We start from the raw sequence: 132,575 nt of genomic DNA on the forward strand, positions 1-132,575 counted from the left end.
ATGTTGCCAGTTCTTTCACCATACATTCCGAGTACAGCTTTGCTAGGAGTTTGACATTAAATTGTATGTTCATTTTCTTTCAATCACTCAAGTTATATTCTTTTTTTCAGTCGGTATAAATGAAAACCGGTTCCTTTCTCAGAACATTACCGAATGCAACAAACTAGCCACTGATTTGCTAACAAGTTGGATGAATTGGGGATGGAATTTGCTGAGACAGGTAACTCTCGCCAACGTGACAATGTTCTGTGCACATTATCCATAATGGGACCAACATCTCGAGATCGAAGGCGGAAGAGTCTTGTGTTTCATGCAATCTAATAAAATACTGATCCTTTTCTTTAAAAAAAAGTGAGCCTTGTCTCAATGGTAACAGGCTCACCTTGGGAATTGGCAGATTGTAGATTCACATCCCACCCCTCGAACACAACAGCTAGGCTGAAAAGTCAGTGCAATGCTGGCCCAGTGCTTCACTGTGGGAGATATTCTTTCAGATTAGATGTTAAACTAAAGCCAGAAGCCCTCTCTGTCCTCTCAAGTGGAAATAAACGATTCTATTACTACTGTTGAAATAAGAACAGGACACGCAAAATGTTTATCCCTTAACCAACACCATTAAAATAGATTATGTGGTCATTATCTCATTACTGTTGGTGGGACCCTACTGTGCAAAGATTTGCTGTTGTATTCCTCCATCACAACAGTGACTACACCTCGAAAGCCCTTCACTGACTGGGAAGCTCTTTGGAACATTTGAGAATGTGAAGGACGCTTTATTAATGTAAATTCTTCCTCCTAAATATATAACGCTGACAGTCAGAATGAGCAATTGTCAAAGCTAGATCAATTGAATGCCTCCCCTATCTAGAGATTGGTGAGCAGATCTTTTCACCAAGCTCCCTCTTGTGGACAAACAACTAACAGCAAAAGCGCCAGATAACTTTTCCAGAAAAGAACTTCATTCAGATAGGCATTAAAAGCTACAGTTTGCACGAGTGATCATTGAATTTAATCACTATGAGCATACAAAATATTGAGCAGAAAAAGATTAGCTGGGTGTGCTTTCAGGGCTAAAACACATCATATTTGTGAGGCATAACATTTTTTTAGGAAGCCATGTTTTGAGTTTCTAATGGCCCCTTCCCAAAGGACAGCTCCGATGGTCACTTCTCGTAATTTTCTTTAGGCTGGTGGATCTGTAGTTCTTTGGCTATGATTTGGCACTTTGTTTTTGAAAATGGATCGAGATGTGTTGGCACCCAGTCTAACCTGGACTCCAATGAACTCCCATCATTTTAGTCACACTTAGACAAACATTATCTGGACCTGGAGCCCTATCCATTGAGCTTTTCTAATCTAGACAAGAAGATATTAATATCTATTTCAATATTAATTACGCAATTCAATACTGAGCACCCTTCATTTGAAATGTAAACATTTCTACAGTCATATAGACTGTCCACTTAGAGATGCAGTTTGAATTTCTGCTCCTATATCATTTAGTTGCCCTTTCTGACTCTTAGTGGTACTCTGACTTCTGAATAGCTGATGACGTTCTGCTATTACCACCATAATTATGCACCATCTCCTTTTTCTTGAGATCTCTTAGCTAATCCAATGACAGTTTTTGTCATCTTTAATTGCATGTAATATGTTCCCTGTTCTCCCATGATTTAAATGCCTTCCCTTCTTCCTCATTGTGTTCAGATAAATATTGTTTAATCTACCAGTAACATAATTGTGTCAGGTTTTGGGGGCTCTTTGAACCTGTAATGGGAGTGGATTGGCAAAACGTTGAGTTGTGAGACTATAATAAGATAAGGTGAAAACAATTTTATTAAGTGTTCAGAAAAAGCTTCAACAGTAAACTAAAGCAATGATGTACAGCCTAATGCAAGCTATAAGCTTCCTGTATTACCACTGTATGGGTGGAACCCAATTACTTCTCTTCTGGAGCTTTTCTTCCTCAGACTCTTCTCTGTTTCTCTCTCTCATTTCTTGTGTTCTTGTATCTATTCTACATTTCTCCACGCACAGAGATTAACTCAGTGTCTCTTTTATCCTGACTCTTATCTAATTAACACCACCATCACCCCCAATCATCTTCAGCCCTATGTTTAAGAATACAATCCTTGACCATCCAGGTATATTTCACATCATTATATAAATTGTTTTTAATGTCCACCTTTGTTCAACAGTTTCTTATCTCAAAGTCTGATCTCCTCGAGGGGCCTAAACATTCCCATCCTGTATTTTTACTTACACAAGCAATTCCCAAAGTCGGACCCAATGACAACCTCAAGGTTTCAGCTTTTTGCTGCAAGTAAGTTTTTTTTTATAAAACTTTATGGTGCCACTACTTTGACATCTTCTCCACACTGTGCCCTATTTCTAAGTTTTCCCACTTTACTATGTTACCAAGTCAAATTCTAGTAAAATTAGATACTAATACTATCTAGTTACTAAGCTAATAATCTTTAAATACCTTAGAGAAAGCATCTTAAATTAACTATCAGGATGTATACAGTAAGAAGTCTCACAACACCAGGTTAAAGTCCAACAGGTTTATTTGGAATCACGAGCTTTCGGAGCACTGCTCCTTCATCAGGTGCCCATTCCTAGTTGCCCCAAGAAGCTGGATTTCTCTTTGAATTTCTGGATGTAGCAGTTTGACAGAACCACAGAATCCCTGCAGTGCAGAAGGAGGCCATTCAGCCCATCAAGTCTGCACCAACTGTTCAACAGAGCATCTTACCGAATCCTTGGCGCTGTGAGGCAACAGTGCTAACCACTGCGCCACCATGTCATGATAAAGCTGAATCGCTTGTTAGGACATGTCAGAGCTGTGGGGGACTGGAGTCACAGATGCAGACCTGGGAAGTGCAATAATCTTCAATCCTTAAAGTCCGCTTGTGAAATAGTTGGGTTTTTTCAAACAATCGGAAAGTTTCATCATCACTTTTTTGAAAAGATGAATTGATATCAAACTTCCACACCGGGATTGCAACTCACAGAAAAACATTATTTCAGGCATTGAAGTTTTGAGGAGGGAACCCACCAATTCCTTGGTGGCATGGTGACACAGTGGTTAGCATTGCTGCCTCACAGCACCAGGGACCCGGGTTCAATCCCAGCCTTGGGTGACTGTGTGAAGTTTATACATTCTCCCGGGTGGGCACAGCTGGCAAGGTGGATGCTCCAGTTTCCTCCCACAGGCTAAAGATGTGCAGGTTAAGAGGATTGGCCTCCTAGGTTGTCCTTAAGTGTAGGTTAGGGTGATTAGTGAGGTAAATACGTGAGGTTACAGGGATAAGGCCTGGGTAAGATGCTCCTTCGGAGAGTCGGTACAGACTCAATGTGCCGGAATGCCTCTTTCTGCAGTGTAGGGATTCTATGATATCAAGAAAAAAGACAACCTCCTCAATTTTTAAGATAAACATGAGGATTTTAGAAATATAATCAATCCGAAGCAGCAACAATGACATATTCTGAGACAATACACAGCACAGATGATTCAGGGCAGTTCTTGGTGGTAATTAATGTTGCAAAGTCTAAATTAGTTAACTTGTGGACTGCTTGCCTAACATCCAGTTGCCAAACCTCCAGTACTGATTGAGCAGAAATCTCTTTCAATTTAATGTTGGGAAGAAAGTATAAATTCTGTTCCCTAGCCAATGACTCCATTCCTCTCCCTACGAGCTGTTTGAGGCCAGACCTAACTTTTCACAATCCCAGAAGACCTTCTGACCACATCTCCACTTATCAGGAAGGCCACCTACTTCCACTGTCATCACATTGCCCAGTTCAATTCACAACAACTCAAACCCTTTGCCTAGCTCTAGGCTTGACCATTCTAATGTTCTCCCCTATTCGGGCCTATGTAAACCTGGTGTCACCCAAAATTTAGCTGCCAATGTCCTCATTCACACCAAGTCCCATTCACCCATCACCCGTTTGTGACTTACATTTGCTCACTGTTTTGCAACACCTCAATTTTAAAATTCTCATCCTTGTTTTCCAATTGCTCCGTGGCCTGCCTCTCTCAATCTCTAATCTGCTCCAGCCCCAAGACACCTGTGCTCCTCGAATTCTAACCTAAGCAGCCCGATTTTGATTGCTGCACCGCAGATGGTGGTGCTTTCAGCTGCCTGAGCCTATCACACAGATTCAGATCTAATCAACAGAATGTGGCAACAATCGATGACTATGAAGTCGATCTGTTAAAATGAGCAGCAGCTACATTTAGAAAACTGCAATGTTCAGCTGTTGACAATATCCAAATAAATTTGAATACACTGCTTTTAATCAAGACACTCAACTGGTGATAAAATACTGAGAGTTATTTGTTTATAGTGATTGCTTTAGAGTTTTAACGAGATTTTCCAGCTGAGAGCAGTAAAATGTGCCATCTAGTGATTTCCATTCTGCAATGCTCTAACACAGACTCTTGAAGCTTGTGTTTCCTTTTGGATGCTCTGGTTTCCTCCCACTGTCCAAAGATGTGCAGGTTAGGTGGATTGGCCTTGCTAAATTGCCCTGTTGTGTCCCAAGATGTGTAGGTTAGGGGAATTAATGAGCTAACTATGTGGGGTTATGGGGGTGGAGGAGGGGGTGCAGGGGCTCGGCTTGGGTAAGATGCTTTGTCCATGAGCCAGTACAGACTCGATGGGCCAAATGGCCTCCTTCTGCACCGTAGAGATTCTAAGATTCTATTAGGTTAGTTCGACTACACTGATCTCATCCCACACATTCAGGGGTTTAAGTCATTCGCAAGAAGGCATTTAGGCTAATTTAAAGTCGATTTTCAATAGTGCCAGGTTAATAAGTCGTTATTTAACACATCACAGAATTCCAGACATGTGAAAGGCCGTGTGTTACAGCATGAGGAAACAGACGCGACTGCCCAACTCGGACCCCTGCCGCCAACAGAGACTGTCAGCTCACAGGACTAAGCTGCAAATCCCTTGGGATGAAAAAAGGTACAATGGGTCATCCAGAGTAACCAGTATAACCTGTGCCAGAGAAAGTTTGATTCAACCTCAGTAACTGGGCATGCCAAAATACAGAAATCCAATGTAAAGTTTTTTGTTGAATTTGAGATTCCTGTGATACCTTTGAATAGAGAGAAGGAAGCCCAAAATCTTCAAAATCATCCAATTGGAGAAATCAGGAGTACAACTTCAGCAGTGCATCTGAGACAAATCCATAAATTGCAAGATAAAAACAAACGTAATGATCTTTTAAGGTGTAAGAATGTCACAGACGACAATCAAGAAATGTTCAGGCTCTGCTTCCCTGGATTTCCCCTCCCACAAATCAAGCTCATTAATAGATACATAATCTTCTAATATAATCACACGGCTACTCACCAGTGTTCACTTCCTTCAATTCCAGGTAAATAATGACCTTGAACATCTCAGTCAGGGTTAGGATTACATTTCAACACCAGAAAAATCTCCACACCTGATTGCAGAGGTTGCAGTACATTTCGTATACCTGTCACCATTCTTGCCTCTACCATCAAATCCTCCCACCCCCAAGTCTGCTCCGCATTGTCCTCATGAACACTGGCTCACCCGATCCTCTCTCAGTCCAGGTCTTTTTTGTTTAGTCCAAGATTAAAATTTTCCCATGGAGTGAAGGAACTCTGCAGATGTGCTGCCCAAGTACCTTTGTGCAAACTGCCTTTGTCCTTGATCTCTGTGATATACAATTGGTAGTATAACTTAGACCTGCTGGCTTGCCTCGCTCTTACACATCTTGCTCTGAGATCAGTAACAATCTACCTGCATCCTAAACCATCAACTTGCAGATTCATACCAGTGTTACCTGAAATAAATCCTAGATCTGTGGGTGGTATGGTGGCACAGCACTGCTGCCTCACAGCACCAGGGACTCAGGTTCGGTACCGACTTGGGTCACTGTGTGGAGTTTGCACGTTCTCCTCGTGTCTGCGTGGGTTTCCTTTGGGTGCTCCCATTTCCTCCCACAGTCCGAAAGACGTGCTGATTAGGTGCATTGGCCATGCTAAATTCTCCCTCTGAGTACCCAAACAGGTGCCAGAGTGTGGCGACTGGGGGATTTTCACAGTAACTTCATTGCAGTATTAATGTGACACTAATAAATAAATTTTTAAAATACTTTTAAAATATCCCCCCTTTTTTTTGGAACAAATTATTCTACAAATGGAGTTGGTCAAATAAGATGAAGAGAGTTTATTGGATTCTAGCCCCTGATAACAGCCCTGGAAGAGTTCAATGAAAACAAGGAAAATATAATAAATTTGCTATCATAATTCATATTCAGGGTTTTCATTTAAAAATTCACTATTCGACAATATTATTTTCAGCTGATAATTTAGGTTGTAAGCTTTTTTTAAAAACCTGCACAACATAATAACATTTTACTGTAACCATGTTAAAACACCGTGGCAAGGACATTTTTACCACCATATGTAGCTAAATAGTTAAGGGTATGTACATTTTAGAAGATTGCTGCTTAGGGTCTTCAGGTTTGGGTCAATAAAAATATACCATGCATATAAATCCACAATTAACATTTTTTACTTTTTTTACAGAGAAAACTATTGATAAGAGAGATCAATTTAAGAACCATAGTATCCTATATTTTGTCAGTAATATCATTTATCCATGCCCAGCAGAGAACAGCAGCACTAAAGTGAGCAACATGCAGATAGACCAAGCTGGTGATCTCATTCTGACAGGTCACAAAATGGTTACTTTGAGAAGTGGGAATATGCACCAAAAACAAGATACATATTTTAAGGTTGACTTTTAAATACATTCCTGTTTCGTGACGAGACAAGATAGTGGATTTCAGTACAAAACATTTTCTAGACAGACTCAACCACCAGGTAAACTTGAACTAAAATCACAAAACTTGGTCAGAAAGCATTGTCGCATGTTCAGTTTGACTGCTTGACTGACTACTGCAGTCAGATCCCTGGTCAATTTTGCTGTTAAATTCCCCTGGTCTATGGATTCAATATCAAATATAAAGCAATGATCTCTGTAATCATGGAGGAAGACTTTCAGATCAGAGGTATTGTCCCATCAGGATTACCGAATAAATTGTGAATGTTCTTGGATTATTCTTCTATGTACAGGAGACCTCCCCAAGTGTTTTGAGCTAAGGGGGAGAAGGCAGTGATAGCTGAACAGAAATAAAACAAGGGAGAGTGTGATGGGCTGGGGGTGCAGGAGTCAAAGATAGGAGAGTAGGGATCAAGACAGGCACTGTAGTCACAAAGCAGAGGCATCGTGACAGGGAATTCTAGGAGGCAAGGGCGTAGTGCCTGAAAGAGCAGGCTGCTAATGGTAGAGCATAGGAAACAAGGGATAGCCTGGCAATGGAGGAGTGGTGGCTGTGTGGAGTGTGTGGCTGGAGCAAGTGGGCTGGGGTAACCCTATCTTGAAGTGAAGAGCAGTCTCCTGCATTTTTAGAAACATAGAAAATAGAAGCAGGAGTAGGCCATTCGACCCTACGAGCCTGCTCCACCTTTCATTTTGATCATGGCTGATCATCGAATTCAATATTCTGAACCCTCTTCCCCCCATATCCCTTGATCCCTTCAGCCCCAAGAGCTATATCTAATTTCTTCTTGAAATCAGACAACATTTTGGCCTCAACTACATTCTGTGGTAGTGAATTCCACACATTCATCACCTACTGGGTGAAGGAATTTCTCCTCACCTCAGTTCTAAAAGATTTAACCCTTATCCTCAAACTATATAAAAATCTGAATTTTTCCTTCAAGGAGACATTATTTACAAGTCAGTTAAAATCTATTAAAGTATTCTTACAAAGGATACAGAGACAGGTATGTGTTTAAAATGGAGGTGTCCAGTGTAGAAAACAGAGAAAGACAGCAGGCCCAATGAGATTTCACTACCTGTTTTATATTTGAGTGTGGACGCCTCTGTGACTGGGGTAAGTTGCTAATGTGACCATTTAATACTCTAAATTATCTCAAAATTGCTAAGTATTAAAAAATCTTTCTATAAATCTCTAGGAACCATTTGATATCTAAACTAATTAAACTGTTACCAATGTTCAATTCTTTCCCTTCAATGTTCTCTCTACTTCCTCCCCATAAGGTAGAAGTCAATGTCCACTCTTCATTCAAGTGGACGTTACTCAGTGAGCGTTTGTAAACTAGCTAATAGTGAAGACATTGCAGTAAAGCCTTATCCTCAATTACTATCTACACAAACACTACCAGGGGGATGACTGTATAACAATCAGCAGCTGAAACCCTGCTCAATTTACACCTGCTCAATCCACAGTGACCATAACCTATGTTAATATCAACTGCTTCAGCTAGGACAAGCCATTCAAACCAAATACGCCATTATACTTTGAAGCACTCTCTTATCAATTTAACTCAATAACTTGTAACAAAACAATAAAAATGCCACACATTCATTGCCAGAATCATGGTCATCTGTGCGAAAATACAGTTCCCATCTGAACATCTCTCCCTCAATGTCAACAAAACGAAGGGGATAGTCATCGACTTCAGAAAGCATGGTGGAAGACATGCCCCTGTCTACATCAATGGGGACGAAGTATACATGGCCGATAGCTTCAAGTTTTTAATTGTCCAGATCACCAACAACCTGTCCTAGTCCCTCCATGCAGATGCTATAGTTAAGAAAGCCCACCAATGCCTCTACTTTCTCAGGAGACTAAGGAAATTTGGCATGTCCATTACAACTCTCACCAACTTCTATAGATGCACCATAGAAAGCATTCTTTCTGGTTGTATCACAGCTTGGTATAGCTCCTGCTCTGTCCAAGACCGCAATAAACTACAAAGGGTCATGAAGCCCAGTCCATCACTCAAACCAGCCTCCCATTCATTGACTCTGTCTACACTTCCCGGTGCCTCGGAAAAGCAGCCAACATAATCAAGGACCCCACACACCCCGGACGTTCTCTCTTCCACCTTCTTCCAAAAGATACAAAAATTTGAGGACATGTACCAACCGACTCAAAAACAGCTTCTTCCCTGCAGCCATCAGACTTTTGAATGGACCTACCTCACATTAAGTTGATCTTTCTCTACACCCTGGCTATGACTGTCACGTTACATTCTGCATCCTCTCCTTTCCTTCTGTATGTACCGTATGCTTTGTCTGTATAGCACGCAAGAAACAATATTTTTCACTGTATACTAATACATGTGACGACAATAAATCAAATCAAATCAGATCAAAACTTAATCTTTATATCGAGCTTACCATTTGAATTATTTAACTATTGTGATATAAATGAATTACTTAATGGATTCAATCTATACCAGGCAAGCCAATATGGGAAATCTGATTTCAGGATAAAATTAAACTATTTTCATGAAAGGACTTTAAAATCTCTGGATTTACAGTGGAGGTTTCATACCCCACCTTCGTTGAATCTACTGCACCTCCCCCCCCCCCCCCACCTCCTCCCCGCTGGTTTTGTGCTTTGGTACATTGAATATTAGTAAACCATTTACCCTGTGGCTCATAGATACCTTTTATTTTATTATATTTTAACATGGAGAAGTGGCTTACATAATGCATTTGTGTAGCTCAATATTTTTACAAACTAACCTCTAGGGTATTGGGTTCCGAGCACCAACCACCAGCCAGCCGCTGAAACGGACAGTGACCAGCAGTAGGATGAATGTGGCAGTAATAAAAACAAACAATGTTGGAAAGGTTCAGCAGGTCTGGCAGCATCTGTGGAGTGAGAAAAACCAAACTAATGGCTGTGATTCACCCATTGTGAGCCGCACATTTACTGTCGGGTTGCGGTGCGAGATGTGCATCTCCGGCTTTGAACAGGGATTTGTGCACACGCCAGGAACACATGCATCTTCCAGAGCCGACAAACAGTCGCCGGTCAGACCATGCTGGAAACCGGCGGAAAGGCAGGTAAGTCATTTAAGTCTTTTTTGCATGTATTTGAAATATGTTTGTTAGCTCATTATCGGGACCTTTGAGGTCAGGTCCCAATTGAATCTCCCACCGCGCCAGGAGTAGGTTATTCCGGCGGGGTTCAGACTAGCTCCCCATGTTTGGGGAACTAGCGGGAGACCCTGCCGGAATGAAGGGGGGACAATCGGGGGCCCCCAGAGAGTTGAGCAGTGGAGGGGGTGGTGCCCCCTGGACATGGGCACTCTGGCAATGCCAGCCTGTGCCCCCTGGCACTGCCCAATGAGCAAAGTGCTCATGCCCAGGGGGCACCTTGGCACTGCCCATTGGGCATCAGGCAGTGCCAAGGGGCAGGGCCTATTGTGGGCAGTGCCTATTGTGGGTGTGGCCTTGGGGTGATTGGTGGGGATGGTGGGTCCCACTGCCACTCTGCAGATAGGATCGGTCTGGAATGGAGGGAGGGCAGCGATTGGGGCGGCTAGGGGGGTGGTCTGTCAGGGGGAGGGGGGCTGCCTCCAGGGGGATCAGCGGGGGGGGGTAGGGGGGTCTGCTGGGGTGAGGGGGGTGGGGGGAATCACCACTGCTGGAGAGAGTGGGCTGTACATCTGGGCGCTCTGGGGTGAGGGGGGTGTCAGGGCTGGCCTGGGAATTGCTGTGGGGGCCGTGATCGGGCCATTGGGGGGGCTGGAGAGGCAGCACTGCAGGGGTCCCGGGATGGCCAGCGATTGGGTTGGCCAGCAAACAGGGAGTCTGACAGATCGGGGCCACTGTGCATGCGTAGAGTTCCAGAACTGTCAGACTCCAGGTTTTTTATGAGATTCACAACTGGGCCCTCTGCAGTGCACAGAGTGCAGGGGTTGGGGTGAGAAACTGAACTGACCGAACAGTTGGGATTTAGAACTGTTTTCCCGCCAATTCGGCGCTTTTGGGAGAATCGTGGCCAATGTTTCGGATCCGTATTGATTCTTCTTCAGAGCTTCCAGACTTTTCCAGCACTTTGTTTTCTTTATTTCTGATTTCCAGCATCAGTTATTTTGCTTTTATTTGAGTGTGACAGATGTCGTATCGGGGTATTTTGTTAATTTCTTGGATTTTTGTGTTTATGAACTAAAGGTAATAATTGTGAACAACAGGCTTTTGGAACTGCCAGGAATCTTTATTTGTAGAATCAGAACATTACAGTACAGCAACATGTAATTTGGCCTGTCCTATAGTTTTATATTTCTTTAACGTTGGCCCTCCGAAGCGCTGTTCAAAAGACGAGTTAAATTTGGACGGTGTATGTTCTGGAAAATAATCCAAGTGATCTTAAACAAAGTTATAGTTGGAAAGCATATGTAGAATTCCACAACGCCTAGTTTTAACGTACCACGCGCACCTCCTCATATGATTTAATCTCTTGGTAAAATCCTATCCTTCTAGTCATCCCTTCATCAGGGATTCTGATTATAATCTAAATATGCTGCCTGAAAGGATGGTGGAAGCAGATTCAATAGTGACCTGCGAAAGGGAATTGGATGGGGATAAAGGTGTTAGTGCTGTGGGGAAAGAGTAGGTGGGTGCAAACTACATAGTTCTATGAAGGAACAGGCAGAAGCATGATGGGCCGAAAGGCCTCCATTTGCACTATCATTTGTGCTGGGAAGATGGATCTTTTTTAACACGTATGTGTTGCTTGCAAAGCATTTTCAGATGCAGTAATATAACTGCGCAGAACTCTGTCTAACCTGTTCGCTTATAAATCAATTTAGTGGCTTATTTAATCTGACTCAAACTATATTGATTTATGCAACTGTACAAGATACTGGTGAGACCGCATCTGGAGCAGTGTGTAGCTTTTGGTCCCCTTATTTAAGATATTTCATTGGAGACTGTTCAGAGAATGTTCACCAGAATGATTCCCGTATGGAGGGATTGTCTTATGAGGAAACGTTAAACGGGTTGGGACTCTACTCATTGGAATTTAAAAGAATGAAAGGTGATCTTATTGAAACATATAGGATTCTTAAGAGGTTTGACTGGGTAAATGTTGAGAGGATGTTTCCCCTTATGGGAGAGTCTGGGACCAGAGGGCATAGTCTCAGAATAAAGAGAGACCAATTTAAGACTGATGAGGAAGAATTTCTTCTGATTGTTGTGAATCTTTGGAACTCCTTGTCACAGATAGCGGTGGGAGCAGAATTATAGTGTATATTTAATGCTGTGATAGATAGATTTTTGATCAGCAAGGGAATCAAGTGTTACAGGGAAAGGGTAAAAAGTGGACATGAGGGATGTTGGATCAGCCATGATCCTACTGAATGACGGAGCAGGCTTGAGGGGCCGAATGGCCTGATCCTATTTCTTATGATCTTGTGTTTGAGAAAAGACAACAACGTATGGTTTCAATACCAAGTCTCGATTTTATTTTCAAGAATTTTTCTCCTGATTCATGAGATGATGTGGTTGGCATTACCCCAGTGCCAACCAGAACTAGTGAACATGTTTTAAAAGATCAAAATCTTTTTAAAATTTTTTTTGGTAAAGTGGGCTGGGAGACTTTGTTGATCTCATCACTGCGCTACAAGTGAGTACTTTCATTCGTTGCGGTATTTTGGAATAATGTCACTGCTTTAGTGTCCCGGGATGCATAGGTTAGTGGGTAAATATGCAGGGATTTGTGGATAGGCCTGGGTGGGATTGTGGTTGGTGCAGACTCGATGGGCCGAATGGCCTCTTTCTGCACTGTAGGATTCTATGATCCTAATTGGGTTTCAAATGTTCAGTATTAACAAGCCATTGTACCGATTACCAAGCACTAACAGAAAAACGGCTTTAAATTTTCTGGCACTATTGAGTGAGGCGGCTTTAAGGATGTTCAGCAAATTTGTCCTCATTTTCTAGGCTTCAATTGAGGTAAGTGATGGGTGGGAGTAGGAGGAGAGAGGACTTCCTTCTGAGGGATGGTTATAATGGTTGGGGCTATTGAGGAGTAAAAATCCCATTATTTTTTTGATTGCGTAAGCCTCCTATCGACATCTACAATACATCAAATTCACTGCCTTCATTTTTGTCAAACAGCATTTGTCCCAACAGAACACTAGTCACATTGATTTTTGCTAAGAATGCATAAAGCTACTCAAGACTCTGATGTTATAAGCACGTACAAATCTAAACTGATGAGATCCAGAGATCCATTTTCTTCTCTCGAAGTGAAAGCTCTTTAAAACTTAACACGTCTGCTAGTTCTTGACGGTTAGATTTTGTTGCATGTTCTCCAGGGAGTCTACCTGAGAAGAATCAAGTGAACTCATTAAGCAGCATGGGAAAGCCAATTGCTATGTGGAACTGATAAGTTGCACTGGGGCTATGGTGATGCTTCTGGCTCGGAGGTCCATTCGGTATATATTTTAGATAATGCCAGTAGAAATTCTAACAAGCTGACTTAAATTGTCAATTACTTACCTGTTGTGCAAATGTACCATCATATTAGTCTCAACCTTGTCACAAGGATGTGCTTTTCGAAGATGTGATTTGATTTTTTTTTTACTGGTCGGATTTTAAAAACTGGAACCCTAGGCACAGGCTGAGCTGCTACAACCACACAATTTCACATTCTACATATCATAGAATGTACAGTGCAGAAGGAAGCCATTCGGCCCATCGAGTCTGCACCGACAACAATCCCACCCAGGCCCCATCCCCGTAATCCCACATATTTATCCCACTAATCTCTCTAACCTATGCATCCTGGGACACCAAAGGACAATTTAGCATGGCCAATCTGGACTGTGGGAGAAAATCCATCTAGACACGGGGAGAATGTGCAAACTCCAGTCACCGAAGGACAGAATTGAACCCTGGTGCTGTGAGGCAGTAGTGTTAACCACTATGCCACCGTGCTGTCCCAGCTAACGGCAAAGAACAGCTAAGCTAAATGGTCTCAATGTTAAACCACCATATCAAGACCAATCAAGGTACAGCTAACCATAAATTCAATTTCTTTGATGGGGTCGGTTTAACTTAGTTGGCTAGACAGTTGGTTAGTGATGCAGAGTGAAGCCATCAGCATGGGTTCAATGCCTGTACCGGTTGAGGTTATTTATGAAGGCCTCACCCCTTCAACCGTGCCTGAGGTGTGGTGATCCTCAGGTTAAATCACCACCACTCAGCTCTCCCCCTCAAAGGGGAAAGCAGCCTATGATCATCTGTGAGTATGGCAACTTCACCTTCTTTCATGAACTGTAAAATCCTTAAGCTATTCCATTTACTCTGCCACCTGCACTGGACTCAGATGAGTGTGCGTGCACGAAATGTGGTACTTTATTAGCCACTCAGGAACAGTTCCAAAAAAGGTACTGTCCTTTGTTTAACCCAAGAAAGCCAAGCTAGATAATTCTCCACAACCTCCCCATTTAAATATTGGGGCACTTTCAGAATTGAAAAAGCATATTCTCTCAATTCTTAAAATAAATCCTTTTACAAACAAGGGAAAATACAGGAGTCATTTACCCTCCCTCCACTCACCTGGTCGTAACACCATATTATCCTGTTCCACCACCTTTATTTACCAGCTGAGGGCAATGGAGGTGGTGTTGGAGGAAGTTGCTTCATTCCACTATTATCTATCAAACTAGCCAGTGAATCTCTAGCAACAGCTTTGCTCCTTCCATGTCATTACCTTCAGACCTTGAGATATTCATGCCCTACATCATCTGCAGAAATGGGGGTCAGTTTCCAAATTTACAGACATTCAACTTGACCTTTCCCTTAGTTAGCCACAGCCTCTGTTCAGTCAAGCGGTGTAGATCTGACATCCAATTTTAGATTAATCATAAATCAATTCAACGGAAAATGTGCAGATTGTTTTGAGGGCAGCTGAACCACTCTATTCTGCCAGATGAAAATCTTCCCCCAATATTTGAGTTTGATTGAGAGTAAATGAGTAACTTGAGTAATTCAAGAAATTACAGATCAATTAGTTTAACATTGGTGGTAGGGAATGTTTGGGATTCCTTAATTGCGTATATTACTACATATCCAGGAAACGAGAACATAATACAAAGCAAAGCGCTAAGGTGGATTTCAGAAAGGAAGATTTTGCTTGACAGACCCAAGTTCTTTAGAATTGGTGAACGGGAGAAATATCATAAATGTGCTTTGTAGTGGCATTTGGAAAGCATTTGACAAAACAGCAATAGGAGACACTGGGGAATTTAACAGGTATGGAATTAAAAGTTGTAAATTGGATTAAATCAGATTTTTGAAATGAACTTTTACGATATTAGTGTCACTGACAAGGCTGTTTAATTGCCCAGCTGTGGTTGCCTGGAGCATTGCTGAGTAGCTCTTTGATACAACCAGGCTATTGGAAATTCAGAACACTTAAGCATCTTGGTGTGGGACTAGAGACACCCAAAGATCAGACTGGGTAAGGAGATTTTTCAAAATGGAATGCCAATTCTCAAACTTCTGTGGTGAAATTTAAACTTATGCTTTCTGGATTATTTGTCCAGCAACAGAACCATAACAAATTTTAGATCATAAGTGAGGAAACAGTGAAAGCCAGGGGCAGCTTTTGAGTGGTTGGAAGTGGATAGCTGTATCCTACAGGAATTTTTCTCAGTTCACTTCTTTCATTCTTACAGCAACAATTTGAATATAGGGACAGGGGGATTGATGTTCAAGACAAAACAATATGATGCTCAAACATGAAAAGGCCAAGGAAATAGACGAATCTTCAGTTGCAATTTTTGAGGACTACTTTCCAATGATGTTGATAGATAGTTCTTCTGATCCCTTTGTGGAAATATGAAAACTCAATATAATGGGGGTTTTGAGGGGAGAAAAGTAAATGCCATCTAATACAATTAGGTCTTCAGTTTAAAGTCCAAAACATTCTTCATCTGTAAAGTTTATTTATTAGTGTCACAAGTTAGGCTTACATTAAGACTGCAATGAAGTTACTGTGAAATTCCCCCAGTCGCAACACTCTGGCGCCTGTTCAGGTCAATGCACCCAACTAGCACGTCTTTCAGACTGTGGGAGGAAATCAGAGCACCCGGAGGAAACCCACGCAGACACGAGGAGAACGTGCAAACTCCACACAGTGACCCAAGCCAGGAATCGAACCCGGGTCCCTGACACTGTGAGGCAGCAGTGCTAACCACTGTACCACGTACCTACAGAACAAAAATTAATTCTACAATCTATAACAAGAGAGACACCGTGCACAGAGCTTCAAGTTTGAATGGCTTTATTTACTGTTGTACCTAAATGTGGCTGTCAGTACAATATTCTATTGCTAGTCACTGCCACCCAGAGGAATTTTTAGGCAATTTTTCGTTCTACTTTTTGAAAAATCTTTAGGACAAACTGTCATAAGATATGATCACAGAGTAAAATGTGGTGGAAGAATTAAGTCAGGGATGGTATTTGCTTGCTCTGCAATGACAACTACTCCCGTTGCTGCACCAGCAGTTTCTTCATTCTGACTTCCTCAGTATACCTTCTGCTCCTATATAGTGCTCCAGAATAAAGTTCATCTACATTCAAGTTACCTATAGCAGCAAGTAATATTCAGTACAATTAAAAGCACATTCCTTCATATATACACACAACAAAGATTGTGAATTTCTAAAGACAAAATATCCAGAGAAAATTGCACACTAAATTGGATGTCTCTTCTTAAATGAGCAACATAACTGATGAATTCAATTTTTGTAAAACTATTTTCTTTCCTCCAATATTTTGGCACTAAAACGAGTCGCTTAAGCCCAGACAAACTGATTTATTTCGGCCATGTTTCCTGTTCTTACCCACATAGCAAACTGTGTTGCCACCTGTAACATCTTCTAAAACTTTTGACGAGTATGTTTTCAAACAAAGAGGTTGAGAACGGAGGACTTCTTGTAACTGAAACCAAAGGTTAATTGCCTCAGTGACTTGATCCATCCTTACTTGGTACCTCTCCTTGGAAATCAAACAGCTAAATAAATCTGCTCTGTAAGAAGGGGCATCAATCATGTTTAGAAGCATCGGTGATTCTGGTTCTGTAATCCTAAAATCAGGTTCTGCAGCTTACTTTGTTTGTTAAATGGCCTCACACGTATTCAGTGGCATTAGAGATTCTAGATCTCACAAAATTGTGAGACAGGATTACTTAAGTGACCTTGTAGCCTAAAGGTTTTAAGAGCTATTTGACAGTTAAAAAATCAATTCTTGGTTCCAATAGAATAGTTTGTATAAACTAAATATTTGATCTTTTTTTTGGAAGGGAAGAGAATGGACATATTTTCTTTTCATGTCATGTGTTTTGTTTTAGTTTTCTGCCCTCTTCTCCCCAAGGTGCCAACACCCCCTGGGGAAAGCCCTTTCTGGTACTTCTCCATAGAAGCCATTATTCACAAGTTACTGTCAAGCTATCAGACTGTAGCGGACATCACATCCAAGCCTGAACTTATTCTCACCCAGGGTCCACATAATTCTGCATAACAATCAACGGTAAGAAAGTGTCTGACTTTTCCACTCTAAAACAGTGCTGAAGCTAACTACAACATTCCTATGACAAACCTCAGGAGCAAATTTCTATATCACCCTGGCATAAGCAGGCCACCTGCTAGTTAATAATAGATTATCTGTGACCAAATTTAAGCTTGTGCTGCCATGTAACCAAGATAGCTTTGTGATTCTCCAACACTGGAAAAAAACGAGACACTGCTGAGGAAGCAAAACACTTTAAAATGGAAAAAACTGAGTGGAACACTTCAAAAACTTAGCTATGAAAGTAATCAACTATTGTCAGCTTTCTATTAAATAATGGTAACTTATCTAATTTCCTTGGAATAAGAGTTTATCAACATGCATGTGATCAGCTATAATGTTAGGTGGGTTGTTATAGATAAAATATCAAATGAAAAATGAGCTATTACGAAGCAGTATACCGTAATGGAATGAAATGACTGCTATTATTCATCCGACTCACAAATAGCTATGAGAAACAAATTTAACTTCAATAATTCACCTTCAACTAAATTTCCTTTAACACACTAGTTTAATATTGTCTTTGTGGCAACTAAATGCAACTGTTTCCTCAAAGATATAGTTTTGCTGAGACCTCCAATTGGAGCACATCACTTAAACTGTATAGTAGTTGCACCGCAAGTTATTCTCCCTGTAGAATAGTTGAAATGTAGAATTTTGTTTTGAGATCATTGGCGTTGAATAGCAGTCACTACATTTACTTAGTGCAAAGCTTTAGTAAGACTAATTTTGTGCTTCATTTTGGAAAATACCCATTTTGTTGTTACTGTAAGATATTATGATCATAACATACTTTTTAAGTTCACTAAACTTAATTTTAAAAAGTTGCAACTTAATACAACAAATCTAAGCACCACGCAACAGGATATCTACAGTGCTATATTGCCCAACAACTGCTCATTGCATTGCCAATGAAATTCAGAAGCAATTCAACAATTCTATCCTTATTCACATATAGCCAAAAACAAATGCATACTCTGAGCGCAAGTAAAAATTTATACAATAGTTAGAGTTGCACATGTTTAGCTGAAGGATCTTACTGCTAACTTTTGAAAAGGGTGGGTGGAAGGATGGTCATACATGGGTCAATATTCATATACCTAAAATATGTCCTACCCTTAACAGAATGACTATGGAAGTTGCTCAATTAAGACAAGACTTTTCCACCCCTTCATTGGTGTGGTGTAATTCCAGTTAAGGCAAGGTTAGTGATTGGTAAGTTGACAGATGGATCCAATTTAGATGGTTAGCCCAGTGTCATTCTCTGGCCTGGGAACACAAATACATTGTAGCAGTTGGGTCCTTACTGACATTAAAACAGTTCCGTTTTATAAAAACGCCTTAGAACTTCACAGTAAATATGATTTCGCAAAACTTGACAAAAACAATCAATTTGAGTGACTTCACACACACCTAGTGACACCACTTTCAGGAAGGTGATAAATTAATTTGTGGAAACTAGAAAGACATATCCTCTCTGTCCACTTTCGTACCTGTCAGTTTAGAAATTCAAGGGAACCACAGACAGAACCTTTGTAATTCAAAAAAGTGTGTGGGATAACACAGAGCTCTACATGGTTTCTCTTGATTTGTCAAAGGTCTTTGACTTCAGCAACTGCAAATCCCTTTGGAAAGTCCTCCGAGGACTTGGATGGATTACCATCCTGCAAGTCCTGCATATTAGAATGATAGCAATCATCCTTTGGATGGATTGGAGACCAATTCCTTTCATATCTGGACAAGCGTCAAGCAGGGCAATGTAATTGCCCGAACTCTCTTCATCATCTACCTCAACCTGGTCATGGAACTTATTCATGATCAACTCCACAAGCGATCATGAAGTTTTTCAACCTCAACAGGCTGAGAGGCAAGACTAAAGTGACTCTCCAATATATCCACAACTTACAATACGTTGACAACTTGACTGCATAGTTGTGGCCCACACTCCAAGCAACATTCAGACTACCTTCATCTTCTTCAACTCTGCACACAAAAGGGTTGTTATGGACCAATAATTCTCCTCCCTGTACAAGTATCTTTTATTCCTGTTACAGTTACTGATGGGGAGACTTTAGGAGTCCTTATAACAGTTCTCATGTCAACAGCTATCTTTTTCAGAAGGTCACCATCAAAGAAGAGATCCAGCACTCAATCAATTGCGCCAGCTCAGCCTTCCAAAAATTCAGGTCTTCAACAACAAACTTTTCCACCCTTCATTGGTGTGCTATAATGCCAGTAAAGGCAAGGTTAGCAATCAGTAGGTTAACAGATGGATCTAATTTAGATTGTTAGCCCGGTGTCACACTTTGGCCTTTGAATACGGGTGCACTGGAGCATTGGGTCTTTGTCAACATTAAAAATTACATTTGTATAGAAAAAAGCATCTGGGAACTTCACACTAGACAAGGTCTTGCACAACTCGGCAAAAAATCAATCTGAATGACTTCGCACTCTAGTCATACTACACAGCTGCATCAGTGAGAATGCAAAGCTGCTTCACAATGCAGAATGTGTGCTGTTGAATTTTAAGCAGGCTCCCACAGACAGATTCCTCCCATTTATTTCAAGTATCTGACTGAATTTAAGACCTCGTTGTGCCTCAATTTACTGAAAATTGGTAATGCAAAAATAAGTTATTTTACAATCAATATTCAATACTACAGTTTTTCAGAACTTGACAAATAAAAAGATAGAAGTTCAGATATTCACAGTAAGAGATTCTGTCATTTGCTGCAGGTGTGCATCGATTCCTATACATAACAGTCATCCTGTCACATTGATTTGAATGCTGACAAAAACAGCTGTTGCTTTCAATCCAACCTAGCCACCCAAAAACAAAGACTGCCCATCAACAAATGGGCTGAATGCAGAAGAAAACAATTTGTTGTTTTGCCAACAGTAATAACCACTATATTTCAAGACTAAACACCATTTGGTCATTTTTAAGATTGTTATGGACCAATAATTATAACCAATAAGGAAAACAATCAATTAAAGTACAATTTGCATCAAAAAAGTTAACAGATTAGAGAGTTGAGGGCAGTATATGGTGTTACAGTGTTTGCATATTCTTGCTTTTGCTCACTTTTGCAATAGAAATCTTTCAATTTTCTGAGGGCATCCCAAAATAAATTTACACTTTAACTGACTGTATTAGTCTTTTAAGCTGTACCAACACACATCTTTCTTTAAACTGGTTCCACAATTTAAAATACATAAACAAAGTAATGGTTAAAAAAACATTGTTCATCTTCTTAAATCTATTGTTTTCTCCTGTGCATGACTATCAAAACATCCATACTTTTAGTAAAAAAAATCAGTATGCTATGTAAGAATTAGACATAAATCACAAATTTTTCTTGCTATCAGAATAGAACTGTTATTGTTTCTAACATCCACTCTAAGCGTGGTGCAGTTAATGATATTTTCTCTCAATCTTTTTATAGATATGTAAAAGTCTTGGACGTGACTGTCACGCATGCAAAGATCTGCATCACACTTTTTAAAAAATATAAAAAGAAGAAAAGTCATTTTCTGCTGTTATTTTTGGCCTCAAATTGACCTCTGGAATGCACAGCAATTAAAACGTTTTGAAAAATTCTTTCATGGGAGCATCGCTGGCTAGGTCAGCGTTTATTGCCCATCCCTAACAGCCCTTGAGAAGGTGGTGAGCTGTCCTCTTAAACCACTGCAGTCATGTGCTGTATCTGTGCTGTTAGGGAAAGAGTTCTAGGATTTTGAGCCAGCAGGCAGTGTAGGAATGGTGATATCGTTTCAAATCAAGATGGTATGTGGTTTGGAAGGAAACTTGCAGATGGTGGTACTCCCATGCATCTGCTGCCCTTGCCCTTCTAAGTGGTAAAGGTCACAGGCTTGGAAGGTGTTGTCGAAGGACCTTAGTGAATTGCTGCATGCATCTTGTAGATGGTACGCACTGCTGCCACTGTGCGTCAGTGGTGGAGGGAATGAATGTTGAAGGTGGTGGATGGGGTGCCAATCAAGTGGGGTGCTCTGTCCTGGATGGTGTTGAGTTTGAGTATTGTTCGAACTGAACTCATGTAGAGAAATGGAGAGTATTCCATTCATCTCTGACTGTGCCTTGTAGATGGTTGAGAGACTTTGGGGATTCAGGTGGTGAGTTACTCTCCACAGAATTCCCAGCCTCTGACCTGCTGATGCAGCGACAGTATTTATATGGCGAGTCCAGTTCAATCATTGGTCTTTTTTCTGGTCAATATGTGAACTTAAAAGGGATGGGACAGGTTATGCAAAACTGAGTCTTTGCAGTAGAACAATGCAATGTGTCCTGCATGTTGTAGCGCTCCTTCCTGTTCCAAACAACGTTGCCCTGGCTTACACTGGGCACAGTAGATTGGCTAGGCATTAATAACAAATATACAACACTAGTAGCAGATTTTTAACTGTCATAATTTTTGATAACCTTGTTCTACTGTTCCCATACAAGATTTGGAGATTAGTTGTAATTTTTGTCGACTCTCATGAGTGCAGAGCACATTTCCACCAAAGTGTCAGAAAGAAACTTGTCGTTCAATATCTGTACAGCATAGTACATTTCTACTGGTTGCTGCACAGTCAGTCTGCAGTGTTGTACCATTTTACATTTGGTACATAAAAAGGGCCTTGGTAATTTGAACGCAATTATCTCTCCTTTTAAGTGTCATTTCACAGAATTGCTCCTAATTCATGTCCATGATACTTTGGTTTCCTGTTTTTCCACAGCTGGTATTTACTCAGATGACTGTGTCTTGGCCACAAAATTTAATCTTCACACGACAAGAATCTCAAAACGTCCATTTGTTAACCTGTTATCTGGAAGAATCTGGGAAAGAGGGGGATTTAAAAACAAAGACAAGTTTAATGCACTGATGTTTGTTGCAATGTTGGTTAAGTGGTGAAATTAACAATGTCAGATTGTTTAATCCTTTCAACCTTCACACTGTCAGCAATGAAGGCTTAATAAAAAAATGGTTTTCCTAACTTCTTTTTCAAATGCTGCATCTCTACTTTGTAAAATTATTTCCTGGCTATCTCACTTGCTATTGAGCCGGCAAATGCAACATTCATTTTAAATCATCACAGTAATTTTCTGATTATATGACCTCCACATTCATACTGAATCTTCTGTAATACAACTATTTTTCTCTGTCTAGTCTACTTACTTATCCAGGAAGATATCAAACAGGGAAGAATTCAACAATCCTTTTAGCTCGATAGAAAAGGTGGCTGACATCACCTTCGAATCGGTAACCAATAAATGTTGTCCTGTGAAGAATGGCTTAAGGAGTTTAAATTGGATAACTGGGCCTCAGCCTCTCTACGCCTGGCGAGGAGCAGAGCCAACCAACTTGGGATGCAAAAACCTAACAATATTTGTTGTTGATTTCACGCACTATTGAACCTTTCTTGAACTCTACACATCTCATTAAATTCCTCTCTCCTGGGTTTATTATTAGTGTCTCAAAATAGTTTAAATTACTGTGTCTATTGTTCTAATTCAATGATCTAGAAAGGATCATTGGCTTGTTGTTAAAGACAATTCAAAAGAGCATAGAAAGAGGAGCAAGAGTAGGACATTTGACCTCTTAAGCCTGAAATTTAATGCTGATCTTTTTACCTCACTACACCTTCCCACACTATGTCCACAGCCCTCGATTCCCTTCAAAAGTCCAAAACATACATCAATCTCTGACTTGAGTATACTCAACAAAAGCATCCTTAGTTCTATGCAAGAATTTACTTGCCAATGGATTAAAGTAAATAGGAAAACAAGAAAAAAAATGTCATTGTTAACACAAAAACTCTCTTTTAAATCTACAATACCAAAGCAAAACTAAGAGGCTAAGTTAAACCTATGTTTATGTTAAACCTATGTTTCCACAACGAACTACAAAAGGGCGTGAATGTAGCCCAATCCATCACGCAAAACAGCCTCCCATCCGTTGACTCAGTCTACACTTCCCGCTGCCTCGGCAAAGCAGCCAGCATAATTAAGGACCCCACACACCCCAAACATTCTCTCTTTCATCTTCTTCCTTTGGGAAAAAGATACAAAAGTCTGAGGTCACGTACCAACCGCCTCAAGAACAGCTTCTTTTCTGCTGCTGTCAGATTTCTGAATGGACTTACCTTGCATTAAGTTGATCTTTCTCTACACCCTAGCTATGACTGTAACACTACATTCTGCACTCTCTCGTTTCCTTCTCTACGAATGTTTTGTCTGTGTAGCACGCAAGAAACAATACTTTTCACTATATGTTAACATATGTGACAATAATAAATCAAATCAAATGTTACTGGGTTGGAAATTAATGACATTAGGTCAAAGGTCTGATGCAAATTTATTAAACACAGAGTAAAATCAGATGAAGCGCAAGACAAAATAGCATTTCACCCCACTGTTTGAGTTCCCGCTCGGATGAGCAAGGTTAAAATTGCCCCATCAGGGTTTAAAACTTTGAACTACAAGAAGTTTGGTTTTTAGTTTTTAAACCACAAAATGAAGGACATTACTGCATTCTTACCAAAGAGAAGGGCCTTGGATCGGGTGCTGCGGCCAACATTTTTATTTCCTTCCGGTGTCACAACTGCGTTTTTGTGCGTCTTCTTGTGATGCTCCAGGTATGTCTTTTTGGCAAATGCTTTTCCGCACTTAGTGCACTTGTGCAGCGAGAAGTGTTTGGTGAATTTTACTTCCATGCTAGGCTCTGGTCCATCAGTTTTCCTGCCAACCACAGCAGAGTATGGGAGAGAGGAGGTGGAAGTGCCATCGTGTTTCTTGGTGTGTTTTGCTTCATCTCTCTGGGGGCCTTTTCTCGGCACTCTGTTCAAGACAAATTCAATTGGTTTCTTCACTGCCCGGCTCTCTAGATTGGCGGCGATTTTGCCAAGGTAGCGGGTTGACTTCTTGTGCACCACCGTTATATGTCGGACCACATCCCTCTTGCGACGTGTCTCGTAGGTGCAAAGGGGGCACTTGTAGAACTTGACATAAATATTGTTGCCATCTGTGTGCAGCTCGATGTGCTTTGTCAGGTTCTGCTTGGAGGTGAACTGTCTCTTGCACAGCTTACAGTAAAGCTGCTTGAAGTCAAATCCCATCGAGAGCTTGGGCTTTCTGGGCTTGGGTTGGCCAGCTGCTGCAGTCAGACTTGAAGTCTTCGGGCTGTCATTCTCTTGCTTCACTTTGTTTTTCAGTATTGGAGTGACTTTGGTCTCACTCACTTGGCTTGAGCCTTTGGACTCGCTCTGAGGAGAGGGCTTGTTGGCAGGCAGTGAGGCCTCCGCATTGCCTGTGCAGTAGGCACTAGCTTCAGTCACTTCCAAGCAGCGTGCCACAGCTGTGCCCTGCTCCGGAGGCTTGGACAGACTCTCTCCCAGATTTATTTTGTGCACAATCAACATGTGGCGCTTCAGCATGACTTGTGAGCTGTACTTTCTCTTGCACAAAAGGCACTTGCATGCCGTCAGGTTGTACTCGGCCTTTGAGGAAGACTTGCGCCTGCGGGGTGGAGAAGCTACCAAATGCTCAGGGAATGACTCTTCCAAGCTGAGTGGCTGTCCAGGTTTGGTGGCTATATCGGGAGTGATGCAGTCCCTCCTCAGACCTCTGTGCACCTCATCGAAATGCCTACGCACATTTGCTTTTGTGGCAAAGAACTTGTGGCAGACGGGGCAGTTCCTGCCTACGGTGACCACGCCAATGCCCTTGGACCGCCTTCTGGTGTTAGAGAGGGGGGACTGGTGCCCCACACGGTTCTTGGTTTCAATGTACTTCTTCAGCTCTTCCATCCTCTTCTTATGCACTTTTCTAATGTGCCGACGCACACTACGCCGGGAATTGAACGTTTTTGCACAAAGGCAGCAGACCAAGTGGGGAGCAAGACTGGAACCATTGGAGATCTCCATCTCTGGAAGGAGGGGTTCTGGGCTATGTTCTAATTTTTGTGCTTCTACTTCTTTCTTTACAAACTCTGAAGAGGCTGATCCTGCGTGATCCAACTCTTCCACTGGTTCAACCTCAGGAATCTTTTCAATGTCTGTCTCTTGCATTGGCAATGGGCTGGAGGTTTGTGGACTGTATGTCTCTACATTGATGACTGTTTCATCGACTCTAGTTACATGTTGATACACTGCATTCTGGTTTGTTTCAATTGGTTCTAGTTTGATTATGTAGTCTTGCTTATCAACCCGAGGATAAATTGCTTCCAGAAGTTCCCGTATAGTGCGACTCTGTTTATCATTTGTATCTGGGAAATCTAAAGTGGTGAAAAGAGTTTACTTGTATGGGGTGCATAAAACAACAATCTAAAACATCTTAAAAGAAATTCAAAAGTTGAATTTACAAAACCAAATTAGAATTATTTTAGTGGAATGGTGCAGATTATTCAAAGAATTGAGTTGTAGCTTTAACATATCAACAAAGGTTACTGAGTTTCTATAGATTAATGAACATCTGTACATATACTAGCCAATCTGTCTCCATTTAAACTGAATACACTGACGCACAGTAACAGCAGTGCGTACTATCTACAAGGTGCACTGCACAAACTCACCAAGGCACTTTAGACACCATCTTCTAAACCCACAAACACTATCATCTAGAAGGAGAAGGCAGCAGACACATGGGAACATCACCACCTGCAAGTTCCCCTCCAAGCCATTATATCACCGTTCCTGCACTGTTGCCAGGTCAGAATCCTGGAACTCCCTCCCTCCGTGATGCAGGTACACTGTGGGTTTCCTGTGGCAACTTACCAAATGCTTTTTGGAAATTCAAATATGCTAAATCTACTGGTTCCCCTTTATCCACCAGACTTATTATATCCACAAAGAACTCTAATAAATTTGTGAAACAGGATTTTGTTTCACAAAACCATGCTGACTTTGTCTAATTGTATTATGATTGTGATATAATGATATGAAATATTATAAATGTTTAGTTACGAGACACAGTTTCTCAGTGGTTAGCACTGCTACCTCACAGGATCTTGAGGCCAACAGAGAATTCCATCCTGCGAGCCTCACCCGCCCAGATTCTGGGGTGGATGAGGCAGTAAAATTCTGGCCTTAGTATTAGGGGATTAGCAGAGTAATTACGTGGGATTGTGGAGATCCTGGGTGGGATTATTATCTGTGCAGGTTCAATGGGCTGAATGGCCTAATTCTGCACTGTAGGGATTCTACGATTCTACTATCCCCTGAATAGCGATTCCAGTAATTTCCCCGATAGCGTTAGGTTAACTGACCCATAGTCTCCTACTGTTAGTGTTCCTCCATTATTAAAATTGAGATGTTCCATTGACTTTTTCAAATCCAGAAACCTTTCCAGATTCCTATGGACTTTCAAAAGATTGAAACCAATGCTTCCACCATCTCTACAGCCACTTATTTTAAAACTGTAATAGGGCAAAAGGTCCAGGAGACTTGTCAACCTTTATTTCCATTAGTTTTCTTGGTGCTTCTTCTCCATTGATGCACTTGCATTTATTTGGCACCTGATCACAATCTCAGAAATGTGCCACAATCAGTGAATTATTTGTGAAGTAAACAGATAACTGATGTCCTTTCATGCCCTATTTTGGCAACATGCAAACCAAATTGCACAAAGCAACGTCCACAACATAAACACAATGAAGGACCTGTTAATCTTTTCTCTGGTGTTGTTGACTGAAGGAGAGATGTTTTTTTTAATACTTTTCCAATTCAATCAAATCAAATCCAATTCAGAGTCTCAACAAGTTGAGACATTTCAGATCCAGGCTGACAAGACAGGGCAAGTGACCAAACCACCCTGTCCTGGGCCCGATCTACATGAGCCAAGCTGATTGGAGAAGGGGGAGGTTCCTCCTCCAAGACTTGGGCTCATTTGCATCTTAGCCAAAAGGCCGAGATGCCGCTTTTAAAAATTGCTTCATATGAAATATATGAAGCTTCAATGTAACCTAATGACCTCAACCAAGTGCAGCATCCTTTCCATACTACACTTGATCTTAGCCAAAAGGCCGAGAAGAGATGTTTGGATACAATAGAATCCCTTGCACTTCTCTGAATAATGCATGGAATCTATAGCCTCAAACTGAACTGGCTACCAAAGCCTCAAGTAAATGTGTCATCTAAAAGAGAATACCCACTTGAAATGCAGCAGTCACTGCAGGATGAGAATCATGATGTGGAGTTGCCAGTGTTGGACTGGGGTAGGCACAGTAAGTTGTCTCACAAAACCAGGTTAAAGTCCAACAGGTTTATTTGGTAGCACGAGCTTTCAGAGCATTGCCCCTTCATCAGGTGAGATTAGTACAGAAGTGAGAGATTACCTTAGTTCATCAAGGTGTAGAATCAGTTTCAGTGAAGACAGGAAATAGCAACGGTAAGAGATCACTTGCGGGACTAGTTTACAGGTCCCCTTACAATAGCTGCACTGTAGGACAGAATATACAGGAAGAAATAATGGGGTGATGGGACTTGCAAGAAAGTACTGCAAAAACCATGCAGGATTTTAATCTTGATGCAGATCAGGCAAATCAGTTTGGCAAAGGTAACCTGGAAGATGAGTTCATAGAGTATATTTGGGATAATTTCTTGGAGCAGTACATTCTAATGCCAACCAGGGAGCAGGCGTTTTTAGACCTGGTAATATGCAAGTAAACAAGATGAATTAATAACTTCATAGTAAAGAGTCTCCAGGCATGATAGAATTTCACATTCAGCTTGAGGGCGAGAAGTGTGCGCCTACGATTAATGTCTTAAACTTAATTACACAGGAAAGAAGACAGAGTTGGCCAAAGTGAACTGGGAAATAAGTTAAAATGTAGGACAGTAGAGAAGCAGTAGTAGACATTTAATGAGATATTTCATGACTCCCAGCAAAGATATTTCTTTCCATTAAAAAAGACAGTCTCTGATAAGTATGCACCAGCCATAGCTAACTATGAAAGTTAAAGGAAACATACAATACTGCCAAGAATAGTGGTAGGTCAGAATATTGGCCAGATTTTTTAAGGAATGACTAAAAAAGGGGGAAATTAGAGTACTAGCTAGAAATATAAAACAGATAGTAAGTGTTTCTACAAGTATCTTAAAAGAAAAAGAGTAAAGTGAGTGTTAGGCCTTCAGAGGGTGAAGCTGGAGAATTAATAATGGAAAGTAAGGAAATTACAAAAGCATTGTACAGGTGTTTTCTGTCTGGTTTTCACTGTGGGAGACAAGATATTTCAAGAGTATATGAAAATCAAGAGGTAAAGGGAGGGAGGAACTTCAAACAACATATATTCAAAGGAAAAGTCCTGGGTAAACTATTAGAATTAAAGGCTGACAAATCCCCAGGACCAGAATGCCTACATCTAGGATTGTACACGGATCTGGGACTTCGACTATTGTGATAGATAGTAATGACCTGGATGAAGGGACCAAATGTATGGTTGCTAAATTTGGTGATGCTACAAAGATAGCCAAGTTAAGAACAGAACATAATCTTTTTAAGCTCTTTATGTGGGATAGGCAAAAGACTGGCAGATGGAGAATGCAGGAAAATGTGAACTATAGAAAGGTACCCTATTTAAAAGTGGAGATTTCAGAAATTGGTGGTAGAGTGGGATCTGGGTGTCACATCAATCACAAAATGTTAGTATGCAGGTAGGCACATAGAATGCTGGCAGTTACTGCAAGGAAAATTAATTATAAAAGTCGGAAGGTGTTACTACACCTGCACAGGGCCTTGGTGTGACCGCATCTGGAGTGCTGTGTACAGTTTTGGTCTCCTTAGAATGGATATAATTGAATTAGAAGCTGTTTGGGTAAGATTGACTCAACTGATGCCTTGGATAAGGAGATTGTCTTATGACGAAGATCGAGTAGGTTGGGCCTATACTCATTGGACATTAGAAGAATGAGATAGAACATAGAACAGTACAGCACAGAACAGGCCCTTCAGCCCACGATGTTGTGCCGAGCTTTATCTGAAACCAAGATCAAGCTATCCCACTCCCTATCATCCTGGTGCGCTCCATGTGCCTATCCAATAACCGCTTAAATGTTCCTAAAGTGTCTGACTCCACTATCACTGCAGGCAGTCCATTCCACACTCCAACCACTCTCTGCGTAAAGAACCTACCTCTGATATCCTTCCTATATCTCCCACCACGAACCCTATAGTTATGCCCCCTTGTAATAGCTCCATCCACCCGAGGAAATAGTCTTTGAACGTTCACTCTATCTATCCCCTTCATCATTTTATAAACCTCTATTAAGTCTCCCCTCAGCCTCCTCCGCTCCAGAGACAACAGCCCTAGCTCCCTCAACCTTTCCTCATAAGACCTACCCTCCAAACCAGGCAGCATCCTGGTAAATCTCCTCTGCACTCTTTCCAGCGCTTCCACATCCTTCTTATAGTGAGGTGACCAGAACTGCACACAATATTCCAAATGTGGTCTCACCAAGGTCCTGTACAGTTGCAGCATAACCCCACGGCTCTTAAACTCCAACCCCATGTTAATAAAAGCTAACACACTACAGGCCTTCTTCACAGCTCTATCCACTTGAGTGGCAACCTTTAGAGATCTGTGGATATGGACCCCAAGATCTCTCTGTTCCTCCACAGTCTTCAGAACCCTACCTTTGACCCTGTAATCCACATTTAAATTAGTCCTACCAAAATGAATCACCTCACATTTATCAGGGTTAAACTCCATTTGCCATTTTTCAGCCCAGCTTTGCATCCTATCTATGTCTCTTTGCAGCCTACAACAGCCCTCCACCTCATCCACTACTCCACCAATCTTGGTATCATCAGCAAATTTACTGATCCCCCTTCAGCCCCCTCCTCTAAGTCATTAATAAAAATCACAAAGAGCAGAGGACCAAGCACTGATCCCTGCGGCACTCCGCTAGCAACCTGCCTCCAATCCGAAAATTTTCCATCCACCACCACCCTCTGTCTTCGATCAGACAGCCAGTTACCTATCCAATCGGCCAACTTTCCCTCTATCCCACACCTCCTCACTTTCATCATAAGCCGACCATGGGGGACCTTATCAAACGCCTTACTAAAATCCATGTATATGACATCAACTGCCCTACCTTCATCAACACACTTAGTTACCTCCTCAAAAAATTCTATCAAATTTGTGAGGCACGACTTGCCCTTCACCAATCCGTGCTGACTATCCCGGATTAATCCGCATCTTTCTAAATGGTCGTAAATCCCATCCCTAAGGACCTTTTCCATCAATTTACCAACCACCGAAGTAAGACTAACCGGTCTATAATTACCAGGGTCATTTCTATTCCCTTTCTTAAACAGAGGAACAACATTCGCCGTTCTCCAGTCCTCTGGCACCATCCCCGTGGACAGCGAGGACCCAAAGATCAAAGCCAAAGGCTCTGCAATCTCATCCCTTGCCTCCCAAAGAATCCTAGGATACATTTCATCAGGCCCAGGGGACTTATCGACCTTCAGTTTATTCAAAACTGCCAGGACATCCTCCCTCCGAACATCTATTTCCTCCAGCCTACTAGCCTGTAACACCTTCTCTTCCTCAAAAACATGGCCCCTCTCCTTGGTGAACACTGAAGAAAAGTATTCATTCATCACCTCGCCTATCTCTACTGACTCCATACACAAGTTCCCACTACTGTCCTTGACCGGCCCTAACCTCACCCTGGTCATTCTTTTATTCCTCACATAAGAGTAAAAAGCCTTGGGGTTCTCCTTGATCCGACCCGCCAAGGACTTCTCATGTCCCCTCCTAGCTCTCCTAAGCCCCTTTTTCAGCTCATTCCTTGCTAACTTGTAACCCTCAATCGAGCCATCTGAACCTTGTTTCCTCATCCCTACATAAGCTTCCCTCTTCCTTTTCACAAGACATTCCACCTCTTTCGTGAACCATGGTTCCCTCACTCGGCCATTTCCTCCCTGCCTGACAGGGACATACCTATCAAGGACATCCAGTATTTGTTCCTTGAAAAAGTTCCACTTTTCATTAGTTCCTTTCTCTGACAGTTTCTGTTCCCAACTTATGCCCCCTAATTCTTGCCTAATCGCATCATAATTACCTCTCCCCCAATTGTAAACCTTGCCCTGCCGTACGGCCCTATCCCTCTCCATTGCAATAACAAAAGACACCGAATTGTGGTCACTATCTCCAAAGTGCTCTCCCACAACCAACTCTAACACTTGGCCCGGTTCATTTCCCAGTACCAAATCCAATGTGGCCTCACCTCTTGTCGGCCTATCCACATATTGTGTCAGGAAACCCTCCTGCACACACTGCACAAAAACTGCCCCATCCGAACTATTTGACCTACAAAGGTTCCAATCAATATTTGGAAAGAGATGTTATCTTATTAAAGCATATAAGATCCTGAGGGGACTTGACAGGGTGGCTGCTGAGTGGATATTTCCCCTTGCTGAGGTGTCTAGAACCAAGGGACACCATTTAAAAATTAGGCGTCTCCCATTTAAGACCGAGATGAAGAGAATTTTTAACTTTCAAAGGGTTGTTAGTCTATGGAATTCTCTTCTGCAGAGAGCAGTGCAGGCTGGCCCACTAAATATATTCAAAGCTAAGTTAGATAATTTTTGATTGACTTGGGTGTCAAGGATAATGAGGAACTGACCCGTAAAGTGGACAAAGAACAAAACAGCACAGGAACAGGCCCTTCGGCCCTCCAAGCCCGTGCCGCTCCCTGGTCCAAACTAGACCATTCTTTTGTATCCCTCCATTCCCACTCCATTCATATGGCTGTCTAGATAAGTCTTAAACGTTCCCAGTGTGTCCGCCTCCACCACCTTGCCTGGCAGCGCATTCCAGGCCCCCACCACCCTCTGTGTAAAATATGTCCGTCTGATATCTGTGTTAAACCTCCCCCCCTTCACCTTGAACCTATGACCCCTCGTGAACGTCACCACCGACCTGGGAAAAGCTTCCCACCGTTCACCCTATCTATGCCTTTCATAATTTTATACACCTCTATTAAGTCTCCCCTCATCCTCCGTCTTTCCAGGGAGAACAACCCCAGTTTACCCAATCTCTCCTCATAACTAAGCCCCTCCATACCAGGTAACATCCTGGTAAACCTCCTCTGTACTCTCTCCAAAGCCTCCATGTCCTTCTGGTAGTGTGGCGACCAGAACTGGACGCAGTATTCCAGATGCGGCCGAACCAACGTTCTATACATCTGCAACATCAGACCCCAACTTTTATACTCTATGCCCCGTCCTATAAAGGCAAGCATGCCATATGCCTTCTTCACCGCCTTCTCCACCTGTGACGTCACTTTCAAGGATCTGTGGACTTGCACACCCAGGTCCCTCTGCGTATCTACACCCTTTATGGTTCTGCCATTTATCATATAGCTCCTCCCTACATTATTTCTACCAAAATGCATCACTTCGCATTTATCAGGATTGAACTCCATCTGCCATTTCTTTGCCCAAATTTCCAGCCTATCTATATCCTTCTGTAGCTTCTGACAATGCTCCTCACTATCTGCAAGTCCTGCCAATTTTGTGTCGTCCGCAAACTTACTGATCACCCCAGTTACACTTTCTTCCAGATCATTTATATAAATCACAAACAGCAGAGGTCCCAATACAGAGCCCTGCGGAACACCACTAGTCACAGGCCTCCAGCCAGAAAAAGACCCTTCCACTACCACCCTCTGTCTTCTGTGACCAAGCCAGTTCTCCACCCATCTAGCCACCTCCCCCTTTATCCCATGAGATCCAACCTTTTTCACCAGCCTACCATGAGGGACTTTGTCAAACGCTTTACTAAAGTCCATATAGACGACATCCACGGCCCTTCCCTCGTCAACCATTTTGGTCACTTCTTCAAAAAACTCCACCAGGTTAGTGAGGCATGACCTCCCTCTCACAAAACCATGCTGACTATCGTTAATGAGTTTATTCCTTTCTAAATGAGCATACATGGAGTTGAGGCCACAATCAGATCTGCCAGGATCTTATCTCGTGGGCAGAATGGTCTACTCCTACTTCTTGTGTTCTAGTCACTTAGTACTGCTAGATTTTCTACTCCGGTCCATGTGTACTGACTCAGGGTGAGGTGCTACTACGTGAGCCAAACAATGCATCTCACTACACAAAAATACTCTGGAGCTGTAAAAGACAAATTGTGAATATTAGGCTAATGGAAGTTTGCACTCACTTGCATTCAAAATAAGGGGTTAAAAATTCCTGTTGGCATTCTGTATAAACAGTTTCACAATTTGAATCTTCTGTGAATTTTAAACTAATTTCAGGTAATAATGTGCCTCATCTGCAAGTAATTATGTGATTCGACATTAAGAAGGCAGGTGCAACTTTGGACAATGATCCTGGAGCTACACCAAGGAGTAAATATTTCTAACATGTTATCCCAACCAATCAAGAACAGCTTTCTTTTGCTGGTAAGCTTATTAAATTGCAACTGATCTGGAACGTGTAACTTTGCTCATCATCATCTTCGAGTTCTCAGCCCGAAAGGCAAGTCCAATGCACACCACCAGATCTCCCCCAGATGTAGAGCAAGGGTGCAGGTCCCAAATCCACCCAGCCAGAATGTGAATCAAATCCCATACAGCTGGCATCAATCTGATCCACATCAGCCATCCAGCCAACTGGCTCCCCCAGGAAGTCCAAGCGGCTGTGGCAACATACAACTTTCACATCTAGGTTACATTCTGGAACTATGAATAGCAATGGCAGAGGCTCTAATTTCTTTCTATCACATGGCTGACCAGGAATCTCTCCTGCCCTTATCACATGTCACTGGCATATGTTGAAAGGATTTACAAGTTAATATTCAACCTGTTTGACCGTATTATGAAAGAACTTTCCGTGGCCATCAAGTCCTGGAGTGGAACTTGAACCGGAGCTCCTGCCTGAGATAGGAATACTATCCAGTGTGCCACAAGACCTCCTGCTTTACTCACACAAGCATACAAAATTGATCGGGAGGAAGAGAACAATTGGTCCATCAGTTTGCCTCAGACTGAGGAGAGCTATGGCATTCTGGCCAAACATTTCCTCTGCTCTCCACAGTCATGTAATCACCAGAGAGGTTTTTAAGTAAGTGAAAAGCCCAGGACCAGGATGGGAACATTCTCAATTTTTTCCCCACTTCCCTCAGGCATCGAATCGGGTAGCTGAAACCACGGGGCAGTCAGGGAAAGACTAACCCCAAAGGACCCCAACTCACCTACTTATAATTTTAAAGGAGGCAGGTCAAGAGTAGGCAATCAATTTGTTCTTAGCAGGTGGATCAGACATTAAATTATTTTAACGGGATTGCAACTTGCAGTTCAACAGAATTATTTTTTTAAACACATAGTTCAGGATTTTCAGGTCTTGGGAATTCTCACAGGTAAAGAGAGATGAGAAGGGCCAGGTGAATGAGATAAAGGTCTTCATTGCAGTGTTAATGGACCAAAAGCAATTGTTTCTCCTGGCCCAACAAGCTTACCTCCATGCAAATGAATCCCCAAGTGAGACACTGGGAAATCTTTATTTCAAAGTTTCTCATCCTCAAATCCACTCTCTACCCAGACCCAAGTAAACATCAAAGACGATGATTTAGTTCATTCCTATATTGTTCACATTTTTTAAAGATTGAGATTAAAAGCAGTGGAGGATCTGGCAGAATACCAATGGTTCCAGTGTAGAACTGGCATATGGCTTAAAGTAACAGTATTCCAGTAGATTTTGCCGTATGTGGGGTTAAATAGAAAATACGGCACAAAAACAGGTGTTTATGTTTTATTTCTGTCTTCTCCGATGTTTTCTCACTTAAATTTACCATCGTAACCATCTATTCTCTTCTCCCTCAAATGCTTGTCTGGTTTCTCCTTAAGCGCATCTAGACTATTTGTTTCAATAAATCCAGGAGTCCCACATTCTTACCACTCTTTGGGTAAGTAAGTTTCATCTGATTTCTCCATTGGAGATCTTGCTAACTATTTTATATTGATGACCTCTAATTATATTCTCCTCAACAAGAGGAAATAGTTTCTCTATCCACTCTTTAAAACAAAACCTTTAACAATTTTGAATATTCGGTCATCCTTCAGCCTTCTTTTTCCATGAAAAAAAGTCTCAGCCTCTCAATCCTTTCCTGATATGTACACCCATGCACACAGTATCATCCTTGTATGTCTTCTTGGCACCCTCTGTGGTGCCTCTATATTCTATATATAATAGTGACCAGAACTGCATGCAGTTCTCAAAGTGTGGTCTAACTAAGGTTCAATACAGGTGTAGCAAAACTACACTACTTTCTAATTCTACCTCTCTAGAAATTAAACCTGGTCTTGGCCTGTTTTTAATGGTGTTGCTGACTTTTTGAGATACTTTGTGTATTTGCATTCAGAGATACCTTTCGTTCACTACCCCACCTAGACTTGCAGGTAAGTGTCCTCACTATTCTTCCGATAAAAATTACAACCTCAGATTTGTTTGTGCTGAACATGACATTCCAATTATTTGCCCATTCTGTGAGTTTACTAAATTTTTTGCAGTGCTCATCACCCAATGTGGCATCATCCGCAAAATTAGAAATTGTGTTTGTGATTCTAAAGTCCAAATTGGCATTGTGAATTGTGAATAGCAGTGGTCACATTTAAATTAATGTTAGACACTTTGGAAGAGGTAATGTAGCTGCTGAAGATAATAGCATAGAAACTTCAGGCTGTAAAAATGGACTAAATCGCTGCAACACGAGTAATACCAGAACTGCTTACACCTCAGCAAGTAACAGTTTTGAGGGGAAATTACCTTGCCTAGGGACACAGTAGCTGGAATCAGGCTTGCCAGCATAAATAATGAAAGAAAGTTCCCACTACACTGTACTTCCATGTCATTGGCTGTTTTCAGGTATCTGCAGAAGGCATCATTTGGATCAGTCAGCAGCATTTACCACTGCATCACTGAATTAAGTGCCACCCATGGCCCAGTTGGTAGCACACTCATCGCGGGTCAGAATATTGTAAGCTTCAGCTCCAAAGAATTGAGCACATAATCCAGGCCGACACCCCTGTACAGTCCTGAGGCACTGCTGCACTGTTCGAGGTACTGCCTTTCAATGAGACATTAGACTGAGGTGCCCGATCTAGGTTTAAGTAAAAGATCCTTAGGCACTATTTCAAAGAGTTAACCCAGTATATCTCTTAAACAAAATTCCTCAAATTGATTATCTGGTTCTCACATTGTTGTTTATGAGACTTTGCAGTGTCCAAACTGGCTGTATTTCAAGAGGTAGTGTTGTCAGGCCACATGGGTGACAGCAACCCAAGTCCATGAACAGGTTATTGCAGCAGAGACAGGCCAAGTGTCCTCACTCAGATGGCAGTGTCAAAGTTTAAGGCACCATTGATTACACCGTGTCACCATTCATATATCTACAGGCAAGAGTACCCAAAAAGGGTTACTCTAGCCCGCAGGTGGTACAGGACCAGCAGCCACAATTATGTAAATGAATGCTCATTTTTCAGAAAATCCTTGTGACACTCAAAAAAATTCAAGAATTTTGTAATTGTTCCAATTGGAAGCTGTGTTGTCTGAAAGGCACTCCTCCTACACAAACATTTATCATTTTTGTCATTTTGCAATGCTGCAATTTTACACCTTACATTGTGTTTTAACAAAACATTTGTTTTCTGGTGCAGCCTCCAGCTATGTTCCTGCCGTAATTCAGTTTTTCTCACAACATGCGCAAGTGCTTAATCTGCCCGTGAACCTACGTACTTGGTCAGTTTTGTAAATTAAAAATGTCACTAATCTGTTAACTGTCACTCAGAGTGAAAGTGACAGGCTTTGTAAAAAAGCATTTGTTTTGATGACAATCCCACTGACCATAAATGGCACTTTTAATATTTAGGCACTACTGAAAGCTTTGATATAAAACATTATTTCAGCTGTTTGTTTATTATGTAGTGCACTGTAGAGATCCAGTAATTCCACAGGCAGTCAATGTAAAATGGCATTCTATATTAAGGGCACCAAAATCTGATGGACTAGACTATCTAGAGGATTCTTCATTGCAAAGATAGTGTAAATACAGATTGGTACACTTTAGCATTTCTTAAGTTCAAGTTTTTAAGTTCAAGTGCTGCATGAATTGGTCGAGAGTGCAGTGATCCTATCCTGTGTGCCAATGCCTCACACTATTTCCATTGATCTAATTTGCCAAACGTCTTCAAGGAGCAGGATTAAGTTTCAGGCCTGGGTTGGCCACCACACTCATTGGAGCCAACCCTATGCTGGAGGACTTCATATAGCAAGTGGCACAGCTCTGCATCTTCTGCCCCAGACCTGAAGAAGAAAACACTCTCCAGACAGGTACATTCCAATTGTGATGACATTTGGCCAACCAGGATACAATTGCTACTGATCACACTGGCAAGTCCAATGGTGTCTTTGGTTGATTAGGATGTCCTTGAGATACTATCCAATATTAATTATTAGTCCAACATGCATACATTTTATCTATTGTCTGGTTTGCTTTGGGAAGGAGAGGCTCACCTGCATTAACTAACCGTCAAAGTGAGTGGCATTCAACTGTCTGCTTAGCTGGGTGTGCAGGTACTGGAAGGTGGGCACAGAATACAATTGGAAAATTGTCTTTGTTCAGAGCAAGGTAAGCACAACAAATGCAATGGTTGAAAGGAGCAGAGAATGGATGACATCAGAGCAAATTGAGGACATAAAAATTTCACACTGAAGATTGCTCAGGTGGAACTGTCTTATCCGCACACAGAAACAAAAAGTTTACCGGCTACATACAAAAAGCTGCAAAGTCATGAGAAGTTTGAGGAGTTCCTCAATTAAACAATTTTTTAAAATTGCAAATTCCCCTCCATTCTTCCTCTTCTACCCTCTTTCACAAATCATTCACAAGAATGCACTTAATTTCAAAATCATGAAATGGACTGGGCCTTATTATTAGAATTATAGATTCATACAGTGCTGAAGAGGCCCTTTGACCCATTGAGTCTACACCGACACATGAGAAACACCTGAACTCCCATCTACCAGCACTTGGCCCATAGCCTTGAATGTTATGACATGCCAAGTGCTCTTGCAGATATTTTTTAAAGGATGTGAGGCAACCTGCCTCTACCACCCTGCCAGGCAGCGCATTCCAGACTGTCACTACCCTCCGAGTAAGAAAGTTCTTCCTCACATCCCCCCTAAATCTTCTGCCCATCACCTTGAATCCTTGTCCTCTTGCGACTGACCCTTCAACTAAGGGGAACTGCTGCTCCTTATCCACTCTGTCCATGTCCCTCATTAGGATTGTGACCTGGCAATATAAGCTACAATTCAAGTGGGAAAGTTCCTGCGTCTTCCTGATTTAGTTACAAAGCTAAATTTAAACAAGAAAGAAAAATCAAAATGACAGACGGTTCAGAGTACAGCCACCCAAGCCTCTATTTGGGAATCCAGTGTTCAAACCAGTTTGAATGTTTTACCTGCACTCAACTAAACCATTTGTCTCCATTGCTTACTTGGTCTACAAATTGGACCAGCATATGCACAGCAGATTTTACAATACTGTTGCAACTCTGAGGTTTGAGTTTGCAATAGTTATCATTAACAATCCTCTTGACAGATAAAATGGGTTACAAGGGAAGAGAGTTTGGATTGTTTCAATCAGTTTCTTGTTTGGAACTGGATCTGAATAAAATAAATTCTACATTTTTATTATTGCCAACAAAGGAGGCCAAACAGTAAGTTTGTGTAATTTGATTTTTGCAAGATATGTGAAAATAAGTTTTTGCAAAAATAACTTCCAGGAAATGACTGCATATGACAATATAAATGTCAGGGAAAAAGATAAATCTTACAGCAGGTTGATAGAATCTTTGTTTGAAGAATACAATAAATATGGGCGATACTAAGTAGTGAAAACATTGTGACAGACAACACTCATTAACAGCATTTGATTGCCGCACAGCAGGGCGCAAGAAAAATTCCCAACCGAGTCCTGTCACTGTTCGAACCACAAAACACACGCACAGAATTTGGCAGGCATGGAATATAGATGTTATAGTAACAACTACAATAAAACCCCACAAACAACAGAAATATAATTTAACTCCAACTGTGTATATGTTAACACAAATTTCAGTTCCTGGGATAGCTTCTATGCACAAGTTCCAGATCTGTTAAAGTTTACAGTGCGTGTAACAATTTACGATAAACCATGAAGTATACCAGATCAAAAACAGTGGTGCTCTTAATTACCATTCTGCATCAAAGAAATCGCATGCAGCTTTCCAGAGTAACTGAAAATCACAGATTTTGAGTAATCCATGCAGAATTAGAGAAATATATAAATGCTGCTTACTTTATAAAAGGGCCATCAATCCTGAAATACTTCATACACATAGAACCAATCCCTATGAAATGAACTCACATAATATGGTCACCAGTAAAGTATAATGATGGATTTGATATTGTGTAAGATTTTCATGGATTTGTTCAACTATGCATGCTCTACTGTTTTAAAACAGAAGTAGCAACACAATGTAAGACTGTATTAAGGGGACATATGAACATAGGAATTAGGAGTAGGCCACTTGGCCCCTGGTGCCTACTTCGCCATTCAATAAGATCACGGCTGATCTGATGATAATCTCAATCCCAAATTCTGTCTACATCCAATATCCTTTTATCCCCTTTTTAGAACAAAGAACAAAGAACAGTACAGCACAGGAAACAGGCCCTTCGGCCCTCCAAGCCTGTGCCGCTCCTTGGTCCAACTAGACCAATCGTTTGTATCCCTCCATTCCCAGGCTGCTCATGTGACTATCCAGGTAAGTCTTTAATCAAGGTAATCCAGGTAAGTCTTTAATCAAGAATCGATGTAGCTCTGCCTTAAATATATTCAAACATTATGCTTCCACTGTCTTTTGAGGAACAGGAGTCTCAGAGACTCTCAACCTCATGAGAAAAAGATTCCCCTTATCACCATCTTAAATGAATGACTCCTTATTTTTAAACTGTGACCCTTAGTTCTAAATTCTCCAAGATGAGACATCCACCCTGTCATTAACCCTCAGGATCTTAGCTGGAGAGACTGCATCAACATGTCACAATCTTAAGAACAAAAGACAGATGACCTGATGTGAGGAGGGGAAGTGAATCATCCTTCCACCAACTCCAGCATGATGCCACCATGAAACACATCTTCTCCTCACCCTCCTCTGTCAACATTTCGCAGGGACTCTCCATCTCTGACACGCTAGTCCACTCTTCCATCGTATGCAATTCCCTATCCACTTCCCATGACCTTCCCTTGCAATCGCAGAAGGTGCAATATGTACCCTTTTACCGCCTCACCATTCAAGGCCCCAAACACTTTTTTCAGGTTAAGCAGCATTTCATTTGCACTTCCTTCAAGGTCTACTTTGACGCTCCCAATGAGGTCTCTTCTATATCAGGGAGAATAAACCCAGACCGGGTGACTGCTTTGCAGAACACTTTCATTCAGTGTGCAAGCCTGACCAAACCTCCTTGTTGCTTACCATTTTAACTCAGCACCTTGCTCTCATGCCCACATGTCCATCCTTGGCCTGCTGCAATGCTCCAGTGAAGCCCAACACAAGCTGGAGGAGCAGCATCTTATCTTCCAATTAGGCAAGTTACAGCCCGCAGGACTCAACATCAAGTTCAACAACTTTAGACAGAGCTTTCTCCTCCATCATAAACCCTTTTTAAAAAAAAATCCCATACATTTATTGTCTCAATGCAAAATCACCCCCAACCCAGGCAAGCAGGCCATCTCTCTCTTACTCTTAAAGTTGTCTCATCTTGTTGTAGTCTCTCCCAGCTACAGTTAACATCCAACACATTTTCCCGCTCTCTCTCCCCTTGGAATTTTTCGCTCTCACTGGAATGTGCCTATTATGTGTATTCTGAAATATCTCTTTAAACGTCTGCCACTGAACCTCTGTTGGTCTATCCCTGAAGCACATTTGCCAGTTCATTCTAGAAAAGTCTGCTTTCATGCTCTTGTAATTGCCCTTATTTAAGTTTAAAATACTAGTCTTGGAGATATTCTTCTCTCCCTTAAACTGAATGTAAAATCAATCATTTTATGAAAATAGGAGTATGCCACTTAGCCCCTTGAGCTTGCTCCAGGATTCAGTAAGATCAGAGTGGATCCGTACCTCAACTTCATTTTCCAGTCTTTGTTCCATATCCTGATACCCTTAGCTAACAAGAATATATCAATCACAACCTCATCAAATTCTTTAAACATTTTACACAGCTCGCTCAATTGTCTATACACCAGGGAATTCAAACCAAGTTTACACAACCCATCATCATAATTCAGGATTTTGACTCCCCTCGACATTCTGATGAATCTGCAATTTTTGATCTGTAACTGAGCTGAGTGTCTCTTAAACACCATTAAGTCCAACCACTGTAAGTAGATCATGCGATTAATTAGAGAGCTTTGGCTTTCCTTCAGATTGGTAGTCAGTTGTAAATCCCTGGCTTATCGTCAAGTCAAAAGGAACTAGACATAAAATGACTGGCTTTCCTTCTGTGTTTAAAAATATTTTGCTACCGTTAATAGGGAAAGACATGCAGCAGAAAAAAGAGGAGAAGAAGAGAGGGACAGAAGGAAAAAAAAGACGGAGATTGTTGAACTATGAAAATTGCACTGTTTTATCCTTCAATCTTGGTTGATGTTAAGAACGAACCTTTCAAGTCATATTACATTAGAAAAATGCACAAATCACTATAGGCCTGTTACTGCGAGTGAGGTTGTAGGCTTAATACAAAGTGATGACTTGGAGCTCAGTCTCATTTCAAATATGAACTGCGTATTTTTATTTCTACTTCAATGGATTTTGAGACTTGGCCAGCTAGTGGTCACCATGTTTGCTGCTTCCATTAATTGAAATGACTATGGTCCTAAAACATACTTAACGTTGAGACATGAATTCATGTCATTTCAGGTGGAGCAGGAGGTTGAAAATGAACCAACTGTATCTAAATCAGCCTGACAATCCCACTCACCTGACGAAGGAGCAGCGCTCCGAAAGCTAGTGGCGTTTGCTACCAAATGAACCTGATGGACTTTAACCTGGTGTTGTTAGACTCTTCACTGTGTTTACCCCAGTCCAACGCCGGCATCTCCACATCAATCTTCATTGATGACAGAGAGACATTAATATCCTAGCTTTGAGGCGTAGATGCAGATAACTGTGCCGGCACGGTGGCACAGTGGTCAGCACTGCTGCCTCACAGCTCCAGGGACATGGGTTCGATTCCCAGCTTGGGTCAATGTGTGTGTGGAGTTTGCATGTTGTCCCAGTGACTGTGTGGGTTTCCTCCGGGTGCTCCGGTTTCCTCCCACAGTCCAAGGTGTGAGAGTTAGGTGCATTGGCCACGCTAAATTCCCCCTTAGTGTCCTGGGATGCATAGGTTAGAGGGATTTGCGAGGTAAATATGTGGTGTTACAGGGATAAAGCCAAGGTGAGATTGTTGCCGGTGCAGACTCGATGGGCCGAATGGCCTCCTTTTGCAATGTAGGGTTTCTATGATAATTGTTTGGGATTGCCAGTCTGTATATCAGGAAATTTAACCTTGCTCTGTACAGGTGTAAACATTATACCAGGAATTTTTGTCAGGTCAACTTTTGCGTTTGAACCCTATTTTGATTGACATATTTGTTTTATTGAGACAGTCCCGTTTGATCACACTTTCTCCCTATTGCCTTCAAAGTCCAATTCTAAGGTTCTGTAATTGGTGGCAGAATTTAATGCACTCGACACAGGTTCAACCCACCAGCTGCAGAACCAGTGGAGAATCATTGTCACATCTGAGGGGGAGCCAAATTGGGTTAACTAGCATTGGGCCTTCTCCCAGAATTCGGGACCCTGGAGATGGAAATCCGGCCTGGTGAGAGCTGCTGGCCAGGCATTGGCAGCTCTCCACAACAGGTAGTGCCACTCAGAGCAGTGGATGCTGCTGGTAATCCACCCAGGGACAGGATGAGGATTGCTGATGGACCCAGATTATTGGGAGGGGGGACGGGGAAGACTTTTCAGTGCCCTCCCCCTCTGTCTCTCCAGCCCAATGCGAACCGGGGGCCACATGTGGCCCATCAGGTTTCTGAGTGCAGTCCAGGAGACACTTTATTTACCATTGCCCACGGGAAGAGTTGCCATATTCCATTGATTTCTATTTGTATAGTTTGTTTCCTACCAGCATGACTAAAGTGATTTGCATGTAAAGCAAGGGCAAGTGAAATGAGGTGCGTGCTAATTACACACATGAACTGTGGGAGCTGTGCGCTCCATCTGCATCCAATCAAAGCATAACTATTTCTTTTGTTTTTAACAAAATGTTGATGGTTCTAATATATGATTAAGCATTTTCTATAGCTCGTGAAGAAATATTTGGTATTCATTAAATCTATTCAACCTTATTCATGGGGTCTGGCAAGCGAACATGCCCGATTTCAATCTTGCGGCCCATTGAGATGAAGGAGGGTCGCTCACCAGCCTTGGTTACCTATCACTGCTCTTGAAGAATGGGAAGGCCATGTCACTTGTATGTAATCCCTGAGCCACTGCCAAATTTGAGTGGCCTCTGAAATAATGGTGCCAAATGGTTTAGTAATGAGCCTAATTTACCCTTAACGACCAATCGAGTTGCAACCACAGGCCTATTTCTATCTCCACTGGGAAGTTTTGCTTCCAGCAGGGGATTGATATATGGTCTGCCCGGCCCCTGCAATAAATCCAGCCCCAAGTTTCTTTCGTGAATATCTGTCGTATTCATGCAGTCCATAAGATGAAGTATTGTGAGCACTTTGCAAATGTCTAGCTTCATGTATGATCTTTTCCTCACAGGCACGTGTCCTAATCATGAGAATTATTTAAGTTCAGAGTTGTTTGGTTATTTTGATTTGATAGTAAAATTTACAATAATATTTATAATTAGCCTTTATGTGGATTTTTCTTTAGTCAATTAACCTGCTTCATAGTTTACACCCCAATATGTATGGCAATTTGCTATGTCACCATGAGGAGGTCAGGAATTTTATTTTATTTTTTAAAATTCCATTCTCAAAGTCACAAAGCCAATGTGCAAAGTAGACCAGGCAGTCCTGAATCCATCTCCTTGTTTGCTCCAAATTCACACCCAATCCAATTCATGGTTCCTACAAGGGAGGCATAAAGATCCAAGCTGACAAGAGAAGGCTTTGCACCTGATCTTGGGCTTGATCTGATGTTTGATCTTAGCCAGAAGGCTGACTGCCAGTGCATTAATTCATCAGAAGATGTAGGTTGACTCCTCACTCCAAATTTCTTACATTATCAGGTATTCTGCAAACACACTTGTACTTTGGTTCATTGGGCTTAAAGGTTTTTACACAATAAGAAAAAGTAATTTATGGTAACTCAAAGCATAGGAATATTAAAGTATGCAAGAATAAAATTAAAAAATAAAATTAATGTTACATTAAGGCAAACTTGTTTAAGCATAATTTTTGCTGTCGTTTATTGGTATCAACAGATTGGATAGCATTGTCACTGGACATATTTAAATATGCTTCCACTAAAATGGCACAGTGGAATACCGCATCGGTCTTTAAACTAAAGCCAAGCTAATGGAATGAATGCCCTCTGTCCACTTGCTGTCACAATCCTATATCAAACGGCAGTGCATTCTCAATTCAGTGTGCTGTTGGCACGGGCACAAAGCATGATGTCAAATCTGCAATGTCACTCTGAGAAGCTAAAGGATAGCTAGTGGGAAAATGGAAAACATTATATGAAGCAGAATAGAGGGTGGATCAGGGGTGCACCACTGGGGCCTCGGTGCAACATGTCACCCTAAAGGCAGCACATCTGACAATGCAGTGCTTCCTTCGTACTGCACTGGAGTGTCAGCTTGATTTCTAGCTCAAGTTTTAGAGTGCGTCATGCCCAGAGGACATGGGAGGAAAATATATATGTCCGCATCATCCTGGCTACTTGATGAAATTGTATATTCTTTTTAAAAAAGGACAAATAGTTCAACAGATAAAATGGCTGCAGCTGACCACACGATGGTAGTTCTGGATGGTAATTCAGCACACTGAATTGAGAATGCACTGCCATTTGATATAGGATTGTGGCAGCAAGTGGACAGAGGGCATTCATTCCATTAGCTTGGCTTTAATTCAAAGACTAATGCGGTATTCCACTGCCATTTTAGTGGAAGCATATTTAAATATGTCCAGTGACAATGCTATCCAATCTGTTGATACCAATAAACGGCAGCAAAAATTATGGTTAAATGAGTTTGCCTTAATGTAACATGTACTTTAATGTACTTTAATATTCCTATGCTTTGGGTTACCATATTTAAATTTATTTTAAAAATAAATTTGTTGGGACTTGGAAGGAATCATTTTTGAAGTAATCTTGTTGTGACCCACGGAGGGCTTGAAGAAAGAAAAGGATCCAGTCCATCCCTCCTCAGCCTGGGCCATAACTGTTCAGCATAAATCCAAAATTTAACAAGCCGAGGGATCTCATCCAGGATAACAAATTTGGGGGAACCTGCTTTTGGGGACTGGTCGTAACAATTGTAAACCACTTTCCCGTGTTGTTTGTGTATGTGAACTAATCCTCTTTTTAAAAAATCTTATCTCAAGTTTGCTGTGGGATTATTAATAGAGGATTGGATCACTCCAAAACTGAAGGGTCAGGAAAAATATGCCACCACTGATAAATAGGGAAATCAAAAATACCTTTCAGTTTATGGTCGGCTGCTGAGAGGATCAATCAAGGCTGTTTAAATGAATCCCCTTCCTGTCCATAACAAGTGGGACTTCAGGCCTGAACCTTATAATTAAGGGGCAAGTGTATTACCAACTGAAGTCCTTTTGTATTACTGGGACAGGAAAGAGGATATATCAGGGGTGTAACGCTGAGAGAAAGGTTGGAGCAGAAGAGAGAGAGAATCAGGTACAGCAGTGAGACAGAAAGAGTGGATTGGAAGAGAGGGTGAGGCATAAGAGAGGGTGCATCATGGTTGCAGCACTGAGACAGAGAGGGGAATTTTTTCCTCCTTAGTTAGACATTTGACATTGATTTGGAACACAAGTCTACCGAATCTCAAACATATAAAGTCAATCTGGCTACCTCATACCACCAAGAATCATTACTGCAGTAAAGATTATCTGGTCTGTCACTATCAATCGGACAACAGGCACGACAACTTAATGAAATTTGAAACTCTACACATGGGATACATATTCTCCAAGTGGAGATCAACGCTGGCTTTTAAAGCACAGCCAGAGACAAAAGGAATAAGTTTGCAAGTTTCAAGACTACAGAGCCAGTCCAAACTGTTCTGAATAATACGCAAATCTAGACCCTGGTACAAAAGAATAAATTCTAAAAACTTACGTTCATCCATCTTTGGACTTGGGAAGCAGTAAAATTCCTTGTGTGTGATAAGATTGGGCAGTCCTCTAAATAGACTTCGACACAGTTTGCATTCAAAGATAGTGTCTACCTCTCTCAGCAGAACATGTTTCAGTTGTGTAGTTCCTGTGTGCAAAAAGTATCACATACATTCAACAGAAATGTACCAAATAAAAATTCTTAAAGTAAAGATTTTCATAATTGGATATTTCCAATGATTACAATTATATATTGTTTTCTAAGCTTTTTCAAAAAGCTGCACAAAATTTTTTTTTAATTCCTTCAGTTGAATTAGGATTCTATTAGATACAAAATTGAACACAGCATATGTGGGAAACAGTTTCAGTGAAACTGTTAAGCTACAATGGCCTTCACTCTCTCAATTTGCATGATGTCAGCTCGCAACAAAATACTAAGTGCTTAAAATAGCCATTAACGTTTAAAATGTGCGTGCAAGACATTAAAGTGAAGAAAGTGATAGAAGTAAAATGAAGCATTCCACTGTGACACTGATCTGTTCAATTTCATTTCTATTCATGTTGCAGGTAATAATACAACCTCAACACTTGAGTTTTGGATTGCACAAGACCCTTCGATCCATGTTTCTGTTCTTGCTTTGCGGGGATGGGGGGCAGACACTCAAAATACCGTGGCCTGAATTTTCTGTTCAGCACTGCCTGCTGGAAGCTTGGTGCTGCAGAAATGCCCCTCATAATTCTTATTAGAAACTTGATGGGAGTTTTTGGTGGTGTTCATCAAAACCTTATTGTGCTGAACTGATGAGCAATTATTAAAATCTGAATTGTGGCACAATGATATCAAGATTTGCTTTCACTTGTAAGAAGACTTTACTTCTTTTGGCAAAATGTCACAATATCCATTTCCTTTTTGAACTGCCATTATTATGTATTCTTGTCAAAGTAGAACTAATGCTCCCAACAGTTGGTTTTGCATTGGTGCACATTCCCCATCTTAAAAATTGTACACCAAATGTCATATCAGAACACAGGCTATTGCCAACACAGGCACTGAAAGCGCAGAATGAAAACACCACTAATAGTCCCATTGGCAAGAGGTAACATTAAATTCATGTGACCACTGTTCCCATAAACACATATTACAAATAATGAGAATGTCATGGATTTAAGGGTGAAGACTTAACACCATATAAGTAGTTATGAAAACTTATTCTGTCAGCCAGAAATACTCCCCTTACTATCTCAACACAGACTATAAATAAAACCTGTAAATTACCTGAGTAAAATGAGATTATGGTAACAGTCAGAAAGGGAATAGTCATTTCAGTTGCAAAGTCATTACTCGCTGGAGTCAGATAAAATCTACCTGCTTGACTTCACTTATTGTTTTAAACCATTAAAGAAAGTAGGCAAGATTATTTTTCCAATTAAATCTATATTGACTCATCATAAGCAGTGAATTATGGAAGTACAGACTCATTGTACTCTATGGTATATTATTGCACAAGAGAACTGTCAGTAAGCCATTACACTGTACCTGTCCGAAAACACTCAATGATTTGCTGAATTCCTGATTTTGAAGTTGAAAGCTGTTGTTGTAACAAAGGAGGGTCTCCTGGCTCCTGTGTGTATGCTGTAAAGTTGATGTATAAGAAGCAAAGGAAAGTGATACTGGGACATTGAAATACAGTTACCACTTCTTGAACACACAATACAGGATCAAATCTACTTCACATCCAGGATAAAAGTACACTGCATGATATAAGTAACAAACTTACGAATGCATTTCGACAAAGTTCCTTTGTCCATGATTTCAAAATAAGGTTTGCACCTAATTTCATCCATTCAGCAAACAGGTAAATGAATTTGCTACAAACCCGATACCATGCTTGTTTATCGCACAGCAAAATTTCATCCTTGTAAGGGGTTCAACATTAAAATGCACTAGTCTCATAGATAACAAAAAAGGTACAACGCTAATAGATATCCCACTGTGTTTCACATAGCAAATTAGATTCCACGCTGCTTCAAAATAACAGGAATGTATTATGCAACACATAATGTACTGTGTTGCTGCTAGGGTGAAACTGTTTCAGCTGGACTGTTTCTTTAAGGCCATCAAATCTAAATGCTGTAAGTAAACACAGCTGGAGGTCAACCAGAGTCTAATTGCTATTTGCTAAAGGAAGTTCAGATTGGAAAGTACTTATAAATTTCTGCCCCATGTCAGGATGGCAGACAGAACGAAAGGATTGCATTTTGAATTATTTTAGCACTTATTGATAACACTTAAATAATTTCTAATAGTGAATTTATTTTAGCTTGTTTCAGATATGTATCGAGGATGTTACTGCTAAGTGGTTAATGTTCAAAGAAAGCAAAATAATAAAATAAATAATAGTTCAGCAAGCCATTGTAACGAAAAAAAAGAAAATGTTGGATTGAGAAGGGAAAGAGAAAGCAATAAAGGTAAAAATGAACCATTAATATTTGGACACTACAGTGAATTAAAGTTACTTCTCGACATCTTAATGGGAATGACATAAAATTAACATTTGTGGATCTGTGTCTTCCACCAAGTGCCACTTCCATTTAACAACGATAAAGATAGGACTGCACTATTTGTCCCAGAACTACTTCCCAGGGGGGTCTCCAAGACACAAGTACATCATGTACTGTACCGTGGAATACATGCCTATTTAACAGTACCCTTTTGCTTTAATGGTCAGTTAATGGGGCCCATATCTCTTTTAGCATCATTTCCCATCGGTTTGACAGGGCTGCGTTACATAACCAATGCTATCTTTGAGCAGCCTCTCCCGCTTCCCGACCCACAGGTACTCAGCCTCTCATGCTCCCTCATCTTTTAACTTGCAGGCTCTCCCATTCCCTCACCCATCAATTTGTAGCCTCTCCCACTCCCGCACCCTCCAACATGCGGCCCCTCCCCTACCTGACCCTCTAACTTGCAGCATCTCCCACTCCCTCAACTGTGGCTATTAGAATGTAACCAATGATAACATTGGATCTGTTGTAGTGACCAATGATAACATGCTGCAAGGGTCAGCTGACCCAGTAAACTATGTACCCAATGACAAAATGATGTGGTGTTCAGCTGCTGGGGATTGTGGGAGCTTGTATGGCCCAAGGTGAGGTCTCAAGTGTTGGAGTAATGATGTTTCCTTATTAAACCTTTTTCTTTGATTTACAAGTTGGAGTACGTTTTGTTTCATTTTATTGCCGATAACTGAAGAGTCCCTTCTGCTGGATGAACAATGGCCTCTTTTCTTCCCTCACCTTGCAAATTGCAGCCTCTCTCACTCCCTCACCTTCCAACCTGCTCAGCTCCCCGACTCCCTCTCTCACCGATTCCTGCTCTCGCAAAACCTCCTAATCGCCGTTTCCCTCTCCTGAACCAGTTCAAGATCCCAAAGCTGGAGCTCCAGGACTGAAAAGTGCGAACCCTGATGATGCAGCAGTGTCGAGCTGGGGCTTTTATAATCCAAATGTTTTTTAAAAATTATCGAAGTTGCCTCCTCCTGCATCTCACCACTCATTCGCAGAACCTGAATTGTAATCAAAACATGAATTGTAACATCCCCAGCTCAGTACCCGTGTACCATCAGGACTCTCACTTTCACAACCTCAAGCTCCAGTATCGGATCAGGTCTGGATCCTGAACAGGAATGCAGGTTGGGGGAGAGGGAGGCCAGGCGAGAGGGAAGATTAGGGAATGCGAGAGGCTTCACATCAGAGGATCAGGGAAAGAAAAGGTCTGCTGCAGCCAGGAGGGTCAGAAGTTCGATGTGTTGTGAGCAGAAGGATCAGGAAGCAGGATCAGCAGTGAGCGGAAGAAATCACAAGTAGAAAGTTACCATATTTTTAAAAGTTATTTTGTTTTCAAAGTTATTTAATTTACCAATAAGAATTCAGCAATGTAAAATAAATCAACTTGCAAGTTGTAATCTCTTGTTTTTTGACAAGGAAGTTCTTACAGAATCTAACTACATCTTTTACACTGGTTTTAATGGGAAAACACGATTCACTCAAATTGCTTCACTTAAAAGTTGTGATTTTCAGGGACGCAACTAAAAAAGTTTAAATTGGACTTACCATACAATCCTATTTCCAGTATCAGCAGCATGTTACAAAGAAGAGGGAAGGGAAAGAGGAAATCGAATTAGACTAAATATGGAGAACTTGATGATTTCTATTGCTTCTTAAATAAATTTGTGAAGCTGATTTGCAAAGACATTTCACCATACCTGGTTCACAGCAGCCATGGTGGTGGTGCTCTGTCTGGCAACATTTATCCCTCTGCAGTGTTTTCTGAATTCGTGACCTATTTTCTTCCATATCAGTTTCATTCCGACTATTATTCTAGACACAAAAAAAGAATAAATGTTACAAACCACTATTTTTTTTCACATATAGATATTCAAATGCATTATAGTGCCACTCAGATTTGATGTTTCTTAAAGTTCTAACTTCAAGAAAATAAGGGTTTGGTGGACCTAAGGGCCAGATTACCAAATGCATAAAAACACCCTCAGTGTAGCAATAAGCCACACACCAGGAAGTCTCAGCTTTCAATTTAAGTTGGGACGACAATTGGAGAATTCTACGTGAAAAGTGCGCATGTGGGCGCGCGGGCAGAAAGTGTGCGATTGGGCAGAAAGTGGGCGCGGGTGCTTGGGGAAATTAAGAGTGGGTTTCAGAAGTTTGTGGAGGATGGGGAGTTACTCAGGAAAGCAATGGAGCAAGCAAGTCTGAAATTGACAAGAACACATGAAAGTTTTAGCAACAGCTGGACTGAGGTGGGGCAGAGGAGAGTTACGGTATGGAGGTGGGAATTAAGAGGTCTTTGCAATGTAGTAAGTATATTAGGGAACTCAACTTGGGGCCAAATGGGAAGTCTAGTTCAACAAGAGGCTGGAAGGTAAGATCCAACTGGTGACAATGGTACAGCATTTGTGACAGTGACTGAAGACACTTTGAATAGCTTCTTTCGGTATGGTGCCATGACCAGTCCACCTATCCATCTTACAGTCTTTCTCATCCACACAAGTAGCAGCATGCACCTTGTACCTGTTGGACAAAGTCACGGGCTGAGGCTCCTCCATCACTACATGCTAGTTTTCCATACCTGCCTAACTCTCAGTCACACCCTCCTGTCCCTGACCATGGACCAACTCTAAGGTCTGCTGAATCTACAGGGTGGAACTGCATCCTGGAACAAGAAGGGTCCCTGTAATTCTCCCCTTCCATGATCCCACACAATGTCCAGAACTAGGACTCCAGCTCAGCAACTCAAGGTGCCTTAGCTGCAGAAACTTTCGGCAGATATAGCCATCAGGGTCGTGGTACATTCCACAGATTCCCACATTCTTCAATCACAGCTCACCATCTAACACGTTTGCCCAACTAGAATTTCCAAAGTGAAACATAATAGCCAAGTGATTCCACAAATAAGCACTCGGCTCCTGATCAGGCAACTACAAGCAGGATTCTCATGCCTGTTAACCATTCAAGTTGCTTTGCGCGAGTTCCCACTCAGGCTTCCAGATAGTAAGTCAGTTAACTCCCTCCCCCAAACAGACGCAATTCCAACTGATGGTACAAATTCACAATCTCGGATTAAGCTCCCTTATGGCTGGCAGGCAATGCCATGTGCTAAAAACTGGACTGGGAGGAAGTCATTTCAAGTACTATGTCATGGAAACAGATGAAAATAATCAGCTATTTTGAAGCTTCAAGATTCAGAATATGTTCTGAGAACTAATTTAAACATGGCTTGAACATCAATGATCACTCCTTTTAACCTAACAGAATTTCTCACTTTGGATATGGGAAAAGGACTGCAGGAAAGTTGAAGACTTCAGCAATTGTCTCCTTACAGTAACATTACGAACACAGTCTACTCTTGGAATAAATGAATGCAATAAATTATACGTCACTTTCTGCAACATTCTCCTCCTAGTGGATATCCTATCTTGTTATGCCCCCCCCCCCTCCCCCTCACCTCCCCATCCAACGTTTCTCATGATTCGGAAATTAATTACTGCAATCTTTTCAACATTTGTAACGAGGTAAAGCAACATTGGCAATGCAGGTTAAAAGAGCACTTGATGTAAGAGCAGAGCGAGACCTCAACTGCAGTAAATGTCAATAGGGTATGAATTAGGAGAGGCTTAATGGCTATCAATTTAGATTGCATTTAAAAGCGCATTTGTGGCACTCAACAAAATTGAGAAACCTATTCTACTCTCTCTGCATTTAACCCCACATTTGTTTTACCATCTGTTACAAAGAGATGGGATGGAGTTAATAAACCATCAGTGTACAAGGACCAATAATATTTTGTTGCTTTAAAAAAAAACAGACCTGTCAGGCCAAGAGTTCTGAGATTTTCTAAGTCGGTCTGTCAGTGTCATTCCTCGTTGCTGCTTTTCCAACATTCAGGCAACTTTGCAATTCCGATTTGCTTTTGGAAAGCCCACCAGGAAACCAAAAATCCGCCTGAAGGTGAGAAGCAGCAGCAGCAACTATGGCTGCTCTACTTAAAGTGGGAATTCAAATCCCACTTTTAATTTTATAAGCAATTGGATGTTCTAAGTGCGGGGGGGGGGGGGGGGGGAGGAGAGGTTGGAGGGGTCCGTGTGTGTGTGGGGGGGGGGGGTTAGAAGGGGTCATTTGTGGGTGGTGGAGGAACAGTGCGGGGGTGGGGTGAAGGTTGGAGGGTGACATAAGGGATGTGGGGGGTAGGGGGAAGTGGAGAGAAGGTTAGAGTGGTCCTTTGGTGGGGGTAAGGGAAGTGTTGAGGAGAATGTTGGAGGGGAGGTTCAGGGTAAGGTTGGGGGAGATTAGCTACAGATTTCAATGTGATGATTTCTCAGCTGCTTTTCCAAGATAAGTTGATTGCTCTGTGATTAATTATCCTGGGAGAATCAGCATTCACCAGTGACAGTCATGGTGCCTACTGTGCACAGGTATAATAGAAGAAAGACAAAACCTACATTTATACAGTACCTTCAACAATGTCCCAGATCACTTTATTACTCCTGTTCCTAATACTTACATCAGTATGTCAGTGCAGGATGGGAGAGATAAACTGGGTGAGAAGGCCTTTGTCATCCATAATTATCTTGGGAGCAGAGGCAGAGAGTGGAATCATGATTGGAGTTGTATTTTTTTGCGAAGGAAAGTTTATTGTGAGCAGGCTTTGTGGGGTGAAACTGCCAGAACAGGAGTGCATAATGATTCAATTAATCAGACCACACATGATCCTCAAGAGTCTTTTTCATTGACTCCAATTTTGTCCTTTCCTAGGTCTGAGATTTGTTGGTTAGGCTAACATTCACTGCCCATCCCTAATTGACTTTGAGAAGATGGTGGTGAGCTGCTTTCTTGAACCGCTGCAGACTATGTGATGAAGATACACCAACAGTGTTGTTAGGGAGGAAGTTCCAGGATTTTGACTCAGTGGCAGCGAAGAAAGGGTGATATATTTCCAAGTATGGTGAGTGGTTTGGAGGGGAACTTCCAGATGGTGGTGTTCCCATGTGCCTGCTGCCCTCGTCCTTCAAGATATTAGTGGTTGTAGGTTTGGAAGCTGCTGTCTAAGTAAGGAGCCTTAGTGAGTTCCTGCAGTGCATCTTGTAGATGGTGCACACAGCTTCTACTGTGCATCATTGAAGAATGGAGTGAATGTTTGTGGGTGGAGTGCCAATCAAGCAGGCTGCTTTGTCCTGAATGGTGTTGAGCTTCTCAAGTATTGTTGGAGTCATCCAGGCAAGTGGAGAATACTCTATCACAATCCTGACTTGTGCCTTGTAGGCAGTGAACCGTCTTTGGGGAGGCAGGAGGTGAGTTACTCACTCTAGGATTGCTAGCTTCTGATCTGTTTCTGTACCCACAGTATCTATACGGCTAGACCAGTTGAGTTTCTGGTCAATGGCAACTGCCTTGATGGTGATAGTGGGAATTCAGCAATGGCAATGCCATTGAATGTCAATGTTAGATTTTCTCTTGGTGGAGATGGTCATTGCCTGGCACTTACATGGCACAAGTGTTCCTCACTACTTGTCAGCCCAAGCCTGGATTTGTGCAGGTCTTGTCGCATTTGGACATGGACTGTTTCAGTATCTGAGGAGTCACAAATAGTACCGAACAGAACATCCCCACTTTTTTGGAAGGAATGTCATTGATGAAACAGCTGAAGATGGACCTATGACTGAGGAAACTCAGTCATAGGCCCATCCTGCAGTAAGTTCCCTGAGGAACTCCTGCAGTGATATCCTGGAACTAAGATGAGTGGCCTCAAACAACCACAACCATCTCCCTTTGTGCTAGATATGACTCCAAATGAACCGCAGTTACAAGTGACATGCAAACTCAAAAGGAAGAATTCCTTTGGATCCTGCTTTATTAGTAGGCTTGTAATGTAATTACCAAACAGAGTTTATATCAATGTTTATAACTGGGAGCCCATAAATTTAATAGTGAAGATAGCATTGCACTTCTAAAATCAGAATCATATCTAGATAAAGACTTTGTTGTTTCCATGATCTTTCCTTTAGTCTTCGGCCTCATTCTTCTCCCATATTTTCCTGTCTTTTAGTCATGCACTATTCTTTGACAGAATTGTATGCAACATTTGCCCCAACTACTGCTAATGCTACTTGGTACTGACTGTGGTGCCCTGTTGCTTCCTGTAATAAAAAACTCAATAGTTCTGGCAGCATCTGAGGGGGGATAAGCAGGAAGTAGTGTTCCAAGCCCAACCTGGTTCTTTTTTCAGAAATGAAGAGAGGCAAGAAATGTGATGGGTTAAATGGGCGAGTGAGATTAAATAGCAAAGTTGTCATACAACACAAGGCAAAGGGAGTGGTAATGGCTATAGTAAAGAAACAAAGCACTGGCCCAGTGTGGCTGCTAACAGCAGAATAATAAGATACAGACTGGCACTAGGCAAACAAAAATCAAAACAGAGGAGAGAGTTCATGGTCCGAAGTTGTTGAACTCAACGTCGAGTCTAGAAGGTTGTAAAGTGCCTAACTGGAGAGGAGGTGCTGTTCCTTCAGCTTGTTTTGGGCTTCACTGGAATATTGTAGCAAATTGGAAACAGAAATGTGAGCATGAGAACAATATGATGCCCTTTTGGCGCAACTGACCCCTCTATCAACAGCATAAACTCCATTACATTTCGATCTCTGTTCAGCTCCCAAGAATAGTCATGTTGGACTTAAAACATCAACTGTTTCCCTCTCCAAAGACCCACCGGATTTTCCAGATCTTTGTTTTTATTTCGGATCCCCTGCATGTGCAGTACTTTGTTTTTATATTACTGTAATTTTCTTTGCTTTGTCAGAAAAAGCCACAACCGTACCAAATGTCACCCAAGGGGCAAAACAGCGGAGATTATCAACTTGCTGCACAGTGTCGAAAGCACAAGCCGTCATAGTCTATGCTTATGGATCATGTTTTTCTTTTCACTCTTCAAGAACAAAAGTAATTGTTTTATTTGGATTACATATAATTTACAGCATAGAAAAAAGCCATTCAGCAACAGATCTGCCAATGCTCATACTCCATGCAAGCTATTCCTTGGTTCCCGAATACTGACATCAAACACTGTCATTTGAGGTTTGTCAGATCAGTTGACAATCTAAAACACAATCAAATTCAATGGGAACAGCTTCAGATTTACCAGGTTTCGTTTGCGCAGTGCAGTGTTTGTCCTATCCATTGCCACACGACAAATTTATTTTGGAAGTCCCACGTGTGACCTGGAAAATAAAAAGTCCAGATGTGTTTTGCCATGTAGTAAAACTAAATTAACTTTTCAACTCTTAAAGATATGCTATTTCTGCTCAAAATTTAACACCGTGAGTGCAAAAACAAACTCCTTCTCACTCTACAAAAAAATACATTACATTTTGGGAAATGTCAAAAATGCTTTAATCGCGAAAATTCATTTCGAGGAGTAAGGACATTCTGAAAGCATTTCGGCTTTTAGAAATTATCCCTTAAAGGGTTAATTCAAGGATTCTGGTTGCTGCTGTTCTAGGAAAAGACAGCAGGTTACAGGAAAAAGTAATTAAGCAGTTTTAAAAAAGCAGGAAACCCCTTGACCCTGGTGAACTGTTTATAAAAGGGTCACATGTTTATTATGACTTGGTAAAAAAAAAATCATGCCTGGAAAAATGCATTTAAAAGCAAAAAACAGCTGGTTTTGCTTTGGGGATCAAGGAGTGACAATTATTTGGGTAAAGGCAACAATAGTTCCTGAAGCTCCAGACCCAATTGGAAGGAGAAAAAAAAAGTGAAAAGAAGATGCTCCATTTTCCGAAATCAACGATTGCAAGTTTTCTGCAAAGTCTGCTTGAAAAGTAGCGCAAGAGTCATCAATTGTTTTACAGGCTAGGGCCGACAGACCACAATTCGAATATCATTTCAAGGACTCCATCATCCATCCTTTTTCCCTTGAACTATTGACTTTTAACCTTTTGGTAGAACTCCATTTATTGTGTGTATGTATATGAGAGAGTTAGGGTACTTAAGAGTAATTAACATACTTTCATACTGTATGTTCATAAGCTTTGCCTTTTACTCGACAGGTCTGATTTTATAATAAACTAATAATTTTGTTGTTTATTGAGTGGTTATTCTGCCAAAAGGTTAAAAGTCAATAGTTCAAGGGGAAAAGGATGGATGATGGGAGTCCTTGAAATGATATCCGAATTATGCAGTTGGTCTGCATGGATAGTGTACATATTTGGTCATATTGCTAGCTGGAGAAATCATTTAGATACATGTTGTGACCCATGGACAAGTGGAACTAAAGATAGATAGTGCACTCCTCTCATCTTGGTCGTAACAGAAGAAAGTGCAATTTTAAATTTTGAAACAGGGCATTGATGTCTGTGGTTTTACTAGCTATTAGTGATCTGCTAAAAGAATCCTGAGAACATGGTTTTGGAATGTGAGATTTAGGTAGTTGATTGTAAACAAAGCAGACATTTTGCCAGAGTCCCTACAGTGCAGCAGGAGGCCATTCGGCCCATTGAGTCTGCACCAACCCTCCAAAACAGCATCTCATCAAAGCCCAACCCTCACCCTATCCTCATAGTTCTGTGCATTTTACCAAGCTAAACCACCTAACCTGCACATCTTTGGACTGGGAGGAAACAGGAGCACCCAGAGGAAACGCACACAGACACGAAGAAAACATGCAAACTCCACACAGTCACACAAGGCCGAAATTGAACCTGGATCCCTGGCACTCCGGCAGCAGTGCTACCCACTGTACCACCATGCTATCTTTCATTACAAAAAGCCTTGCCTCTCAGAGACAGCATTGTCAACACAACAGCATTGTCAACATGGAATCTGGAATTCTTCCTGAAATTCTTCCCCCAGTTAAAAATGCTAATTTGTCCAACTGCTGTTCAGGAGATGTTGGTGACATAATGCGGATGCTACAGTTCACCACAAAATGACAGTCAAGGTTCACTCTAAATAAGCTTTGTTGCAAGCGCCCAATCATTTTAATGTATGGCACCTATAAACATTTTGCACAGCGATATGGAGCATCTTAAAGGGGACAACATGCGAGCAGCCTGCGCAGTACCTTCCAGGTTGCTCTGTGGCCACAGAAGCATGCAGCTTAGAGGGAACATTGCTGATAGTCACTGGACATTTCAGAAAATGTCACCAATTGAAGCACTTTCAGATGCTTCAAAATCAGAACAAAGCCCCATAAGTGAGGGATTTCTTCATGGCTCTCCAAATCAATTGCTGGAAATTTTACAAAATAGCTGAATACACCATATGAAGGGTGCTCCCACCGATCTAACATCAATATTACACAGGCTGATCAGTCAAACCATCAAGGGAATTCCTGGCATATGTAACCTAAATCTCGCTCTGAACTATACTTCCAAAAAAAAAAGAATGACCTTCTGCAGTAATTATACTTTACCCGATGTTGCTTGAAGAAACAGATTGTACACACTTTATGAGGTGCGAGCTGCCTTAGGAGCATGATTGTCAAATGCAGATGGCAGCCATGACAGGATTCGCTGCTGCCTTACAGAGTAGAGGAGGCAGAACACCTCAGCAGCCTCACTGAGCAAAATCACTGCCAAATGGCTAACTGAAAGGTATAGTGCCCCATCTCAGGTAAAAACCCCTTTGTGGTGAAAATTTTCTACACAAAAGAAAATACTCAATTGCTCCCCGCATCAAACATAACAATTGCGTACATGTTTGTGTTTGCCGATCAGCGATTTGAAAATTGCCTTCTGCCCTTTCCATCCTGGTTAACAAATCTCCTCAAGAAGTTTAATCGGCAGCTAATTGGAGACGAGTGGGTTCTCAGCTCCCCCAAACCCCACTACCCTTGCTTTGAAAATTTCAGCACATCCCAGAGGCATCAGAACACTGATCAATCATCCAGGAGCGTTGGCACACACTCTCCTGTTCTGCCCCCATCTCCACCCAACGCAGGCACTTGGAAATCCGGGCCTATATTTCAGCTCAATAATTTATGGGAAAACTATATCAAATCAGAGAAATTGGTGAGCGGGAAATGTGGTCCATAATCTATCGTTCCACCATATTCTTCATATGAAAGCAGACTTTCATAATTAAATAAATGTAATAATTGTTAAAAGATACACAGCAACCTGACAAGGGCGGCATGGTGGCAGAGTGGTGAGCACTACTTCCTCAGAGCGCCAAGGACCCAGGTTCAATTCCAACCTTGGGTGACTGGCTGTGTGGAGCTTGCATGTTTGTCCCCATGTCTGCATAGGTTTCCTCTGGGTGCTCCAGTTTCCGCCCACAGTCCAATGATGAGCAGGTTAGGTGGATTAACCATGCTAAATGCATGGAGTTGCGGGGATAGGGCAGGGGAAGAGGGCCTAAGTAAGATACTCTGTCAGAGAGCCAGTGCAGACTCAACAGGCCGAATGGCCTCCTTCTGCACTGTAGGGATTCTATGACAAACACAATGCAGAGATGACATTAATTCCAAATCAACAACAGGTTTATTTATATTTCTTTAAAATATCTCTGAACATACAAACTTTTTTAAATACATGCATGGTGTCAGCTAGAACTCAGCTCTTTTCTCTGGGAGCTTTTCTGCTTTCTCACGCCACCCACTAGCTTAAGCTATCGATTACTGTTTCATAGATTAGAGAATCGATTAACATAATCAAACAAAGATCAATCAAACTATTGAGACTACAATAGCGAAATAAGTAATTCTAATAGTTTACCAAAGCAGGTGGATTAGTTGCCGTTGAGAATTTACTTTTCACTGCCAGTTCAACAGTATTTCCTGTTCACCTGTGAATGGAAGAGGAAAAAAAACATGTTGTTAAAATGTATTGAACTTCTGATACCTTCAGCTGTTAAGTTTTATTGTGTACACTTCCATACAGGGCTTGAAAATGTCCCTCTCTTGGGCTAAAAGCGGTAGGATCATATTCTACGTAGACCAGATTTCTTTCAAGCAGAGAATTATCCCCAAAGGTAGTGCTCAAATATTATAGACATAAAAGTGGAATTTAACAACCTTAAAGCTGAACTGAGTAGAGACAGGGAGAAACTCTACATGCGTGCACCGGCCAACATGAAGGTGAGAATTTTATTTGATAGCAACTCGAATATTAATCCTCATCTTATGTGGGTAATATATTTGAGCAAAGTTTGGTGGGGTTTTTTTTTAAGGATAGTCCTCTATGCAGCCTGTCTTATTTGAGCGTAAGCTTTATTTCTTAATGTACCCATATGATATTCTGGAGGAGGAGGGAAAGAAAGACCGATTTTGAAGGAGTATTTTCGGTACATTAAAGTGCATTAACAGAGGCAAGTAAGCTCCAATTCAGAGCTCTTGCTTCAACGATGCATGGAGATTTAAAATCTTACATCTGATGAACCAGAGAGCAGTGGTTTTATTTTTCAGGTATAATTACAAGACATGAAAAAACCAAAACAATTTTGGAATAACCACATGACCTAAGCTGAAAGGTCACGCAGCACAGTCAACCTTTGGTAGGTCGGGCCAGGTTCAATATTCAATAACAACCTCAAATATTTTACGTATAATAGCAGAATCGCAGACGTTAAAAGGAAAACAAAAAAAGACAATGGGCAGAATTCTCTGCTCAGTCAAATCTCCACCCACCGCAGCGGGAACGGAGAATCTCAGCTGCAGGCAAGGTCGGAGAATTCCGGCCAATATGCTTCAAGAGCCTGAAACACTAACTCTTGGGCCTGTCTATGCAGATGCTTCCAAGCATTCTGCGCCAATGTGACTGGCACTCCAGCAGACTGGCTTCAAGATGGAAAATAATTCTCCCCCTCCGCCCCCACCCCAAAAAAGAACCAATTGAAGTGATCATTATAAAAGTAAATAAAGGAGTGCTTGGTATCAAAACCAGCTTCTCCAAAGGAAAGCAACTTGGAAACTGAATGCAAGATTGAAAACATCCACTTGAGGGAGCCATTTACTGCAAAGATTTACTTTTAAAAAGACTGAACATTATCTACCAGTCCTTCGCACTATGGACTTCATCCCTTTCAATGAATAGCTTTCTGTCAACAGCTCGGAACCTGGCCAGAGCAAGCTATACAAACAAAAACCAAGTTGAGAGCAAAGCCTAAAACAATTAAAGTTTATGTACTAACATCTGGGAGTTTTTCATTGGCCTTAGCAGCTGGAGTGCAAAAAAGGACAACAGAAGGTGAAATGAGACCGGAGTGGACAATAATTACACATCCATAGCTAGAATGTACACTCTTCAATCATTTCTCCAGAAGCCCATGGATTGTCACTGGCACAACTATACATTTAGATTCAAACAACCTGTACCCCAAACATTAACCTGTGCTTTTATTTCACAGGCAACTTCAGGACAATCAAATATTGAAGCCAAGTCCAATGGAAATGAAAAATTTGCAATTTTTTCCCATGCTCAACATAAACTTCAACGTGAGCTTTCACAGCAGAAATTCCTGTTCTATATCATCATAAACTGGCTCGTGAAAGGATCACTGGCAAGGCATGAACTTAGTGGCTGCCAGCTGTTTGACACTGCCTAAAATAAAACATTACCAAATGCATGTTAGACATCACATGCGTAAAGAGAAAAATGCATGATTCAATAAAACTCACCAGAAATCACAATTCACCAGTAAAAAAAGACAGCAGAGGGGTCACCTGCATTTTTCAACACACAGAAATCAACAGGCTTTACTTTCTCTGCACTTATTAGCTTACAAACTCCTAATTTAGAATTAGTATCAGTAATCACTAAATCACATTTTATTTATTTGTCAAAACTTCATGGCTTTTATCCAGGCTGGATATGTCTTGCACAATGAATGCTTCTCAAAAATGAACAGAGGAAAAAAAGACAATTTAAAATACAGGGTGATGTCCTGTATCGCGATAGAAAACTCATGTCAGAAATTCTAACTCGCACGAATGCAGTAGCCTGAAGAGGTTTACAGTATTGGACTCAATCCAGAGGACACAAGTTTAGAACTGATCACAGCAAGTAATTTGTAAAAACGCAATAGATTCAATGATGTAATTTCAAGGAAGGGAGCCTGCTAACCTTACCAGTCCTGGACTATATATGTCCATGCAGTATGTCCCTGGAACAACCACTAATAGACAAATTAAGAAAAAATTAGATGCTTCCGCTATTATGTGCAGACCAACAGGATAGAGGACAGAAAACTAAGAGCTGAAGGTGAGCAGCATTGGAGAGTTCAGGAGAGACAGCAGAATGGAACTGGCCCAGGAGAGGTGTGAGCACACCCCAATGAGCGGTAGAGGCAGGCATGTGATGACTCACATATTAGATGCCCTCCTTCCACTACCAAACAGAAGGTTAAATTTTTAATTTATGTGCATATCTAGTAACTCTCCCTCTCCTCAGCATATCCCAAAATTAAAATTGGTAACATTGCCCTCTCGAGAATACCAGTCCTTAGAAATTAAGATTTTTATCATGTCAATCCATTTTTTAAAGTGAGGTTAGAGTGCAAAACTCCAAGTTTATGGTAAAATCAGAAGCAGGAAAAATACTGAAATACACCTGAGAGAACAGGGTTTCAGCCCATCAGTCACAAAACAGGCGTGCATTTCATTTTTACACGTTAATAATTGAAGTGTATTTAAGCCAAAGCTCAAAGAGGACAGTTTCCACATGTAATTTTCCAGCTTCTACGTTGTTAAATTGCAAGAGCAGTACATTGTACTCATGGCCTGGGGAGATGCATTCCAAATAACTCATTTTGTTTAATACTTTCTGGGAGTATTCAACAAAGTTCCTTTTGGTAGAGACGGCCAGGATGAGAATATCATCCTGGCCTTTTCATTTATTTTGTCTTGACTATCGTCAGCTGCGCACAGCCATGGTTCAGTTGGTAGCACTCATACTTCTGAGTCACAAGGTTCCTGGATTCAAGACCCACTCCAGGATTTCTGCATAAAAATAAGGGTTGACATTCCAATGCCATATTGAGGGAGTGCTGAGCTATCAGAAGTACCATCTCTCAACTTGCTAGATCGCGTCCCATTTGTCCACTCAGGTGAATGCAAAAGATCACATGGCACAATTTCAAAGACAAGCAAGGAAGTTATAGCCAATTTTTATCCCTCAATCAACATCACAAAAAAATAAACAATTATCTTGTCATTATTGCATTGCTGTTTGTGGGAACTTGTGTATAAATTGGCTGCTACATACTATGCACTACACCAGTGACGACAATTCAAAAGTGCTTCATTGGCTGTAAAGCACCTTTGAGACATCCGGTAGTCATGGAAGCTGTTTTTTGAAAAAAGGCTCCTTAAGAGAAATACAGAGCTTCTCCTGCCAGGCTCACATCCCAATCACCACCTATCCCCTCATCCTCACTACCACTTTCTTCCACCATCCCCTCCCATGGAAACATTAGGGAGCTGCTCTTGGACACCACTTACTGATCAGTTCCCAAAAATTACCAGACAAGAGCCAGAGACTAGGTTGCCACCAACACTAGGAGAAGAAAGAAAGTAATTTGAAATATCATAGAAATCATAGAAACCCTACAGTACAGAAAGAGGCCATTCGGCCCATCGAGTCTGCATTGACCACAATCCCACCCAGGCCCTACCCCCATATCCCTACATATTTTACCCGCTAATCCCTCTAATCTACGCATCCCAGGACACTAAGGGTCAATTTTAGCAAGGCCAATCAACCTAACCGGCACATCTTTGGACTGTGGGAGGAAACCGGAGCACCCGGAGGAAACCCACGCAGACACGAGGAGAATGTGCAAACTCCACACAGACAGTGACCCAAGCCGGGAATCGAACCCAGGTCCCTGGAGCTGTGAAGCAGCAGTGCTAACCACTGTGCTACCGTGCCACCCTAAATATAAATGCTTATTCTTCCTTGCTTAATGTAAGTTGCTTTAATGTTTATTTGTAAATATTTGTAAATATATTTACCCTGAAGAGACTGTTCAGGCAAATAAACATTAAAGCAACTTACATTAAGCAAGGAAGAATTAGCATTTATATCGCACCTTTCACAGCCTCAGGAGAACCCAATGGTGCTTTATAGACAAGAAGGTAATTTTGAAGTGTAGTCACTGTTATAATATGAACATACAAATTAGGAGCAGGAGTAGGCTATTATTATGGCTGATCTAATTGTAACCACAAGTCAACATTCCCTTATACTCACAACCTCACTACATTGTGGTGAAAGGGTTACATGGCAGCAAGCTCCCACAGATAACTATTTAATATTGACCAGACAACCTGCGTTTTGAAGTGATACTAATAGTATGATAAATGCTTCTCAGGAGTTGGGAAGAAATCCCTTTTAATACTGTTCAGGGAACTTGTATGTCCAGATTTGCCTCATCCAGAACTGCTTTTGAAACCTCTGTGTACAGCATCCCCTCAAACAGCACTGAAGCAGCAGCCTAGATTATTTGCTCACATCTCTGATTTGAAATTGGACCCAACATCTTCTGAGAGTGCTAATATTACCAGTGAACTGACACTGATACCTAATGGTGCAAAGTTAACTGGGGATGCCCTTTATATTGCATGTGCAGGTCTGCTGATTGATACCAAGTCAATCCCAAATTTAAAAGAGCATAATGAATGAAGAATACATTAAAAACATGAAAAGTTATCTGCAAGAATACGCTACTTCTTTCCTACGTATTTAGGATATGACTAGAATACCAGTCCTTTCAATATCTGCTGCAAAATAAACTGGAAAGTTGGTTACCATTTCATTTTGAGCAAGACACTCCAACCCAAAAATTTGCTTCACACCAGGTCATTATTTAGCTCAGATCATCTTGACCCAAGTTCAGTTCAATTCAGCAGCATTTAAATTCATCTTTGACAACATACAGTTTATAAGCCAGATCAAAGTTGCCCCAACAAGTATGTCAGATAAGGGTAGGGAAACAAAGCGAAACTGCAAGTTCCCTTTACTAAACAATAAGCAAGCATGGAATGTAAAAAGACAATTCAGCCCCTCATACCCAGTCCTTTCTAACCCATGTAGAACTTGCTCGATCATGGGCTCAACTTAGGACGTTGGATACCTTGAGTGACACTTTCTGCAATTTCTCACTTCTATCATTCCACAATAGAACAAAATTCTCCCATCATGGGAAGTGAGCATTGTTGACAAAGCTAGTATTTGTTGTTCCCTCTCTAATTGCCCTCACGAAGGTGTGGTGAGCAGCCTTCTTGAACCAATGCAGTCCATGTTGTATAGGTCCATGCTCAGTGCTATTAGAGGGGAATTCCAGGTTTTTGATCCAATGGCAATGAAGAAACAGCAATATATTTCCAAGTCAGGATGGTGTGTGACTTGGAGGGGAACTTGGAGTTGGTGGCGTGCTAATGCTACCCTTGTCCTTCTATGAAGTTGTTATCATGGATTTGGAAGGTGCTGTCAAAGACTATTTGGATGTTACTGCAGTGCATCTTGTCAGTATATACTGCAGCCACTATGTGTTAGCAGTGGAGGGAGTAATTTAAAAGTGTTGATGGGGTGCAGACTGCTTTGTCCTGGATGGTGTCAAACTTCTTCAGTGATATTGTTGGAGCTCCGTTTATTGAAGCAAATGGAGAGTATTCCATCACACTCCGGACGCGTGTCTTGTTGATAGTGATTAGCCTTGGGGAGTCAGGAAGCAAGTTACTCATTGCAGAATTCCCAGCTTCTATCTTACTCTTGTAGCCACAGTATTTTCATAGCTGGTCCAGTTAAGTTTCTGGGCAATCAATTGCTTTAGCAGTATAATCACTATATTAATGCAAGAAACTACGAGATTCTATTTTTTTGGCCCATTTCCCCAATTCCATCACATTTAGCCTTCTCCAATAGTTTCCTACACGATGTCTCGTCAACATCTTTCTGAAAGTCCATATAAACCAGAACTGCTGCAAATTCCCTGTCCAATAAATCTGTCACCTCTTCAAAGATCTGTATGAAGTTTCCTTGGCATAAACTTCCTCTCTCACATCCAAGTTGGTCATTTTTAATTATTTTTCTCTTCCTGTAGATATTTAGCAATCTCACCTTCAGCATTCCAAATTTTCACGTACTACTGATGTTAAACTAAATGGCCTGTAATTAGCTAAGTTAACTCTTAGCTCACTTTCTGAAATTAATAATGCTCTAGATGGTCTCCTATCCTTTGGCAAACATCTATTCTCAACAGAATCCAGAAATCGAATTAATAAGGTCTTCACTATAATTTCCCCCTTTTCCCTCAAGATTCCTTAGATGTAGTCAATCAGGTTCTGACTCTTTATCATCCTTTTTGCTTAGTTCCATTAAAATCTCAATGAGTCTAATCCCAGGGATCCGACTTGTATTAAGCTAAGCTTCATAGTAGCTGAGGAGGCCCCAATCCCAAAAGGTTGCTGAAGAAGATTGGGTCACACGGAGTTGGGGGTAGGGTGTTAGCGTGGATTGGGGATTGGCTATCCGACAGGAAGCAGAGTCGGAATAAATGGGTGCTTTTCTTTATGGCAGATGGTAACTAGTGGCGTGCCGCAGGGATCGGTACTGGGGCCTCAACTGTTTACCATTTATATAGACGATCTGGAGGAGGGGACTGAGTGTAGGGTAACAAAGTTTGCAGACGACACAAAGATAAGTGGAAAAGTGAATCGTGTGGAGGGCGTAGAAGGTCTGCAGAGAGATTTGGACAGGCTGAGTGAGTGGGCGAGGATCTGGCAGATGGAGTATAACGTTGACAAATGCGAGGTTATTCACTTGGGAGGAAATAATAGCAAATTGGATTATCTAAATGGAAAAAAAATTACAACATGCTTCTGTGCAAAGGGACCTGGAGGTCCTTGTGCATGAGACGCAAAAACCCAGTCTGCAGGTGCAACAGGTGATCAAGAAGGCAAATGGGATGTTGGCCTATATCGCAAGGGGGATAGAATATAAAAGCAGAGATGTCTTGCTGCATCTGTACAGGGCATTGGTGAGGCCGCAGCTGAAATACTCTGTGCAGTATTGGTCCTCTTATTTGCGGAAGGATATATTGGCCTTGGAGGGAGTGCAGAGAAGGTTCACCAGGTTGATACCAGAGATGAGGGGTGTTGATTATGAGGAGAGACTGAGCAGATTGGATTTGTACTCGTTGGAATTTAGAAGGCTGAGGGGGGATCTTATAGAGACCTATAAGATAATGAAGGGGCTGGATAGGGTAGAAGTGGAGAGATTCTTTCCACTTAGAAAGGAAGCTAGAACTAGAGGGCACAGCCTCAAAATAAAGGGGGGGTCAGTTTAGGACAGAGTTGAGGAGGAACCTCTTCTCTCAGAGGGTGGTAAATCTCTGGAATTCTCTGCCCACTGAAGTGGTGGAGGCTACCTCGTTGAATATGTTTAAATCACGGATAGATGGATTCCTGATTGATAAGGGAATTAGGGGTTTATGGGGATCAGGCGGGTAAGTGGAACTGATCCACTTCAGATCAGCCATGATCATATTGAATGGCGGGGCAGGCTCGAGGGGCTAGATGGCCTACTCCTGCTCCTATTTTTTATGTTCTTATGAATGTGTCTATATTTAATCTGATATGCATACAAACACGATCCATGTCAAAAAGTAGATTCAAATGCCTAATGAAAACACAGTAAAGGAATAAATGTGTGAAAAAGTCTGCATTCAATTTGTTCCGGTGCACACAATTCTGTGATTCTGTTCACACTATATAATGACTGCGGAGAGCGTCTCATTGGGAGGTTGGTTGGCCTCACCCTGCTCCTGCCCTTTCTTGATGTCTTTTGCAGTTGTAATCTGTTTGTACTCAGTGTGTTGGAAGCAAATAGCAATTCTGGTTTCTGTCACAATCTTCCATGTCTTTTTCACTAAGACCTCTTGTGCAGTTGGAACAAACTCCTGCTTCTGAAAACCTGAGAGATCAGCTGCTGTGGATTTTCAGGTCCCTAATCACCCTGACAATCCATTGGCTGGAGCTTAGCCATGGTGTTGGAAGGCTGGAATAATAGTTTCATGCACTTCAGGCCAGCAATATCTGGGTACCTGGGGCAGTTGTCTCTACTGATGTCAATCTTCCTTTTCTTTCATTGATACCTTTTGATCACTTCCCTGACCCATGCCTTAGACATTCTGGAGGTCATCCAGGTGGTTTTGTTAGTCTTACACTGTATGGGTAGTGCCCCAACATTTGCAAAGCATCGTGACTTCTTGAACTTTCCGAGTACAAGGTTAACCTGTGCTTAATGCTCCCTCCACCCACATTGTCTGTATCTTTAAGATCTGGCTGGCTGTAGGGATTCGCATTCTAATCAGTATTCTGTAACTTGATTTTGTGTCTCTGTGCCCTGTTTGAGAGCACATTTCCACTCCATCTGACGAAGGAGCAGCGCTCCGAAAGCTAATGGTATTTGCTACCAAATAAACCTGCTGGACTTTAACCTGTTGTTAAAACTCTTACTGTGTTGAACCACATTACCAGAGCTTCTTCAACATCAGGGTATGCAGCAGTTCTCATCTGCTTCCTTGCTGGAGAGAATGCCTGTTAGTCAAACAGTTCAAAGATGTTCACCTTGTGTTTCATTATGGTGGCCAAACTACTTGGCAGAATCTCTCACTCTTTTACGATGCCCACTTTCACCTTCATGCCACTGTTTTCCACTTGCTGTCTCAACTTCATCTCCTCTCTAATCAACAACACTTAACTTTCTTGTAAGTTTAGCCATACTTGCAGATTTTGCACTTTCTTTCACAGGGAGATGATGCTTTGTTCAGCACTTTGATTTTGTACGTATGTGGTCTAACTCCACTGATTGATTGGTGCGGTCTTACGACCAGCTAATCCAGAGTTACCAGTGCAGAATTTCAGTTTATCAAGGGTATCGTTCTAATGGATTTGTAAATTTGCCGGAGGGAATGGTTGACAATTTCGACAGAAGCAGAATTTTATATCATCCAGATCTGACTCGGCAATTTCACTGTAATTTCTATAAGGTTTTATTATATCTCATCTCACTTTGAACTAATTCAGGATTCACCTCCTCTCAGCAAACATTTGTCTTTTAAACACTGATTTAAAATACTTAAAACAGCCCTGCCTATTCATTTCCATACATTTTTTAACCTCTCACTATCCACCTCACCCCCCTTCTTTTCTCCATTCCAATCGACTGCCAATGTTTTTGTACCAATCTTTCCTGCATTCCATTTCGGTCTTGAAACCCATTATGGTCACTGCACCCAAAATTCTCACCCACATTTAATGTATCTACTCAATATATTTGGTTATTTATAACTAAATCTGGCAATACCCTCTTTGGCGTGCAAACCTACTGCTTGACACAATTTAAGAATTCCATCCCACTTAACCCCTCCCAGTCCAAGTCAACAGATGGATAATTAAAATCTCCTAGAACAGTTACTGTTAGCCCTACTCACCCCCTAATTTATTTAAAGACATTCTCTTCCATTTCCTTTCCACTATCAGTGGATCTGCAGTACAACCCCAGTAAGGTAACAATCGCTTTTTAAAATAAATTCTGATCTCTAACCATATTTACACTGTCTGATCCTCTATACATGAGCCCTCTAGTGCCAGTCTGCCTCTTACCTTAGCTATTTTGTCCTTTCTAAAATTATAACGCTGTGTTTATTTTCCGCTCCTGCCCAACTTGGAGTCAGATTTCTGTTACTGATATTAAACCTTTAAGCTTCCTGTCATCCAATTACTTCTAATTATACCGGATTAGCTCTCACACTGAGCACTGCAATACATCAACTTTATCATTGTATTATCGCAGGTCCTTTCCAGTGAAGTTTTTGCCCAAGCTGTTTTCATACTGCAATTTCTGTGTCCGTGCAAAGAAATAGAAGCAGAAAGGAAAATAGAGAAAGAAGTTTAAGAATGTTAAGTTCTAAGTATGTCTAACAACAATTGACTATCTGTAAATCCAACATTCATTAAAAGTATAAAAGCTGGGTAAGAAATACCAATTTATTAAATTGTTCCCTTTCTGGGCCAGACTGGTTGATTTACTTATGCTCCTGCAATTTCAAGGAGAAAAGGATTGGCATGTATTTAGCACTTTTCATGGTCACTGGGCATCTTAATGAAGTATGTATGAAGTGTAGTCACTGTCTCTAATGTTACAATTGCAGTCTAAATGTACCCTGAGAATTACTTTAGATATATGTTTCAGATTTATATCCTGACAACATAACATATAGCCCACAGACTCAGGGAGCACAATATTCATTGCTGTGTGGCAGTTCCATGACAACAACAACCTGCATTTATGTAATTCCATTAATATAAGGAAATGTCTCAATACAATTTTGATAGCACTTGGCTTTAATTTTTTCCCATTCTTTTCAGCACCAAAATGACAGTCTTGCTCAGCTGTATAAAATGCAAGTAAATCATGAGGAAGGCTTCAGTTGAATGTTAGGACTCTTAATTTGATTGATAATTCGGCTGGTTCCAAATGGATCCCTCCAATAGGATTGTACTGTACTCAAGTGCATGTGACAGGTTATCCCCTTGAAGATTTCTCTTGCAGGAACCATGCATCTGTGCTAAGAAAATGATAGTCATCCAGGTTCGACAACTTAGACCATTGGACATGCATAAAGCTTAGGGAGTGAAATAATAACATTAAAAGGCTAGACGGAAGGGTAATCACTTAACATTGAAGTTCATCTCTACCTTTTGCTATAGCGTGACGCAGCTGTAGAGCCTCAACAAAGTCACATATACAGCTGCAGAATAAACAGAGCTTAATTCAGTCTTTGGATCTGGATTCCACTGAATAAGCAAACTTATTCTCTGTATCTGCAGCAGTAAACAGGTGGAATGCTGATGGATTTTTTGCGCTTTTCTCCACTATTATAATTTATTGTCCGCATTTGTTACTTGAACTGCGACAACAATGCAAACTGCCCACCAAATGTTTCAGTATTATTCAATCATGTTCCAGTTGCCCATTAATATTGACAAGAACACAAGAGATGCAAATAAAGACGGCAGAGAACACTGGTGACACTGGCTTTTGTGAAATGCCGCACCCAAGAAAAAAAAATAAGCCCTGGTTGCATTTTACTGGAGAAAGAAAACTTGGTTACCTTATTCATAAAACTGCAAACAAAGAGGGAGAGGAAAAGCAGGCCAATTTAAGAGGGGAAACAAAAGAATACCCAGCATTTAATTTTATTCATCTCATGATTGGACTGTTCAGATTTTTTTCCATGGTTATACAATCAGCTGATCATTATTGACACCAACTCTGATCCATGAGGCCCATGCACTGGACATGAAAACAAATTAATTTACTTCACATTCTTTCTGTAAACCTCCGATATTAACATGTTTTATCAATATGTGATAGCAAATTGCATTTTTTTATAAAAACTCAATCCAACACTACAACATAATAGCTCAAAATGCTGCTACTTGCAATAAGTTAACGACAATAAGTTAACCAGTTAAGTATGGCATGAAACATAACAGAAAAGTTAAACACACTTTGGCCATTTAATTTGTATTTTAAAAATATCTTTTAAACTGTCTTTGCAGTTACACTACCATGAAAAAATAAATTCAGCTCAAAATACTAACTCCCCAGTGTGGCTTTTGCTGAAACAATACCGAAGACTTTGGCAAATGTCTGCTGGTGAAAGTTCTCATCGTCTTCACTGTACCATAATCTGCAAATATGCTTTCGTAAATGGTATTAGAAATAACAATGTATTCTTTTGGTGCCAAGGAAGAAAAATTGAATTTTTCCATACCGTTGAACTAAAAGCTATAACGGTAAGTCTCCAAAGCACCAATCTAAGTATCATCCTCTGTAAACGTGCCAACTTGGGAAATTCAAATTTTAAAATAATTACTGTCAATAAGTAGGTGGAATGTTTATTTACTGGCAATGCTTCTGCAAAAAATTATTCATATTTCAATGTTCTCTGAAAGAGAATCAGGTCCAGAAAGATAGAGCATACAGCAAACTGTTCTAGCATGACATTTATTTTGATCAGTAAAATACAGAATGGAAAGTTTAAGAACTCTAACCACATCACAGCCCTGGCTTTGTTGCTAAATTAACAGCGAGTTTACTGACGCTCGCCATTATTAATGTACAAATCATCCAGCAACTTGCAACAAGAGAAATACCCCAATATTGATGAATTATCCCATTTACAGGATAATTTGTATCTCTCCATTAACCTCATGAAAATGGCACTTGACCTCACCCTCCAATAAGGGGTTGGTTTAGCTCAGTTGGCTAGCCAGCTGGTCAGTGATGCAGAGTGATGCCAACAGCACAGGTTCAATTCCTGTACTGGCTGAGGTTACTCGTGCCTTATCAACCTTGTCCCTTGAAAAAGATGTGATGATCATCAGGTTAAATTACCACCAGTCACAGCCTATGGGACTACGGCAACTTTACCTTTACCTATAAAGTCAAAGAAATTGCTGCATTTTCACATTAATTGCCTATTATGGCTGGAACATAATTGTACAAGTATCTTTTTAATAAGATGCAGCAGCCATGGCTCAGTTGGGAATGAGCCAAGTAAGTGTCTCTTAAGTCACAAAGTTATGGGGTTCAAGTATCACTCCCGAATTTGAGATTTCAGAAACATCAAGGCTGACACTCCAGTGCAGCAGTGAAGGAATGCTGCACTGTCAGAGACATTGTTTTTCAGATGAGAACTCTGCCCTTTTAGCTGCTGTCCCATGGCATTATTTCAAAGATGAGCAAGCAAGCTAACCTGGTGTCTTGCCCAATATGTTCCCTCAACCAACATAAAAAACAAATGATCTAGTCATTGTTGCATTGTCGTTTGTGGAGCTTTCTGTGCATAAATTGATTGCCACTTATACTACATCACAAGCAATGGCTACACTTCAAAAGTATTTCAATGGTTGTAAATCAGACATCTGATGAGCATGAAAGGTGCTATATAAATGCTAGTCTTCTTTTATTCTGTTATTTTTGTGTTTTGGTAATGTCAAACAACCACTCTGGCCCAGAAAAAGTAAAAGTAAAATTTATTTATTAGTCACAAATAAGGCTTACATTAACACTGCAATGAAGTTACTGTGCAATTCCCCTAGTGAAAGGGAGCAATTTAATAAATTTGCATATATTACCCATAGCCTCCTGTGTGTGAACTAGTGTTCAGACAGGTATAAGCCCAACTGCAAACTTCCATAGGACAGCAAGTTATGGAAGTTCTGTATTTGCAAAATGAAAAGCTCAAAAGATGTAAATTATAACTTCTGGGAACCGATTAAACAAAGGGCGAGTAAAAATTAAGTTCTGAAAGCAGATGTGATAAGAAATTGTAATTTGGTACATGATCATCAGATCTTTATATGGAATTAGGTGACTGCATCAGCTGCCAAAGCTCATCAACTCTTCTAAGCATTCTTTCTGGTTGTATCACAGATTGGTATGGCTCCTGCTCTGACCAAGACCGCAAGGAACTACAAAAGGTCGTGAATGTAGCCCAATCCATCACACAAACCAGCCTCCCATCCATTGATTCTGTCTACACTTCCCGCTGCCTCGGCAAAGCAGTCAGCAGAATTAAGGACCCCACGCACCCCAGACATTCTCCCTTGGGGAAAAAGATACAAAAGTCCGAGGTCACATACCAACCGACTCAAGAACAGCCATCAGACTCTTGAATGGACCTACCTCGCATGAAGTTGATCTTTCTCTACACCCTAGCTATGACTGTAACACTACATTCTGCACTCTCTCGTTTCCTTCTCTATGAATGGTATGTTTTGTCTGTATAGCGCGCAAGAAACAATACTTCTCACTTTATGTTAATACATGTGACAATAGTAAATCAAATCAAAAACATTCCGCCAAGGGCAAAGCAATTTTTAAGCCACAGCATCAAAAGTGCACTGCAAAAATTTCAAAAGCCTGGCAATAAGGACTTAGGTTTGCAAGTCTGATATATCTAGCCATCTGAGTAAAATGAAAGATTTGTAATGTTATTTCACGAAGTTCCCTGGCAGAATTAAAGGCAGATATGGCAATGTATAATTCTACCAGCTCAATACCAAGAAACTCTCTTCTCCAAGTACGAAGGTCACAGGCTCAGGTTTCCTGTCAGTAGTTGAGCACATAACTTTGGCTGGCAGTAGAGTCAATGCCAAGGGAAAGCTGCATTGACACAGGCACCCTCTTTCTGACAAGAAGTTAAACTAAGGCCCTATTTATGCACTCAAGCTGACAATCCAAAAGCACTATTTGAAGTAAAGCTGCTCTGATGGTGTCTTGGCCAATATTCATTCCTCAACCAGCATCACCAAAACAAAACAACTGGCCATTTATCGAATTACTGTTTGTGGGGCCTTGCACTGTCTAAAGTGGTTGCTCCATTTCCTACATTATAGCAGTGACTGTATTACTAAAATATTTCAGTGGCTGTGAAACTTTGGGACATCCTGAAGTGTACGGAAGTGAAAGTGTACCAAGTAAATCAGAGTTATTTCTTCATAGATCTGGGTTAATTATACTTGTTCAAACTCCAGGGATGAGACTGCTGGTGACTCAGCCAGACATGTCAAGTGTTTAAAAAAATGTCCCCTCCTTACAAGCAGAGCCAGTGTCAGGTAAAAATGCTGTAATTGGTGCCCAAATAGAAATCACTGGCAAATTTATTTGGGAATTTTTGGCACCTTCAGAACAGATAGATAATTTTGCAAAAATATTGAACATAACTCTCTTTCCAACTTGTACCCACTGATGAAACATACAATTATTTTGCCACCACTCTCTCTGTCATTAAGTCTCCCATCCCTACCTCTAATTTCCTTTCTGCATGTCTCTCAATGGCTACCATTTTATTCAGACTAAAGCTTTTTTTTTCCTTGTTCATTTGGTAGACGAACTCCAGGTCTGACCAGCAGCAAAGCACCTTTCTGAAGATTTAAACACAGGGAGTTCTCATCTGTGCAAGAGTTTCTCATGACTGGTCTTGAACTGGGTCTCAACAAGCACAAGGTAACTTCTCTACTGAAAGCCATTAATCCATTTTTGAAAGAGGTTTCTTCAATGGAATGAGTATATGCATCCATAAATAAGTCTGAAAGCCTTTCCTCATTAGTTGAAATTTCCTCCCCCTCCACAAAGTAGCACTATCTATTTTTAAAGTTTGGCTTAAATCTTGATGGAAATAACTGAACAGTTGTACAACTACTTACATACTTCATTACCTTATGCCAGCTCCTGGCACACCCTTAAGGCTAAATTATGAACAACGGCTGAGGAAATTTGTCAGAACACAAAAGCTGCAGATTAATAACTACTTTTTAAGCACTAACACTGCAAAAAGGTCAATTTAAATTGGCTTTTAGTTTTCATCAACAAAGCTTTAATCGATGAGCAAACCAAAGCTCTTCAAAAATTATCAGTTACCTGGGTGGCAAAACTGACCCACTATTGCATGTCTGAGGCATTAGACTTTGAAGCTCAATATAAAAACTTATCTGGCTTTTGTAACAGAAGATTCCACTCACAGGTTTTTGCCTTTACACTAATAAACTGCAACTCTACACCCACTACTGACTCGGGACAAAAAAATACTTTCATACTTAAAAAGAAAACAGAGCTTTCTAATTAACTGCCATTATCTGGTAGTGCATGTCAAAGGTCGACTGTGGGCAATGTGCTTTTGTACTATTTGTCACTCATTTGAAGTACAGAAGGAGGAAAGATAAAAGCAGTTGTACGCTATTGGAGTCAGCATTATCAGCAGGTGCACATCGCTGCAACTACAAGTATTGTGGGCAATGCAGCAACCACATCACTCTCAGAACCAGTGTATTACCAGCATGAATTCTGCATTAACTTCCTATGGTTAGAGAGAACTAGGCCGTGAAAATATTTGTTCTGAATATATAGCAAAACCATATGAATGGATTGGTTTCTTTTATTCATTTGGTGAGTCTACCATTTTCTTTAACCTCTACAGATGCGACAATGCATATGTCCAGGTACCAAAGAGCCATAAAACAAGTGGTGTCCATAGTAGGCGTCCCAATCTTGATTCAATTGATATGTGCATTTTTTTTTTTTTTTACACAATTTATCATAACGTCGAGATGCTAATCCACAAGATCATTGTTTTGGGCAACTATCTTCACATACAGGTATCAAGTATACGAACAGTAACATATTTATGGACTAAATGAACTGACTCAAACTACTCATGCAGTTTTTAAAATGTGAAAGTAATTTCCACTTTTATTTGGACCAATTGTTCCTGTGGAATGTCAGAAAAAGAAGCTCGTATATCTCAAAAGACGTAAATTGCAGACGGTATGCGTCATGACCACGCACAAAATGGCAACATAACCTGACAGCATGATTGCTGTTGGTAAGCAGGACAAGTAGCACGTCTTAATCTAAAAAGATCTTTGCCAACCTTACTTCCACTGTGCAATTTTGTTAATGGTTAACCGATTGTGTGCCCCAAGTTGGCAGGAGAGGAATGGATCACTGCTCTCTGCTCTTTCTTCCCATGAATCAGAGATATTAACTCAATCGGAGCAAAATGAAGAATACTCCTGCTTATGCTTCAACAGGAATACTCCTGTTCCTTCAACAGGGACCATACCTTCATTTAGGAAATTGCAGTACATAATAAACATAGTCCTCTTCACTTCACTGTCCAGTGCAGTTTTGTAGAAGGTCAATTTTCTTTCCAATTACTTATTCGCTGAGCAGAAAATGATTCCCTGATTATTCTGCACTGATAAGGCAGGCACAGAAACCTACAGGAGCAGACATAAAAGAGAATATCTTACAGTTGCTCAGGCCACTGGGTCAGTCAAGAGTGGAACAGGTCGGTTATGCCCTCAAGATCAATATACTCAGATTGAAACTCTTTTGACCAGGCCCACGTTTGTCGTGCCAAAGATGATTAATGGTAAAATGGATTAATTTAGATGTTATGAAGAATTAAAATAAAACAATGTCTGATTTTGTCTGTTTAGGTAAGGCCCCAGAAGGCATCAGATTTATGCTCGTTATTGGTGTAGATTTCTCCTATTAATATTGGTTGTCACTGTCATGAAGCATTTTTCGGTTTTAAAATTATTTGTGGAGCTTGCTTCCTTTCTTCCAATAGTATAACACTGACAACAGTCTAGTAATTCACCAGAAACCCACCTGTAATTGAGACATTTCCAGTATCACAACAGAAAAGGGATTGAAATATGGGGGAACTGAAAAAGGCACTTCCAAAAAAAAAGCTCAGGGAACAAGACCAGTAAATTAAGGATCTCAAATTGGGCAGCAAAGCAAATTAAAACTAATCATCAGGATTGGTTTTGAAGCAACATCAACACAGATTGAAACTCTGAAATGGTAAAACATGAAAGGCTGCATTGTCAGAGCTGAATAAGCATCAGAGTCAGACATGCAACATTCACCATTTTACCATCAATCATACCAGAATGCCCTGACACATCTATCTCACAATGACTGAGAGGAACCAACTGTTCAGAGTCCAGTCAGTTGCAGGCTTGCACTATCATCTGCCAATTTAACAATACAGTTTGTAGTCCAAGGTCACTTCTTCCTGCGTTGTATTTTTGCCTCTGTTATCTTTCAGAGAAGCAAAGAGATTGACCAGCAGCATCAGCCAATGTGCTACCCACATCTTCATTGAGCACATGACTGATGGCTGCTAATATCCGCTCCTCCCTCATTGAAGCACAGCAGCAGCCCAGCATGGACGCCCAAACTTAACTGCGCTGAACCATCCTACATAAGTAGATCGATGATGGCAGCCATTTGACCATCATGTTCATTTACTTTTACCACACATCCTGCACTGGGTTACAGTGATTTTGTGTGTCACGTCTGTTGAAGAGAGAGTATAACAAGGTTTGCAAATTACAACTTGGTGAGTGCCCTCAACAATATATCACCTTTATGACCTGAGGAAATGTTCATGGCAGGCGTTAAAAAAAAACTTACTCTTTATATGCTTAACAAAACACATACATTGCATTATCACAAACACATCACAAGAAAATCTTCTTAGTTTCACATCACTTAGCAGGCACGGCCCTATAATGTGGATTTATGCAGGGCTGGCTATAATTGCAATTACTTATAACCAATGTAAGAGGGAAAGACAAGGACCTCAGTTGTCTTTGATTTACGTATGAATAAATAATGCAAAATAAACCTGGTGCTGTCACAATGGGGAAATCCTACTTTCAGGAGCCACACAAAAATCACTAGCCTTTTGTTTTTTAAAAACAAAAATGCATTAACCTTGGTATTCCAAGAATAGAATTTTTATAGTTCATACACATCATGCCTTTTCAATAGCATTAAACTGAAGTGCAGCGAGAGAAAACCCCTGAAATCTTTTTGTATTGGCAAATGTTTCCTTTCCCACTGAGATGTCAGTTAATACTGATGTTCAGCATCTGAAGAGAAAACTTGATGTTCATGCAGTCAAAGTTTTGCTACTTCATTTACAATCTTCACTAAACAGGATACAGATGCTCTTTTGAAAGCGCTCCTTTCCTGTGCCAAAACCAAAACCTGCACAATGGCAGCCATGGCTGTAGTGCATGCCATATGGGACCACTGCAGGTGTAAATACTGTTAAATAATACTCACATAATTAGGTCCTTTTGTACATGCTTTCAAATGTCTCTGAATCAGTGCGCAACACAATGAAAAGCTTCTAAATTGGATTGCAAGAAATCTATTAATTCAGCTGTTCACTAAAGTCGTCACGCTGAGGACTTCAAACTTTAAGATTTAGGTGTTTTTTCTGAAAGAAACCAACTAGCAAAAAGAAAAAACCCATCTACATGTACACAATGAAGCAGGATGCATTACCTTCTCCTTTAAAATGGTATTTAGTGTGTTTCAGGCTTCCCTACCATTCTCAGCCCACTCTAAATTCTGGTCTGCCACAATCTCTCACCATCTCAGAAATAAATAGATAAAAGAACTAATCACAAATTTCAAAACAAGTCGGGTCAGTTCCCTTTGCCAAGCTGAAGCACTTTAAACTGACAGGGAGTGGAAAATGTTCACTTGCCAGCATCCAATTGGGAATGAGCAACACCTTTTTTTTTGTCTGGCTACTGGCATTTCCCAGCACTGTTGCTACCTTTTTGTTCGGCCAGAGTCAATGCAGACAGCAGCTTACTGTGACCTCCAAGGTCACAGTAAAATAAAACTGGTAATAATCTAAGAAACTGGCCTAAATAGCAAGCTCTGGAATCCCGTGATTACATCTGACAGTTTGATACAAATAAAAGGAAACAGCAACAGATGAATAAGGAGGGCAAGTACGACTGAAATGGGATGGCAGGGATGGTACAAACTGAGGGTTACACTTAGTAACAAAACAAGGACAAAATACAAACTAATGTCTCACCATTTTTGTTCAGTATGACTACCTTGGCTTACCTTGTCATTACACCATCAATTATGCATTTCAAAAGTGAGCCAAATTGATGCTTGTTAAATAATGTACATGAAACAAATTTCTAATTCATGACACATTTAATCAATCATCAAAAATCCTCACACCAAATTCAGAGTGTGCAGTTACTGGTTGACAACTATTTTTCTCAATACGTCTTACTAGATTAGTTATGTTATAGAACAAATATATGGGCATGTAGGAAAGGTGCCCTCAACAATAAATAATGTTAAATAATCAGATCCAAAATTAGCAAGAGACAAATAAAAGCTGCAGATTTTGGTAGTTCCCACATGTGTAGAAATCTTAAAATGCAAGACAGTATTTTATTAGTTTTCAAGGCACAAGCCCCATGTAGACTTGTGGGCTTTGGACAATATGCTCTGCCACAAATGAACAGTCACATGCATCTTCAGCAATTCCAAGCCTCTAAAACCTTCACAGAGAACGAGGTTGCCAAGTCTCCTGCTGATCCACAATCCCCACCATCTGAATGCTGCCAAAAATTCATTATTTAATGAAAGCAATTAACATTTGTCTCTGCCCATACATACTTTTGTCCAGTTGTGAAGAGGCTGTCCTTTCCATGTCATGAAGTCACAAAGTTCTAAATGGTGTTTTGGTTGCAAAACTATCCCTAGAGGCAACGTAAAGGAAGTTAACTCAAAACAAAACCTGACCAACTAAGGTAACATTTTCTTGAATGTCTTGAAATATTATCCAATACAGTCTTCAGTGCTTATATAGCACACATTAGTGTCAATGTGATTTACCCATTATATTTGGTAGAGAGTAAAACAAAAAAAAAATGATCAATTTTTTTTTTAAATCAGGAAATCTCACTGATGATTGTTCCTCTTATTTGTTCACAATTATATTCTGAACATTATCACTATGGTAACTGCAATTCAACGAGGTATGGAACAGCTGATTGAAATTTTTTGGAGACCTGACGTTCAGGCTCAGCAAAGCCTTTTACGTGGCAAAGTGGTAAATACTTACTGCACTGCCCAAATAGTCGGTATGTCCAAAACACTAAGCAGTGCCTTCGCAATTTACTCATATGGTGACGGAAATGGTCACATCAACTATCGGCGCAAAGTATGGACGTGCAAGTGGTGGGGACTGCAATACTAACTCTAGCTTTTGGGGCAATTGATAATGAGAAAGATAAAAGGTGGTGTGTGCCCACAAATTTGAATATATAGGGTCAGTAATATATTTAATTAAGTCTCACGATAGCTGTGTTCTTAATACAAGTGGCAAGGATTAATAATGGATAATCAACATGGACTTGTTAAGGGAAAATTACGTCTCATGAACTTGATTGAATTTTTTAAGGAAGTAATAAGGAGGATTGTGACCTTGCTGATGTGATTTACATGGATTTTAGCAACACATTTGACAAGGTCCCTATTGGCAGACTGGTTAAAAAATAAAAGTCCATGGGAGCCAGGGGAACGTAGCAAGCAGGATACAAAATTAGCTCAGTGGCAATAAAAAGGGTTGACGGGTGTTCCTGCAACTGGAAGGCAGTTTCCAGTGGGATTCCACAGAGCTCAATACTTGGTCCCCTGCTTTTTGTGATGTATCTTAATGATAAATGTAAGGGGATGTGATCAAAAAGTTTGCAGACCACAAAAACTGGCCATTAGTTGACATGAAGGAGAATAGATGTAGACTGTGGCAAGATATCAATGGACTAGTCAGGTGGCCAGAAAAGTGGCAAATGGAATTCAAATGGAGAAGTGCAAGATGGTGCAAATGGGGAGGTCAAACAAGGCAAAGGAATACATAAATGGGAAAATACAGAGAGCTGTAGAAAATGTGAGGAACCTTGGATTGCATTTCCACAGATCCCTGAAGGTAACAGGATAGGCCAATAAAGCAGTTAAGAAGGTATATAGAATCCTTTTATTTATTAGCTGAGGTATAGAATATAACAGGGAGATTCTGCTGGAACTGTATAAATCATTAGTTCGACATTTATCACGAGACTTAGTTAAATATATTACTGACCCTATATATTCAAATTTGCGGGGACACACCATCTTTTATCTTTCTCATTATCAATTTCCCCAAAAGCTAGAGTTAGTACTGCAGTCCCCACCACTTGCACGCCCATACTTAGCGCCGATAGTTGACGTGACCATTTCCGTCACCATATGAGTAAATTGCGAAGGTGCACTGCTTAGTGTTTTGGATACACCGACTATTTGGGCAGTGCAGTAAGTATTTACCACTTTGCCACGTAAAAGGCTTTGCTGAGCTTGAACGTCAGGTCTCCAAAAAATTTCAATCAACTGTTCCATACCTCGTTGAATTGCAGTTACCATAGTGATAATATTCAGAATATAATTGTGAACAAATAAGAGGAACAATCATAAGAACATAAGAAATAGGAGCAGGAGAAGGCCATCTAGCCCCTCGAGCCTGCCCCACCATTCAATAAGATCATGGCTGATCTGAAGTGGATCAGTTCCACTTACCCGCCTGATCCCTATAACCCCTAATTCCCTTACCGATCAGGAATCCATCTATCCGTGATTTAAACATATTCAACGAGGTAGCCTCCACCACTTCAGTGGGCAGAGAATTCCAGAGATTTACCACCCTCAGAGAAGAAGTTCCTCCTCAACTCTGTCCTAAACTGACCCCCCTTTATTTTGAGGCTGTGCCCTCTAGTTCTAGCTTCCTTTCTAAGTGGAAAGAATCTCTCCACCTCTACCCTATCCAGCCCCTTCATTATCTTATAGGTCTCTATAAGATCCCCCCTCAGCCTTCTAAATTCCAACGAGTACAAACCCAATCTGCTCAGTCTCTCCTCATAATCAACACCCCTCATCTCTGGTATCAACCTGGTGAACCTTCTCTGCACTCCCTCCAAGGCCAATATATCCTTCCGCAAATAAGGGGACCAATACTGCACAAAGTATTCCAGCTGCGGCCTCACCAATGCCCTGTACAGATGCAGCAAGACATCTCTGCTTTTATATTCTATCCCCCTTGCGATATAGGCCAACATCCCATTTGCTTTCTTGATCACCTGTTGCACCTGCAGACTGGGTTTTTGCGTCTCATGCACAAGGACCCTCAGGTCCCTTTGCACAGTAGCATGTTGTACTTTTTTTCCATTTAGATGATAATCCAATTTGCTATTATTTCCTCCAAAGTGAATAACCTCGCATTTGTCAACGTTATACTCCATCTGCCAGATCCTCGCCCACTCACTCAGCCTGTCCAAATCTCTCTGCAGACCTTCTACGCCCTCCACACGATTCACTTTTCCACTTATCTTTGTGTCGTCTGCAAACTTTGTTACCCTACACTCAGTCCCCTTCTCCAGATCGTCTATATAAATGGTAAATAGTTGAGGCCCGAGTGCCAATCCCTGCGACACGCCACTAGTTACCATCTGCCAACCAGAAAAGCACCCATTTATTCCGACTCTCTGCTTCCTGTCGGATAGCTAATCCCCAATCCACGCTAACACCCTACCCCCAACTCCGTGTGACCCAATCTTCTTCAGCAACCTTTTGTGAGGCACTTTATCAAACGCCTTTTGGAAATCCAAAAACACAGCATCCACCGGTTCCCCTCCGTCAACTGCACTAGTCACATCTTCATAAAAATCCAACAAGTTTGTCAAGCACGACTTTCCCCTCATGAATCCATGCTGCGTCTGCTTAATCGAACCATTCTTATCCAGATGGCCTGCTATTTCTTTTTTAATGATGGATTCCAGCATTTTCCCAACTACAGACGTTAAACTAACCAGCCTGTAGTTATCCGCCTTTTGTCTATTTCCTTTTTTAAACAGCGGCGTAACATTAGCTGTTTTCCACTCCGCCGGCACTACCCCAGAATCCAACGAATATTGATGAAGAACCACTAACGCATCCGCTATTACCTCTGACATTTCTTTCAGTACCCTGGGATGCATTCCATCCGGGCCCGGATCATCAGTGAGATTTCCTGTGTACTGGTCACCTCATTTCATAAAGGACGTCATTTCATTGGAGAGGGCACAGAGGAGATTTACAAGGATGTTGTCAAGTCTGGAGAAAACTGCATTTATGGAGAAAAGATTGGATGGGCTGAGGTTGTCCTCCTTGGAACACCGGAGGCTGAAGGGAGATTCAATTGGGATGCAAAAAGTGGTGAGGGGTCTGGATAGGGTGAATGGGAAGGGCTTGGCAGAGAGGGTCAATGACTAAGTGGCATAGATTTAAAATGATTGGTAGAAAGATTACAGGGGAGATGAGGAAAAATGTTTTCACCCAGAGGGTCGTGAGACTCTTTACTTATTTGCCTGAGGCGGCAATGTTTTTGTTAAATGAAATTGCAAATCCTGGAAGAGCAGTGGAACATAATCATTATCTTGTATTAAGAAACACAGCTATCATGAGACTTAAATCGGCAGAGATGGCAGTGCAGCCAATTGGCAAATTTCCATGATGCAAATTCACAACAAGATGGACCTGAATTAATTGGTCGGTTCCTGTAATTTTGGTGCATATGATAAATATAAAGAAGAAGGGGCAAACTGTCTTTTTAAATAGAAAACTACCTTTACTGCTATAGTTCAAAAATGCAGAACAATGTATGTTATATAAACCTCTACACTGGATATGCATCTCCATGCAGAGACCAAATGCTGGAAAGTGGGATTAAGCTGGATAGTTCATTTTTCGGCTGGCACAAAGATGATAGACCAAGCAGCCTCTTTCTGTGCTGTAAACGTTCTATGATTATGTTCCATTACTCTTCCAGGATTTGCAATTTCACTTATAGAATTAGAGAAAATAAATGTAATTGTGGCTCATATGGTTTTACAAAAAAGAGGATTCAAATGTGAAATTCTCTGCTTATAAATTGTTAGTCCATAATTTAAAAACAGGAATCTAGATAGATATTGAAGAGTACTATTGATCTCCCATAGCGCTATATAAAGGAGTCGAGAACTCTAGGTTTCATGTGAATCAGCATGAAAAATACGAGAATAATTGAAGAATACATGTGTATTCGGTCACCATTTAAAATCATACATTCTGCTCTTAAACTTGTATTTACATTAGAAATTCCTACACCACTCTTTTGAATGGAAATCACTTTGGCAAACATGTTGGACTGTAATTCTCCCTATTCCCAGCTACCATGAGATTTACTTAAATTGCCTGAGGTGGCAATGTTTTTGTTAAATGAAGTTACAAATCCTGGAAGAGCAGTGGAACATAATCACTTATCTTGTATTAAGAAACACAGCTATCATGAGACTTAAATCGGCAGAGATGGCAGTGCAGCCAAGTGGCAAATTTCCATGGTGCAAATTCACAACAAGATGGACCTGAATTAATTGGTCAGTCCCTGTAATTTTGGTGCATCTGATAAATATAAAGAAGGGGCAAACTGACCTTTTAAATAGAAAACTACCTTTACTGCTACAGTTTGAAAATGCAGAACAATGTATGTTATATAAACCTCTACACTGGTAGGAATCAAATTTCCATATAAAACTTGATATAATTTTAAAAATCTAAATAACAGGACAGAATAGCATACAATAATCCAATAATCCAATCTGCTTTTCACAATACAAATGTCAACCTCACAAACTTATACTTTCATTAAAAAGATAAACATGTAAAATTAACTAATTTGAATAATATGGAATACAGCATCCTCTACAAGCTGGAGTGCCTCTAAAACTTTGCCACCAGTATCCTTAATTGGATCAGGCCCAGTTATACATGTGCACTGATGTACATGGATCCTGATATGGTAAAACCTCGATATTAAAATTCTCTTCCTCATTTCTGAATGCCTCCGTAGTTTTATATCTCTCCTATCTCTATAACCTCCTCCAGCTTGACATCCCAGCCAGACTTCTCCATTGCTCCATTCCAAGCCTGTTTCACTTTCCCAAATCTCATCGTTCTCTGAATGGCAGTCGAGCCTGCAGCTACCTATATCCTCCGCAACTCTGTCCCCATTTCTTTCCCTTTAAGATGTTCCTGAAAACCTCCTGCTTTGGCCAAGCTTTTGGTCATCTATCCTAATAACAATTTATGTAACTCAGTTTTGAATTGTCTTTGATAATGCCCCTGTTAGCACCTTTTGGACATTTCACTCTGATTAAAGTTACTATATAAGTGCAAGTTGTTATATATGCATTATTTTGATTGAGATTTTTAAACTAGCTTTTGGCTAGATTATAGATCAGAATGCAAGCATCCATAATAATGTATATTAGGGACATATGTTGTGACTATAGTGTTTTCTCATGTTGTTACTGGCTGATACAAGTTAAAGAATTTTGATTACACAGAAATCACAGAAACCCTACAGTGCAGAAGGAGGCCATTCGGCCCATCGAGTCTGCACCGACCACAATCCCACCCAGGCCCTACCCCCACATATTGTTACCCGCTAATCCCTCTAACCTACGCATCTCAGCACTCTAAGGGGCAATTTTTAACCTGGCCAATCAACCTAACCCGCACATCTTTGGACTGCATTAGATGATTAGATGCATTAGATGCATTCACCTCTTTCAAATGCTAAGAATGTCCATTCTGTCATTTTACATTTTAAACTCAAGTTTAACTTTGTTGCTTCAATTATGATCTCAAAACCTGAATTACTTAAAATGTCAATCTTACAACGTGCTTATTTTCAAACCACTGTATTTGAGATTACCTAATTATCCTCCAAATTGGTCACCTAACAATTTGAAACAAAGACTAGTCTCCCTATCCAGAGGTACATGTAGAAAAACGATTCAAAATGTAATGTGTTCATCACTGGCATTGAAAACAATTGGCCAATACAATTATTGCAGTATTTTAACAATATACATAAATCAGGCTTCTGAACAAGCATTGCAATGTGGAACCAAGCAAATCACTGGAAGATCTTACATCTGATCCCCAGTCTGCCTTGCATTATCCAATTTCAGGCAAAGAAATAATCATGGGGCTAAGGAATGAAAGTTACAGAGCTATAATTCTTGCAGGAAGCTTTTACTCTTCATTGCTGGTAACACAATCAGAATCAGATGCATAAAGAACATGCAATCATTCTGCGGGAAAGAGGAAGCATTGAATGATTCCTCCAATTGCTGTGTAGTAACCCATGCTAGCTCAACACAGGTGGATATCCAATGAATCAGGCTTGTGAGAACCCTGTAAATAACCCCCTGACACTCGCTGCTTAGACTCAATTGAAGTATGACCACTTGAGTGAGGTACCAAAGGGCAGCCAGCATTCATGGAACCATACCCCTTTGGTGGGTCCAGCACCTTTAGGAAAGATGTGCAGAAATTTGACAAGGCCAAAGGAAAGCAAAAAGTACATATATTACTGTTTTAGTTCCGAATGATTTTTGAAACATTGAGTATGTCATGACAGTGAAGGTTCGGCACAGGAGGTGGCCATTTGGCCCACTGTGTCTGCACTGGCTCTATGAATGGCACCTAGTGCCATTCTCTTGCCTTTTCCCCATAAACCTACACATTGTTCCTTTTTAAATATCAGTCCTTTGAATGCATTAATTGAAACTGTCTCCACCACACTTTTAGATAGTGCAGAAAATGTTCACAAAACTGCACTCTCTCGAATAGCTTCATGTCCTTCCTAAAGTGTGATGCCCAATACTGGACCTATTAGTCCAGCTGAGGCTGAACTAGTGTCTTATACAAGTTCAAAATAATCTTCCTGTCTTATACTCGCGTCCCTATTATTTAAGTTTGAGGATGTGCTGTGCTTTATTAACCACACACTCAACCTGTCCTCCCACCTTCAATTACTTAAGCCCATATATACCTAGGTCTCTCAACTCCTGCACCCCCCTTTAGAGTATATTTTCTCTTCATGTTCTTCCTACGAAAATGAATCATTTCGCATTGAACTTCATCTGCCACCTGTCCAACCATTCCACCAACTTGTCCATGTCCCTTTGCCATTCTACACTATCCTCCTCACAGTTTACAAATGTTTCCAAGTTTCATATGATTCACAAATTTTGGAATTGTGGTTCAGGTTATTGATATACATCAGGAAGAGCAAAGGTCCCAACACTGACCCTGGGGAATTCCACTACAAACCTCTTCCAGCCTGAAAAACATCAATTAACCATTATCCTTTGATTCCTGTTTGCTTGCTCTAACTGTGCAACTTCTCAAAGTAAGAAGTTTAACAACACCAGGTTAAAGTCCAACAGGTTTATTTGGTAGCAAAAGCCACACAAGCTTTCAGAGCTCTAAGCCCCTTCTTCAGGTGAGTGGGAATTCTGTTCACAAACAGAGCTTATAAAGACACAGTCTCAATTTACATGAATAATGGTTGGAATGCGAATACTTACAACTAATCAAGTCTTTAAGAAACAAAACAATGCGAGTGGAGAGAGCATCAAGACAGGCTAAAAAGATGTGTATTGTCTCCAGACAAGACAGCCAGTGAAACTCTGCAGGTCCACGCAACTGTGGGAATTACAAATAGTGTGACATGAACCCAATATCCCGGTTGAGGCCGTCCTCGTGTGTGCGGAACTTGGCTATCAGTTTCTGCTCAGCGACTCTGCGCTGTCGTGTGTCGCGAAGGCCGCCTTGGAGAACGCTTACCCGAATATCAGAGGCCGAATGCCCGTGACCGCTGAAGTGCTCCCCAACAGGAAGAGAACAGTCTTGCCTGGTGATTGTCGAGCGGTGTTCATTCATCCGTTGTCGCAGCGTCTGCATAGTTTCCCCAATGTACCATGCCTCGGGACATCCTTCCTTGCAGCGTATCAGGTAGACAACGTTGGCCGAATTGCAAGAGTATGTACCGTGTACCTGGTGGATTCCACCAGGTACACGGTACATACTCTTGCAATTCGGCCAACGTTGTCTACCTGATACGCTGCAAGGAAGGATGTCCCGAGGCATGGTACATTGGGGAAACTATGCAGACGCTGCGACAACGGATGAATGAACACCGCTCGACAATCACCAGGCAAGACTGTTCTCTTCCTGTTGGGGAGCACTTCAGCGGTCACGGGCATTCGGCCTCTGATATTCGGGTAAGCGTTCTCCAAGGCGGCCTTCGCGACACACGACAGCGCAGAGTCGCTGAGCAGAAACTGATAGCCAAGTTCCGCACACACGAGGACGGCCTCAACCGGGATATTGGGTTCATGTCACACTATTTGTAATTCCCACAGTTGCGTGGACCTGCAGAGTTTCACTGGCTGTCTTGTCTGGAGACAATACACATCTTTTTAGCCTGTCTTGATGCTCTCTCCACTCGCATTGTTTTGTTTCTTAAAGACTTGATTAGTTGTAAGTATTCGCATTCCAACCATTATTCATGTAAATTGAGACTGTGTCTTTATAAGCTCTGTTTGTGAACAGAATTCCCACTCACCTGAAGGGGCTTAGAGCTCCGAAAGCTTGTGTGGCTTTTGCTACCAAATAAACCTGTTGGAATTTAACCTGGTGTTGCTAAACTTCTTACTGTGTTTACCCCAGTCCAACGCCGGCATCTCCACATCACAACTTCTCAAAGACAGTTGACCTGAAAAAGTTGCTATTATAGAACAATTGTTTGAAGTAGGGTTACTAAGTTTCATTTTTTAATTTAAAGAGGAAACCAATCTGAAAACCTCTCAAAAACTTTAAGGGATGGGAAAATTCAACTTTGGCAGTACCTCCCAACCTGTGACCTCCACTGTCTTCAAGGACAGCGGCGGCAGGTGCACAATAACACTTTGGATTCCAAACTCCCCTCCATGTCTCGTAAATATAATGGCATTCCTTCATGGTTGCAGGGTCAAAATGCTGGAACTCTACCTAAGAGTGATGGAGCACCTTCACCAAATGAAATGTCTGATCAAGACAATCCATCACCTCCTTCCCAAAGACAACTAGGGACAAGCAGTCCTGCCAGCAACATCCACATCCCCAAGAATGCTCATTTTTAAAACTATGCTGTGGCTGAAATAACACATTTGTCCACAAATTCCAATGATGACAAAATACTATGCAATTCTTAAGTCATATGAGAGTAAATATAAATTTGTACAGGCAATTCCCTATGCAAGAATTCGTAACCCTAACTGGCACCAGACCATCAAAATGCCAAAAGCTTGCTACTTACCCAGAGGGAAGAAATAACTGGAGAATGAGTCGTGCCATTGCATAATCAGGGGCCCCCTATGCTTTTAAAATCTACTGGTCACCCTGAAATCCACTCCACTATTTCAAGGGCCAAGTGACAAATAAATGCACATTCCTAATTTTTTAAGATCATTTTACCATTATTATCATAATTGCTTATCTGAACTCCAAAAGATCATTCTGCAGAAAGCTTCAAGATTTATACAGGGTGATGAACTGACTACACAATCTTTGATGAAGTATTGGAGGGAGTTGATGAAGGTAGTCGGGCTAATATGGTGCACATGGGATTTCAAAAGGTTTTTTTTTAAATTCATTCATTCACAGGATGTGGGCACCGCTGGCGAGGTCAGCATTTATAGTCCATCCCTAACTTCTTGAACTGTTGCCATCTGTGCATTGTAGGTATACCCACAGTATTGGTAGAAAGGGAGTTCCAGAATTTTGACCCATAAAGTACCATATAATAAACTTATTAACAAAATTGGAAGGCAGAGGCTACATGGCCAAAACTGGTTAAAGGATAGAAAGCAGTGTGTTGTGATCAACTGTTGTTTTTCAAACTGGAGAGAAGTATTTAACAATACTGCCTAGAGCTTGGTGTTGACACCATGGACTTGACATTCATTAATGGCCTGGGACTGAACATGCAGGGTATAATTTCTAATTTACAGATGACAGGAAACTCACAACTGTAGTGAAATGAGGACAGTAGCTGAGTCAAGAGGTTTCTCGACAGATTGGTAAAATAGGCAGACACACGGCAGATGCAATTTAATGCAAGTGTGGTGGTTTATTTGAATGGGGAGAATGAGGAGGGGCAAATGTAGTGGTATTATCACTGGACTACCAGAAACCCAGTGTAATGCTCTGGGGACCCAGGTTCGACTCCCACCTGGCAGATGTTGAAATTTGAATTCAATAAAAATATGGAATTAAAAGTCTAATGATGGTCATGAAATCATTACTGATTGTTGCAAAACCCACACGGTTGACTATTGTCCTTGAGGGAAGGAAATCTGCCATCCTTACCTGGTCTGGTCTGTATGTGCCTCCAGACCCACAGCAATGTGGTTGACTCATAAATGCCCTCCAAAATGGGCTAGCGACCCACTCAATTCAAGGGCAATTAGGAATGGGCAATAAACACTGGCCTCGCCATTGATGCCCACATCTCATGAACGAATAAAAAAATATATAAACTAAATGGCAAATATTCAAGGGACTGCAACAGGATTGACCTGAGGCAATATGCTTACAAATCTTTGAAGGTATTGAGACAAGTTTCTATTTGTTCACGAGATATGGGCTGACTAGGCCAGCATTTATTGTCCTTTCACGGCTGAGAAGTCTCTTAAAAAGGTACATGGGGTCTTTGGCTTAATAGAGGAATAGGGTATAAAATCAAGGAAGTCATAGTAAACTATCATTCAGCATCATTTCAGTTGATGTGGCCAATTCTGTGCTTCAAACCTTAAGGAGAAAATTCGCTAAAATTGTTCCAGGGTTGAAAGACTGGTCACATGGAGACAATAAGCAAACTAGGGTTGTTTCCTCAGAGCAGAGAAGTTTAAGGAAGGTTTGGTGGAGATGCTCAAAATCATGGAAGGTTTTGATTAAGGAAGGAAACCTGTTTCCAGTGACGGAAGGCTCAGTAACCAGATAGGACACATTTAAATTAATTGGCAAAGAACCAGGGGTGACATGAGAAAAGACATTGTGAGCTGTTGTAATCTAAAAGGCACTGCCTGAAAGGGTGGGAGGAAGATTCAGTAATAACTTTCAAAAGTGATTTGAGCAAAAAATTGAACAGGGAAAATTTGCAGGGGTATAAGGACAGAGCAGCACTGAGTCTAAATTAATAGATTTCCAAAGACTAAGTTCAAGTACAATGAGCTCAATTGCCTCCTACTGTCCTGTATTATTCTACAATTCATGGATGAAAGGGTGGGGATAGAAATCATACATATATCATCAAAAAAACTAATATATGTATTCCAAGAAGCAGTTGTAAAAATGCCATTAACTTTACCCATTCGATTTGGTTGAAATCCTACTCAGGCCACCACACCAAAGAGCTTCAGCTGCAAATGATTGGAAAATTTGATAAAAACTTTCAGTGAAACAGAAAGAGGATCATTCGGAAAACCACCAGCAAATGTTTTTGCCTCTTGTACAACTTCCAGGAAGAAAGACTTGGTACAAATGTGAAAGAACTCAATAGGTGGACCATCAAGGAATCAGGTGCCTGATCACAGCAGAATGGCACGTTAGCGACATTGACAGCCAAGAGAGAACAGGCTGATCAGATCTATGAATCCCAGATTAGTATATAATAGGACAAAGCAGCCTGCTCGTCAGTGCGGTTAAGTCCACCAATATAAACATTCATGCCTCCATTACCAATGTGCAGGGGCAATAGTGTGAACCGCATGCAAGATGCACCGCAACAACTCAACAAGCCTCCTTCGACAATACCTTCCAAACCTGCAATCTCGAGAACAAGCGCAGCGGACGCAATTTGCAAGCTCCCCTCCAAACGACACACCAACCTGACACGGAACAAAATTATCGTTCCTTTACTGTCACTGGGTCAAAATTCTGGAAAACCCTTCCTAACAGCACTGTAGGTGTATCTACATCAGATGGACTACAGCGGTTCAAGGCTCATCACACTCGAGAACAATTAGGGATGGGTAACAATGCTGGCTTTGCCAGCAATGACAATATCCCTTGAAAGAATAGAAAAAGAACAAATAAATTATAACATTCCTCTACATGAGAAAACCATGACGATCATAGCTACAATTCAACTATCTTGCTTGGACATAACTAATTACCCATGTCATCATTATTCCCTAACTTGAGGACATGATTCTCAGTGATGAGAATTAAATCCGCTTTTCTGCTAGCTGGAGGGGTCTCTCTGTTTGCAACCAATGAAGAAACAGCTTAATTGATATTGGAACTAATTTCAAAGCTACTAAAGAAGTACATGCTCAAACAGGCAATCATATATCCTGCATTACGTAACGGGAGGAAGAAAAGCAACTGAGCCAATAAAACCACTGCCTGAAACTGGCTTAATAGCAAAACTCATCTGAATCAGTTTTGCATTAGGGCTTTTTAATTACCATTTCATTCATGGATTTTCCCTTTTAGCTAAATCACTAAACCCATTATTCTCAGGATTCAAAAAGAAAAGTACTTGAAGAGAGGAGTTAACCATGTTCAGAAACTCTGGCTGCAGAAGTCTGGACCCTGAATGCCAATCTGCAGTTGAAAAAGTTGAAAGCAGTCCTCCTGAACACGGCAGTCCTGGCCCACCTGAATTTTGATCAGTCGTTTGTGCTGTTAGTTGGCAGACTTGTTAATGTTTTGAGGACCCATTCATGTCAGGTTGTAGAGCATGAGGTCAAGGCTGCTTCATAGTTTTTGCCAATCTTTCAGCAAAGCCCAGACACATCACCTGCTTCATAGATTAGAAAGTGGGCTGATAACAACCCTGATTCAGACTCAAGTGAAACTAAAGCTGGGTGCCAGTAAACAAAGCTGGGTGCTGTATGACTTTGAATTCAAGTATAGTACAGGGAGAGTGCTAAGACTACCTCAGCTGTGTGCTACTTGTGAAGAAGTTAAGACAGCTGCTCATTCACAAGACTTGCAAACTGAATGCAAAGCAAAGATCCGAAGGGGAGAAATAGTCAAAGATGAATTCCACTGTACTATCGATTGTGACAATATTTAAAATATTTCTGCCTCTTTCAAAACGAGATTAAACTTATTTCTAAAGCTGTTACATCAATCCTATTTTCTAAACATTGCCCTTTGGATCTCCTTATTAATAGATGTGTCTTCTAGGGTAGCATTAGTAGTGAGGGAGAGGGGAAGTGATGGAGGGAGGCACAGTGGTAATGCCACTGGACTAGTAATCCAGAGGCCCAAGCTAATGTTCTGGGGACAAGGGTTCAATCCCACCACAGCAGATGGTGGAATTAACACTCAACTATTGATCTGGAATTAAAAAACTGGCGTCAATAATGGCGACCATGAAACCATTGTTGATTGTTGTAAAAACCCATATGGTTCACTAATGTGTTTTGGGAAGGAAACCTTACCTGGTCTGTGACTCCAGACTGACAACAACAGAAAATGGCTGAGCAAACCATTCAGCTCAAGGGCAATTAGGGATGGGCAACAAATGTTGGCCTTGCCAGTGATATCCACATCCCATGAATGAAGAAGTTTTAAGAAATAATTCCCCTTGCAGAATAATCCTCTGGGAGTATTATGGTTTACTCCTGTAGTGTAGGCAATGAAAAATTGATTTCTCTCATCAATAACGTATTCTTCATTCTCCAAATGAAGTACTGATACCATGCCCCCTCCCCATCCATCCATGCACTCTAATATAAATTTGAGTTTTGAATTAAAATGCATTATTTAGCCATAGGACAAATAAAACAAATACTAAGATTTGTTGACGAGAAAAACATTAAAATTACAAAAGCAATAGAAAAAGGACAAGTTTCAAATGTAAAATACGGACTTGAAGCTTTAACTGTTTCTCTCTCCACAGATGCTGCCAGACCTAAGTTTTTTTCAGCATTTGGTTTTAATTTCAGATTTCCAGCACTCGCAGTATTTTGCTTTTAAGTAACAAATGTATATTCTTCAAGCAAATCATTCTCACTAAGCAGATTACCAATCCGGATTTCTCTCTTTTGTTGAAAGGGAAATCACCCACCCCATACTCAGTATGTTATCTAAAGGAAACAATAAATACATCAAAGCTATTTCTACCATGAAGATAACAAGGCTAAATACTTGTCAGCCAACAAGGATAAAAGAATAGCATGCCATAATACAGTACTTGGTTTTAATTATTTTATTTGTAGGCACCCTCAGTCAGTCGATAAACTTATTTGACAAACAACTCAGCTTTACATACTAGAGGACTCGAATTTTGTAGTCAGCATCGAAAGAATGGCACTCACCATTCACCTCACTGATAGCTAGGGCTTCAGAACAGAAACTTGCTCTAATTGGGCTGCTGAAACCACCAATCAGATTGAGGAATCCTCACAGAGAGAGAGAGAGAGAGACACACACAGTCTAAACCAGGAGATATAAAGGACAAGTAGATTTAAATCATGTAGAGAATGCGAAATAAATACTAGGAAAATCAGATAAGATGAAGAAACAAAAATGAGATAAATTTTTTAAAGTTTTAAAAATTACTGTTTTTAATCTCCAACACTAATGAACTTGTGAAGAAATAAAGCTCCACTCTCGTGAAAACAAATTTTGCAGGGTCAGATGGGTTGTTTGCCAGTAACTAGCATGCCATGAAAAATCCACTTACCCGGATGCACCAATATAATATTTTCTTGATGTCTTTCACAAGGAAGTAGTGTGCAAGTAACCCAACTTTATGCCACTCAATGGATTTCATTATCGCATTTATCCGAGAGGTACTGTTATGTGAAACCGATGGAGAACCTATGGAGAAGGGGGAAATCTCTGACGGCAGCTTCGAGGTTTCCAGTTTTAATTGCACATGCCAGAAGTTGCTGTTACAAACAAACAGTCAGCAGGGTGGGGCCTCACAATTATTGCCTTTGAAAATTCAGGTCCAAGATCTTACTAGCCTTGTATTTTTGCTTTGTGCTCAACTACATGAGCATCAGGATGCAAATGTGCAGGAAATTCTAGGCCACTATCTCAACAATGGAATACAAGGTTTTTGCAGTTATTTTACACAATAAGTGCAGAACCAATGAATGGAGTACAAGAAACCTTTGTTTTAATTTGATTCAATACACTGTGATAAATTTGGTCCTCAAGGATTATCAGTAACTCTAGTCTTGATTTTTACAATGACCCAACAAGTAATCCTTTAAAGATACATCTAGAGGTGACGTTATCTGCTCCACAAGCAGTAGATTGTGATACTCTGTTTGTTCTTGGAGTACAGAATAGCAAGTGTCAATTTTTATTGATATCAGTATCGTGGCTGCATAATCATTAAGGCACAGGGTCAGGAATAATCTAAAATCCCTTCTTGTTTATATAATCCACTGTACTGGTGCTGTGCACCCAGTTTGATGCAAACTAATGCACTGAAGAGGTCGGGCAACGTAAGCAGTGACAAATTTAAGCCTAACATATAGATACCTTCTCAGGCTCAATGGTCTTGATTGCTCTTTTAAGCTGAGTATTATACCTTTATGGAAACTAACGTACAAAAGCAAAACCCAGGGATGTAACAACAGCATCCCCTAGTGATCTGGGCTGGATATTTGTTCCTTTTATATACATATCTCTTCAATCTGTCCAAAGGCAATCCAGGTAATCATTCAGGAGATTTGATATGAATTTTTATTAGGGGAAAACATAGAACAGATTCATTTATTTCCATCAATACAATTTGCATTTGTACAATATCAAAATAATAAATATGCTTTAATTGTGCTTGCCTGTTTTTCTACTTTTCTTTCTCCTGTGTTCCATCCTGCAGTTTCTCACTGCCTCTAGCTTTTGCAGGTCTCTGCTTGAAAGCCTGACTTCTGCGATTAGCTTTTAGTCAAACTGAGTACCCACCAGCAAGCCCCCTGCCTCCTGGGCAGAATCTGCTATGATGTGGAGATGCCGGCGTTGGACTGGGGTAAACACAGTAAGAAGTTTAACAACACCAGGTTAAATTCCAACAGGTTTATTTGGTAGCAAAAGCCACACAAGCTTTCGGAGCCCCAAGCCCAAGGGGGGCTTTGAAAATTCAGGTCCAAGATCTGGGCTTGGGGCTCCGAACAGAACACACAAGGTAAAGCTATCCTAGTCTTCACCACAGGCTCTGCTAACTGCAATGGGATTACAGAATTAGTTTATGTCACCTTGACTTCCCTTCTTACTGAAGATCAAAGAGATGAAACACTAAATCCTTACTACCAGCACCCAACATTTTTGTCTGTGGCAGTTGGAGCAGAGGCTTGGAAAACTGGACAAAGCTGAAAGCAGAATTTCCATTTACAAGAAAACGACTATTTACTGAGACCATTTTGTAAATATCAGCTCCAAACCCTAAAGAATGCGGTCATCCAAAAAATCATGCTAAATTGGATAAGTATAAGTGAACAATGTCATAAACAAAAGAGCTGGCATTTGAAAAAAAAAGTGCAAAGCAAAACAGGTTTGCACCATTAGAATCTGTTTAACAGTGCACATTTTAGTTATGTACTGGGATCCAAGCCGGCATTTCCTGTTGGTGGCAATGAAGGAATGATGCCTTGCACCATACACACAGCATCACACCACCAAGCCCCACCCAACCATCCCGTATGGATTACCACCCCTTAAGATTGCCTTGCCTCAAGACCACCTGGCCTTGTGTCTCCAAGTCCATAAAGATTGATTAACATATAAAACAAACAGGTAAGGCTGAAAATTAGTTAAAAACTAAGTGAAGATGAGCACATCAGGAGGATTAATCAAGGGTTAAATATTCAAGATCATCACTTAGTCATTGGAATTTAGAAGAATGAGAGATGATCATAGAATCTCTACAGTACAGAAGGAGGCGATTCAGCCCATCGAGCCTGCACCAACAACAATCTCACCCAGGCCTATCCCCGTAACCCCACATATTTACCCTGCTAATCCCCCTGACACTAAAGGGCAATTTAGCATGGCCAATCAACTTAATCCAAATATCTTTGGAGTGTGGGAGGAAACAGAAGTGCCAGCACCCAGAGAAAACCCACACAGATTTGGGGAGAATGTGTAAACTCCACACAGTCACCCGAAGTCGGAATTGAACAGGGGTGCCTGGCGCTGTAAGGCAGCAGTGCTAACCACTGTGCCATCATGCCGCCTGTGAAACATAAAAGATTCAAAGGGAGCCTAACAGGCAGATGTTGAGGGAATGTTTCCCCTCTGAAGGAATCGAAAACTAAGGGCCATATTTTCCATATACAGGATCTTCCATTTAAATGGAGATGAGGAGGAATTTCTGTTCTCAAGAGGGTAGTTAGTGTTTGGAATTCTCTCCCCCAGGGAACAGTGAAGGTTGTTGGATCATTGAATATATTCAAAGCTGGGTTAGACAGATTTTTGATGGACAGCAGGAAAATGGAGTTCAGATCACAATCAGACCAACCATGATCTCAGTGAATAGTGGAGCAAGCTCAAGCAGCCGAATGACCTACCCCAGCTCCTATTTCTACATCCTTATGTCCGTAAAGTCAAACAGTCAAATTCTGTCACTGACAACATTCTTCAAAGGGAGACAATTTCTAAAGTTTCATTTCAGCCCAGTGAAACATTTCAAGTCATTGAGATAACTAAACCCTTTTGCATAGGGATATCAGAGTGCTCATTTCACAACAAGAAGGTTTAAAAGCTTGTAGTTTGCAGGATTAATAAGCGACTGAAAGAAACAAGCAGTACTATAGCTTTACAAATCTGAAAAAGAATTAAAGTGTGCAAGACGGTATGATGAACTTCAATTTCAACACAAAGTTTGCAGCGAAGAGGAGTCCTCCGGGTGCTCCGGTTTCCTCCCAGTCCAAAGATGTGCAGGTTAGCTGGATTAACCATGGTGAATTGTCCCTTAGTTTCCAAAGATCCGTAGGTTTGGCGGATTAGCTGGATAAATATGTAGGGATAAGGGGATTGGGCAGGGGAATGGGCCTGGGTAAGATGCTCTGTTGGAGATCAGTGCAGACTTGATGGGACAAATGGCTTCCTTCTGAACTGTAGGGATTTTATGATTTGTATGGCAACTCTTCACACTGCAATTACACCCTCACTTCACTGGAGGCACTGCTGATCCACCACAGGCAGGAGGGTATAATTATTATATGACATGTTTACATAGGTAATTTGCAGCATAAATGTAGACATTTGGATTTACAAAATTAGATTTCAAAATGGTATGCCTTTGTGCCTTGATCCAATTATCCCACTCTGTAAACTTGCTGCACCATAAGACCACCTGGGCTTTATTTCCCAAATACAACACCATGGAAGATTGATTCTTCTGTAGAGAAAACAGATGAGTGAGCATCTGGCATTTACATAAAATGGGACGGTAGCAATGGAAACAAAGAAGGGAAGGATTGAGCAAAGTGTTTAGAATTTATGATGTGAGGATCAAAAAGAGAGAAGTTTGAGTAATAAGTTTTATAAATGTTAAGCAAGAGAGCAAATAGATGAGAGGCACAAGACTCATCCCTGAAACACAGGAACCAGAAGCTGGAAAAATATAATCAGGCAGCAATTTCAAACAACTAACGGTGGTCTAGCTAAGTGAGGAAGCCAAATCAAAAAAAACTTGGATTTTTGAAACTATAAGAAAAATAGAAATGGTTAGTGTGGTGGCAGTGTTAACAAAATTCAGCACCAATGCAGTAGAAAGCAATAATGAAAGACTGGGTAAAGCTAAACAAGTTAAAAAGATGCAAAATCCGCAAGGAAGCATCATATTGACTTCCTTACCTTGAAGACTTAGCCAAAAAATGTGCACATACATAAATCAGGAGGACTTGCATGAAAAGAGCAGGGTAATGCTCCATTTAATTTTTAAGCAGCATACCAGAAACTGAGAGATGGTGGCAAAGGTGAATGTGAGAATAGTGATCAGTAACTGAATCTATTAGACTGGAGGGAGAAGGAAGAAGATCAGATATTAACCAGAGCTAACTTCAGATGGAAGTAGAAGAAACTGAGCTAGAATAGAGTGCGAGAAATTCTTCTTTGGCAAGTCCATGGACTATCAGTGGAATTGACTTAAAACTTAGGACAAATCGACAAATAAGGTATGCATAAGGTGATGTGATCATTGTCTGTGGAAGTAGTCAGGATATATGATAAACCAGATGTGATGTCTTGTATACATTCATAGTTCCTGACGTCCAGGACTATTTTGAGAATGTGCCAGAACAACAAATAGAAAACCATTTTCCTTAGTTACTGGGTCAATACCCTGCCTCCACAGAATCTTTCACACAGCTTCAAAAAGCAGCAGTGTCAAATGCCTGGATATTAAACCATGTCATCTCCACAAAAGGAAGGTGCACAATAGCTTTGTTAAACAAAATATAGTTAACCTCTGTACATTATCCCTTCCTTTTCAATTTTCCTGTGGACATTAACCGACGTGGCATCACTTTGAACATTCCAAATCAACTCAACAATTTAAATTATCAATGCTCAAAACATTCTGCAGTTCGAAACTCAAGTGACTACCAGGTAAAATAAGAAATAAATGCCAGTCGCACACTTAACTAAACACACACACAAATGGCCTGAATTTTCTCTGAAGGAGCAGCTTTTGCCATTCACCTCATTGACCACTGTCCAGACAGTCCATGACTTGTCAGTAGAGATTGCCTTTAACCCAGTGCTTCCCAAATTGCATTCTCATGTGACCCCATTTTAACCCTAAATCATTAATGTGGGCTCATATACATGCAAAACCAAAACAGCAATGAAGCAGCATAGTAACAATTAGTATGTAATTACATTTTGTATACAGTATATTATAGTTCAATATATAACATGAAAATCTGTTTTTAAGGCACCTTGTAAAAATGGTACTTTGAATATACTCATGTAGGTTTCAGACAAGCTCTCCATAGTCTCTGGTGACAGAACACTCGGTAAAGCACCTCTCCAGCCCCACACACACACATTGTAGTCACCCACTCTCCCCACCACACACACCTTTCCAAACCCTCCTCTCCAGTCACTTTACTCAGCAGCCCTTCTTCCCAACCCCTTTCACTTCACCCACTCAGCAGCCCATTTCAAACCCCCCTCCCCTCTCACTCAGCAATCCCTCTTCCCAACGCTTCCCCCCGCCCCCCACACGCACAAACTCCCTCTCCCCTATACACAAGCAAACTCAAGCCCCTCCCCCTTCCCTATCTGGTGCAGAGACACTTGTGAAACAGAGTGGCTCGACCAGGGTAAAGGCCCTGTACAACAGGCAGACAAGAACAGGACACAGCAATGTTTGAAGCCACCGTTCACCTTTCCAACTCTGCCAAATGACTTTCTGGTGTTCCCCACACTCCGGACACAGTCAGTCTCTGCTCGCAAAGTTACTTAATTTATGTCACACAGTTGTACCTATGCACATTAAAATGACATTTCTTATGGTTCCATGCAAGGAATTGCTAGCTACTATTGAGTTGTGTGGAACTGGAAAAAATCTGTGCCACAAATAGGAAAGCTAGTTGAAAACAGATGGAATTAGGAATCACTCACAGATTTGATAGGCAGTAGGAAATGGGCATTGAGATTTTCACCACCTATGAATAATGTGAATTCTGGAAGGAAGGCGAACAAACTCACTGTTGCACACAATGGAAACCATTTTGAATTGTGAGAACATCTCGAAGGCGAAAAAGTGTACGATCAGATTCAATGAGTGGATACAGCAATAACTGATAAAACTGCAGTTATATACTTTGATCAAAATGCGATCATTGGCCTATCTAGACTGCCGCTCCTAAACTTATCAGCTGTATAACTATGTTTTGTGAACTAACAGCCCTGCTTTCCTTCCCTTTTAGAAATGTATCTGTAACTAAATGCAAGGTGGTATATTTTAGATGCCAAAGAAAGCAGGTGAGACCAAATCTAAATGGCAAAGCACTGGGGAGATAGATGAACGGAGGGAATTAAGGATCTTGAAAATTATGTCATTAAAATCTAGTTCACAGGTGCAATGATTAAAAAGGCTGATGGGGTGTTCATAAGATATACAGAATATCAAACCAAGGATACATTGCTGCAACAGAACTCAGAAATAAGACCACATTTGAAATGCTGTGTTCAGATTTGGGTACTACCCCTCAGAAAGGATATCTGACCTTGGGGAAAAAAACATTTTCAAATCCACCAGGAAAATAAAGGGACATATCTGAGTTGAGGGTTGGTTTCATTTAAAATACAAAAGGTAATTGACATTGATCCTTACAAGAGGAAAGAGTTAATTGGGTTGAAAGAAAATCAGGAACAACTTCACACAAATGAGTGCAAGCTCAGCCAATTTCTACAGAAGACAGCAGACACAAAGGCGACGGAGGTGATTGATGAAATTATGGATAGTTATTTGGTTAAGTAATGTGGATAAAAGCAATTGTGGAATTATATTTAAAAGAACAGCTGTTATTCTTAACTCAATCAAAACTAAAAATTCTATCACCTGGGCCAAACCAAGAACCAACACATTTGGAAGTATGACAATGTAGAATGCACAATGTAGAAAACTGTGATTCAGAATAGAACTGCCATAACTAAGTGGTTCAAGAGGATTAATGGGCCAACTCCTGCGAGACACCTCCAGGCTCAAGGAGAGAAAAATCACCGTAGGCATTTTTCTTGGACCCTATCTTGCATAATATCAACAATTTAATATTAGTAGTTTCAACCCGAGCTATCTGATCTGGTAACAGGGCTTTTTCCAACAATTCAAGAGATCAGGAATGTCTGATGGGCAATCCAGGTCACTTCTGTTATAATCCAGCAATAAAATGAAAGATTGTCAACCTTGAGTCAGATTAATCCCACTGACTATAATCATATGGCCACATTTGAGTTCAGATAGATATGCTTATGCAAGCTCATTTCTACAATCATACATCGTTGGAGGGCACTACTCCAGTTATAATACGCTTTGACACTTTTTACATTCTGACTGGATCAATCCAGGAGGGTAGAAATAGGTTTCATTTACCAATGGAAACATTTTTTTTTTAAAACGACCAAGACAATTGGACACAGCCAACATCTTGTGCTGAATGGCACATGGGACAATTCACAGTGAAAAAATAATCTCGTACCCCTGGTTGATCCCATTTAGATATCACCTACCCCTTGTTGATTATAGATGTATTGTTGTCCACATTAAACACCATGCCAGCCTGATGCTAATCCTCAGTAATATATGCCTGCATTAAATAAAAACACTTAAAGTTGGAATCCCTCTGCTAAAATTAATTGCATTTCAGTTAAAGCCAACAAGATTTCAGTTACATTCACATCTTCCTTTGCTGCTTTTAATGTTGCATACAACATCTTGAAACAAATTCCAGATTTGATTCCTAATCCAGACTTAGTTGAGTGATGCCACCCTTAGCTACAGTGCAGGTACTACAGTTAGCATCAATGTTCGGGAGGCGAGATGAACTAACAAAAACCAGAATCCTGATATCTTCTCGCTAACTGATACCAATGACTACTGCTATGAAGTGACATGATTGAATTCAGGTTCCCCAAAACCAAGCAGCAAATCAACACTTCCTCTTCAAGCTTGTGCAAGAAGCATTGTCACCTGAGCAAGTTTACTATACGACTGCTAGTACGTGAGGAAAGCTAACAGTAAACAAAAAGTTTCACATCAAAATACAGTAATCAATCTCAAAAGTTGAACTCAAGAGCATATTACAGAAAAAATACTTATTCAAGGTTCACGCAGCCCACATATTTCATAACCAGGAACATGAGTGTCAAGAATCACAGCACAGAACATACTAATAAGCTATTAGTATGCAAATAGCCCATGGTGCTTGTTTCTTGCTGTTATGTGTTTCTAATGAGTTTAATACTGTTTCACAAATAATCATTTCCACAAATTCAAAAACAGATAAGAGAATGTTGGTCAATGTGTACTTAATTTGTTCTTTATCCCCGCCCAAGCATTATAATCAGATCGATTAATACTATTTTATATTTTGATGAAAAATAATTTAAGCCTTGAAGTCTGTATTATCAAAATATAAAATTATATTAATCCCCTGAACTGAAGAGCATTAAAAAAGCAGAGAAGCTTCCTTCCTTCTCCTAATTCCTGTAAATTTATGAAGTTTTAGGACCAGCAAGCCTTGAAGGCATCTTAAAACCCAGAAATACTGCACCAAAGTTAATACGCTGCAACTCAAATTCACCTGCAAAGTACTAACAAGTGATAGGTATATGCAGGTATATTGTATTAATATAATGATTCACTTCAGTTTGCTGTTATAGATTTTTTTTCTTAGTTGTCAATCAATATCAGTACATAATGGCCTGAATTTTACACTCCCTCATGGTTGGGGGGGGGGGGGGGGGGGAGGAGACAGAGAGAGAGAGAGAGAGAGACGTTATATGATTCCCACCCGCCCCAACAACACAGCAACTTTACACTGGGATGGGTAAGGCCTCAGATTGGAAGCCCATCCTTGCCCCACTTTGAAATCCTCAAGTGGCCAATTAAGAACCATTTTCCATTTGGCCTCAATTTTTAGGCTTGTGGGAGCGTTGAACCTCAGGAGGGGAAGACCAGAAAGAATCAAATTTCGATACTGGGTGGGACGGATGGTGGGTGCGGGGAGCACCTCCATCAGGAGCCCCTTTTCTTACTGAGGGCATCCGGCAGCTCTCCTGGGTGAAGGACAGAAGTCACGCCCAAAACCAATCAACACTCATTGGAGCATAAATTGATTGCGGTGCAGATAGTGTGCAGGAATGTGCCCCTCGCCAACTGTTCAGATGGTGAGAGGCAAGTCCCCGCCATCTGAAAAGTTCCAGCTTTTGTCACTGCCTTAAATTTAAAGCATAATCATAAGAATATATCTGCATTTAACTTTCTAAATCCAAAGTATTAAGGATGTAAAAGAAACATAATTCAAGTATGTCATTCTTTTGCCTCCTTACTCGCCTCCCCCATGGCATGATATCAGACGACTATAAATGTAAAACTAATTGCATATCTGTAGCCAGGAATGAGAATGACATAACATGTAATTACACAATTGTAAACAATTAATCTCTTTACGGTTTCAGGTCTCTTTTCTCAATCTAAATATTATGCAAATAAAATGCAAATCCCTCTGAATTTCTGCAGTCACTTCATCCTGATCTGTTGTAAACACTTTTCAGTGCAGTGCCATTTCCACAATTACAAAATAACACAAAAGGTTGTCATCAACATCTTTATAGTAATGATGCGAATCCTAGCTCGGCTGTTAATTTTGCAACAGATATACTGCCAATAAGATTTTGTAGCATTTAAAAAGCAAACATGGTTCTATTTCCTCCTTTCACACCTCGCTCCCCCCCCCCCTCCCCCCACCCCCTCCACCCCACTTCCCCTTGTACTATTTTCTCTACAAAGATGAAGAACTGCTAGCCTGGTCCCAAGAAAACCTCTAATTTAAGTGATAAACAACGTGTTGGGAGTGATGACACACTCACTGATAATTACTTCTTCTCCCTTCATATACACATGAAGTCAGTAGCTAGAACCCATTAATGCAACAACTAACCAAACCACTAGCATCCCAGTTTTAAGAGCAGTTGCTTTTAATGCAAAACTGTCATTGTCTGGTTTGTATTGAACTTGTTTTATTAACTTAATATTTTCTTCATAAGATTTCTGTGTTTCATTTTGTCCAGAGCGCAAAATTATTTTGTGTAAAAATAGAAATTAATACACCCAAATTAGCTCAGTTAGGTAAAGCCCGCACTGCACAAGTTAACAGCTGTGGGTTCAAGCCCTGCTCCAGGACTTGAACAGATATGTTTACATTCCAGTGCAGTATTGAAGAATAACTTCTTGGATGAGATGTTAAACTGAGTCCCTAATAAGACCATAGGCCCTTTGAGCCTGCTCCACCATTCAACAGGATCATGGCTGATAATTCCACAGTTAAAAATCTTGCGCCATTATCTGAAAGGAAATGTCGTCTCAACATAATCACCTTTTGCATTACTTAAGGACTCAAATCATGCTTGAAAAATGGCTGCAACATCTGGCTAAATAATAACCTTCATCACAGCACTTCAAAGCAAAGCACCACATGAAGCAAAGACACTAAGTTTGGATTTTGTTCAATTCATGTGGAAATTGGAATCAACTGATAACTGCAAATATGTAGTTAAATGTGGACGCCCCACAGAATCATAGAATCCTAAAGTGCAGAAGGAGGCCATTTGGCCCATCGAGTCTGCACCGACCACAATCCCACCCAAGCCCGATCCCCACAACCCCTTGCATTTACACTAGCTAGTCCCCCTGACACTCAGGGGCAATTTAGCATGGCCAATCAACCTAACCTGTACATCTTTGGACTGTGGGAGGAAACCAGAGCACCCGGAGGAAACCCTCGCAGACATGGGGAGAATGTGCAAACTCCACACTGACACTGACCCAAGCCGGGAATCGAACCCGGGTCCCTGGCACTATGAGGCAGCAGTGCTTACCACCGTGCCGCCTCAAAGTTACTGTTCACAATTAACTGCTCATCCAGAAGCTTCCTGAGAAATGACATCTCATCATTTAAAAATGCTGCTTGGCTCAAGGTTGATGTACCTATCTCATAGACACAGACAAAACTCACCGAAAATGGTTAAAGCTTATCCATTCCAATGACCCTTTAAATCCTCTTAAGAGGATTGACAACCTGCCACCAAAAAATATTTTTTACAAGTTAAAGATTCATGAACATGTTAGTCAATTCTCCACAGTAGATGCACATGATCAGTGAATGTGGTCACGCATTCACCTACTTCTGTTGTCTTTGTATTACTATGGGGCGGCACGGTAGCACAGTGGTTAGCACTGCTGCTTCACAGCTCCAGGGTCCCGGGTTCGATTCCCGGCTTGGGTCACTGTCTGTGTGGAGTTTGCACATTCTCCTCGTGTCTGCGTGGGTTTCCTCCGGGTGCTCTGGTTTCCTCCCACAGTCCAAAGATGTGCGGGTTAGGTTGATTGGCCAGATTAAAAATTGCCCCTTAGAATCCTAAAATGCGTAGGTTAGAGGGATTAGCGGGTAAATATGTGGGGGTAGGGCTGGGTGGGATTGTGGTCGGTGCAGACTCGATGGGCCGAATGGCCTCCTTCTGGGGCGGCACGGTAGCACAGTGGTTAGCACTGCTGCTTCACAGCTCCAGGGTCCCGGGTTCGATTCCCGGCTCGGGTCACTGTCTGTGTGGAGTTTGCACATTCTCCCCGTGTCTGCGTGGGTTTCCTCCGGGTGCTCCGGTTTCCTCCCACAGTCCAAAGATGTGTGGGTTAGGTTGATTGGCCAGGTTAAAAAAATTGCCCCTTAGCGTCCTGGGATGTGTAGGTTCGAGGGATTGGTGGGTAAAATATGTGGGGGTAGGGCCTGGGTGGGATTGTGGTCGGTGCGGACTCGATGGGCCGAATGGCCTCCTTCTGCACTGTAGGGTTTCTATGATTCTATGATATTCCCTGACTCAGTTTCTGCCTTTCTTTCTATCCTCTATTAGTTCCCACCCTTTAACTTTTTACTTCTTTGTCCATATTTGGTTTTAACTTTATCTTTCCTTTCTTTTTCGGGGGTAAGTGGAGAAAGGAGCCATGGCTGATGGCTGCATTTTGAATGGGAATTATGGATGAAATGCAGACCTCAGTGGTTTTTTTGTCCTATCCCCTCCCTCAATCACTAATCCCTTCCCTCCTGGATCAACTCCCCTTCTCACACCAAAGGTAAGGGACAAGAGACTAGAGGTCCTCTAACCCTCAGACATTCCCCTTCATTTCTCCTCTGTTGACACCCTTCTGCCTGTTTTAAAACTTAACACTTCTTCAAAATCAAAACTAGAATGAGGAAAGAGACCATCTGCCTTTCTCCCTTCTGATGTCCTTGTTACAATGTCACTCCCTCTTTCACAAGTATTTGAAATCAAAACTTATTTTGCATGTTTAAAGTACTGACAATGGCTATTTCTAACTACTACCAAACAGAAGTGGAGATTATTTGTTTCAGCTTCTTCAAAATGACTTTTTGTTCGTAAAAATTAAACAAAAATGCAAACACTATTTTTGTCATTCCCCTTCTCTACAGAGCATCTTTCTCTTCCCGTCCCCAAAGCACATATACAATCTTATACATAGCTGTAAGCAATTATTAGCATTGTTTCCTAGCCATCAGCAAAACATAAAAAAGATAATTAGAGCTTCAAATTTCATGTTTTGATTCAGTGAAATGAATTTTAACATGAGACCAACTCTTCCCTCCCTCAGCTTATTACACATTCTGATGCTTAAAAGGCACAAAAAAACAGAAGTCATTAAGTTTCTAATCAAAGCACTGTATTTTTCCTTCCTCAGTCACATATATACAACTACATACAGAAACAACCACTACTACTTTTATCAACTTATTTTTAAGAATTAAGACATTTTTCTGGGCAAACACTGAAATATTGGAAAATTATTCCATTCGTACAACTGATTGAATAGTACTTGTAGTATTTGAAGAAAGGTTTCACTCAACTAACAGCTGGAATGGAGAGGTGTGGTTATCTTATAAGGAAAGATTGGCAAGACTGGGCCTGCATCCACTAGGGTTTAGAAGATTGTGGGGGAATCCTGAAACATACAAGCTCCTGAGATGGTGGGACAAGGTGGAGGCTGAAAGAATGTTCCCTCTAGTGGGAGAGACTATAACTAGGGGGCACAGTTTTAAAAATAAGTGCTCCCTCATTTAAGATGTAGAAGAATAATTTTCTCTCAAAGGCTGTGAATCTTTGGAACTCTCTTCCCCAGTGGTGGAGGCAGGGTCAATGATTAGTTTTAAGGCAGAGGTAGATGGACTCACTTATTAGTCGAAAATCTAAGATGCTCGGAGCTGGGGAGAACATAAGAGTCAAGGCCACATTCAGATCAGCCATGATCTTATTGAAAGATGGAGCAGGCTAGAAGAGCTGAATGACCTACTCCTGCTCCTAATGCATATGTTAATATGTACGTACTTGTGATAACCCGCACAAGGTCCATGGGGAATTACTGATTGATCTGCCTATAGGGCTCAGTGAGTACGAGTTCCACTGGTAATGGTATTATACCCTTAATGTTGGAGAGAGCATCACACCACCACCTATATGAGTAACAAGTACTAATAAGTTTTAATGAAAGGAACCCACTATCGAATTTAATATAATATACTTAAGTAAATAATATTGTGTATATAGACATTTTACTTTTCGCTATTACAAAATATTAAATTCCTACTTGTCCAATAAGCATATCAGTGACATGCAGCAAACAATATCTCCTCAAGTCTACAACCAGTTTTCAGATAGTCTGAACAGTCCTCAAATGTTCCTTTATGCAGGGAAACAGACGTGGCATCTGAACATGCCATTCAGTGAATAATCACCAACTCAAAGCAAGATACCCGACTATACTTGTTTTTAATTATTCAAATAATTACTACAATGGATTTCTAACCTTCCAGGATTGGCTTGGGGTCTCCAGGAATTGCACATCAATCTTCAGGACACAGTTCTCTGCCACCATGGAGAAAAATCATAGGGACATTAAAATGATGGGATTTTGCCATTCATTTTGAACGTTGGGTAGAAAGAATGAGTCACATACAAGACTCTTCACAAGATTGATATGGTTATGGAATGTCTTTAGCCTATTTAGTTCACCAATCCTGAAAAATCTAATGCTGTATTCAAATGGTTAAGTAATTTAAAGTTTTTGCCTTCATCAATCTGCCCAGTAGCTTATTCCATCAGTTGCGTGAACTTTTGGACATCAGTTCTCAATTTATTTTCTATTAGTTTTATTCTGGGTCATCCTTGTCTGACTCTTAAAAAAAATAGCATGCACTCATGCAGATTTACCTTCCCATGTTTGCAACATAATGTGCCTCTATAAAACAAACTCATGTCTCCTCTCTCAACTGATCCCAATGCTTGTGCCTGATGACACATCACTCAATATTTGATCGCATTCAGGCAATAGCACAGATTCAGCTTCTCTCTCTCTCTGACTTGTACTCTACAACTATATGCTTCAGCATTCTATTTTCTCTAACGATTGTGGTTCTCAAGTGCTTAGATATGTTGACCATCCAAGTAGGCTATGAAGACCCATAAATCTCTCCCAATTTTATCCTTACTTACTTCAATATAGTTCATGGAAGTCAGTGTTGCCCATTTTCTACTGTGTGCGGAACTGCACACATCCATCTTAAATTTCTCTTGCTGTTATTCTGCCTGCTTACATAGGAACATAGAAATTAGGAGCAAGAGTAGGCAATTCAGCTCTTCAAGCCCGCTCCGCCGTTCTATATGATCATGGCTGATCTTCATCTCATCATAACTCCACTTCCCTGCCTTTTCCCCAAAGCCCTTTATCCCGCTTTTGATCAAATATTTATCTATCTCTTTCTTGAATCTACTGATTGATTAATGTTCTGTATTTCTAAAGTTACGTCCCGAGAATCAACTGCCCCTCCTAGCTGGGTACCATCTGCAAATATAACCAATTTACAGAGTTTCTGAATCCAAGTCAATGATATATAATATATAGTGAACAATGGGCAGGATTTTGCCCCAAAACCATAAAATCTCACCTGAGGTCAACAGATCTTTGCATTGTCCGCTCCCCACCCGCTACAATTCCCATGGCGGGCAGGACGGGAAAATTCCTCCCAATATCAATTCCTGAGGCATCCCATCTGGCACTTCCCAAGACCACTCCCCCATCTGATACCCACTAATTTCTACCATCCATCCAATTTCTTAAAACATTCCCATGGTTCACCCTAAATCAACACTTGGCCATTATAAATTAATAAACATAATTTTGTCAAAATGCCACAAATAAATTCTAAGGACTAATGGGTGCTGACTTAGTTATTGCATAATATTGAAATGAAATTGATAATTTTGTTGCCCATCTCTGCTTTGCTGACCCAGTATTTACTGACCCACTTGAATACGTGAATGTTAGCCTGTTTCCAATTTAATAGTACCTCCCCAACGTTCAGTGAATCCCTTAAAATAGGAGTTAATGCCTCATTAATCTTTGCTCTCTCTTCACCCTGTCGGATAAATATAATCTTTCCTTGGCATTAATTTGTTTTGACTCTTTTCAGTTTTTCTATTTCTATCAAAATTATTTACTTCACTTATATTTTTGTTACTTAGAGAGCACATGGTTGTCTTCATGGTCTGAAAGACTAAAGGGGTAATCATTCAGAACATAAATCTTTGCATATTTATACTTTATCAGCTAAGTTTGCATCTTCCTGTAATTCTCACATCATTTCCGGTTATCTTCCTTTTGAATAACTGGAAGAATCATTCGTTGATATGGTGTGTATAGTTTGGACACTTTGTTCATGCACTGCATTTCTGGACAGTGAACTTCCTCCACTTTTCTCCCTGCACCATTTAAGGAAATATGAAAATGCTTCCAAATCCTAGACAAGTATTTACTCCAAATGCTTTGTAATGTTCACTTGTCCACTATGGAAGTGTTGTTAAATGACTGCACCCATTAGCGGCACAGTGGTTAGCACTGCTGCCTCACAGCGGTTAGCACTGCTGCCTCACAGCACCAGGGACCCAGGTTCAATTCCAGCCTCGGGTCACTATCTGTGTGGAGTTTGCACACTCTCCCTGTGCATGGGTTTCCTTCGGGTGCTCCGGTTTCCCCCCCCAAAGTCCAAAGATGTGCGGGTTAGGTTGATTGGCCATGCTAAATTGACCCTAGTGTTAGGAGATTAGCAGGGTAAATATGTGGAGTTACAGGAATAGGACTCGGATAGGATTGTGGTCGGTGCGGACCGGATGGGCCGAATAGCCTCCTTCTGCACTGGAGGGACTCTATGCCCCACCAACTCACCCAAAATCAATTTGCTAAAACCATTCCTTCACTTCAAGGTGCTTGAAAACTCCTGTTTTTGATATTTCTGAACCCCAGCATAAGGTTAATTTTATCTTGGTTTGGTCACCATTGTCCAAGGGTAGAATGCTATCTGGTCAGTTGCTATAACCAAGTCAAGATATACTCTGCTTTCTCCAGAGTACCGCCTTAGCGTATGGGTAAGAGGGTACAAGGCTTTTAAAAAAAGAAATGAACTACTTATTTGATGGCATCTAGATGTCCCAAAGCCAGTGAAATACTTCTGAAATGTAGTCACATTTGTAATGTAGGAAACATGGCAACCAAACTGCCGACAACTAGTTCCCCCAGATAGCAATGTTATAATAACCACGTAATCTTTCTTTAGTGATAGTGTTGAAGGATAAATATTGGCCATGATCTCCCCTGCTCTTTTCTAAATCGAATCACAGAATGGCTACAGAAGAGGAGACCATTTGGCTCACATATATACTCACATTCTACAAGAGCAAATCAGCTTGGCTCACTCCCCTACCCTTTCCCCATAGCCATGCAAATTTTCTCTCTTCAGGGGTTGATCCAATGCCCTTTTGAAAGCCATGATTGAATTTGCCTCCACCACATTGTCAGGCAGTGTATTCCAGATCTAAACCACTCACCATGTAATAATGTTTGCTGTGTTTACTTTTGCTGAAACATGTAGGGGAGTACTTCAAATTATCTCAGGTAGATTCGAAACAATGCCCCTGGGATGGAGTCCAACTATCATCCAAATGAGCTACCTGGGCTGTGAGTGGTTCCCTACACAAATCCTCAAGAGACTGGGGGAAAAATTAAAACAACATTTCAATAAACTCATTTATTTTGTTAACTTTCATGGTCAGAATTACACTGGATTTTGGCAAGTTAATTGGTGTTGTGTGTGGGAAGTTTGATGCTTCTGCAGATTCAGCCATTTCTCTACCCTGACGTCACTGCAGAGCTTTAATAAATCAACTGCCAATCACACTACTCACACTCATTTGATGGTGATGTAACTAAACAGATTCACAAAGCCAGATTTCACAAAGTGATTCCAATCCAGAAAAAAATCCATCCCATCACTGGAAGTGGTGACAGTTGCACATGTCCTGGCTCGAGTGCACGTACAAAACTATTCCTACCGCACTTCCAGTTGACGGCAGGGAGTTAGTGAAACCTTTTTCATCGATATTGCATCAATGCCCTCTACTTCTCAATCCTTCTGTCAACTAGAACAATTTCTCTCAGTCAGAACCCTTCATAACTCTGAACACCTCTATCAAATCATCTCTTAACCTTCTCTTCTCCAAGAATAACCCCAGCTTCGTGAATCAATCCTTTTAAACAAAACCTCATTCATGGAACCATTTTTGCACCCTCTCTAAAGCTTTCAAAACCTTCCTAAAGTGTGCTGCCCACAATTGGACATGCTGCTTCACTTGAGGCCGAACCAATGTTTTTTCAAGGCTCTTTGTAACTTCCTTGTTTTTATATTTTATGCCTCTGTAAAGCCCAGCATCCTGCATGCCTTTATAAGCACTTGTGCAACCTGCCCTGCTATCCTCAATGATTTGCTCACATATGATCCCAGGTTCCTCTGCTCCTGTACCCCCTTTAGAACTATATCCTTTATCTTGTATTGCCTTTTTCATTCTTTCTACAAAAATGATCACTTCACTGCATTAAATTTCATCTGCCTCCCATTCCACCAGCCTGTTTATGTCCTCTTGAAGTCCATCACAAACCTCTTCATGATTCATAATACTTCAAAGTTTTGGGTGAAATTGTGCCTTATGAACCCAAGTCTAGGTTAATATATATCACAATGAGTAGTGGTCCTGGTACCGATCCATGGGGAATCTCACCATCTACCCTATTCCAGTCCAAAAAGCAATCATTTACCATTACTCTCCATCTCCTGTCATTCAGCCAACGTTGTATCATTACTGCCCTTTTATTCCATGGGCTTCAACTTTGCTGGGAAGCCTATTATGTAGACAGTGTCAATATTTTTATGTCCACCTGGTGAGACCCCAGCTTCATGCCTCATCTAAATGACAGCAATTCCCAACAGTGCAGCACTCCCTCAGGACCACATGTGTGCATTATATACTCAAGACACTCGAGTGAGACTTGACCCATAAGCTTCTGGTTGAGAGGTAAGGGCGCTACCACTGAGCTAAGGTTCAAGGCATCCTCTGCAATTAATAGCAAGACAAGTCAATCACAAGTAATTTGGTAAATAACCTCTGAAAAAAATGCACTATTTGAAGAGGTTCCAAAGTAACTAAGTGATTTATGATTTCAGACAATTAATATGTTCAAAATGCCTCACAAGCTTTGGCACTATCAACTGAGATTAGAGTTCATTAATAATATCTAAAATTCATTACACACGTGCAAGACTGTAACTGAATAAACACACAAAAATTACTTGGAAATCTTAAGAAATTTTCTTATTTTTACCAACCCTTCCAATAGCCATCACTTTTAAAATTTTCACAAAATATCCTTTAAAAGCCCACATGGGCCAATTTTGAATATTCTATCACAACTTTAGTAGTAACTTAAAAAAGGAATGTCATTTGTGTGATGTCAGTAGTTGAAATTAGTTAACAAAACAGAAAAGGCTGGTCTAGAGAGTCTGTTACCTCACCACAATGGCCATTTTCCAGCTGCAGCTCCAGATAATAAACTAACTATTCTGTCATGGTGAATGAAGAGAAGGTTTCCACTACAGCAAAGCTTGATCCTTTCTTACCTACTGTCAAACATTGCCACTTTCCATTGGGAGTCACTCAACAAAACCACGGGTGCAATTCCTGAATTAAATATTTTCCCTTGGCTAGCCAGAAGCACTTTATTCATTTGCAGCAATCCCCTTGGTGCCGTGAACTAGGATCAGCTAATTCAACAGGGATTACACCTGGGAATCTGGTATAGTACTGTGTGAGAGCATTTACCCCCCCCCCCCCCCCCCGAGACATTAAGGGAGCTCCCTAAAGAGTTAAGTGCATGTAACATTTAAAAAAGATGTTTGTCTTTGAATTGAAATCTGAAGGAGCTTCTCCAACCCTTCCACCAGAAGTCACATTGGAAATGTGTGTACTATATCCATCCCTTCTCACTCATAATCAGGCGTTATTTCCCTGACTTGTTCCTGCACCCATCACAGTACCTGGCGAGGCACTGCAGACTTCAGTAAATTTACTTATGCATCAAGGTTCCCTCTACGTATATGATACATGAATAATTGTTTCTAAAACTTTCGAGGTACGACGCCAAAAGTGGGAGAATAGTTAATAATAAAGTCTATGGCATTCAAAAAATACTTGAGGGAAAACTGACAACTGAAGTATGGTTGTTACTTGGAACTGTGATTTTAGCTTAGTTGACCCCATGACATGTATTCCCAATCAAATGCAAAGTTTCAATAAATGTTACAAATTCCAACGCAGCACACCACCGTGGAACAGGCCCAGCATAAGTGTATCAATTTACACCTGTAGCTAAAAGAAGCAACAGAGATTTTCAACATAAATAGAAGGGCTTGAAATCGATCCCATGGAGATACAATACCACATCTACGAGAATTTGTTTAACTGAAACAAATGGTGTACCTTGTGCAGGTGTCGGCTTTGCGAGGATTCCCTCAAAAACCTGGAAGAAAAAACAAATGCCCAGAGTTGGGCTTCAAAATGCTATTCCACAATTTCACAAACCGATTTTCCAACGAGCAGGGCGCTTGACAGGTTTGTCCACAACTTGAAATGACGCAAAACACAACATTCAATAACGCGCCCAGAAGGGTCGACTTTACTTCCTTAGTCCGAAATATCGAATAGCAATCTTGGGTTTTAAAAAAAATCCCCATCCATAAAGTAGTCCGCCTGTCAAATAAAACCCCTCTTTGCAGCTGAGGAGCCTCCAAGTGAGGATCAGGGATGTCCCCAAGTATCTCCATGGAGGCTGGAACCCAGCTTTGGTAATCCAGGGCAAACTTTATTTGAAGATGTGGAGATCTATCCCTCTTCATTACCTTTCCACCCGGGGTGGGGGACAGTTTGATGCCTCCTGTGCTCAGTGTTTGAGCGGGCCGCTCTCTCTCTCTAGCGGACAGCCAAGGCTGCGTGGCGCAATTTGCATTCGGCGTGACCTGAACGTTACCTCAGCTCTTAGTAGAGTGTGGGCACAACTCTGGGCAATCGGGCTCTCCACACAACCCACTTTCGCCCTCTCTGGACCATCCGCACTGCAATCGTTTAGTTTTAATAAAAGAGAAAATCAAGTTGCATTTTATCCCCATTTTCTGAATACATGTGTACCCTGACTCTGGATGCGCTTCTAAGAGAGGGGAGGGGGGGGGGGGTTTAGGCGGGTCATTAAAACACTCTGTTGCCACTTTCTGTTCAAAAAAAATTTGGTTGCCGTGGGAAGTTCCCGTCCATCCCTCCCCAGCGGCCCCCCCTCTTTGTGACGGCGACTCCTCCAAGGCGTGAGGCGAGGCAGCGGCTGTCCACACCTCCAGCCCTCATCTTCCTCCCCAAAGGCAGGCAGACAAGCAGCCCGCCCGCCCGCCAGCCCCTCCTGTGCGGCAGGCAGCTCCCGCGGGCCGGGGCCACAGGGATACAAAGAAAGTTGCCAGCAGCAGTAGCGGCGGGGGGCTACATTGTCGCGAGCGGGGCGGGGGGGGAAGGGAAGAGGGAGACAGAGGCGGACACAGAGGGCCGCCACTCGCTCGAAGCGCTGACATGGGGCTGGCTTGAGCCAACACCCAGACTCCGAGCCCCGCCAGCGGCTACAAGATGTCAGCTGTGTGTGTGTGTGTGTGCGCGCAAGGCAACATCCTGGTTGCGCAGTTCCAGTCTCAGCATTGAGTCCAAATAAGAGAGAGGAGGAGGGGGACCTCACTTTACCTGACAAAAACTTGAAGAAACCCTGGGCTTTTTTTCCCCCCTCAGTGCCTTCCTCTCAGCCTCGATCTTCTCACCCACCGCCCGGGCGCGCACACAACAAGCTTTTCTCTCTCTCTCTCTCTCTTCCACCCCTTCACTGTGGCACAATTTGCATCGTTCTATTATCCAAAAAGGAACAGCGATGAAGAAGAAAAAAAAAGGGGGAGGGGGCTGGAAATCTTCTTTAACGGGTACTTTGTCGACAGTTACAGGGGGGGAAAAGACTTCCAATTCGAACCATTAGAAAGGCAGATTAACTTGATCAAAAGGCACGTAAACGTTTTCACCACGGAATGGTGCCCCACACTCACTTCACCAGAACACAGACTGTGGCGCAAAGAGACAGAAAGAGGGGGGCGGGGGGGGGGGGGAGAAGCAAAGAAAGAAAGCCAGCAAAAAAAAAGCTGGTGCAAAGAAAAACCCAAATCTTACACAGCCAGCAATCTGTACAAAAAAAAATACAAGACAACCAGCTTCCTTTTTTGTGGCATGGCATTTTTTTTTGTGTCAAATTTGTGTTGCCAATGTTGGGAGGCTGCTTGAGCCGAGGGTTGCGCTGTGGGTGTGTGTGTGTGTGGGGGGGTTGGATGCCTGTGCCAAGTGGTGCCCCCGCTCGCCCCGTGCGCCTTTGGCGGCTGCCCGCCCGCTGCTCCTCCGCACGGTTCCAGCTTGGCGCACGGCACCGGGGGTGACCCCCTTCCGCCTTTACGCGCCTGTCAAAGCCCCGGGCAAACGCCACACAGTCATGCTCCATCCAGTCCATCCTTTGTGTTTAAAAAGGGGGGGGGGGCAGAGAGAGAGGGAGATGGAGGGGGGTGCAAAGAGAGAAAAAAAATCCACCTCAGCTATTTCTTTTCTTTTTGCAAAATTGCAATGAGGTAAAAAAATAATGTTTGTTTTAAAAGAACAACGCAGGCCTTTTTCCCCCGCACGCCTTTCTCTCTTTTTTTATATAACAAATTCAACTTTCTGCAACGCGTAAAATATAATTGCACACAGGATATTAATTTGCAGAAATGCCGCTGCGCGCACACACACAGCTCCCGACCCCAGGTTTTCTGGCTCCTCTCTCTCTCTGCTCCTAACCCTGTCAGGAGAGAGGCAAAGGAGCCAGGGGCGCCATTTTCTGTCAACCCAGCCGAGACGGAAATCCACCGCTCCACAACTCCCAAGTTTGCGACCGCAGCGCGCAAGCAGTAGGCCCCCCCCAAAACCCCGGCTTCGCTTAGGTCTCACCTGCGAGGGCAGGCAAGCAAGTTGACGGCCTCCCCCCCTCTCTCCCTGCTGCTGGCCCGCTCGACTGCAGCTGCTTCTCTTGATCTATGTGTATGTGAGAGGGGGCTGGGGAAGAAGAAGCTTTCCCCCCCTCTGCTGTGTGGAGAGGCTACAGACCGTTTTCCAGCTGCGATGGCACTGGGAAGGAGCTGCTCCCCTTTCAGAGGTTTGGCTCCTCCGTTAAGAACTACTAGCCACTCCTCGGTGCGATGTCCAAAGCGAATGAGCCAACGCCGACTGGAAAGAGAGAGAGACGCACACACGCCTGACTCCAGGGTGCACCGAGCTGTACTGGAGAGATGAGGCCAGCACACACATAAGTGTGTGTGTGGAGAGAGCTGGTCCCGTCTGTCAAGGGATTCAGGGACTGGGCAACTGGATGGGGGTTGAGTGACTGCTGCTGGGGCTGCCTCCAACCTTTTGTCACACACACACTACTCTGTAACCTTGCCTTGCGTAAAAAAGGTACATGGAATCAGACATCAAGCAAGCAGTAGTGCAGCCCAACACGCAGGATATAATGTATGGGAAGGTTGGAGTTTAACATCTTCTTACCCCCTTTACATCGTCAGGGCGAGGGGGACAATTTCATCCTCACCTTTCTCTTTACAAGTCTTGATTCCTTTTCCGTAAAAACTAGTTTCATTTTTAGGTGTCCATCAAATCTCATCAGTGTAGTTTTAGTTTTCTTTTTCAAACAAATTGAATGTTTAAAAAAACGTAGAAACATTCCTAAACCTGTTATTAATTTAGTTTGTTGTGTTCTGATTTAATCGCGCTTTAATCTTTGGAGGATTGGCAAAAATACTTCCCTAGGTGCATGCGAATTCTACACATTGCAGCCCGATCGGTTACTTCAAAAGTGGAATTCCAACGAAACTACAGCTTTTCGTCAACAAAAAGTAATTTACTTCGAAACATAAGGAGTTCCTTGTTTTGAAATGTTATTGAGTGAAATAATTGCTATTGAGTTAGATTTTTTAAACAGTTGGATTTAACAACTAGACACCTGCCATTGTCTAAACACTGGGTGGTATTTCAAATACGCCTTAAAAGTCAGTATGATATTTACAGAAATGTAGACTTCATAAAGACAACGTACACCGTTGAAAATTTCTCAAAATTTCAAAACCACCACCTCAATCCAATTTTATAAAATGCCACACCAATTCTCTCATTTGACAACCTAACTTTCACATTAACTGCCAGTATCTTGTGGCACCTTTGTCTTTCTCTGAATTATATGCTGTGTGGCAATATGGATGTATGATCAGAAGTTTTAACTGATTATGTAAAGTTGCACATTAAACCAGCATTGCAGCAGGAGTATTCTTTATAAATATACTTCACATGGATTCAATTTTTTTGGGCTATCTCAATTCTCCCAACAGGACATAAGCTAATAGCCTGGCTTAGCAGATGACTGGCTAAAATCAGGACAAAGAATTTCATCATTGCATGGAAATGATGCAGAAAAAAAGATTCATTATATAATGTTGGGATGCTATCAATCCTTAGCCTTTCCCTGTTCAGCAAGGAAGTAGAAGTCAATTTAAAGTCGTGAAAGGGACTTGTTGGGCTAGAGATGATCCTGCAACAATGTTCAGTTTCAGGAAAATGTGCCACTGTTTTGGAAGTTTCAGAATTTCAATCATTTAATTAACATGGTCAGTTGTACCTCGATTGGAGAATGATGTCTACTCAATGTCATGAGTTTCTGCCATGGGTCTTCATATGACTAAACTGGCCAGTTTTCAACGCACATATTTTTAGGCACATGGAGGAGGACATTCCACGAGTTAGAGTGATCAAAAGTGTAGGATTTGCTTCCTTTTCTTTCCTTCTCTGCCACTGCTCTGCCTCCATTAAGATATTGGGACTCAAAGCATGATGCAGCTTGATGGACAAGTTGTTGCCATTCTGAACAATAGATGGCAAATTCCAGCCACTCATTAAGGTCAATGCCACCATGCTTCAAGGGGAGCTTCAGAGTGTTTCTGAAACGTTTAATCATTTATTAAAAGTTTGGCAAAATAATTAGTTCTGCAAAGGAAAATATTTGGATACACATTATTCTTTTTAATTGGTACAAATGATACAGAAACAAAGACAAGCTTATAACTAAATGTTTCAATTGATGGAATAGTAATTATATAGAGGAAGAGTGAAACTATTGATATGATAATGGAGTAGGAAAACTATACTAGTTAGCTCAGTGGAATAAAAAAGAGCTTGTTAAATAAGGAAAACTAGTTACTGGTTATGGAATAAGTCAATTCTCCTGACATAGAGTTATACTTTTTATGTAAAATTCTGTCATGCAGAATTTGGTGGATTGTCATGTGGGAGAGAAACTTATAAAAACTGGCTGTCTGTAATTAGGATTTGTATTCATAAGGACCCAAGATGTTGAGCCCAGAATTGTAACATTTTTGAATTCACAGCCAAACATAAGAACATAAGCACTAGGAGCAGGAGTAGGCCATCTGGCCCCTCGACTCTACTCCGCCATTCAAAAAGATCATGGCTGATCTTTTCGCGGACTCAGCTTCACTTACCTACCCACTCACAATAACCCTTAATTCCTTTACTGTTCAAAAATGTATCTATCCTTGCCCTAAAAACATTCAATGAGGTAGCCTCAACTGCTTCACTGGGCAGGGAATTCACAACCTTTTGTGTGAAGAAGTTCCTCCTCAACTCAGTCCTAAATCTGCTCCCCCTTATTTTGAGGCCATGCCCTTTAGTTCTAGTTTCACCCACCAGTGGAAGCAACTTCCCTGCTTCTATCTTATCCGTTCCCTTCATAATCTTATATATTTCTATAAGATCTCCCATCATTCTCCTGAATTCCAATGAATATAGCCCCAGTCTGCTCACTCTCCTCATAAGCCAACCCTCTCAACTTCGGAATCAGCCTAGTGAATCTCCTCTGCACCCCCTCCAGTGCCAGTATACCCTTTCTCAAGTAAGGAGACTAAAACTGTACACAGTACTCCAGGTGTGCGTCACCAGCACCTTATACAGATGCAACATAACCTCGCTGTTTTTAAACTCCATCCCTCTAGCAATGAAGGACAAAATTCCATTTGCCTTCTTAATTACCTGCTGCACCTGCAAACCAACTCCTTGTGATTCTTGCACAAGGACACCCAGTATATTAAATAAAAATGAATGGCCTATGTACCTAATTTACCAATATAAGGACGATATATTTTCCATGTAAGTTATCACATTATCTGTACAGACAAAGGTTGTATACTTGGTATGGCTACAACCTAGTTTGTCATATGTTTAATGGTACAGGGAAACTATAAACTCAACTCATTTGTTATTACTACACATACTCTCAAATAGTGTGGTCTTTTACTGGCCTGATCAAAGTTCATTATCTCAGCAAGTCTAGATTATAGAAGCTTTTCAGTCCATCATAGATTGGTGGGACAATTATTCTCACTTATCTAGAATGCAATTCATATCCTCTACTTTAAAATGTTTCCTATTTCAGAGCATCATCATTTAATCGATAAATACCTCTCATTGTTTTAAATGGGTCGACCATCCATCTCATTCCTTTTGGTCATAACTCACATTGCTAACATTTTTACAATTTGGCAGCATGAAGATTGACTCCTATGACCATTACATGTAAATAGTAAAGCCATTTTTCATAGTACCACTAAAGATGCAGTTTTATTTCCAGGCTCAAATTCAGTTCCTAAATAGAAAGCATTCACAACTGCAGTCAGCTGTTTTAATCATAGAGTATTGAAGAAATCAACCCTTGGAGTACCTTGAAGAAGAAAACAATCCCATTTATCACAGCCGGTATTAGACTTGGTGCTTCCAAAATAAATCTAGAGGCTGAAGGAGATAAATCATTGCAGGTACTTTTGGTCCACACATAATGTCACAGTCATAAGGCAATCTGCAAAGTAGCTCACTTATTGGCATTCAAGTTGTGCAAACTGGCAATGACAAGTCTTACAGCTGGTATGGCAAGACACCATGCAGATTGCTCAATCAGAAATAGGAAAAAAAAAACTAGAGACCAGCACAGTATATTACTTGGCCATGGTCATTGCAGGAGACTCCCAGAAAGACAACAGAAATGCTTTAAGAATGTCCTCAAAGCATCATGGAAGAGGTCAAACATCCCCACCAACTTGTGAAGTCACTGGCTTGTTACCAACAAAATGGAGAAAAGGCACCAACTCCATCAAAAACTTTATCAGGAACACAAACAGGTGAAGTCAAAATGCCAGAGGGAGTGCACAAAGCTCTCAACAACTCATCAATCCAACATTCCATGCACCAGTTGTCTCAATTGTGGCAAAGTCAGCAGATCGCGCACTGGACATATCAGTCGTCTCAGAACCCATCAAACTGGAATTGAAGCAAGTCATTCTCAATTTTTAGGGACTGACTAAGAAGGTGAATCCAGTAATCTGGAATTTGGGTGGCCAGGAAGATGCTGCCGATATTCTGGCGTGGCCAAATTGTGGAATGCTATCTGATTTGGCTTGATCCAGATGGACAGCAATCAGAAAATCTTTGCACATAATTTTGCAAATGGATATAGAACAAATCAATAAGTGGCAAAACTACTGCTCAGTCTCCATACTGCCAATGTATTTGGCCTGTTATGACCAAGTGAGAAGGGTAGAACTGCCTCCCTTCTTTTCCAACTCCAAAGTTGGTCACAACAGAGGTTTAAGTTTCTTTTCCAAATCAGGATAGTACTTAATTATTTAAGCTGTGAGCAATAAGAAGCCAATCAAATAAGGTTTTCTTGAGTCAAAGAAAGAGCAAATTTATCAATCATTAAAACTGAGAAAAATAATAAAAATGCAATTTTAAGCATTCAGCCCTTATGCGGTCATTCAGGCCCACACACATACACATTCACACAGGTATCAGAAATAAGAGGAATTAGAGTCTAATAAAAAAAATAAAAGAACATACAGTTATTTAACTTGTTAGTCCTTTGATTGTCCTAGAGGTGTTTGGTTTTGAAATGTTGTGACTGATTTAGGTGAGCTGGTTTCTTGGATATGGTCAGATGTGTAAGATGTTGCAGATAAAACAAGATCTCAGTTTGCTGCTAAGATTGCCTTCTTAAACCACATTACACATCTATTCCAAAAGAGAGGTAAAGGGGAGAGAGCAGCCCTCAGCTTGTTTCTTCTGCTGAAGACTTTCTTGACACCACCTGTGTCACTTATAATCTCTCTGAAGTGGTTTAAAGTTCAAAGATTATTTATTAGTGTCACACGTAGGCTTGCATGAACACTGCAATGAAAATACTGTGAAAATTCCCTAGTCTCTACACCCCAGCACCTGTTTGGGTACACTGAGGAGGAGCTTAGCATAGCAAATGCACCTAACCAGCACATCTTTCAGACTGTGGGAGGAAACCGGAGCACCCAGAGGAAACCCATGCAGACACGGGGAGAACTCCACACAAACTCTAACTGAACCTGGGTCACTAGCGCTGTGAGGCAGCAGTGCTAAACACTGTCCCTATGAGTCCTCTGCAGAAGAGTCATAGGGACTCAAAATGTTGGGTGCACACTTCCAAAAATTACGCAGTGTTGGATCAGGTGAGGAAAGCTGTGTGAAACTTGCAAGCTTCACTAACACCTTTTCTCACCTGATTAAGTGACACTCTGTGCAATTTCATAATGCTGTCAAGAATCACACAGACAGCTGGAGGGGTGAGGCCAAAAGATGCTGTCGTCACCAGGAATCTGAGATTGGGCACTGTTTTTAAAGGGCATCCCAATCTCAATGTTAAATATAAGGTCACCCCACACCCCCCACGCACATCAGGACCCCTCAATGTGGACACCAGGACCCCTCACTGCGGACGCCAGGACCACCCACTGTGGACATCAGGAATCTCCTCCCCCCAGCGGACATGTGGAACACCCCAAACCCCCACACATGGGGAGGGACTCCCCACCCACATGTCCCCCACATGGATAAGGGGAAGAACCCCCATCCACATGCAGACGGGAAATCCCTCCCCCCGCCCCCCATTCACAGAAGGGAAAACCTCCGCCTCAATGGAGTCGTATGCACGGGTGGGTCAGTGATGTCACACAGCTTTTAAATATGGCATCCTATTTTGATGACAGAACACATACCATCAAGCCTGCTCCGCCATGGAAAAAGGTGCAAAATCATCAGATGCATAATTAACTACACAGGGTAACAACCCGTCCATGTGCCCCTTTGGCAGTGCACTCTGGCACTGCCCCTGGCATGTCCTTCAATCCCAGGGCCAATAGGCACTTCTGCAACCCTGGCATAGTCATCATGACTGGTTTTCATTTTTGAAGACAAGTAGTGATTCACGCTGATGTGATGTTACACTGCTGGGGGAGGAGGAGACGGGCGGGGAAAGAGACATCGTGGATGGATGTTACGGCATCATAGAGGAATCATAGAATCCCTACATTGCAAGGGAGGCCATTCAGCCCATCAATTCTGCACTGACTCTCTGACAAAGTGTCTTACCAAGGCCCTCTCCCACGCCCTATCTCCTATTAATTCGCCCTAACAAGCTCATTAATATTATAATACATTTAAATTTATGGAAATCAGGTTCACGCCCTTGCTGCGTGTGGACCTGATTTCATCACCAGTGGGGGGCTGTGATGAGCTCAAACCGAGATCACGCCAGCGCAAAACCCAACTTTGGTCACTCACGAGATTTAGCGGCCATTACAGGGTTTGCGCCTGAGGCTAATGGGGCCGCTAGACCATTAACTCTGTTTCTCACTCCACAGTTGCTACCAGACCACTAAGTTTATCAGCATTTTCTTTTTTTTTAAATCAACATTAAATCCTGGTACTGATTCTTTTTAACCTCTGTGTAATTACTTGAAGGTCTGAACCACAGAACCAACCGAGAACAAAAGGTACAAACTGTTGGACTACAAAGGCAAAATATATGAATTTTCACAGATGCAACACTAATTTTGTCCAGTAAGACTTAAATTAACACACAGTAATATTACTGTTTGGTTTCTAGGTGATCTGAAGTCATGCAATTATGAGAAAAAAATCATTAGTTGGGTTATATTGGTACTTTCATTATTGTTTCTTCGCATTATTGTATCTCTCATCATAGTTCTTGAAGAATAATAACAATAACTTGCTTTATATAGTGCCTTTAATGTTAAATCAACCCAAGGCACATCACAGGGCTGTTATTGGACAAAATTTAATGTTGAACCACTTGAAGAAATATTAGCACAGGTTATGTTTTTCAGGAATAGCTTAGAGCTTTTATGCTGTTTAGACACTCAAAGTATCTAAATGTTTTATTTATATTGGCAGCAGTATGTATGAATTGTGCTGTCCCTAAGTGACCTGGGTGCAAAAGGCCCAAGCTTGCCATAATCAGGCTACAGTTGTACAGATTTTTGATCCACAGGAAGGCAGTTTATGGGGGGCAGGCAGGAAAGTGGAGTTAAGGTTACAATCAGATCAGCCATGATCTTATTGAATTGTGGAGCAGGCTCGAGGAGCCAAGTGGCCCACCCTTGCTCTTTTTTCTTATGTTATATTCGACTATAGTTAATTATGCTCCATGCTTAGGACATGCAAACTCTTCTCTGGTAGATAGTCTGTGATTTTGTGCTAAAAGACAATGGGTAGGATTCGCTCATGCGCCCGGCAGCAGATTCAATGGCAGGTGGGGAAGGCAAATGTGGTGGAGGCCCAAAAGTCAGCTGCACATCGGTGTGCATTTACAACACGATCATCAGATGGCACCCACCATGGTGGAATAGGAATCCTACTGGAGGCCAGTGTGAAACCGATTTGCATCCCACTAATGGGATGCAAATAAAGACTCGACTGGTATCTTGCCCCCCATTCCTGATTCTCCATTACGCCAACAGGAAAATCCGTCCAGAACCTGCCTGGATCAACATTGTATGCAAAAGTCGTGACTTTCCTGGAGAAGGCATAGGGCTGCCTTTGGAGTTCAGGATAGAGACCGCCAGCAAATCTGGACCATGGGACACCACAGCAATAAGCAGGGAAAGCATCCATCAGGTGGATCTTCCAGCTTCAGGTCAGTGATGTCGAGCACCTTTTAAATATGGCACCTGATATGACTGCAGAACACATGCCATCAAATCCACCCTGCCATGGAAGATGGTACAAAACCCCCGGATGCATAATTAATTATGGAATGGAAGATACATTAATTATGGAATAGAAGATACAGCGTGGTTTCGTGTCAGCCTCTGCAGCAGGAAACACTCTCCAACCCTTCCCCCATCATGGTCTTAGTCCTGGATAGGAGAATTCCGCACAATGTTGCAAAGCATTCTATAGATATTTGATCGATATTTTTATCCCAAATAAAAGTGAATGGCACATTATTAGTAAAGCAGCTAAATTGCTTACTTGGTTTTTCAGTCTCACTTTCTTTTGCTCCTATGAATTGGTTACAATGCTAAATTAACAGAGCTAGATGATCAGTTTTGAGCGGGTTAATTCTATTCCTCCTCCAATTCAGTTATTGGGCAGCTGTTATTGTTCCTTGTTCCAAATGTTGCTTCAAAAAAAAAGTGGAAGTTATGCTTCTTTAAGAATTTTACATTGTTCTTGTACTGACTGTTATGAGCATCATTATCAATGGGTAACTTGCAACTGTCTTCCCCTTAAAGAAATTAAAATATACTAATAACCCACAAAAATGCTGGGGAATACTTATAAGAGAAAGACTGAGATGAAATATTTCAACACTCCTCCTCTTCAAGGTGCTGACAGATATACAGTATATTATCATTTTCTATTTTTACAATAGATCTCCACCATTTGCCATTTATTGTGTTATTGTTAATATATGTTGCTAATATTATCTCTTCATGTTCTTAATTTTCCTAAAGCACCAGTTGTATCTTAATAATTTAACAACTCATGCTAAAAACTAAGAGAATTAATTAGAAGTTTATTTCGTTAAAGTTGTATTTTCCAGAAGTGTTTATATTTAGAGTCTATATTAATTATTAATCAGTGCCAAATGATTGCTCTTTGCCAATGCTGGCAAATTTTCTGTTAAAAAAAAAGGTAGAGGAAAACCTAGGATAGGTCAAGATCAGCAATTAATAATTTAAAATATTTTCACAACCTAGAATCATAGAATCATACAGTGCAGAAGAGGACCTTCAGCCCATCGAGTCTGCACCAACACGCGAGAAATACCTGAACTCCCACCTAATCCCATTTACCAGCTCTTGGCCCATAGCCTTGAACGTTATGACATGCCAAGTGCTCATCCAAGTACTTTTTAAAGGATGTGAGTCAACCCCCTCACCACCCTCTCAGGCAGCGCATTCCAGATCATCACCACCTCTGGATAAAAAGGTTTTTCCTCACATCCCCACAAACCTCTTGCCCCTCACCTTGAACCTATGTCCCCTTGTGACTGACCCTACAACTAAGGGGAACAACTACTTCTTATCCACTCTGTCCATGTCCCTCATAATCTTGTACACCTCGATCAGGTCGCCCCTCAGTCTTCTCTGCTCCAACGAAAACAATCCAAGCCTACCCAACCTCTCTTGATAACTTATATGTTCCATCCCAGGCAGAATCCTGGTGAATCTCCTCTGCATCCCTCCAGTGCAATCACATCCTTCCAATAATGTGGCGACCAGAACTGCATACAGTACTCTAGCTGTGGCCTTACCAAGACTGACTACATAGTTTGTCACAATCTCTAACAATCTTTCTTGTCCATGAGACATTCTATTTATCAAAATTGCATGTATTCAGCTGGGGAAAATACAGCAGCCGCATCATTTCACAAAGTGATGTTGCAGTGAAGAATTACCACGGAATAAAATCAATTTCTTTTCATCCAACACCACTGTGCTTTAAAAATCTCCAACAAAGCTATTGAGAAATTTGCACAAGCAGACTCTGACACAAAACAGAATACACACTGCAGGAACACTGTACTTCTCCAATTGACAGGAGCCAAGGTTTAGGATTCTAAAATTAGGGATGAGGTTAGAGTTTAACCACCTGAAATGGTGCAGCCTATCAGCATGATGACTTGTCAGCTACTTACTACTTCTCCAACCAACACTTTTGTGTCCATAGAACCATACAATCCCTACAGTGCAGAAGAGGCCATTCAGCCCATCGAGTCTGCACCAACACTCCAATACCCATGCCCTCCCCTCTTCTCTATCCCCAGAAACCCGTGCATATACCAGAGCTTTCCACTTAACCTACACATCTTTGGACACTAGGGTCAGTTTCGCATGGCCAAACCACCTAACCTGCACATGTTTGGACATTGGGAGGAAACGGAGCACCCAGAGGAAACCCACGCAGACACAAGGAGAACATGTAAACTCCACACAGTTACCCAAGGCCAGAATCAAATCCGCGTCCCTGGTGCTGTGAGGTAGTAGTGCTAATCACTGTGCTGTCCTCAAAGCACATAGGCCCGCCATAAGCACATTAGTTTGTGCGGTTATAAGGAAATAAGTGAGAAGAATCCCTCACACCCTAGGCAAGTCTACCTTCCCTGCTCCTACTAAAAAGCCAGGCTGATTGGTCAATCATCAACAGTGCCTGGAGTACTGTAGATCAGTGTTCAGGTTTGAGATCACCTGAGTGTAAAACAAAGGGCTCCACAGATGCTGCCAGACCTGCTGAGCATTTCCAGCATTTGTTTTTATTTCAGATTTTCAGCATCTGCAGCATTTTGCTTCAGTAGAAGAAAGGGTTGACTCATTTAGCAATCTTTGGCATTTCATTTTGGAATCTGCTAATATTAGTAGAATTTTAGTGGTCTTGAGTGACTTCTAAAAATTTTATTGGCATTATAGCTTTGAAACAGTTCAAAAGTGCAACCCAATCAATATCTGAAACATTTCAAGACACAAGAAGAGGGAAAAATAACATTTTTTAAAAGGTTATATTGCTTCTGTTAGCCAACAACAAAGAACATTTCCACAGAAAGAGGGAAGCTTATGGTATCAGACATTTCATGTTTTTATTAACTTGGGTGCTTTGCCTTTGCATATGTGGAGTTGAGAAATGGGAGAGGATTGGAAAAAGGTTTCCATGTGCTTGGCAGAAGCACCAAGTCTGGAAAGACAATGCAGTCATGCTCAGAAGTGTTACACCAATTGCCTGGTTAGCTCAGATGTGTGCTTTTAACATGGTCAAACGCCCAAGTCACGGGTTTGATCCCCTTCCAGATCAGTGAATTTTGGGGTGGAACGGTGGCACAGTGGTTAGCACTGCTGCCTCACAGTGCCAGAGACCCGGGTTTAAGTCCAGTCTCGGGTCACTGTCTGTGTGGAATTTGCATATACTCCCTGTGTCAGCGTGGGTTTCCTTCAGGTGCTCCAGTTTCCTTCCACAGTCCAAAGAGGTGCAGGTTAGGCTGATTGGCCATGCTAAATTGACTTTAGTATTTGGGGGATTGGCAGGGTAAATATATGGGGTTATGGGAATAGGGCCTGGGTGGGATTGTGGTCCGCGCAGACTTGATGGGCCGATTGGCCTCCTTCTGTACTGTAGAGATTCTATGTCAACCTTACATGCACTGGGACACCCTTTTTGTGGAGTTTGCAATGGGTAAACACTTGTATTTGAAGCCTTTGGAATTTCAGAAAAGCTTTCTTCGAAGAATAGAATCTTAGAAACCCTCCAGCACAGAAAGAGGCCATTCGGCCCATCGAGTCTGCACCGACCACAATCCCACCCAGGGCCTACCCCCATATCCCTACATATTTACCCACTAATCCCTCTAACCTACGCATCTCAGGACTCTAAGGGGCAATTTTTTTAGCATGGTCAATCAACCTAACCTGCACATCTTTGGACTGTGGGAGGAAACCGGAGCACCCGGAGGAAACCCACGCAAACACGAGGAGAATGTGCAAACTCCACACAGACAGTGACCCAAGCCGGGAATCGAACCCAGGTCCCTGGAACTGTGAAGCAGCAGTGCTAACCACTGTGCTACCGTGCCGCCCAAGTGCCAGAGACCCGGCTTTAAATCAGTTGAATGAAAATCAGGTGAGTTCTATAATAGATGGGCATTGCACTCCACCAGACTACTGACCATGTGGGGGAGACAAGATTAACTCCAATGTAACTACAGTACCAGCTCACTAAATTGCAAAGACCAGAAATTGTGCTTACCTTGGAGTTTAATTGTCATCATATGGCCTTCTGCGTAGATTTCCACAGTGACAGGATTATTGCTAATGTAATAGAATCACACTGTGAAGCACACCGTTGCTAACAATATTCTGTTTCATGAAAGTTTATTTCAATCCAAGGCAGGTCATATAACCTAGACCCACTTCACAATGTTCATGAATCATCAAACTAACAGGGTTAAAGGCAAAATACTGCAGACGCTGGAATCTGAAACTAAAGCAGAAAATGCTGGAAAATCGCAGCAGGCCTGACAGCAACTGTGGGGAAAGAATAGAGCTAACTGTTTGAGTCTGGATGACCCTTCGTAAGAGCTAACTGCACCCACTTCACAATGTTCCTGACTAACAGGGTTCATCTGTTTCCTTGGTTCCTTCATTCTAAATGTATTCAAATTTTGTCAAAATAACACTCTGCATTTATACAGCACCTGGAAAATAGTAAAACATCCTGAGGCCTCTCCAAATGGATACTGAAGTAAAGAAGGTAAAATTAGGAGGTGACCAAAAGGTTAATCAGAGATGGAATATAAGGAAAGTCTTAAAGGAGGAGAGAATGGAAATGCAGAGCTGTTTCAAAGGGGAATTCCAGAGCGTAAAGTCAATGTTGCTGAAAGCATGGAGTTAATGGTGAGACGAAAGGAATGATGGAAACACAAGTGGTCAGAATCAGACAAAAGGATGATTTGAAGGGCGCAATGCTTTATGAAGTTACAAAGCAATGAATATACAAGAGACATAAACAATGGTTGAAAAATCTAAATTTGAGGTGTTCGTGAATTGGAAGCTGATCTTAAAATTTAAAGTTTATTTATTATAGTCACAAGTAGGCTTACATAAACACAGCAATGAAGTTACTGTGAAAATCTCCGAGTCGCCATACTCCGGCGCCTGTTCGGGTACACTGAGGGAGAATTTAGCATGGCTAATGCACCTAACCAGCACGTCTTTCGGACTGTGTGAGGAAACCCACGCAGACATGGGGAGAACATGCAAACAGTCACAGACAGTGACCGAAGTTGGGAATCGAATCTGGGTTCCTGGCGCTGTGAGGCAGCAGTGCTAACCACTGTGCCACCGTGCCATTCAAGTCACCCATGCAGGTGACAGCTGGATAACAAAGACATCTATGTCAGACTCCTATTTATTGACTACAACTCAGCCTTCAACACCATTATTCCTACAAGATTCATCTCCAAGCTCTATAGTCTGGGGCTCGGCTCCTCCCTCTGCAACTGGATCCTGGACTTCCTAACCCACAGACTGAAATCAGTAGGGATAGGCAACAACACCTCCGCCGCAATCATCCTCAACACCGATGCCACACAAGGCTGTGTCCTCAGCCCCTTATTCTCCTAAACTAAATTTGTGGGAAAACTGGAGTAATTCACGCTGATTTTTTCAGTGGGTGCTCACACTAGAATCTCCCACATTCTGTGCAATGCAGAGGCCACCAGTGTGAATATCGTTAAATTTCAGAGGGCGGGGCCTATTCCTGCCTGGGAGGCTGAAATCAGCGGGCCTCTGCACATGCGCAGTGGCCCCGAACTGTCGATCGCTGGCCAGCCTGGGATCCCCGCAGTGTGGCCCCCAACCCACTCACAGCCCAATCGCGGCCTCCCCGACCATTTCCGGACCTAGCCCTGACCCCCGCATGTCCCAGAGCACCCTGATCTCCGGCCTGTCCCCCACAGTTCCCCTCCCTGGCAGTGCTGACTGTCCAGCAGGCAGACCTCCCCGAAGCACAGACCTCCCCCCGCCCCGGAAGACCGTCCCCCGGCTGACCCGTCCCCCCAGCCCACTCCAATCGCTGGTCTCCCTCCTGCCCCCATCAATCCCAATGGCAGAGTGATAGTGGAGCCCCCCACTCCATCAATCACCCCTAGACCACACCCATTAGGTCCCACCCCCTTGGCACTACCCAATGCCCAGTGGGCAGTGCCAAGGTGCTTCCTGGACATAGGCACTTTATCCCTTGGACAGTGCCAGAGTGCCCAATGCCAGGGTGCCCATGCCCAGGGGACACCACCCTCTACTGCCCGACCCCCAAGGGGGCCCCAATTGCCCCCCCTTCACCCCAGTGGGGTTCTCCCAATAGTTCCCCGAAAGTGGGGACCTGCTGTAAACCCCGCTAGAGTGTAACGCTCTGGTGCGGAGGTGAAGAGGCTAGCGGGGAGTATTCAGTCCCAGGCCCACTAATTACATTTAAAATAGATTTAAATAAGATTAAAATTACTCACCTGGTCTTCCCGCCAGTTTCCAGCGCAAATCTAACGGCACTGGAAATCCGGTGCTGGGAGATTCGCTTGCGGTGGGAACGCATGTGTGAATCCTGCGCATGGCCCACCGTGAGATTCT

The 132,575-nt window shown here is 41.4% G+C and overlaps 1 protein-coding gene and 1 pseudogene across 2 annotated transcripts; both read right to left on the reverse strand.

Annotated features, from left to right (window-relative positions):
• Window positions 1-16,164: 16,164 nt before the first annotated feature.
• On the reverse strand, window positions 16,165-118,214 carry LOC144498683 (zinc finger protein 800-like). 2 transcript variants are annotated; one of them, XM_078220163.1, is made up of 9 exons: window positions 117,967-118,214; window positions 115,396-115,435; window positions 60,178-60,247; window positions 56,601-56,679; window positions 51,157-51,271; window positions 48,429-48,524; window positions 46,896-47,039; window positions 24,002-25,735; window positions 16,165-22,299 (listed from the first exon to the last, which is right to left on the reverse strand). In XM_078220163.1, the coding sequence occupies exons 4-9, from the start codon at window positions 56,637-56,639 to the stop codon at window positions 22,286-22,288; spliced, it is 2,142 nt and encodes a 713-aa protein (XP_078076289.1). In that variant the 5' UTR covers window positions 56,640-56,679; window positions 60,178-60,247; window positions 115,396-115,435; window positions 117,967-118,214; the 3' UTR covers window positions 16,165-22,285. The 2 variants fall into 2 exon arrangements, with proteins under 2 accessions (XP_078076289.1, XP_078076290.1); XM_078220164.1 differs by lacking the exons at window positions 51,157-51,271; window positions 56,601-56,679; window positions 60,178-60,247; window positions 115,396-115,435; window positions 117,967-118,214 and adding an exon at window positions 50,189-50,316.
• On the reverse strand, window positions 27,284-27,493 carry LOC144499304 (U2 spliceosomal RNA; annotated as a pseudogene).
• Window positions 118,215-132,575: the final 14,361 nt, after the last annotated feature.

Source organism: Mustelus asterias, chromosome 9 (genome assembly GCF_964213995.1).
Source record: "Mustelus asterias chromosome 9, sMusAst1.hap1.1, whole genome shotgun sequence".
Classification (NCBI taxonomy): domain Eukaryota; kingdom Metazoa; phylum Chordata; class Chondrichthyes; order Carcharhiniformes; family Triakidae; genus Mustelus; species Mustelus asterias.

What these genes read in the sequence shown, in the direction of transcription:
- LOC144498683 (XM_078220163.1), bottom strand. Translation starts at nt 56,639, where the DNA reads ATGGATAGGACAAACACTGCACTGCGCAAACGAAACCTG. An exon ending in CACTGCGCAAACGAAACCTG is followed by an intron (nt 51,272 to 56,600) that starts GTAAATCTGAAG and finishes TTTTGTGTCTAG; the next exon opens with AATAATAGTCGGAATGAAAC. An exon ending in AAGTCCAAAGATGGATGAAC is followed by an intron (nt 25,736 to 46,895) that starts GTAAGTTTTTAG and finishes TCACCACTTTAG; the next exon opens with ATTTCCCAGATACAAATGAT.